The sequence below is a fragment of the Phaseolus vulgaris genome, chromosome 4, assembly GCF_051622355.1.
Source record: "Phaseolus vulgaris cultivar YP4 chromosome 4, ASM5162235v1, whole genome shotgun sequence".
Lineage (NCBI taxonomy): Eukaryota > Viridiplantae > Streptophyta > Magnoliopsida > Fabales > Fabaceae > Phaseolus > Phaseolus vulgaris.
This window is the reverse complement of record NC_143501.1, coordinates 3,268,787-3,381,476: the sequence shown is the minus strand read 5'-3', so window position 1 is coordinate 3,381,476 and position 112,690 is coordinate 3,268,787. Positions and strand designations below refer to the sequence as shown.

General features: G+C 29.9%; 15 protein-coding genes, 1 long non-coding RNA gene and 1 other non-coding gene across 19 annotated transcripts; 15 read left to right on the top strand and 2 right to left on the bottom strand.

Moving 5' to 3' along the window:
- Positions 1-2,530: 2,530 nt before the first annotated feature.
- Positions 2,531-12,083, top strand: LOC137836786 (bidirectional sugar transporter SWEET6b). Of its 2 annotated transcripts, XM_068645519.2 has the most exons (7): positions 2,531-2,621; positions 8,099-8,159; positions 8,341-8,377; positions 8,615-8,831; positions 9,331-9,492; positions 9,618-9,740; positions 11,774-12,083. In XM_068645519.2, the coding sequence occupies exons 2-7, from the start codon at positions 8,117-8,119 to the stop codon at positions 11,927-11,929; spliced, it is 738 nt and encodes a 245-aa protein (XP_068501620.2). In that variant the 5' UTR covers positions 2,531-2,621; positions 8,099-8,116; the 3' UTR covers positions 11,930-12,083. The 2 variants fall into 2 exon arrangements, with proteins under 2 accessions (XP_068501620.2, XP_068501619.2); XM_068645518.2 differs by lacking the exon at positions 2,531-2,621 and having other exon boundaries at positions 7,990-8,159.
- Positions 12,084-26,996: 14,913 nt separating this feature from the next.
- On the top strand, positions 26,997-28,757 carry LOC137836594 (bidirectional sugar transporter SWEET5-like). The gene is made up of 6 exons (XM_090301684.1): positions 26,997-27,039; positions 27,158-27,194; positions 27,513-27,729; positions 28,090-28,251; positions 28,370-28,492; positions 28,605-28,757. The coding sequence occupies exons 1-6, from the start codon at positions 26,997-26,999 to the stop codon at positions 28,755-28,757; spliced, it is 735 nt and encodes a 244-aa protein (XP_090157810.1).
- Positions 28,758-33,056: 4,299 nt separating this feature from the next.
- Positions 33,057-33,130, top strand: TRNAI-AAU (transfer RNA isoleucine (anticodon AAU)). Its single transcript has one exon. It is a non-coding gene; the product is annotated as a tRNA-Ile (tRNA).
- A 1,258-nt stretch (positions 33,131-34,388) lies between these two features.
- On the top strand, positions 34,389-36,138 carry LOC137836593 (bidirectional sugar transporter SWEET7b). The gene is made up of 6 exons (XM_068645256.2): positions 34,389-34,431; positions 34,547-34,583; positions 34,897-35,113; positions 35,474-35,635; positions 35,751-35,873; positions 35,986-36,138. The coding sequence occupies exons 1-6, from the start codon at positions 34,389-34,391 to the stop codon at positions 36,136-36,138; spliced, it is 735 nt and encodes a 244-aa protein (XP_068501357.2).
- A 3,452-nt stretch (positions 36,139-39,590) lies between these two features.
- LOC150027798 (bidirectional sugar transporter SWEET6b-like) lies at positions 39,591-41,294 on the top strand. The gene is made up of 6 exons (XM_090301685.1): positions 39,591-39,627; positions 39,745-39,780; positions 40,087-40,304; positions 40,633-40,794; positions 40,910-41,032; positions 41,142-41,294. Exons 1-6 carry the CDS (start codon positions 39,591-39,593, stop codon positions 41,292-41,294), a joined length of 729 nt encoding a protein of 242 aa, XP_090157811.1.
- A 4,405-nt stretch (positions 41,295-45,699) lies between these two features.
- LOC137836592 (bidirectional sugar transporter SWEET5-like) lies at positions 45,700-47,329 on the top strand. The gene is made up of 6 exons (XM_068645255.2): positions 45,700-45,742; positions 45,860-45,896; positions 46,204-46,420; positions 46,668-46,829; positions 46,945-47,067; positions 47,177-47,329. The coding sequence occupies exons 1-6, from the start codon at positions 45,700-45,702 to the stop codon at positions 47,327-47,329; spliced, it is 735 nt and encodes a 244-aa protein (XP_068501356.2).
- A 2,963-nt stretch (positions 47,330-50,292) lies between these two features.
- On the top strand, positions 50,293-52,029 carry LOC137836591 (bidirectional sugar transporter SWEET7b). The gene is made up of 6 exons (XM_068645253.2): positions 50,293-50,335; positions 50,454-50,490; positions 50,814-51,030; positions 51,375-51,536; positions 51,646-51,768; positions 51,877-52,029. The coding sequence occupies exons 1-6, from the start codon at positions 50,293-50,295 to the stop codon at positions 52,027-52,029; spliced, it is 735 nt and encodes a 244-aa protein (XP_068501354.2).
- A 2,133-nt stretch (positions 52,030-54,162) lies between these two features.
- On the top strand, positions 54,163-58,360 carry CYP38 (cyclophilin 38). 2 transcript variants are annotated; one of them, XM_068645494.2, is made up of 7 exons: positions 54,163-54,554; positions 55,248-55,538; positions 55,669-55,868; positions 56,722-56,957; positions 57,355-57,497; positions 57,698-57,769; positions 57,859-58,360. In XM_068645494.2, the coding sequence occupies exons 1-7, from the start codon at positions 54,387-54,389 to the stop codon at positions 58,084-58,086; spliced, it is 1,338 nt and encodes a 445-aa protein (XP_068501595.1). In that variant the 5' UTR covers positions 54,163-54,386; the 3' UTR covers positions 58,087-58,360. The 2 variants fall into 2 exon arrangements, with proteins under 2 accessions (XP_068501595.1, XP_090157843.1); XM_090301717.1 differs by lacking the exons at positions 54,163-54,554; positions 55,248-55,538 and having other exon boundaries at positions 55,728-55,868; positions 56,689-56,957.
- Positions 58,361-58,810: 450 nt separating this feature from the next.
- On the top strand, positions 58,811-61,088 carry LOC137836769 (uncharacterized). Its single transcript, XR_011085344.2, has 2 exons — positions 58,811-59,228; positions 60,613-61,088. It is a non-coding gene; the product is annotated as an uncharacterized LOC137836769 (long non-coding RNA).
- On the bottom strand, positions 59,709-64,689 carry LOC137836768 (serine/threonine-protein kinase 54). Its single transcript, XM_068645495.2, has 6 exons — positions 63,751-64,689; positions 62,492-62,613; positions 61,717-61,913; positions 61,451-61,625; positions 60,644-60,778; positions 59,709-60,334 (listed from the first exon to the last, which is right to left on the bottom strand). Exons 1-6 carry the CDS (start codon positions 64,013-64,015, stop codon positions 60,128-60,130), a joined length of 1,101 nt encoding a protein of 366 aa, XP_068501596.2. The 5' UTR covers positions 64,016-64,689; the 3' UTR covers positions 59,709-60,127.
- Positions 64,690-67,787: 3,098 nt separating this feature from the next.
- On the bottom strand, positions 67,788-73,738 carry LOC137836766 (uncharacterized). The gene is made up of 19 exons (XM_068645493.2): positions 73,531-73,738; positions 73,340-73,377; positions 73,204-73,226; positions 71,569-71,675; positions 71,429-71,480; positions 71,257-71,341; positions 71,011-71,101; positions 70,495-70,533; positions 70,273-70,340; positions 70,075-70,137; positions 69,892-69,947; positions 69,718-69,791; positions 69,477-69,569; positions 69,283-69,384; positions 68,993-69,073; positions 68,798-68,889; positions 68,663-68,678; positions 68,305-68,415; positions 67,788-68,204 (listed from the first exon to the last, which is right to left on the bottom strand). Exons 1-19 carry the CDS (start codon positions 73,651-73,653, stop codon positions 68,094-68,096), a joined length of 1,425 nt encoding a protein of 474 aa, XP_068501594.2. The 5' UTR covers positions 73,654-73,738; the 3' UTR covers positions 67,788-68,093.
- Positions 73,739-76,316: 2,578 nt separating this feature from the next.
- PDE329 (calcium homeostasis regulator) lies at positions 76,317-78,709 on the top strand. Its single transcript, XM_068645492.2, has 3 exons — positions 76,317-76,753; positions 77,460-77,624; positions 78,098-78,709. The coding sequence occupies exons 1-3, from the start codon at positions 76,385-76,387 to the stop codon at positions 78,416-78,418; spliced, it is 855 nt and encodes a 284-aa protein (XP_068501593.2). The 5' UTR covers positions 76,317-76,384; the 3' UTR covers positions 78,419-78,709.
- A 3,879-nt stretch (positions 78,710-82,588) lies between these two features.
- Positions 82,589-83,865, top strand: LOC150027797 (F-box/FBD/LRR-repeat protein At5g56420-like). The gene is made up of 2 exons (XM_090301512.1): positions 82,589-83,287; positions 83,383-83,865. The coding sequence occupies exons 1-2, from the start codon at positions 82,589-82,591 to the stop codon at positions 83,863-83,865; spliced, it is 1,182 nt and encodes a 393-aa protein (XP_090157638.1).
- A 7,953-nt stretch (positions 83,866-91,818) lies between these two features.
- LOC150027796 (putative FBD-associated F-box protein At5g53640) lies at positions 91,819-93,016 on the top strand. Its single transcript, XM_090301511.1, has 3 exons — positions 91,819-91,996; positions 92,285-92,502; positions 92,597-93,016. The coding sequence occupies exons 1-3, from the start codon at positions 91,819-91,821 to the stop codon at positions 93,014-93,016; spliced, it is 816 nt and encodes a 271-aa protein (XP_090157637.1).
- A 6,404-nt stretch (positions 93,017-99,420) lies between these two features.
- LOC150027795 (putative F-box/LRR-repeat protein At4g00320) lies at positions 99,421-100,661 on the top strand. Its single transcript, XM_090301510.1, has 3 exons — positions 99,421-100,323; positions 100,420-100,563; positions 100,647-100,661. Exons 1-3 carry the CDS (start codon positions 99,421-99,423, stop codon positions 100,659-100,661), a joined length of 1,062 nt encoding a protein of 353 aa, XP_090157636.1.
- Positions 100,662-100,887: 226 nt separating this feature from the next.
- LOC150027794 (uncharacterized) lies at positions 100,888-102,840 on the top strand. Its single transcript, XM_090301509.1, has 4 exons — positions 100,888-100,963; positions 102,075-102,346; positions 102,450-102,525; positions 102,572-102,840. The coding sequence occupies exons 1-4, from the start codon at positions 100,888-100,890 to the stop codon at positions 102,838-102,840; spliced, it is 693 nt and encodes a 230-aa protein (XP_090157635.1).
- Positions 102,841-108,460: 5,620 nt separating this feature from the next.
- Positions 108,461-109,259, top strand: LOC150027793 (F-box/FBD/LRR-repeat protein At1g51370-like). Its single transcript, XM_090301508.1, has one exon. It carries the CDS (start codon positions 108,504-108,506, stop codon positions 109,257-109,259), a length of 756 nt encoding a protein of 251 aa, XP_090157634.1. The 5' UTR covers positions 108,461-108,503.
- The last annotated feature ends 3,431 nt before the right edge of the window (positions 109,260-112,690 follow it).

Below are 112,690 nucleotides of genomic sequence, written 5' to 3'. Positions count from 1 at the left end.
TAATTAATGTTGGTGGCTTCAAGACTCCCTCAGTAATGCATTTTATTTGTAATTAACAGCAGAGTAAGAGTGTATATGGAGAGATCCAGGGTAAGAAATATGGAAAGATATATTGTAGGTATATGTAAAATTTGTCTAAATTCTCCCCTGATTGTTTCTTTGATTCTGATTAGTGTTTTGTTTTTCTGGATTTTCACTTTAACTGTTTTGTGGTTGTGATTTTTGGCAGGCTAGTTTTGAGTTGTTGGTAGAAAGGTGTGTGATGCAAGGATGTCTTTGTTTTTTTTTTTTATAAGATTTCGATCACCTAGAGTAATTCTTATATATATATATATATATATATATATATTACTTATTTATTGTTAATAAAGAAAATGTAAAACTTGTACTTGTTTTTGATTTGGTTAGAAGTGTATATTAGGCTATTATTTTAGATAAGGAAAATTGAATTTATTATAAAAAAAAATCATAACAATAAATTGTAGGTAAATAACATTACCCATTTATTAAGAAAATCTTTAAATACTTTGGACGTAGGTAATATTTAATGATGTTTTTGAGAATAAGGTATGTAACTCACTAACTCTAATTCGTAAATAATTTTATATTTTATTTATTTATATTATTATTTAACATGCTAATTTGAGGGTGAGTCGATATTATATAAATAGTTTCAAATATTTTATATATAGATGGGAACATTTCTTAAATATTTGATTTATTCATTAATAAAAAAATACACATAAAATTATGGACCAAGTTAGGTGGCACAAGCAATTTGTACCAATTTGTTGAGTAGGTTTGATCTACAACCTTTTATTGAGAAGTAGTGAAGGCAAGTTTGGAATCCTTGTTTGTTGTATGCATGTCCTTATATGTCAAAAATTCCAAATCCATGGAAACAATAGCTTCACGCCTCCACCATACACCCCACCACAAAATGTACCTTCTAGAATGTAGACACATGCATCATCCATCTCCTTCACGTTCCATCTCTTCTACACCTTAAGTTCTTCTTAGTATTATTATAAGGATGTGGCAAATGGAAAACTAACACATTGCTTTATGACTCTCCCTCTTCAATCAATGAAAGCAACTACCAAAACAAAGAGAGTCAAAATGCAACATAATTACTCTTACACACCACTTACCCTACAGTTTATGGCACTTCAACATTCATCAAAACCTTTGTTAAAAACATTCATTAAGTGTCTTCTCTTTGCCTTCATTTGGCAATTGCTTATTTGCTTCTCTAGCTTTTCCTGTGCTTATTACTGTTTTCACTTTTTATTCAAATGGGTCTTCTGTTTCTCATTAATTAACTCTTTCTTTCTGATGAATTAGATCATGAATTAGATTGCCTTAATCAGTTGTTTTCATAGCATAGTCAAGCTACAATTTCACTTCCATAGAGATTATTAGAAAATTAAAGATTAATATTTCAATAAATTCATAATTTATTATTCGTTCTTAGTTCAAACTTTAGATATTATGTTAATTTGTAGTAAGAAAACAATTAAAATGAGTAATTGTCAATTTTTTACAATAAATGTTTAGTGTGTACCAGGATGTTAAAATATTTCATGCTGATGTGAATGTTATAATATTATAATATAATTCATATTAGAGATTCCTTTGTCGTAATTTGTAGTAAGAAAATGATTGAAATGAGTCATTGTCAATTTTTTTTACGTGAAAAACGAATTTTTAATGTGTATCAGGATGTTAAAATATTTCATGTTGACTCTTCGCTGATGTGGATGTTACAATATTATAACATAGTTCACATTGGAGATTCGTTGTCATGTTAAAAAAAAAACTTGTAAGTATTCATTCCAGTAGTTTTCTTATTACAAGCATCCAACGTGTCTAAAGTTTGGACTAGGGACAAAATCCAATTGTAGGACGAAAACATATTTAACTAAACATAATAAAATTATATACATTAATAAAAAATACATAAATTTAATTATTATTGTTAACCATAATCTAATTATGATTTAGACTAAACCATAAATAATGTTTTCCAAAATTAATAATGGATCCAATATTTAAAAGCAAAGAAAGCTTAAAGCTTCAACTCATACTCTTATCTCTTATCCCAATAATGAGTAGCTAGCATCAATCATCCTAAGCTATAAAATTTTGAATAATAAAACCATTTCTGTTCTGTGCAAGCAATAACATTGCATTATCCCACTTTGATGAGAATGGCCACGTCTTTGTAGTAATCACAAGCTCTGAGACTAACTCTTTCTCCATTAATTTTGCTTCACTTTATTTTCATTGTCAATGACAAATCTTTTTGGTTGTTTTTAGAGTAAGATTTGTTAGTAGTTTCTTTTCGAAATTTGAGAAAGAATGTGGGGTGAGATCCTATTTTTTTATTTTTTTATAAGAAGAATCACTCTTTAAATGATTTATATTTATTTATTTATTTTTATTGATAAAAAAAAAATAAGTGTTCTATAGTTTTTTATTTTCTTATCTCTCTTACACAAACTCACTTGCTTATAAATACATTTGGAATGTTTTTGTATGATCATTCACAACCTCTTTCGAAGATTTCTCAGCACAGAATTTTATAGCAGAGAGAAGCAACTCAAACACTGAAGAAAAAGGTGTGTGCTCCATTGTCTTCTCCTTCTTCTCTCTTATTTTAGTGTGTGCTTACATTTACACTTTACATTGCTAGCATTTTCTGTTTGTTTTTTTGTTATAATGCAGACAAAGAATCATACTCATGAACATGATAGTAACAACCAATCTTTCATTGCTGTAACCTGGAAATATAATTCTTCACCTACCATAAATTATATAATTATTATTGTATTTTACTTTTATTTTAGGAGCAATTTTTTTTTTCATTTTAGGCATGTAATGTATTTTTTAGGAGAAAATAATTTTTTTTCCATATAATAGACATTTGTCTTGATGAAAATGTTGACTACGAGTCACTATCTCTAAAAGGGAAACTTAATATTCTTCTACATATAATTATTTTCTCAAATGCACATGTCATTATACTTAACAAATAATATGGTATTTTACGAGTTTGTTTGAGTATTTTTTTTTATAGTTGTATATATTAAGATAGAATAGTAAAATAAATTATATAAGATTTTATAGTGTGAATTGTCATTTTTCCTATAGGAAATCTGAATTTGCTTGTTTGTTTTGTAAATTAAAAAAAAATATGTTATGGTTGGAACATTCCTTAAATACTTTATTTCTTATTATTTGTTAATAATAATAAAAATCAAGCGTATAATAATTTGACATATATGTGATAAGTATAAAGATTCTCTTGACATATTTGTGATAAGTATAAAGATTCTCCTAAATAAGTTACAAATTTATTTTTCAAGAAATTATATATTTGAATATTTACATAAATCTTAAAAATTCAAATAAGTATATAATTTTAATATGATTTTTTTAAATAATATAATAATTATATTAATAAGAAATATTTTTTTAAAATATGTCGTCGTATTATATCTAATTTTTAAATCTCAATCCTTATTATATTTTTAAACTGTATAAAATTTGTTAAAAGATTTACCATGTTTATTTTTTCTGGAAAAAAATTGGTTTGGATTTGGTGTACGTTTATTTTTATCTCTACCTATAAGATAATAAAATAAAAATATAAAATGTTTCTACAAGTTAAATCAATTTATGCATATAAGTTAAATCAACTTATGCATATAAGTTAAATCAAATTATGATACAGAAATTAGATGAAAGTGGTTCAGTATATAAAATTTCAGAATATAAAAATATTTGAAATTTATATTTTATCCTTTTATTTTTATTCTATAATATTTGTAGAAAAAAATATGTTTTATAGAAATTTAAAAAAAAAGTAGAATTTTTTTCTAGTTATAATTACTAAACCAATTATTTTAAAAGATAGCTGATACTTTTTAAATATTTAAATATTTTTGATGTGTAAGAAATATAATAAAGTATGAAAGTGATTTTTTTTTCCAAAATAAATATAATTTCTTTAAGATAAGAAAAAGTGGAAATTGGTGGCTCTAAAATGAGAGTCACATGACTTAAAGATTACTTTTGTGCCCCCATCTTCATTTAATGTAACAAATAATTTAAGGTTCCACTTTTCTACTTTGAGTAATTTAATTCAATACTTTAGAATAATTTGGAATGTGTGTTTGGTTTAGAAAAATAATCACTCTACAAATTATTGTTTTTCAAAATCAGTTTTATTTAACACAAAAAAAAAATTCATTATTCCAATTCCGACTTTCAATGTTTAAATCGTTTATAATTTATTTTTAAAATTAATATCTCATGTGGTTTGAAAAAAATGAATTCACAGTTTTAATATATTATTTATTTTTTTTGTAAATCTTCAGTGTATAAAATATATGAAAGAACTTAACGACACTTAACCATCATTTTCGTTGGTGACGCACTTTCTCAAATTAAATATTAAATTTACGAGAATTTCTACTATCCATAATATTTAATAAATTCAAATATATTATATTTAAAAAATAAGAAAACATATTATATAGATATATGAACCATCCCTATATCTATTTTTCTATATCCATAATAGTGTGATATCATATATTTTTATAATAAAATACGATTACAAAAAATCAAACTACAAGACAAATAACATTCAAAACAAACAAACTAAAATAAATCAATTTAGATGATAAATTATTATATGTATACAGACAAAATCTAGAACACAACATTAGGTATTTAGTATCACAAATCCAACACTTGTTTCATCTAATTAAAATTCTAAACCCTAAACTTTTGAAAATCACATTAAACTTGAAACTTTTTTTTTTTAATTTCGCATAATTAACAGTTCCTTTCTTTTATTTATATATATATATATATAAAATTAGGATATTAATATAACTTAAAATCTCACTTAATGTTTGTACACTATACTAATAAATATAGTTTTACTTTATTAGCAAAAAGTGAATTCGTATAAAGTTATAAATTTCTTTGCTGATAAAAAAAAATAAAGTTATAAATTTTGGATCTTAACATCATTGAAACATACATTTGTGATTTCTCATAAATTAACTTAATATGATTTATTATTCAACTACTCATATAAATTATTACTAAAAAATTTCGTTCCATTATCAAATATTTATTTCCAATCATAATTCATTTAACATTATATAATACATTATGAAAAATAGGGAAATCATAATAAGAAAGAGTTGAACCGTGAGTTAATCAAACTTATTTTCTTATAAATATTATTTTGTTGATGGGGCTAAGACAATGATTTAATTTATAAAATAATCATAAAAAAAATCTTTCATATGATATATCTTGTTAACTTCTCTAAATCATTTGTCTGATATATTTTCTAATATCTATTCTTTGGCTTAGAGGATTGCTTTTAGTTTGAACAACTTGACATAATATATGATTTCGTTTCTTCTTCTGGATGTAAAACTTTTAAATAGACTCTGAAAAAAAAAGTAATATTTAAGAGGTTGTTTATAGTCGTTGAGCAACTTCAATGACTTAAAAGAGTGCTTTTAGTATGAACAACGACTTGACATAATATATCCTCTCGTTTGTTGTTATTGTTCTTCTCGATGAAAAACTTTTAAGTGCTTTGGAAAATAAGTAATCTTTAAGAGATTGTTTATAGTCAATTGAGCAACTTCAACTTCAACTTCTATGCGTCCCCTTTTTCATTTGACAAGCTTTAACTTGATTGTTTTATTTAATGCAACTTTGATTTGCACTTATTTTTTCTTACAACATCCTCGATAATTTGTGATGTTTATCTCTATCGGTACTATAACATTTTGCTCCAATTCAATGTTAAAGTACATTCTTAAACAAAACAAATTATCATTTTATAAAGACAAATATTAAAATATTTTTCTATGTTCTCTTTTTGTAAAACCTCTTTTTGCAAAAAGAAATTATTTTCTGTAACTAATTTATCACAAACAAATTGTCATGGACATTTAAAGATGAAACCAACCAAGTAGTTCTTATCTATAACAAGGATAATTTCATCTTTATAAGCAAAAACCACCCATTTCAATATTAGAGGAAGAACTTCTTTTTGTCTCTCTTTTTCACTACTTTCCACTTGTTTAGATACTCAACACACTCAAATAAATTATGGTGTACCTAATTTGTTGCTTCCTTCTGTTCTTTCCTATTAATAAAGTAGAATTTTGACTTTAATAAATGGAACTTGTAAGGGGTAGAAGATGTTTGCTATTATTTCTTAGACATCCATAAAAAAAATATTTAATCTATACGAATTAATAATAAATATTAATTTTAGATTGTTCTTTTGTGCATACTTTTTACTTTTCATATATTCTTCGCATGTCATTATTATTTTCATTTATATTTTTTCATAATATATGTAATACATTATCCATAATAATTATTATAATAATTAAAATTTTAATTGTATCCATTGTTTTTTATTACCATAAATGTGATAACTTCCCTAGTTATAATCAATTCAAGAAAATTTTTGAAAATTTAAAAGAAGTCAATGCATTATTATTCATTTTATTATTGAGTTAGTTTACATGTGTCTTACTCTCTACATTTCACTTTATCTTTTATTTAAGGTTTTCTCGTACATATTAAAAACAATTAGTGAATTGAGAAACGTTTACGAATATCTTACTTTTGTCTCAATTTCGTTATTTGTAATTGTTATATATTTAAACAAATAATAATTACATCTTTCTGTAAGCACACCCATTAATAAATATTTTTTTATAAATAGTAATTAGCAAAAAGAAAACGAACTAATTCATAAAGAAAATATTAATTAGTATGCAGTATATATATAATAATTTAAAATTTAGAAGAAAATGGGAAATAAAGAAAAATGTTTTATAGGGGTTGAAAATATATTTAAAGTATTATTTAAGTGTTATTCATTAAAAGTTTACACACACAAAAAATACTATTAAATTATTTACAATTATAAATTATATATACTCTTTGACTTCTCTTTATTTAATTTTCAAATGTTGTTTTAATCAGTTATATATATCTTTTTTTTTTAAATGTAACTACATTATTTAAAAGAATTCATTCAATGCATAATTAATTGTGCAAAAAATATTTATCATTGCTGAATAAGATGCATTAATTCCATGAACCAAGAAGATGAAAGAAGAACACCGACATCAAAGAGAAAAGTTTCTTTTAACACCAGTAAACACATATTTAACAAATATTTACAATAATATAATAATATTTTAAATTAAAAAAATTATTAAAATATGAGATGAGTGTTTTCACCTATAAAATTCGAACACTCCTCTTAAATGGCATGTCAGTGTCAGATACTCGTATCAGACACTTGTATGACACTTGTAGGATACGTATCCTTGAAGTGTCCAATTCAAGAAGTATTTGTTTGATTTCTAACAATTCTAGTATGATTCTAACACAATTTTAAAAAGAAAAAATACATTAGTTTTCTAAAAACTCAAACTTATTGTATAAATTTTTATTACGATTATAAAAATAAAAAATAAATCTTTTTGAACTAGTCATGAAAAATATCTTTTTGCTCCAAAAAAATAATATAAAACATACTTGTGCACATAAATCTTTATTGTCAATTTATATAATTTATAATTATATAATATATAAATCCGTGTATCCGTATCCTACATTTTAAAGATTATACGTATCTCCATGTCCGTGTGAGTGTCTCTGTATTCATAGTGTCAAAATATATTTTGCAAATCCATTTTATGTCTATCATTAGAGCTTAAAATAATCACAAATTTCATTCATGATTAATTTTTGTTAAAAATATGTGATTCAACCTTAGGTTAAAATTATCTTGGTGATAACATTCAAATTCAACCTTAGGTTAAAAATCATAACTCAATTTTATGTAATTTTTTTTTTTGCTTTAAATATATATCATTCCAGAAATATAAAAGGAAAGTTCTAGTAGGTAAGTATATGTAGCTGTCTCTGGCTTGTACCAGTGCCCAATCTCATTTCATGCATTCTCTTTTTCTCTTTCTCACTCTCTCTTCCATTCTGTGATTTTCTGTTGCGCCATTAATTCTCTCTGCAGAAAAGCAAAAGTTTCAGAATGGTGAACCCTGCAGTTGCTCGAAACGTCGTCGGAATAATAGGTTCTTCCTTTTCTCAATTTCTCAACCTCTCAATCTCAACATCAATTTTTGCGTAGTGAAACAATTTGGAATATTAATTTGAAGCATATTCTGAATTTGCTCTATTTTCTTCGTAATCATGCTTGAAAAGTAAACTAAACAAATGTTAATCGGTTTAGCGTCATCGTGATCTTCTGTGCAGGCAATGTCATCTCCTTTGGTTTGTTCTTCTCACCTGCGTACGTAAACAAACACTTCTTCTTTCTCTTCACTCTGTTTTTCTTTTTTCCTTTTTTATTCTTTTTTATTTGTTAGACGTCGCTTTCAGTAATTAATCTCATATAACACTCTGCATAAAATGATCGTTTATGTTTGTATTATTATCTAATTAGAAATGGTGGTATTAGATGAATTTATTCGCGTTTATGATGATAATTTTAGTGGAAATTTTGATTTCGTTTTGAAATGAAGTGCAGGCCAACTTTCTATGGAATAGTGAAGAAGAAGAGTGTTGAGGAGTTCAAGCCGGATCCGTACCTTGCAACGCTTCTGAACTGTGCTTTTTGGGTTTTCTATGGAATGCCTTTTGTGCATCCAAACAGCATTTTGGTTCTCACTATCAATAGTGTTGGCCTTGTCTTTGAGTTTTTCTATCTTACCATATATTATATCTATGCCTCCAACAAAGGACGGGTGCGTATCATTTCCCTCTCATTATGCCCATTCATTTCAACATTTCCATCATATAACATGGTCCCACTTTAATACCTTTTATTGTCCAGAATCACCTATATTTAGCTCTCTTTTTGACTCTTTTGCACTCATCTTTCAAGTGTATGTATCAATCATCGATCTCTTTTTTACATAGTCCTCTCACGGGAAAATATTAACCACTCATTGCAACTTAAATATATATTATATATGCAAAGTCAGGATTAAGTTGGATGAAAATCATCTGGGTTCAGTATTGCTGATTTTGTCGATTTGTAACGAGTCATAGATTTTATTGGTTATATTTTAGAACTAGAAACACAATTGGTTACCATACCTGCCAAATCAATTCTATATTTTGTTTAAAGAGATGCCCAAGATCAAAGAAGAGCTTTTGTTCTTTTCAAATGTTCTGCTATATTTGATTACTTGAAATTGAATATATTCTCATTAACACTCACTGTCTCTTCCCTCACTTCAGAAAAAGATACTGGTTTTTCTTCTCGTCGAGCTTATTTTCTTTGCTGCCGTTGTTCTTGTAACAATGCTGGCACTGCATGGCACAAAGAAAAGGTCATTAGTGGTTGGTATTCTCTCTGATATCTTCAATGTTATGATGTATGTCTCTCCTCTTACAGTTATGGTAAGTCTTCTATTTAATAAATTTCTATCAGATAACTTTGATTATGGAGCCATATACATAATAGTTAATGTATAACAATTTTTCACACCATATTATATATGTGTCTATGTATGCATGATGAACAGGCAAAGGTCATAAAAACTAAGAGTGTGAAATACATGCCATTCTGGCTCTCTTTGGCTAACTTTCTTAATGGTGTGTGTTGGACAACTTATGCCCTCATCCACCCCTTTGACCTTTATGTACTGGTAAGTATCAACTTCACCTCTCACCTTGTTGTCCTCTTATTGTTTCTATTTCTGGTGAATCATGACAAATGTGGTTGGTTTGAGTGGGAATGAATTCAGGGTCTTAAACAAGTAGTTAAAGGAATCATATTATCATGATGTGTGTACGGACAGAATTTGGTTAGAAAATATTTAAATCATGACATGTGAATACAAAAAATCTGATTAGAAAAACAACCTATTTAAAGGGGAAATGGATTCAAATTAATTTAATGACCAGGTCATCTATACAGATCCACCAAAAAAAAGAGTTAAATTGATCCATATTGAAGATAAAATAGTTCATTTAGTCAATGACAATAAATTTGTCCAAAATTTATATTTTTTTCTCATAACTATCTTTATTATTAATACATTTTCTTTTGTTTTAAATATTTGACAATGTATTCTTCCATTATTATTATTATTAACGATAATTAAGAGTATTTTAATATAAAATTAACTAGTGGAAGAAATATTATGAATTGAGATTTAAATAAACACTACTTTTAATTTGAAGCTTATATATAAATAAGAACTTATCTTTTTTTTTTCTTTTTTACATTCTTATTAACATTATTAACATGTGTGTTTTTTTAAAGGAATGTATTTGAGAAGAAAAAGAAAATAATGAAAATGGAGAGAAAAATAGTGGAAAGTTAAAGAAAAATTTATAAGAAGTTATGAGTGATGTGATGAGTGTGATTGTTAAAAAAAAATTAATTAATAAAATTGTAAGATTATAGTTTTACCTTTGTGATTAAAATTAATTTAAAACCAAATATAAAGGAAGAGTTTGTGAATAATTTTATTAATATGATAGATAAAATATATTTTTTTGATAAATTTATAAAATTACTATATATCTTTATATCTTGTATTTAAGATGAATTTATAAGAAATGATCATAAATTATTATACTTGTTATCTGCATTTGGTTAAAGTGTTATTCTTTACAATATATGAACTCGATTAAAAAAGAATTACAAATTATTTTAAATTGTTTATGCATGTAAAAATGTAAAAAAAATTACTTTTATAAAATAAAATTAAAAATAAAATAAAATTTCAATAAAAATAGTTATAATATAAATTTCTTGACTAAATTATCTTTAATATTATAAATTAATTTTAAATAATTATTAAATAATTATTTTATTATTATTTTATAAATTTATTATTATTATTATTCATTATTGTTTATAAATATTTAATTTTATAATTATTTAATTTAATTTAATTATTATTAATATTTTTAACATTAATGTTATTAGTATTTTATAAAGTTATTATTGTTATTTTTTTATATTTTATTATTAATATTAGTAACAATATGATTATTTTTAATTATAATAACAGTTTTAATATTGTTATTAATATTTAATTTATATAACAGTTTGATTTTAATTTTATTGATATTTTATTAATTTATATATATATATCATAATTAATTAATTAAGTAATTGATTACTCTATTTGGTGTTATGCCTTTTTTCTACTTCGTCTGCGCTTTAATCATGAAATCTTACCAACTTTACATTATAGATAGATTGTATCATAAGAGGAAGGTAATTTCATCTTTTAAAACAAACCCAATTGTCTTTTTTTCTTATTTCTTTACATTTTGCTTTTATTTTCATGTAAATAAGTTAATTTAAACTAGTTTCATTCTCATTTTTTTCATCACGTGAACGCTACTCTCCCAAAACGAACCATAGTGTCAGAGATTAGTGTTTAGTCTTTAACCCAACCCATTTGTTATCATTATTTTCACTCTTCCCTGATATACACTCATTTCCTATTCCACAATCAATTTCCTAGTTTTTGTTAATTTTTTTTATCATTTTAATATATGATAAATTCGATGTGGTAAGAAAATTGAAAGATTCAGATAAAAGTAATGTTAAAAATATGTCCACTCCTATAACATTGACATGCATATATAAAAATTAGCGTGAATCATTATTAAAGTTGTTTTCATTTTTACCCTTACCTTTTTATATATATTATTTCAGATCAGTAACGGTATTGGTGCAATCTCTGGACTAGTTCAGCTCATTCTATATGCTTGCTACTCTTCCTGCAACAGTGAAAAAGATGATGATGGTGATCATGATTTGAAACCAAATGGGGTTCAGCTCTCCAACTTAAATGGAACAGTTGCAGTATGATGACACATCAATATGGATTCACAACTTCTTTTTCTTTTATTTTCTGTTTACTCTCTCTTCACTATGCCTCTCAAGTTTCAAATGCAAGAAAGAGATTTATATATAGATAATACATAATGGTTGCTTTTATAATATGCATGTGTTACATGTTTAATGCTAAGATTTACTTTGTATTTTATTTTCATTTTGCAACTCTAGAGTGAAATGTGTAAATATTTTATGAGGACAAATGTGAAATCAGTTAAGTTTGATTTTAAAAGTAATATATAACTTTAACCAGTATATATCCCTGATATTACCAAACAGGCCACCATTACAGAGTACAAAAATGTCTTTTCGTAACTTTTAAAATGTAAAACTATTAATTAACTGTTCAAAAAGAAATTTATTTAGTTCCTTTAAAATAAAATAAAATAATTCAATTATTTATGTTATTAAGTAAATAGATAAAATATTTTTATTTATTAAAAGATAAAATTGTCTAATAAAAAATAAATATATACACTACAAATACGGATACATACACTTCATTTATTAAATTAATTAAAGTGTTATTTATGTTTATACTAAATAATCTAATAAACTTTGTTTTTTACCGCTTAAAGCATAAGTTCTTAATTAGAATACACAGTCTTGGCAAAATGATGACAATGATGATTAATATATAAAAATACTCTTTCGGTATTTTTGTTTGAAATTTCTACCAGACATTTGTCATTGTGTCTATTGAGTTTTGGTTGAGATTTGACCCCAGACTCGTCCCACAAGATTCGAAATAAATTTTTTATTCATCACTGCCCGGGCTGAAAGGAAGGTTCGTTCGTGTGTGAAACTGTTTGATTTTTTTCCTGGACGAATACTCATCCGTTTGACCTGAAATCTGTCGCGTTTTGTCCCAAATTCAATGGAGATTCTTACGCGGAATTTAGGGAAAAAACCATTTCGGGAGAATTTTTCAGAAATTTTGTGCAAACCAAGGCTATCCTCTAGCAAAACTTGTGAAATTCCGCCCTACTTTCTGCACTTTTTTTCCGGGTCCGTATTGCGCTGAAAAAATTCACACAAGTACTTTCGTATGTTGATTGCACCCAGGTAAGGAGGCACGTCCATAAACAAGCCACAGAAGGAAGATACGGGGAAGAAAAGCCAAGACGTTTTGTTTTCGGAAAAACAAATTTGTTCACACTCGGTCTGGGACTTATTGCGCCTTACTCCTTGGGTAATTTGGTCTGAAATATCTACCAGACATTCGTCATTGTGTCTATTGAGTTTTGGCTGAGATTTGAGGCCGAGACTCGTCCCACAAGACTCGCAATAATTTTTTTATTCATCACTGCCCGGGGTGAAAGGAAGGTTCGTGTGTGTGTAACTGTTTGATTTTTTCCTAGGCGAATACTCATCCGTTTGATCTGAAATCTGTCGTGTTTTGTCCAAAATTCAGTGGAGATTCATACGCGGTATTTCGAGAAAAAACTATTTCGGGAGAATTTTTCAGAAATTTTGTGCAAACCAAGGCTATCCTCTAGCAAAACTTGTGAAATTCCGCTCTACTTTCTGCAATTTTTTTCCGGGTCCGTATTGCGCTGAAAAAATTCACACAAGTACTTTCGTATGTTGATTGCACCCAGGTAAGGAGGCACGTCCATAAACAAACCACAGAAGGAAGATACGGGGAAGAAAAGCCAGGACGTTTTGTTTTCCGAAAACCAATTTTGTTCACTCTCGATCTCAGACTTACTGCACCTTACTCCTTCGGTATTTTGGTTTGAAATTTCTACCAGAAATTCGTCATTGTGTCTATTGGGTTTTGGCTGAGATTTAAGTCCCAGACTCGTCCCACAAGATTCGAAATAAATTTTTAATTCAACACTGCCCGGGCTGAAAGGAAGGTTCGTTCGTGTGTGAAACTGTTTGATTTTTTTCCTTGGCGAATACTCATCTGTTTGACCTGAAATCTTTCGCGTATTGTCCCAAATTAAGTGGAGATTCTTACGCGGAATTTCGGGAAAAAACCATTTCGGGAGAATTTTTCAGAAATTTTGTGCAAACCAAGGCTATCCTCTAGCAAAACTTGTGAAAATCCGCTCTACTTTCTGCAATTTTTTTCCGGGTCCGTATTGCGCTGAAAAAATTCACGCAAGTACTTTCGTATGTTGATTGCACCTAGGTAAGGAGGCACGTCCATAAACAAACCACAGAAGGAAGATACGAGGAAGAAAAGCCAGGACGTTTTGTTTTCCGAAAACCGGTTTTGTTCACTCTCGGTCTCGGACTTACTGCACCTTACTCCTTGAATATTTTGGTCTGAAATTTCTACCAGACATTCATCATTGTGTCTATTGAGTTTTGGCTGAGATTTGAGCCCCAGACTCGTCCCACAAGATTCGCAATAAATTTTTAATTCATCACTGCCCGGGCTGAAAGGAAGGTTCGTTCGTGTGTGAAACTGTTTGATTTTTTTCCTTGGCGAATACTCATCCGTTTGACCTGAAATCTGTCGCGTATTGTCCCAAATTAAGTGGAGATTCTTACGCGGAATTTCGGGAAAAAACCATTTCGGGAGAATTTTTCAGAAATTTTGTGCAAACCAAGGCTATCCTCTAGCAAAACTTGTGAAAATCCGCTCTACTTTCTGCAATTTTTTTCCGGGTCCGTATTGCGCTGAAAAAATTCACGCAAGTACTTTCGTATGTTGATTGCACCTAGGTAAGGAGGCACGTCCATAAACAAACCACAGAAGGAAGATACGAGGAAGAAAAGCCAGGACGTTTTGTTTTCCGAAAACCGGTTTTGTTCACTCTCGGTCTCGGACTTACTGCACCTTACTCCTTGAATATTTTGGTCTGAAATTTCTACCAGACATTCATCATTGTGTCTATTGAGTTTTGGCTGAGATTTGAGCCCCAGACTCGTCCCACAAGATTCGCAATAAATTTTTAATTCATCACTGCCCGGGCTGAAAGGAAGGTTCGTTCGTGTGTGAAACTGTTTGATTTTTTTCCTTGGCGAATACTCATCCGTTTGACCTGAAATCTGTCGCGTATTGTCCCAAATTAAGTGGAGATTCTTACGCGGAATTTCGGGAAAAAACCATTTCGGGAGAATTTTTCAGAAATTTTGTGCAAACCAAGGCTATCCTCTAGCAAAACTTGTGAAATTCCGCTCTACTTTCTGCAATTTTTTTCCGGGTCCGTATTGCGCTGAAAAAATCCACACAGGTACTTTCGTATGTTGATTGCACCCAGGTAAGGAGGCACGTCCATAAACACACCACAGAAGGAAGATACGAGGAAGAAAAGCCAAGACGTTTTGTTTTCCGAAAACCGGTTTTGTTCACTCTCGGTCTCGGACTTACTGCACCTTACTCCTTGTGTATTTTGGTTTGAAATTTCTACCAGACATTCGTCATTGTGTCTATTGAGTTTTGGTTGAGATTTAAGCCCCAGACTCGTCCCACAAGATTCGCAATAAATTTTTTATTCATCACTGCCCGGGCTGAAAGGAAGGTTCGTTCGTGTGTAAAACTGTTTGATTTTTTTCCTTGGCGAATACTCATCCGTTTGACCTGAAATCTGTCGCGTATTGTCCCAAATTAAGTGGAGATTCTTATGCGGAATTTCGGGAAAAAACCATTTCGGGAGAATTTTTCAGAAATTTTGTGCAAACCAAGGCTATCCTCTAGCAAAACTTGTGAAAATCCGCTCTACTTTCTGCAATTTTTTTCTGGGTCCGTATTGCGCTGAAAAAATTCACACAAGTACTTTCGTATGTTGATTGCACCCAGGTAAGGAGGCACGTCCATAAACAAACCACAGAAGGAAGATACGAGGAAGAAAAGCCAAGACGTTTTGTTTTCCGAAAACCGGTTTTGTTCACTCTCGGTCTCAGACTTACTGCACCTTACTCCTTGGGTATTTTGGTGTGAAATTTCTACCAGACATTCGTTATTGTGTCTATTGAGTTTTGGCTGAGATTTGAGTCCCAGACTCGTCCCACAAGATTCGCAATAAATTTTTAATTCATCACTGCCCGGGCTGAAAGGAAGGTTCGTTCGTGTGTGAAACTGTTTGATTTTTTTCCTTGGCGAATACTCATCTGTTAGACCTGAAATCTGTCGCGTATTGTCCCAAATTAAGTGGAGATTCTTACGTGGAATTTCGGGAAAAAATCATTTCGGGAGAATTTTTCAGAAATTTTGTGCAAACCAAGGCTATCCTCTAGCAAAACTTGTGAAATTCCGCCCTACTTTCTGCAATTTTATTTCGGGTCCTTATTGCGCTGAAAAAATTCACGCAAGTACTTTCGTATGTTGATTGCACCCAGGTAAGGAGGCACGTCCATAAACACACCACAGAAGGAAGATACGAGGAAGAAAAGCCAAGACGTTTTGTTTTCCGAAAACCGGTTTTGTTCACTCTCGGTCTCGGACTTACTGCACCTTACTCCTTGTGTATTTTGGTTTGAAATTTCTACCAGACATTCGTCATTGTGTCTATTGAGTTTTGGTTGAGATTTAAGCCCCAGACTCGTCCCACAAGATTCGCAATAAATTTTTTATTCATCACTGCCCGGGCTGAAAGGAAGGTTCGTTCGTGTGTAAAACTGTTTGATTTTTTTCCTTGGCGAATACTCATCCGTTTGACCTGAAATCTGTCGCGTATTGTCCCAAATTAAGTGGAGATTCTTATGCGGAATTTCGGGAAAAAACCATTTCGGGAGAATTTTTCAGAAATTTTGTGCAAACCAAGGCTATCCTCTAGCAAAACTTGTGAAAATCCGCTCTACTTTCTGCAATTTTTTTCTGGGTCCGTATTGCGCTGAAAAAATTCACACAAGTACTTTCGTATGTTGATTGCACCCAGGTAAGGAGGCACGTCCATAAACAAACCACAGAAGGAAGATACGAGGAAGAAAAGCCAAGACGTTTTGTTTTCCGAAAACCGGTTTTGTTCACTCTCGGTCTCAGACTTACTGCACCTTACTCCTTGGGTATTTTGGTGTGAAATTTCTACCAGACATTCGTTATTGTGTCTATTGAGTTTTGGCTGAGATTTGAGTCCCAGACTCGTCCCACAAGATTCGCAATAAATTTTTAATTCATCACTGCCCGGGCTGAAAGGAAGGTTCGTTCGTGTGTGAAACTGTTTGATTTTTTTCCTTGGCGAATACTCATCTGTTAGACCTGAAATCTGTCGCGTATTGTCCCAAATTAAGTGGAGATTCTTACGTGGAATTTCGGGAAAAAATCATTTCGGGAGAATTTTTCAGAAATTTTGTGCAAACCAAGGCTATCCTCTAGCAAAACTTGTGAAATTCCGCCCTACTTTCTGCAATTTTATTTCGGGTCCTTATTGCGCTGAAAAAATTCACGCAAGTACTTTCGTATGTTGATTGCACCCAGGTAAGGAGGCACGTCCATAAACAAACCATAGAAGGAAGATACGAGGAAGAAAAACCAGGACGTTTTGTTTTCCGAAAACCGGTTTTGTTCACTCTCGGTCTCAGACTTACTGCACCTTACTCCTTTGTGTATTTTGGTCTGAAATTTCTACCAGAAATTCGTCATTGTGTCTATTGAGTTTTGGCTGAGATTTGAGCCCCAGACACGTCCCACAAGATTCGCAATAAATTTTTTATTCATCATTGCCCGGCCTGAAAGAAAGGTTCGTTCGTGTGTGAAACTGTTTGATTTTTTTCCTAGGCGAATACTCATCCGTTTGACCTGAAATCTGTCGCGTTTTGTCCCAAATTCAATGGAGATTCTTACGAGATATTTCGAGAGAAAACCATTTCGGGAGAATTTTTCAAAAATTTTGTGCAAACCAAGGCTATCCTCTAGCAAAACTTGTGAAATTCTGCACTACTTTCTGCAATTTTATTCCGGGTCCATATTGCGCTGAAAAAATTCACACAAGTACTTTCGTATATTGATTGCACCTAGGTAAGGAGGCACGTCCATAAACAAACCACAGAAGGAAGATAAGGGGAAGAAAAGCCAGGACGTTTTGTTTTCGGAAAACCGGTTTTTTGCACTCTCGGTCTCAGACTTACTGCACCTTACTCCTTCGGTATTTTGGTTTGAAATTTCTACCAGACATTCGTCATTGTGTCTATTGAGTTTTGGCTAAGATTTAAGCCCCAGACTCGTCCCACAAGATTCGCAATAAATTTTTAATTCATCACTGCCCGGGCTGAAAGGAAGGTTCGTTCGTGTGTGAAACTGTTTGATTTTTTTCCTGGGCGAATACTCATCCGTCTGACCTGAAATCTGTCGCGTGTTGTCCCAAATTAAGTGGAGATTCTTACGCGGAATTTCGGGAACAAACCATTTCGGGAGAATTTTTCAGAAATTTTGTGCAAACCAAGGCTATCCTCTAGCAAAACTTGTGAAATTCCGCCCTACTTTATACACTTTTTTTCCGGGTCCGTATTGCGCTGAAAAAATTTACACAAGTACTTTCGTATGTTGATTGCACCCAGGTAAGGAGGCACGTCCATAAACAAACCACAGAAGGAAGATACAGGGAAGAAAAACCAAGACGTTTTGTTTTCCGAAAATCAGTTTTCTTCACTCTCGGTCTCGGACTTACTCCACCTTGCTCCTTGGGTATTTTGGTCTGAAATTTCAACTAGACATTCGTCATTGTGTCTATTGGGTTTTGGCTGAGATTTGAGCTCCAGACACGCCCCATAAGATTCGTAATAAATTTTTTATTCATCACTGCCCGGGCTAAAAGGAAGGTTCTTTCCTGTGTGAAACTGTTTGATTTTTTTCCTGGGCGAATACTCATCCGTTTGACTTGAAATCTGTCGGGTTTTGTCCCAAATTCAGTGGAGATTCTTACGCGGAATTTCGAGAAAAAATCATTTCGGGAGAATTTTTCAGAAATTTTGTGCAAACCAAGACTATCATCTAGCAAAACTTGTGAAATTCCGCGCTACTTTCTGAAATTTTTTTCCGGGTCCGTATTGCGCTGAAAATATTCACACAAATACTTTCGTATGTTGTTTGCACCCAGGTAAGGAGGCACGTCCATAAACAAATCACAAAAGGAAGATACGGGGAAGAAAAGCCAAGACCTTTTGTTTTTGGAAAACTGGTTTTGTTCACTCTCGGTCTGGGACTTACTGCGCCTTACTCCTTGGGTATTTTGGTGTGAAATTTCTACCAGGTATTCGTCATTGTGTCTATTGAGTTTTGGCTGAGATTTGAGCCCCACACTCGTCCCACAGGATTCGCAATAAATTTTTTATTCATCACTGCCCGGGCTGAAAGGAAGGTTCCTTCGTGTGTGAAACTGTTTGATTTTTTCCTGGACTAATACTCATCCGTTTGACCTGAAATCTGTCGCGTTTTGTCCCAAATTTAGTGGAGATTCTTACGCGAAATTTTTGGGAAAAAATCATTTCGGGAGATTTTTTCGGAAATTTTGTGCAAACCAAGGTTTTCCTCTAGCAAAACTTGTGAAATTCCACCCTACATTCTTACGCGGAATTTCGGAAAAAAATCATTTCGGAAGAATTTTTCAGAAATTTTGTGCAAACCAAGACTATCATCTAGCAAAACTTGTGAAATTCCGCGCTACTTTCTGCAATTTTTTTCCGGGTCCGTATTGCGCTGAAAATATTCACACAAGTACTTTCGTATGTTGTTTGCACCCAGGTATGGAGGCACGTCCATAAACAAATCACAGAAGGAAGATATGGGGAAGAAAAGCCAGGACGTTTTGTTTTCGGAAAACCGGTTTTGTCCCCTCTCGGTCTTGGACTTACTGCGCCTTACTCGTTGGGTATTTTGGTCTGAAATTTCTACCAGGCATTCGTCATTGTGTCTATTGAGTTTTGGCTGAGATTTGAGCTCCAGACTCGTCCCACAGGATTCGCAATAAATTTTTTATTCATCACTGCCCGGGCTGAAAGGAAGGTTCGCTCGTGTGTGAAACTGTTTGATTCTTTTCCTGGGCGAATACTCATCCGTTTGACCTGAAATCTGTCGCGTTTTGTTCCAAATTCAGTGAAGATTCTTACGCGGAATTTCGGGAAAAAACCATTTCGGGAGAATTTTTCAGAAATTTTGTCCAAACCAAGGCTATTCTCTAGCAAAAGTTATGAAATTCCGCCCAAATTTCTGCAATTTTTTTTCGGGTCCGTATTGCGCTGAAAAATTTCACACAAGTACTTTCGTATGTTGTTTGCACCCAGGTAAGGAGGCACGTCCATAAACAAATCACAGAAGGAACATTCGGGGAAGAAAATCCAGGACCTTTTGTTTCCGGAAAATCGGTTTTGTTCACTCTCGGTCTGGGACTTACTGCGCCTTACTCCTTGGGTATTTTGGTTTGAAATTTCTACCAGGCATTCGTCATTGTGTCTATTGAGTTTTGGCTGAGATTTGAGCCCCAGACTCGTCCCACAGGATTCGCAATAAATTTTTTATTCATCACTGCCCGTGCTGAAAGGAAGGTTCGCTCGTGTGTGAAACTGTTTGATTTTTTTCCTGGGCGAATACTCATCCGTTTGACCTGAAATCTGTCGCGTTTTGTTCCAAATTCAGTGAAGATTCTTACGTGGAATTTCGGGAAAAATCCATTTCGGGTGAATTTTTCAGAAATTTTGTGCAAACCAAGGCTACCCTCTAGCAAAACTTGTGAAATTTCGCCCAAATTTCTGCAATTTTTTTCCGGGTCCGTATTGCGCTGAAAAATATTCACACAAGTACTTTCGTATGTTGTTTGCACCCAGGTAAGGAGGCACGTCCATAAACAAATCACAGAAGGAAGATACGGGGAAGAAAAGCCAGGACGTTTTGTTTTCGGAAAATCGGTTTTGTTCACTCTCGGTCTTGGACTTACTGCGCCTTACTCGTTGGGTATTTTGGTATGAAATTTCTACCAAGCATTCTTCATTGTGTCTATTGAGTTTTGGCTGAGATTTGAGCCTCAGACTCGTCCCACAGGATTCGCAATAAATTTTTTATTCATCACTGCCCGGGCTGAAAGGAAGGTTCGCTCGTGTGTGAAACTGTTTGATTTTTTTCCTGGGCGAATACTCATGTGTTTGACCTGAAATTTTTATGGTTAATACTTTGCAACATTTAAATGAAATATGATGATGAATTTGATTAAACTCACCATATGAGACATATACTAATTTAATAAATAATAAATGAATATGAAAATAATATAATATATGATGGATAATACACGTTCATATATATTATGATGGACTAAAATAGATATCAAATATAATGATTCATCATATTTTTTTACAATTAGCAACTAGTGTTTAATAAATTCTGTATTTAAATATTTTACTATAAATTATAATAAACTTAATATTTATAAAGTATGAACATAATGGTTGGAGTTTACCTTTTATAATAAATGAATTAAAAATATATATATTAAAATGACCCAACATTGTATAATGCAGATTATACAGCATGCACTGTGTATCATATTCCACGTATTTATTTATGTAATATAAGAAAATGATAAAAAATATAAGAAGAGATGTTTCTTATTCTCTTATGTGTATATTACATCACTCATATATAGGAAATATATAGGGAGTTTCTCTCTCCCAAATTACAATATAATTAGGTAAGATACTAATAATAATGAGATTCTATAATTATTAAATTAATTACATATAATTGGGTACAATATCGTCAAATATTGCATACAATAATTGCATATAATTTGATAATTATTATTTCCTTAATACTCCCCTCAAGTTGGTAGGTGAAAATCAAGAACCCCCAACTTGTGTCGTAGCGTCAAAAATCGTTCCTTGCCCAATGCCTTCGTAAAAATATCTGCGAGCTGATACAGTGTCGGTACATATGAAGGACTGATTATCCCAGCTTGTAATTTTTCTCGCACAATGTGGCAATCTATCTCAATGTGTTTTGTGCGTTCATGAAATACTGGGTTTGCTGCTATATGTAATGCCGCTTGATTGTCACAGAAAAGTTGAGCTGGCAAGTTACATGGCACCTTTAAATCCTGCAACAAATATCGCAACCAAACTATCTCCAAACAAGTATTGGCCATTGCACGGTATTCTGCTTCCGTTGATGATCTTGATACGTTTGTCTGTTTTTTTGACTTCCATGAGATAATAGAGGAACCAAGAAAAATGCAATATCCAGATACTGATCTCCGAGTTGTCTGACAACCTCCCCAGTCTGAGTCGCAATAAGCTGTCAATGTCAGATTGTTTTCGGATGGCAATAGCAATCCTTGTCCTGGTGATCCTTTGATGTACTTTAGGACTCAAATTGCGGCATCCCAATGAGGTTTCCGTGGATCCTGTATATATTGACTTAGGGTCCGAACCGAAAATGCTATGTCAGGCCGAGTAACCGTGAGGTATATCAGTCGTCCCACGAGTCGCCTGTATTTGACTGGATCCTTTAATAACTCTCCATCGTCTGGTGTGAGTTTTACGTATTGTTCCATTGGAAATTTTTCTTGACGAGCACCTGTGAGTCCCGTATCCTGTAAAATATCAAGCGCATATTTCCTTCGGGACATGTAAATACCAGCTTTGGAACGGGAAAATTCAATCCCTAGAAAATATTTTAGGTCTCCAAGATCTTTAATGCGAAATTGTTGTAATAAACAATCTTTAACACGCTGAATTTCTGTCAAATCATTTTCTGTCAAAAGAATATCATCCACATAAATCAAAAGGGCAGTAAATGATGAGTTATTTTGTCTTGTGTAGAGAGTAATCTGTCTTGGACTGTTGAAATCCTACCGATTTAATCACATGAGAAAATGTTGAAAACCATGTTCGAGATGCTTGTTTGAGACCATAAAGGGATTTGTTGAGTCGACATACAATGTTCTCCCCCTGTCGATGATGTCCGGGTGGCAAGTCCATGTAAATAATTTCATGCAATGTGCCATGTAAGAAGGCATTTTGCACATCTAGCTGGTGAGTAAACCAATTTTTGGCTGCTGCAATGGTGAGGAGACACCTCAAAGTTGTTAATTTTGCTGTTGGTGAAAAAGTTTCAGAATAGTCGACACCTTCAATCTGAGTGTACGCCTTTGCGACAAGGCGCGCCTTATATCTGTCGACGCTACCATCTGAGTTGTACTTTATTTTATAGACTCATTTGCATCCGATGGGTTTCTGCCCAGTGGGTAACGGTGTCAAGGTCCACATTTGATTTAGCTGCAAGACAGAAAGCTCTTCGTCCATTGCTTTTTGCCAATTTGGATTAAGGATAGCTTGAGCATAAGTGTGAGGTTCTTTGGTGGCTGTGATGTTAGCAAGATATGCACTATGTGTAGAAGAAAATCGTGAATTAGAAAGAAAATGATGCATAGGATACCTGGTTCCATTCGGTCGGTCTTGGGCAGTGGTCGAATGATTGGCTTGGGATCCCGTTACGTAGTCTTGAAGCCAGGAAGGTTGGGTTGATGTGCGACTGGATCGTCGAACAGGAAGGTCGGTTGGAGAAGGTTTGGTAATGGGTGCTAAACTTCTTGGCATGGGAGAAGAAGGTTGGTCTACTGGAGGTTCAGGTGTATTATGACGAGTAGGAGAAGAAGGTTGGTTTGATGGAGGTTCAGGTGCATTGTGACGAGTAGGAGAAGAGAGTTGGTTTGATGGAGGTTCAATTGTATTGTGACGAGTAGGAGAAGAAGGTTGGTTTGATGGAGGTTCAGGTGCATTGTGATGAGTAAGAGAAGAAGGTTGATCGAGTGAATGTTGGACAGGAGTGGGTAAGTCAATGTCAATAGTGGGCGGATGGTGTCTGTGACGGTTGGCAGAATGGGAAAACACTTTCATGGAAGATGACATCCCGACTTGTAAAAAAAGTGCCTGCATCTATATCAAATAATTTGTATGTTTTTTTACTGTGAGGATAACCAATGAAGGTGCATTATCGGGCGCGCGGATCAAATTTTTGCTTAGGTGAAACAACAGTTGCGTAACAGAGGCAACCAAAAGTTTTTAGGTGAGAAATAGCTCAAAAGGTGATTTATTTTTCAGTGAAGGTGATGGCAAGCGATTAATGATATATGTGGCGGTTAAAACGCATTCTCCCCAAAATTCTAATGGTAAATTGGACTGAAATAGGAGGGCTCGTGCTGTGTTTATGTTTGCGTTCTACTACTCCATTTTGTTGAGGAGTGTAGACGCAAGTGCATTGACATTCAATACCTTTTTTGAGAAAAAAAATCATACATTGAAATAAATTTCAGTCCGTTGTCAACGCGGATGGTTTTAATAGATGCCTGAAATTGATTTTGTGAAAATGTAATGAATGACTCTAAGAGATGTTGGGTTTCAGATTTGTGATTCATAAGAAATAGCCAAGTACATCTAGTATAGTCATCGATTATAGTGAGAAAAAAAACGTTTTCCAAAATGAGTTGGGGTTTTATGAGGACCCCAAATGTCACAATGCAATAGATTAAATGGAGAATGAGATTTTATTGTGCTTAAAGGAAAGGGTAGCCTTGTCTGTTTAGCTTTGGGACAAATACTACAATGATTATGAATGGGAATGAGATTTTTACTGATAGGGATAGGTAGTAGGGAAGATACAAGTTTGTGTGGGCTTGGTTTGGAAGAGAGGACATGAAGTATAAGCCTGCGTTGTTTACCCGAGCCAATCATCCTCCCCGTAGCCAAGTCCTGTAAAACGCAACCATGTGGAGTAAAAACGACACAACAATGTAGTGAACTGTTATCTTACTAATGGACATGAGATTTAAATTAAAAGAAGGAACACAAAGAACATCTTTGAGAGTGATTTTGTTATTGAATTTAATTGTGCCTGTAGATGAGATGGGCGCAGTTGAGCCTGTGGGAAGATTAACATTTGAAATAAATGATGATGAAGTGTGTGTGAAAAATTGTGAATCAGATGCAATATGATGGGTTGCTCCGCTATCCAAAATCCATGGTTTCGTAAAAGCAGAATTAGAAGAGGAGTTATGGGCAAGCAGAACTGCAGAGCTAACAAACGTGTCACTTTTACCGTTATTGTTGAGCGAGTAAATAACCTTGCCAAATTGTTGAATTTGCTCGGCACTGAAGCGTTGTACGAGGTTTCTATCGGCCTCGTTATTGGTGCCTACTTTGCCAGACATGATTTTTTATTTAGGGAATAAAAATGGAGAGGTTGTCAGGGCACCAAGATCGGTGCTCTGATACCATATAAGAAAATGATAAAAAATGATAAGAAGAAGAGATGTTTCTTATTACATCACTCATGTATATAGGGAGTTTCTCTCTCCCAAATTACAATCTAATTAGATAGGATACTAATAATGAGATTCTATAATTATTAAATTAATTGCATATAATTGGGTACAATATCGTCAAATATTGCATACAATAATTGCATATAATTTGATAATTGCATTAGTTTGATGGAGGTTCAGGTGCATTGTGACAAGTAGGAGAAGAGAGCCGGTTTTATGAGGTTGAGTTAGGCTTAAAGCCCACTTCTTAACATGGTATCAGAGCCATTTCAAGCCTATCCTAGCGAGTATTTGTTGGGTTTATCAGTCCACCCGCTATCGGGCCGTTATCAGACCACCCATAACATATATCTCCACGCACGAGTTGGTAGCTTCGGCGTGAGGAGGTGTGTTGGAAATCCACATCGACTAAAAATAAGGACATTTCATAATATATAAATGGGTGCAAACCTCACCCCATGAACTGGTTTTATGGGGTTGAGTTAGGCTTAAAGCCCACTTCTTAACATGTAAGGTGAATTGATTTAATTTAATATATATATATAATTTATTTAATTAAATTGATTAAGGTTGGCAATTTTTTTTTTTTTGGTGTAAAGTTAAAATGACCCTTGATATATATTTTAAAATATAAATATGGTCGCAAAAATGTAAATACGTATATAGTTTATAAAGGTAAGATAAATAATTTATAATTAAAAAAATACAATATTTTTATTTTAAATTTTTTTAAAAATTAATAATTTTATTGTTATAAAATTAAAAGATAGAATCTAAACTGAATTATAAAATATTATTTAATTTGATTAAATTTTATATTTAATTTGATTAAATTTTATATTTAATTTGATTAAATTTTATATTTAATTAAAATAGAATAAAATTGAATAATCAGCTTTATGTTATCTTCGTCATGTAAACATAAAAATTATATTTTGAATTACACAATTCTAAAAAAAAAAATATTATAGAAATATAAAGGGTAATTATCTATTTATTGTGATTAAAGTTGTGATAAATAAATATTTATAAAGGTATAAATTCTATTTTAGAATTGTACTAAAAAACTCATATTCTAATAGCCAATTATTTTAATTGTTGATAATTTTTAAATTATTAAATTTTAATGTGAAAACAAAGATGGAAACGATTGATTAAAAATGGTAATTAGTTAATATATGAATTTGGATAAAACATATGGTTCAATTATATGAATAATATAACTTTGTAAACCTTAAACTTTTAAAAACATGGTCTTATAAAAAGAATATCTTACTCATTCAATATTTATTTTTTTCTTAAAAAGAAAAGATCTTCATTTCAGTTTATATATAGTGGATTGAATTATATTTAAAAATATTTGTTATATATCATAGCTTTCAAAATATATATATATATATATATAATTTTTGTGTCAAAATAAAATCAGTTTTGTTGTTATAACTTGAAAAACGTTTTTACAACTCATTCCAATAATTGTTTATATAAAAAATAGATAAGTTTGATAGATATATTTGATGAAATGATAATTATTATGGTTAACTTTTAACAAGTAAAACTTGAATCAGTTATCTAAAATAATTATCTTTTAAAAGATATGATTAAGATATTCAAATATCTTTCACAGAAAAAAAACTCTATAAATAAAACTCACATCTTCCTTCTTTTTTTATCAAACTCACACAAAGAGAGTATTGTATTCTTTTGTTCACACAAAGAGAGTGTTTTTTTTTCATACAAAGAGAGCATTGTGTTCTTTTGTTCACACAAAGAGAGCATTGTGTTCTTATGTTGTTCTTTCTAAATTTTCTGCGTGTTTTGTATTGTCTTTGAAAATGGTGTCTGCTTCGGTAGCTCGCAACATTATCGGCATCATAGGTTCGTTTTTATGTATATGTTTTTGCAATCGATTTATATATGAAAATATGATTGGTGTGTGCTTATTGTTAAGTTTGTTTTGTTTGTGTTCTGATCACTTTTTGCTTTTTCTCTTCAGGAAATGTCATCTCCTTTGGCTTGTTCTTCTCACCAGCGTAATTAATCTTTCTCTCTACACTCATAAAAAAAATGTTGCATGATTATCATGTAGATCTACCAGTGTTATTAATCTCTGTAATTACTATCTAAATTTTGATGTAGTGTTAGATTGCTTAACTTTTTCTCATTAAAAAAATGTTTGTTTTTAAATAAAACGTGAAAGTAGTAGAAAACATGAGATTGATCAAAGGAATAGGTTATAGAATTAAATTTAAAATAAATATTATAGAAACAACCTAAAATATAGTGTTTTTTTATTTATAAAATATTTTTGAGAAAAATGATATATGGGTTATTATTTGAATGAATTGCAGACCAACTTTCTATAAAATTATAAAGCAGAAGTCGGTGGAGGAGTTCAAGCCTGATCCATACATAGCTACAATGTTGAATTGTGCGTTTTGGGTGTTCTATGGAATGCCATTTGTGCATCCAAATAGTCTTTTAGTGGTCACTATCAATGGAGTTGGACTTGTGTTCGAGTTTGTCTATCTTGCCATATTTTTCATCTATGCAACCAACAAAGGACGGGTGCGTATGCTTAATGTTTCATTATATATCTTTTCACTCATTCATGCTTACCTCACCTCATTTTATATCATCATAATGTGTTTTGTAAGATTGAGGTAGACTTAAATCGATTTCTTATCATAGTATCAAAATCATTTAAAGTTTATTTTAGCGTATAAGATAATAAAGTCATTTCATAATATATAAATGGATATAAATATTATCTTATGAGTCGATTTTGTAAGATTCTATTAGACTTGCATTTACTTTCTTAATAGAGTTTTATTAATGATGTTTAAAAGATAAAATATTATCATCATGCTTATGTAACCATATATTATTGTTGTTCTGTCGCTCACAGTCTCTCTTTCCTCTCTGTAGAGAAAGGTGTCGCTTTTACTTCTCATTGAAGCTATTTTCTTTGCTGCCATTATTCTTGTAACAATGTTCGTGTTGCATGGCACCACACGAAGGTCGTTGGTGGTTGGTATCATCTGTGATGTCTTCAATGTCATGATGTATGTCTCTCCTCTTACAATCATGGTAAGTCTTCAATTCATACAATTACATCCTATGACACATGAACATTGAAATCTATTTTACATAATTTTTTATTCCAAAACTTATAATGATCTTGGTGTGTATAAACTAATGATCACAGGCTAAGGTTATCAAAACTAAGAGCGTGAAATACATGCCCTTTTGGCTCTCTTTGACCAACTTCCTTAATGGTGTGTGTTGGACCACATATGCTCTTATCCACCCCTTCGACATCTATGTTCTGGTAATTACTTGGTTATTTCATTTTTCTCCTTTCTATGTCATTTATCTTTCCTTTTGTAGTTCTTGGATGAAATCACCTTTTGTTTACCTTTGTTGTGTATTCATTGTTGCAGATCAGTAACAGTATTGGAGCAATCTCTGGACTGGTTCAGCTCCTCTTGTATGGTTTCTACTATTGCAGAGGAGAAAATAATGATAATGGTGTTGAACTTCAGAACACAACTCAGGTCCCAGTCTCTGGATGCTCCCCAGATCTTGAAGCTTGATTTCATATATTTTTATATTTTAGTATCTATATTGTAAAACTATGCTTTTATAAGCATATGATCTCATAGTACACTAGATATATAGATATCATTTATGGCAATATTATACTTAAGTTGTACATCTTTTACATCTTGTGTTATGTTCCATTTTCTACTTGTTTTATAAATCAATTACTTAACAAATATAACGTGATGATTAACTTTTAAAGATTTTAAAAAATAGGAATTAGTTCATGTTTATTTATTATTAAAAAAAATTATTTTTCAAGAAAAAAAAAGTATGAGAATAATTTTTATAAGTCTTAACTATTCAGATTTTCTAATTTTTATTATTTTATAAATATGCAATATATGAGTAAAAAAATAGTTATTTTAAAGAAATAGTTTTTTCAGTAAAAGAACTTAATACAAGCTAATGGTACTCGTTCGATTATTTCATTAACTATCATAGTTAGTTAACCGGAAGAATAATATTGATACTATTTATTTAATCTGTTTAATTTTTTAAACAATCCACATTCACATTTTGTTTAATTTTAAAAATAGACACATATTTTTATGGTATTTGATTAAATAACAATAAATAATATTAGTAACATTTTAAATTTACAAATAATATTTTCCGATACAATAATTTAATCACTTAATTAATATAAATATTTTATTATTTTAAGTTCCTAATATATCATATAAATAGAGCAATATTAATTTATATAAGAAAATAATAATAATTATCCCCACTTGGTGGAAGCTTATCTTTCCTTATACTAATTTATAACTAAGTAAAAGATAAAATTTAATTACAAAACAAGTTCAATCACAACTTAAGTGATCTTGATAAATTTTACTAAAAATATATAGACATGTTTTCTCTATCCAACATTAAGTCTAAGTCATGGAAAAAATCTAAAAGAAAAATAAAATTATGAGTAATAAAATTTTGAATCACACTATACAAGTTTTTTTTAGCTGATAGAAAAAATATCAAGTTTTCTTTTTATTCTTCAAAATATTCAATGAAGGAAATAAGACCTCTCTTATTTATTTACAACTATTATTATTTGATGAGGTGTTTTGTGACATAATTATTTCTAAGTTATTTCCTTAGCCGAGAGCCTTGAATATTCTTCCATCATCCATCCTTTTCCGAACCTAATCTCCATATCTTTTTTTCAAGTAAAAGCTACGTTAAACCACTTACAATATATTTGATTTCTAAACCACCACATTCTACATATGGTATTCCAAAATTCCTACGCTTTCCTCACTTTTCCACCTTAAGATAAATTGAGATTGGATGTTCCTAATCATATCAACTAGAATGGAATCTGTGATTAATGTTATTTACCTTTTCATAAATCTGAACACAGTCAATTGAGTTGGTGAACTATCAGTATTTTGATGTCCATTAAAGACTTTTTTTCAACCTCCGGTAAGGATGATGACTTGTAGGAAATCTTTGATGTCGAAGATATAATGTCTTTCTTCCATGTTTCAATTATGACGTAATAACCCACATTTCAAACAATTTTTCAAGAATTAAAACTCATTCTTGTATAATATATCATCATTAGGATGTAAATGTATCTTTTTATACTTCATACCCATCGAATAAAGAACCTTTTTGGCCTCATAATTACGATTAGGTAAAGTATTTCTCTTTAGAAGCATTTCCTTCAACAATTGAAGCAATTACGTGAAACTTTTATCAGTTCATTCATTTATTGCCTTCAAATTCATCAATCTTAACATGCTGATAATAGTGTGAAGTTAGTTGATCCAGGATACAATAAAGTCTCTTCAACGATTGACATAATTTTGTATCCTTGCGCTTCCTCAATAGACTTAACTCCAACATCACAAATCATGTCCTCCAATCGATCATCATGTACTACATCCTCCATGGTGGACTGAACATATTCTTGGAATACGGATGATGACTTTTTACGACAAGTGCACCGAGTTGTCAAAAGTAATAATTTGTGGGACGGATATCGATCCCACAAGGAACAATTGATTATTCAAGTACAATATTCACTTAATATAAAACAGAACAATAAAAAGTTGGTTTGAAGATTGTTATAATGGCAAGAATTAACAAGAAAACAAATTAAAGAGTAATTGCTTCAATTGGAAAAATTGGGATTGAGTTTCATCTGTCTCACACTCTTATGTATTTTGATTAGCATGTTAACATTATGTTCTTTGATTGAAATTGATGCCCGTATAAAAGTCATTTATATCAATTCCTCGCATATAAAACTCTTAAGAATGTTTCCTAAATGTCGATTTCTCACATGTTTATAAGAACAACTTAGGATCAAGCTCAGATGTTAATAGCAATTAACATTTCAAGTCTATTCTTAACACTCAAATATGTTAAGTATTGTTGTTTAGGTAAGAACCCTAAAAATACTTTCCAGTCAGATTTAAGATCCTCAAACATGTCACAAATACTTAAAAGCAAAACAACTATACCAATAATCAATAAAAAAATATAATATTATATCATTGTTAAATATCATCTCAATACATAAGAGTTTGAACATATTACTCCAAATCCCAAAGGGTAGAATTAGCCACGCATACTTCTTCCATTTTCCTAATTGGTACAATTCACTCAATGGTGTTTTCCTCTTAATCTGGCACATTAGGATTGTTCCTATAGCCCCCTATTTAACCTAATTTGTTAGGGTTAGGTGACTTCCTGTGTTGCGTTATGGGCTTGTTCATAAAAACATAAAATTAGTCCAATTAATCTAACGCATTTTCGCGGTTGAGTTTGACTTTTTTTTCTCTCTTTTGTGCGTTCTGGGCCTTCTAGCTTTCTCCTTTTAGCATATATCATTCTTCTTTAGTCCAAATCTCTATTCTTCCCTAGAAACCTGCAATTAACACCAAATCTGATAATAAAATGCTCTTATCCAATTAAAGATCATAAAAAATGTAAAAAGGTATAAATTCATAAATTATGGATTATTTTATATGTAAATTAGCCATTAATACTCATAAGTGCCTATATTTCAATATGAAATATTACGGAAATTAGACACTTATCAACAGAGACACTTGGTAAATGTAATAATTCACCAAGCCATGTCTAAGTTGTATTAGGTAGTAAAAACCCATCACATAGAAGATGGTCCCTGATTTCATTAACATCCAATTTCCTCCCATTCAAACAATTAACGCACAAACACCTAAAATTTACTCCATCACCACTACTATTGTCATTATGTTGCACAAATTGTATAAATTTTTCTACTCCTCTTACGTACTCATCACTTATGCAAGATAAATAAATTCAATTTCAATCCATATGTATCCATGCAATTCATAAAATTAACAAACCTAATTTTACGTGCAATTGAATAAATAAACAATTCTAATTATACATTCATTTCAAAGAAGAATAGGATAGTCTGTAAACACTAAAGTGATTATGTCATGTCATGCAATGTTGGCTAGTATCCAATTTAACAACAACCAATGAACATTTATATTTTTCACAATGAACATTAATTTTTTCACACTTCAAGATAAATTCAAAATAAGTCTGATTAAGTTCTAATTTCATAAAAAAAACACTCTATTTACTTGTTAATCAGACCACCTATTTATAGTGCCTGTTATTGGATTTTATTAATTTTATTAGGCTTTTACTTTTTATATTTTACAATTACTAAATGTATTTTTAATGTTTTTGACTTATTTGTTGGGCCTTGATACACTAGTAAAACTCTTATTATTCCTTTATCTTTTTCTGATTTTACTGATCTTTAATATGCTAACGACATTTCCACCAGTCGACCTTTTGACCATATCTTTTATTAACCAGTGCATAAAATATTATTTAGTTTGATTAAAATTTATATTTAATTAAACTAAAATAAAATTGAATAATTAATTTTTGTATTTAATTCGATTTTTTTTTCAAATCAAACTTTCTTGGAAGAATGGATATGAAATGGAAAATCTGATTAAACAAAAACTAATGAATCCTTGAAATTCACGAAAGAGTTGTTCATCCCTTAGTTTTTTTACTTGAGATGTTGAGAAGTTCATATATGCTAACTTAGTTTATATTTCTTTGTGTTCTACAAAATATTTAGAACCTATTACTTTATATATATATATATGTGTTTTTTTTTCTTTTCAGGACCCTGCAAGCTTTATTTATAATAATTAAGGTCAATTTAAGATGAAGATTTATTTAAATTAACCAAAATAATTTATTAAAAATACTGTAATTTTATTTAAAATGTAAAAATATTAACTATTAAATAATAATATTAAAATGGCCTATTAGCTCAGTTGGTTAGAGTGTCATGCTAATAACATGAAGGTCGTAGGTTCGAGACCTGCATAGGCCAATGTTTTGTTCTATGTATCGTTTTTGGGTTTTGGTCTAGTCTTCCCATATTTTTGTATTTTCATTCTTTTTCCTTTTTTTTAATAATGATGTCTAACATGAAAACTTTTATAAAAAAAAGTAAAAAATTAATTATTTAAAAAAGAAAATTATTTAATTATTTAAAAATAAAATAAAAATTATTCAATTATTGATTTATTAAATAAATAAATATTTTTTTTTATTAAAAGATAAAATTGTCTAATTAAAAATAAATATATGCACACGGATACAAACACTTCATTTATTAAATTAATTAAAGTGTTATTTATGTTTATACTAAATAATCTAAGAAACTTGTGTGATTTTTTACAGCTTAAAGCATAAGTTTTTAATTAGAATACACAGTGTTGGCAAAATGATGATAATAACAATTAATATATAAAATCATAGTATGGTTCACATTTGGGTAAACCCACTATATGTATACTAATTTGATAAATATAAATGAATATGAAAACAATATATGATGGATCATACGAGATTCATAAACTATGGTCAAAATAGATATTAATATAATGATTTATCATATGTTTTTTACACTTAGCAATTACTGTCTATAATAAATTTCGCAATTAAATATTTTACTATAAATTATAATAAACTTGATATTTATAAAGTGTTATAATAAATTGCGCAATTAAATATTTTATGCACGTACGGTGTATCATATTCCATATAATTCTCTATTGTGAATTGATTTCATTTAATGAAAAGATGATGAATTTCAATAGAAAATTTGTTAATATATATGATTGATTTAATTAAATTGATGGATGTAGGTAGTTTATATTTAAAAATATTTGTTATCATTGTCAACTAATTTCTCAAAACAATAACAACAAAATATATATATATATAATTTATTTTTTGGTGTTGAAAATAAAAACAGTTTTCTGTTTATCTTTGTCTTAGAAACGTTTTTACAACTCATTCCGATAATTGTTTATATTAAAAATAGATAAGTTTGATAATATATTTGATGAAATGATAATTATTATGGTTAACTTTTAGCCAATAAAACGTGAATTAGTTATCTAAAATAATTATCTTTTAAAAGATATGATTAAGATATTCAAATATCTTTCATAGAAAAAATTCTATAAATAAAACTCACCTCTTCCTTCTTTTCTTATCAAACTCACACTCACACAAAGAAAGCACTCTCTTCTTCTATTGTTCTTTCTAAGTTTTCTGCGTGTTTTGTATTGTCTTCAAAAATGGTGTCTGCTTCGGTAGCTCGCAACATTATCGGCATCATAGGTTTGTTCCCATGCATATGTTTTTCAATCGATTTAGGCATGAAAATATGATTGGTTTGTGCTTATTGTTAAGTTTGTTTCGTTTGTGTTTTGATCGCTTTGCTTTTTTTCTTCAGGAAATGTCATCTCCTTTGGCTTATTCTTCTCACCAGCGTAATTAATCTTTCTCTCTACACTCATAAAAAAATGTTTCATGATTATTATGTAGATTTACCAGTGTTATTAATCTATGAAATTAATATCTAAATTTTAATGTAGTGTTAGATTGCTTAACTTTTTCTCATTAAAAATGTTTGCTTCTAAATAAAACGTGAAAGTGGTAGAAAATATGAGATTGATCAAAGGAATAGGTTATAAAATTAAATTTAAAATAAATATTATAAAATTCACCTAAAATATAGTGTTTTTATTTATAGAATGTTTTTGAGAAAAATGATATATGGGTTATTATTTGAATGAATTGCAGACCAACTTTCTATAAAATTATAAAGCAAAAGTCGGTGGAGGAGTTCAAGCCTGATCCCTACATAGCTACGGTGTTGAACTGTGCGTTTTGGGTGTTCTATGGAATGCCATTTGTGCACCCAAATAGTCTTTTAGTGGTCACCATCAATGGCGTTGGGCTTGTGTTCGAGTTCGTTTATCTTGCCATATTTTTCATCTATGCAACCAACAAAGGACGGGTGTGTATGCTTCCTCTTTCATTATATATCTTTTCACTCTTTCATGCATATCTCACCTCATTTTATATTATCTCATAATGTGTTTTGTAAGATTGAGGTATGCTTAAATCGATTTCTTATCATAGTATCAAATTTATTTAAAGTTTGTTTTAGCGCATAAGATAATAAAAACATTTCATAGTATATAAATGGGCACAAATCTTATTTTATGATTCGATTTTGTAAGATTCAATTAGACTTGCACTAATTTCTTAATAGAGTTTGATTAATGGTGTTTAAAAGATAAAATAATATCATCATGCTTATGTAACCATATACTATTGTTGTTATTTGCTCACTTTCTCTTTTTCCTCTTTGTAGAGAAAGATGTCGCTATTACTTCTCATTGAAGCTATTTTCTTTGCTGCCATTATTCTTGTAACAATGTTGGTGCTGCATGGCACTACACGAAGGTCATTGGTGGTTGGTATCATATGTGATGTCTTCAATATCATGATGTATGTCTCTCCTCTTACAATCATGGTAAGTCTTCAATTCATACAATTACATCTTATGACACAAACATTGAAATCTATTTTACACAATTTTTCATTCTAAAACTTATAATGATCTTGGTGTGTATAAATAATTATAACAGGCTAAGGTTATCAAAACCAAGAGCGTGAAATACATGCCCTTCTGGCTCTCTCTGACCAACTTCCTTAATGGTGTTTGTTGGACCTCATATGCTCTTATCCACCCCCTCGACATCTATGTTCTGGTAATTACTTGGTTACTTCACTTTTCTCATCTCTATATCATTTCTCTTTCCTTTTGTAATTCTTGTATTAAATCATCTTCTCTTTACCTTTGTTGTGTATTCATTGTTGCAGATCAGTAACAGTATTGGAGCAATCTCTGGACTGGTTCAACTCCTCTTGTATGGTTTCTACTATTGTAGAGGAGAAAACAATGATAATGGTGTTGAGCTCCAGAACACAACTCAAGTCCAAGTCTCTGAACACTCCCCAGACCTTGAAGCTTGATTTCATATATTTTATATGTTTTTAGTATCTATATTGTAAAACTATGCTTTTATAAACATCTAATCTCATAGTACTCTAGATATATAGATATAATTTATGGGCAATATTATACCCAATAGTTGTACATCTTTTACATCTTGTGTTATGTTTAGGGTTTATAAATCAATTACTTAACAAATATAACATAATGATTAACTTTTAAAGATTTTTAAAACATAAAGATTAGTTCATGTTTTATTTATAATTAAAAAAATTATTTTTCAAGAAAAAAAAAGTATGAGAATAACTTTTAAATAAGTCTTAACTATACAGATTTCTAATTTTTATTATTTTATAAATGTGAAATAAATAAGTAAAAAAATATTTATTTTAAAAGAAATAGTTCTTAATACAAGCTCGATTACATTGTACTCGTTCGATGATTTTATCAACTATCATAGTTAGTTAACCGGAAGAATAAAATTGATATTAATTAATATGTTTAATTTTTTAAACAAACCACATTCACATTTTGTTTAATTTTAAAAATAGACACATATTTTTCTGTTATTGATTAAATAACAATAAATAATATTAGTAACATTTTTTAATTTATAAATAATATTTTCCGATAGAATATTTTAATCACTTAGTTAATATAAATATTTTTTTATTTTAAATTTTCTAATATATCATATAAATAAAGAAATATTAATTTATATAAGAAAATAATAATAATTATCCCCACTTGGTTGAAGCTTATCCTTCCCTATACTAATTTATAATTAAATAAAATTTAAAATTTAATTACAAAACAAGTTCAATCATAACTAAACTGATCTTGATAAATTTTACTATAAATATATAGATATGTTTTCTCTATCCAACATAAGTGTAAGTCATGGAAAAGATCTAAAAGAAAAAATAAATTATGAGTAATAAAGTTTTGAATCACACTATATTTTCTTTAGCCGATAAAAAAAATCAGGTTTTCTTTTATTCTTCAAATATTGAATGAAGGAAATAAGACATCTCTTATTTATTTACAACTATTATTATTTGATGAGGTGTTTTTAATTTCATCTTTGTTTAATTATTTTATGTTATTTATAGTTGTTATTATTTGGTGATCTATCTCTAATCTCATCTTGTTTAATTATTTCATGTTATTTTATTAATCTCATAATTTTTATTTATAATGTATTTCTTACTATAATTTAGAGTATAAATTTTTGGTTAGTAAATAAATATAAACTATATCTATATATTTGACAGGTAATGATTCTTAATTCTACATTTTATGATAATCATAATATATTATAATATTGATTGTTAATACACTCAGAAAAAAATATAAAATAACAATAACAATAATATTAATATAAATATAAATATTTAAAGTAATTTATAATTGGGGACTTGCACTAGTGGAAAAAAAAAGGTTTTACAATGTCTACAGGGGAAGTAAGTGTGATTTCTTCTTAACAAAAAAAATTATATAACAATTTGATTCGAACACATAATTACATTTAACAAAACATATCAAAATATATGTTTTAAAATATAATAAAATTGATGAGAAAGGTATTATATCTCACTTGTCTAGTAGGTAATTCGTCTAAAAGTCTATGCGAAATTATATATTTGATTTCAATGTGCTTAAGTTTTTTTGTATTAATTCTTGTAGTAGTAAAGTTATATCTAGATAAATGAATTATTCTAAGTTTAACTCAACCTCTAAATAGATTTATAAGACAAAGTTTACACTTACTTATATATTATTAAATGTTTTTATCTCTAGTCGATGCGGGATTTCTAACTCACTTCCCTCACGCTAAGGCTGCAACCTTAACGTTGCTTCCTTCAATGTTGTTGGAAATACCCGGCAAAGAATGACATCATTCCATGTATACAAGCTGATATGTGTTGTGTAAATTGTTATATGCTCATTAGGATCTTCACTTCTATCATACCTATCCTTGGTTGGATTCTTTAAGTTATCAAGCAATGATGTTTCTATAATCGCTTTTGAGAAGAGATGTTTTCTCATAGATGTTTTAAAAAATGTGCTTGATTTTTCTTTTCGCCTCCTTTGTGTTGCTTCAAAATTTGCCTCAGGGTTCAACATATTCTAAAGAAGTTGAATTTAAAATCGTTTCTTCATTTAACTTTTGCTTCATATACGCGTTTTCGGCTCTTAACATACTCATCTCTTGGGCTTTCTCTTGGTTAGGTGAACTTGGACTCTCTCGACTAGGTCAATGTACCTACAAGGTGCTCTGATGATAAATTCAGAATCAGTTAAATTAAGTTCTAATTTCATAAAAACACTATAATTACTTGTTAATCATATCACCAATTTATAGTATTAGTTATTTTATTAATTTTATTAGGCTTTTACTTTTTATACCTTACCATTACTAAATTTATTTTTAATGTTTTGAACTTATTTGTTGAAGATTGATCCAATATTAAAGCTCTTATTACTTTTTTCTAATTTTACTGATTTTAATATGTGACCATTCAGCCGTATCTTTTTCTAACTAGAACATAAAATCTTATTTAGTTTGATTAAATTTTATATTTAATTAAAATAAAATGAAATGAAATTGAATAATTAATTTTTATATTTAATTCATTTTTTTTCCAAATCAGACACATTCGTGTTCTCGAAAGAAAGTAAATGAAATGAAAAATCTAATTAAACAAAAAGTAATAAATCCTTTGAAATTCACGAAAGAGTCTTCATCCTTAATTTTCTGACATGAACATATATGCTTATATTTATTTGTGTTCTACAAAATATTTAAAAATTATTAATTACTTTATATATATACCTATATATTTACCTAAAAAGGATAAATATATTTTTTTAAAATTTTATTTTCAGGACCCATCCAACCTTTATTTATAATAATTAAGGTGAATTTAAGATGAAGATTTATTTAAGTTAACCGAAATAATTTATTTAAAAAGTAAACTATTAACTAATAATTAACTATTTAAAAATATACTTATTTAAATATTTTAAAATAAAATAAAAATTATTCAATTATTCATTTTATTAAATAAAAAAATAAATTATTTTATTTATTAAAAGATAAAATTGTCTAATTAAAAATTAATAAATGCACACTGTACATTTCATTTAATGATGATAATAACAATTAATATAATGAAATGATAATTATTATGGTTAACTTTTAGTCAATAAAACTTGAATCAGTTATCTAAAAGAAAATAATTGAACAACTTAATTATCTTTTAAAAAATATAATTAAGATATTCAAATATCTTTTAAAAGATATAATTAAGATATTCAAATATCTTTTAAAAAAAAAACTCTATAAATAAAACTCAACTCTTCCTTATTTTTTTTTTTATCAAACTCACACTCACGTATTCAAAGAGAGCATTGTGTTCTTCTTTCATTCTTTCTAAGTTTTCTGCGTGTTTTGTTTTTGTCTTCGAAAATGGTGTCGGTAGTTCGGAACATAATCGGCATCATAGGTTCGTTCTCGTGCATATGTTTTTCAATCAATTTACGTATGAAAACATGATTGATTTGTGCTTATTATGAAGTTTGTTTTGTTTGTGTTCTGATCAGTCTTTGTTTTTTCTCTACAGGAAATGTCATCTCTTTCGGCTTGTTCTTCTCACCAGTGTAATTAATCTTTCTCTCTACACTCATACAAAATGTTGCATGATTATTATGTAGATGTACCAGTGTTATTAATCTCTTTAATTAATATCTAAATTTTGATGTAGTGTTAGATTGCTTAACTTTTTCTCATTAAAAAATGTTTGCTTTTAACGTGAAAGTGATAGAAAATGAGATTGATCAAAGGAATAGGTTATAAAGTTAAATTTAAAATATATATTATAAAATTCCCCTAAAATATAGTGTTTCTTATTTATAGAATGTTTTAAAGAAAAATGATATATGGGTTATTATTTGAATGAATTGCATACCAACTTTCTATAAAATTATAAAGCAGAAGTCGGTGGAGGAATTCAAGCCAGATCCGTACATAGCTACGGTGTTGAACTGTGCATTTTGGGTGTTTTATGGAATGCCATTTGGGCACCCAAACAGTCTTTTAGTGGTAACCATCAATGGTGTTGGACTTGTGTTCGAGTTCGTCTATCTTGCCATATTTTTCATCTATGCAACCAACAAAGGACGGGTGTGTATGCTTACTCTTTTATTATATATCTTTTCACTCATTAATGCATACCTCACCTTATTTTATATTATCTCATAATATGTTTTGTAAGATTGATGTAGGCTTAAATTGATTTCTTATCATAGTATCAAAATCATTTAAAGTTTATTTTAGCGCATAAGATAATAAAGTCATTTCATGGTATATAAATAGGTACAATTAGAATTGCATTTACTTTCTTAATAGAGTTTAATTAATTATGTTTAAAAGATAAAATAGTTTCATCATGCTTATGTAACCATATATTATTCTTGTTTTGTCGCTCACTGTCTCTCTTTCCTCTCTGCAGAGAAAGATGTCGCTTTTACTTCTCATTGAAGCTATTTTCTTTGCTGCGATTATTCTTGTAACAATGTTGGTGTTGCATGGCACCACGCGAAGGTCGTTGGTGGTTGGTATCATCTGTGATGTCTTCAATGTCATGATGTATGTCTCTCCTCTTACAATCATGGTAAGTCTTCAATTCATACAATTACATCTTATGACACAAACATTGAAATCTATTTTACACAATTTTTCATTCCAAATCTTATAATGATCTTTGTGTGTATAAATAATGAACACAGGCTAAGGTTATCAAAACCAAGAGCGTGAAATACATGCCATTTTGGCTCTCTCTGACCAACTTCCTTAATGGTGTGTGTTGGACCACATATGCTCTTATCCACCCTTTCGATATCTATGTTCTGGTAATTACTTGGTTGCTTCACTTTTCTCCTTTCTATATTATTTCTCTTTCCTTTTGTAGTTCTTGGATGAAATCATCTTTTGTTTACATTTGTGTATTCATTGTTGCAGATTAGTAACAGTATTGGAGCAGTCTCTGGACTGATTCAACTCCTCTTGTATGGTTTCTACTATTGTGGAGGAGAAAACATTGATGAAGGTGTGGAGCTCCAGAGCACAGCTCAAGTCCCAATCTCTGAATGTCCCCCAGACCTTGAAGCTTGATTTCATATATTTTTATGTTTTTGGTATCTATATTGTAAAACTATGCTTTTATAAGCATATGATTTCATACTACATTAAATAAATATATAGATATCTTTTATGGGTAATATTATATCCAAGTTGTACATCTTTTACATCTTGTGTGTTGTGATCTATTTTCTCCTTGCTTTTATAGATCAATTATTTAATAAAATAATATAATGATTAACTTTTAAAGATTTTAAAAAATTGAGATTAGTTCATATTTATTTATATAAAAAAATTATTTTTCAAGACAAAATGTATGGGGATAATTTTTAAATAAGCCTTAACTATACAAATTTTCTAATTTTATTATTTTAGAAATATGCAATAAACGAGTACTCGTGATCTACCTGCAAGGTGCTGTAATGATAAATTCATAATCACTGGTATTAAGTTTTAATATTATAAAAAACACTCTATTTACCTATTAATCTTAGTTGTTAATCAGCATTTATTTTTTAATGTTTTTGCTATCTATATTGTAAAACTATGAAAAGCATATTATCCCATAGTACAATAGATATATAAATATCATTTATGAACAGTATTATACCCAATAGTTATACATCTTTTACATCTTGTGTTATGTTCCATTGTCTTTTTTATAGATCAATTACTTAAGGAATATAACGTAATGATTAACTTTTAAAATGTAAAACATATAAAAACATAGAGATTAGTTCATGTTTATTTATAATTAAAAAATTTCTTTTTCAAGAAAAAAAGTATGAGAATAACTTTTAAATAAGTCTTAACTATACATATTTTCTAATTTTTATTAATTTATAAATCTGCAATAAATAAGTAAAAAAATATTTATTTTTAATAGAAATAGTTCTTTCAGTAAAAGAACTTAATACAAACTCGATTACATTGGTATCGTTCGATGATTTTATCAACTATCATAGTTAATTAACCGGAAGAATAATATTGATATTAATTAATATGTTTAATTTTTTAAACAAACCACATTCACATTTTATTTAATTTTAAAAATAGACACATATTTTTATTTTATTGATTAAATAACAATAAATAATATTAGTAAAATTTTAAATTTATAAATAATATTTTCCAATACAATATTTTAATCACTTAGTTAATATAAATATTTTATTATTTTAAATTTCCTAATATATCATATAAATAAAGCAATATTAATTTATATAAGAAAAAAATAATAATTATCCCCACTTGGTTGACGCTCTCCTTCCCTATACTAATTTATAACTAAATAAAATTTAAAATTTAATTACAAAACAAGTTCAATCATAACTAAACTGATCTTGATAAATTTTACTATAAATATATTTTTCTCTATCCAACATAAGTGTAAGTCACGGAAAAGATCTAAAAGAAAAATAAAATTATGAGTAATAAAGTTTTGAATCACACTATATTTTCTTTAGCCGATAAAAAAATATCAGGTTTTCTTTTATTCTTCAAATATTCAATGAAGGAAATAAGACATATCTTATTTATTTACAACTATTATTATTTGATGAGGTGTTTTTAATGTCATCTTGTTTAATTATTTTATATTATTTATAGTTGTTATTATTTGGTGATCTATCTCTAATCTCATCTTGTTTAATTATTTCATGTTATTTTATTAATCTCATAATTTTTATTTATAATGTATTTCTTACTCTAATTTAGAATATAAATTTTCGGTTAGTAAATAAATATAAACTATATCTATATATTTAGACAGGTAATGATTCTTAATTCTACATTCTATGATAATCATAATGTATTATAATATTGATTGTTAATACGTCAGAAAAAAATTATAAAATAATAATAACAATAATATTAATATAAATATAAATATTTAAAGTAATTTGTAATTGGATACTTGCACTAGTGAAGAAAAAAAGTTTTACGATGTGTACAGGGGAAGTAATTTCTTCATAACAAAAAGATTTATATAACAAATTGATTCTAACACATAATTAAAACATATCAAAATATATGTTTTAAAATATAATAAAATTGATGAGAAATGTATTAGATCCCACTTGTCTAGTGTGTAATTCGTTTAAAAGTTCTATGCGAAATGATATATTTGATTTCAATGTGCTTAAGTTTTTTGGTATTAATTCTCGTAGTGATAAAGTTCTATCTCGATAAATAAATTATTCTAAGTTTAACTCAACTTCCAAATTGATTTATAAGGTAATATTTATGCTTACTTATATACTATTAAATGTCGTTATCTCTAGTCGATGTAAGATTTCCAACCCACTCCCCTCACGCCAAGGCTACCAACTTAACATTGCTCCCTTCAATGTTGTTGGAAATACCCAACAAAGAATGACATCATTCCATGTATACAAGCGATATGTGTTGTGTAAATTGTTATATGCTCATTAGGATCTCTACTTCTATCATACGTATCCATGATTGAATTCTTCCAATTATAAGGCAATGATGTTTCTATAATCGCTTTTGAGAGGGATGTTTTCTCATAGATGTTTCAAAAAAACATGCTTGATTTTACTTTTCCTCTGCTTTGTGTTGCTTCAAAACTTGCCTCATTATATGTACTCTTGTGAATATGTCCCATCAGTTCAACAATTTTTAAAAAAGTTGTATTTAAAACTGTTTCTTCATTTAACTTTTGCTTTATATGCACATTTTCAGCTCTTAACATACTCATCTCTTCTTCATTGTTTTTCTTTAAAGTTTCAATTTTCAACTGCAATCTCATCAACATAGCCTTTGGCACAACATCTGTGTTACTCCCTTGTGCCTGACTTCCACTTGCCATTCCTTAATCCTCATTTAAATTACCTCGAGCCCCACAATAGGCACCAAAATGTTCTTACAAGGATTCTTCTCTTCCTCACGGTCTTCCGGTATCTTGCTAACATTTTGGACTTCTGGTTACTAGACTGGTTGACTTGGACTCTCACTTGGTTGAATTGACTTAGGCTTTCTCTTGGTTAGGTGGACTTGACTCTCTCTCGACTAGGTCAGTGTACCTACAAGGTGCTCTGCTGATAAATTCAGAATCAGTTGAATTAAGTTCTAATTTCATAAAAAACACTCTACTTACTTGTTAATCATATCACTTATTTATAGTATTCGTTATTTTATTAATTTTATTGGACTTTTAATTTTTATACCTTAAGTATTTTTAATGTTTCGAACTTATTCGTTAAACATTAATATAATATTAAAACTTTTATTATTTTTTTTCTAATTTTACTTATCTTTAATATATATCCGACCTTTCAGTTGTATCTTTTTCTAACTAACTAGTACATAAAATCTTATTCAGTTTGATTAAATTTTATATTTAATTAAAATAAAATAAAATTGAATAATTAATTTTTATATTTAATTCGAATGTTTTTCCAAATCAAACTCATTCGTGTTGTCGAAAGAAAGTAAATGAAATGGAAAATCTAATTAAACAAAAACTAATAAATCCTTTAAAATTCACGAAAGAGTTGTTCATCCTTAATCTTCTGACTTTGACATGTTCATATATGCTAACTTAGTTTATATTTATTTGTGTTCTACAAAATATTTAAAAACTATTAATTACTATATATATATATATATATATATATATATACCTAAAAAGAATAAATATATATTTTTAAAAAAAATTATTTTCAGGATCCATCCAACCTTTATTTATAATAATTATGGTGAATTTAAGATGAAGATTTATTTAAGTTAACCGAAATAATTTATTAAAAATACTGTAATTTTATTTAAAATGTAAAACTATTAACTAATAATTAACTATTTAAAAAGAAAATTATTTAAATATTTTAAATAAATAAAAATGATTCAATTATTTATTTTATTAAATAAAGAAATAAATTAGTTTTTATTTATTAAAAGATAAAATTGTCTAATTAAAAATTAATAAATGCACACTGTACACTTCATTTATTAAATTGGCAAAATGATGATAATAACAATTAATATATAAAATCATAGTATGGTTAATATTTTGCAACACTTTAAGTTAAATATGATGAATTTGAGTAAACTCACTATATATATTTGATAAATATAAATGAATATGAAAACAATATGTGATGGATAATACAATATATGATGAAATGATAATTATTATAGTTAATTTTTAGTCGATAAAACTTGAATAAGTTATCTAAAAGAAAATAATTGAACAACTTAATTATCTTTTAAAAGATATAATTAAGATATTCCAATATCTTTTAAAAGATATAATTAAGATATTCAAATATCTTTTAAAAAAAAAAACTCTATAAATAAAACTCACCTCTTCCTTCTTTTCTGTATCAAACTCACACTCACTCAAAGAGAGCATTGTGTTCTTCTTTCGTTCTTTCTAAGTTTTCTGCGTGTTTCTGCGTGTTTTGTATTGTCTTCGAAAATGGTGTCTGCTTCGGTAGCTCGCAACATAATCGGCATCATAGGTTTGTTCTCATGCATATGTTTTTCAATCAATTTACGCATGAAAATATGATTGGTTTGTACTTATTGTGAAGTTTGTTTTGTTTGTGTTCTGATCCGTCTTTACTTTTTCTCTGCAGGAAATGTCATCTCTTTTGGCTTGTTCTTCTCACCAGCGTAATTAATCTTTCCTCTCTACACTCATAAAAAATGTTGCATGGTTATTATGAAGATGTTCCAGTGTTATTAATCTCTGTAATTAATATCTAAATTTTGATGTAGTGTTAGATTACTTAACTTTTTCTCATTTAAAAATGTTTGTTTTTAACGTGAAAGTGATAGAAAATGAGATTGATCAAAGGAATAGGTTATAAAATTAAATTTAAAATAAATATTATAAAATTCACCTAAAATATAGTTTTTTTTATTTATAGAGTTTTTCTGAGAAAAATGATATATGGGTTATTATTTTAATGAATTTCAGACCAACTTTCTATAAAATTATAAAGCAGAAGTCGGTAGAGGAATTCAAGCCTGATCCATACATAGCTACGGTGTTGAACTGTGCATTTTGGGTGTTCTATGGAATGCCATTTGTGCACCCAAACAGTCTTTTAGTGGTGACCATCAATGGCGTTGGACTTGTGTTCGAGTTCATCTATCTTACCATATTTTTCATCTATGCAACTAACAAAGGACGGGTGCGTATGCTTACACTTTCATTATATATCTTTTCACTCATTCATGCAAATCTCACCTCATTTTATATTATCTCATAATGTGTTTTGTATGATTGAGGTAGTCTTAAATCAATTTCTTATCACTTGCAATTACTTTTTTAATAGAGTTTAATTAATGATGTTTAAAAGATAAAATAGTATCATAATGCTTATGTAACCATATATTATTCTTATTCTGTCGCTCACGGTCTCTCTTTCCTCTCTGCAGAGAAAGGTGTCGCTTTTACTTTTCATTGAAGCTATTTTCTTTGCTGCCATTATTCTTGTAACAATGTTGGTGTTGCATGGCACCACGCGAAGGTCGTTGGTGGTTGGTATCATATGTGATGTCTTCAATGTCATGATGTATGTCTCTCCTCTTACAATCATGGTAAGTCTTCAATTCATACAATTACATCTTATGACACAAACATTGAAATCTATTTTACACAATTTTTCATTCTAAAACTTGTAATGATCTTGGTGTGTATAAATAATGATCACAGGCTAAGGTTATCAAAACCAAGAGCGTGAAATACATGCCCTTCTGGCTCTCTCTGACCAACTTCCTTAATGGTGTGTGTTGGACCACATATGCTCTTATCCACCCCTTCGATATCTATGTTCTGGTAATTACTTGGTTACTTCACTTTTCTCCTTTCTATATCATTTTTCTTTCCTTTTATAGTTCTTGGATGAAATCATCTTTTGTTTACATTTGTGTATTCATTATTGCAGATTAGTAACAGTATTGGAGCAGTCTCTGGATTGATTCAACTCCTCTTGTATGGTTTTTACTATTGTAGAGGAGAAAACAATGATGATGGTGTTGAGCTTCAAAGCACAACTCAAGTCCCAATCTCTGAATGTCCCCCAGACCTTGAAGCTTGATTTCATATATTTTTATGTTTTTGTTTTCTATATTGTAAAACTATGCTTTTATAAGCATATGATTTTATAGTACAATAAATATATAGATATTTTTTATGGGTAATATTATATTCAAGTTGTACATCTTTTACATATTGTGTTGTGATCCATTTTCTACTTGCTTTTATAGATTAATTATTTAATAAAATAATGTCATGATTAACTTTTAAAGATTTTTAGAAAATAGAGATTAGTTCATGTTTATTTATAATTAAAAAATTTCTTTTTCAAGAAAAAATTTATGGAGATAATTTTTAAATAAGTCTGAACTATACAGATTTTATAATTTTATTATTTTTAGAAATATGCAATAAATGAGTAAAAGAAATATTTTTAAAGAAATAGTTTTTTCAATAAAAGAACTTAATACAAGCTCGATTACACGGGTACTTGTGATGTACCTGCAAGGTGCTTGAATGATAAATTTATAATCATTTGGATTAAGTTCTAACTTCATAAAAAATCTCTACTTACCTTAATTAGATCACATATTTATAGTGTTCGTTATTGAACTTTATTAATTTTATTGAAATTTTTTTTTAATATTTTGGACTTATCCATTGGACCTGATACACTATTAAAACTCTTATTATTCCTGATACACTATTAAAACTCTTATTATTCCTTTATTTTCTTCTGATTTTAGTATGTTTAATATACTAACGACCTTTTGAACATATTTTTTTTCTAACCATAATCTTATTTATTTAGTTTGATTAAATTTTATATTTAGATATACTAAATTGAATAATCAATTTTTATTATATTTAATTTGATTTTTTTCAAATCAAACTTATTCGTGTCCTCTTAAAAAAAATATATATGAATTGGAAAATCTGATTAAAGAAAAACTAATGAGTGCTTTAAAATTCACGAAAGAGTTGTTCATCTATACTAACTTAATTTATATTTATTTATTTTAAATCAGGACCCATCACCCATTCAACCTTTATTTATATTAAGGTGAATTTATTAAAAATACAGTAATTTTATTTAAAATGTAAAACTATTAACTATTAATTAACCATTTAAAAAGAAAATTATTTAATTATTTTAAAAATAAAATAAAAATCAATTATTTATTTTATTAAATAAAAAATTAATAATTATTTATTTATTAAAAGATAAAATTTTCTAATTAAAAATAAATATATGCACATGGATACATACACTTCATTTATTAAATTAATTAAAGAGTTATTTATGTTTATACTAAATAATCTAATAAACTTATGTTGTTTTTTACAGCTTAAAGCATAAGTTTTTAATTAGAATACACAGTATTGGCAAAATGATAATAATAACAATTAATATATAAAATCATAGTATGGTTCATATTTTGCAACACTTTAAGTTAAATATAAATATGAATTTGAGTAAACTCGCTATATATACTAATTTGATAAATATAAATGAATATAACAATATATGATGGTCCAAATAGATATTAATATAATGATTTACATATGTTTTTTACAATTAGCAATTAGTGTTTATAATAAATTTCGCATTAAATATTTTACTATAAATTATAATAAACTTAATATAAAGTGTTATAATAAATTACGCAATTAAATATTTTATGCACTGTGTATCATATTCCATATATTTCTCTACTGTGAATTGATTTCATTTAATGAAAAAAGATTATGTATTTCAGTAAAAAATTTGTTAATATATATGATTGATTTAATTAAATTGGTGAATGTAGGTAGTTTATTTTTTGGTGTAAAGTTAAAATGGCCCCTGATATATATTTAAAAATATAAATATGGTCACAAAAATGTAAATATGTATAAGTTTCTCAAGGTAAGATTAGTAATTTATCATTCAAAAAATATACTATATTTTTATTTTAGAATTTAAAAAAAAAATTATGATTATAAAATTAAAAGATCGAATCTAAACTGAATTATAAAACATTATTTAATTAAATTAAATTTTATATCTAATTAAAATTAAATTAAATTGAATAATCAGCTTTCTGTTATCTTTATCGTGTAAACATAAAAATTATATTTCGGATGTACAATTCTAAAAAAAAATATTTTGAAAATATAAAGGGTAATTGTTTATTTTTTGTTATTAAAATTGTGATAAATAAATATTTATAAAGGTATAAATTGTATTTTAGAATTGTACTAAAAAACTTATATTCTAGTAGACGATTATTTTCATTGTTGATAATTTTTAAATTATTAAATTTTAACGTGAAAACAAAGATGGAAACGATTGATTAAAAATGGTAAACAGTTAATATATGAAATTTGGATAAACAGTTCAATTATATGAATAATATAACTTTGTAAATCTTAAACTTTTAAAAACATGGTCTTAAAAAGAATATATAACTCTTACTCTCATTCAATATGATTTTTTTTCTTAAAAGAAATTATCGTCATTTCAGTTTATATACAGTGGATTCAATTATATTTAAAAAAAAATCTCATAGTTTTCAACTAATTTCTCAAAATAACAACAATAATATATATATATATATATAAAGTTTTAATTTTTGTGTGAAAATAAAAACAGTTTTGTGTTATCTTTGTGTTAGAACTTGAAAAACGTTTTTACAACTCATTCGGAAAATTGTTTATATTAAAAATAGATAAGTTTGATAATATATTTGATGAAATGATAATTATTATGGTTAACTTTTAGCCAATAAAACTTGAATAAGTTATCTAAAAGAAAATAATTGAAGAGCTTAATTATCTTTTAAAAGATATAATTAAGATATTTAAATATTTTTTAAAAGATATAATTAAGATATTTAAATATCTTTTAAAAAAAAAACTCTATAAATAAAACTCACATCTTCCTTCTTTTTTATCAAACTCACACTCACTCACTCAAAGAGAGCACTGTGTTCTTCTTTCGTTCTTTCTAAGTTTTCAGGGTGTTTTTGTGTTGTCTTCGAAATGGTGTCTGCTTCGGTAGTTCGGAACATAATCGGCATCATAGGTTCGTTTTCATGCATATGTTTTTTCAATCGATTTACACATGAAAACATGATTGGTTTGTGTTTATTGTTAAGTTTGTTTTGTATGTGTTCTTACCCGTCTTTGTTTTTTCTCTACAGGAAATATTATCTCCTTCGGCTTATTCTTCTCACCAGCGTAATTAATCTTTCTCACGCATATATCTATTTTTTAAAAATGTTGCATAATTATCTTGTAGATGTAGCAGTGTGTGACTAGTTGTGTTAATAATCTTTGTAATTAATATCTAGTGTTAGATTGCTTAACGTTTTCTCATTAAAAAATGCTTGCTTCTAAATAAAAAGTGAAAGTGGTAGAAAATATGAGACCTATTAAAGGAATAGGTTATAAAATTAAATTTAAAATAAATATTATAAAATTCACCTAAAATATAGTGTTTTTTATTTATAGAATGTTTTTTTGAAAAATGATATATGGGTTATTATTTGAATGAATTGCAGACCAACTTTCTATAAAATTATAAAGCAGAAATCGGTGGAGGAGTTCAAGCCTGATCCCTACATAGCTACTGTGTTGAACTGTGCGTTTTGGGTGTTCTATGGAATGCCATTTGTGCACCCAAACAGTCTTTTAGTGGTCACCATCAATGGCGTTGGGCTCGTGATCGAGTTTGTCTATCTTGCCATATTTTTCATCTATGCAACCAACAAAGGACGGGTGAGCATCCTTCCTCTTTCATTATATATGTTATATCACTTATTCATGCATACCTCACTTCTCACCTCATCTTAGTGTCTTTTGTAAGATTGAGTTAAGCTTAGATCAATTTCTTATTATAGTATAAGAGTCATTTAAAAATTTTCCTAATGACATGAGATAATAAAGACATTTCATAGTTTATAAATAGGTGTGAATCTCTTATGGATCAATTTTGTAAGATTGAGTTAGACTAAAAAATTAATAAACTTTAATCAATGTGGTTTAGGGTTTAATATCATCATGCTTATGTAACCATATATTATTCTTGTTTTGTCACTCATTGTCTCTATTTCTCTTTGCAGAGAAAGGTGTCGCTTTTACTTCTCATTGAAGCTATTTTCTTTGCTGCCATTGTTCTTATAACAATGTTGGTATTGTGTGGCACCACACGAAGGTCGTTAGTGGTTGGTATCATCTGTGATGTCTTCAATGTCATGATGTATGTCTCACCTCTTACAATCATGGTAAGTTTTCAATTCATACAATTACATCCTATGAGAGAAACATTGAAATCTATTTTACACCATTTTTGTTTCCAAAACTTATAATGGTAAATATAAATAATGATCACAGGCTAAGGTTATCAAAACTAAGAGTGTGAAATACATGCCATTCTGGCTCTCTCTGACCAACTTCCTTAATGGTGTGTGCTGGACCACATATGCTCTTATCCACCCCTTCGACATCTATGTTCTAGTAATTACTTGTTACTTTAGTTTTCTCCTTTCTATATAATTTCTCTTTCCTTTTGTAGTTCTTGGATCAAATCATCTTTTATTTACCTTTGTGTATTCATTGTTGCAGATCAGTAACAGTATTGGAGCAGTCTCTGGATTGGTTCAGCTCCTCTTGTATGGTTTCTACTATTGCAGAGGAGAAAACAATGATGATGGTGTTGAGCTCCAGAACACAGCTCAGGTCCCAGTCTCTGAATGCCCTCCAGACCTTGAAGCTTGATTTCATATATTTTTTATGTTTTTAGTATCTATAACGTAAAAGTGTGCTTTTATAAGCATCTGATTTCATATTGCCATAAATATACATATATCTTTTATGGGAAATATTATACCCAAGTTGTACATCTTTTACATCTTGTGTTATGTTCCATTTTCTTTTTGCTTTTATAGATCAATTACTTAATACTTTTAAAGATTTTTAGAAAATAGAGATTAATTCATGTTTTTTTATAAATAAATAAAAGTATGAGAATAATTTTTAAATAAGTCTTAATTATCGATATTAATTATCGATATTAATTATCGATATCAACTGTCAACATCCAAACTCATTATTTCAAATTCAAAATCACATAACCATAATAAGATTTTTAAAATCTCAACTTTTACTCACAAATCTAAAATAACGGAAAATTAAATAAATAAATAGATATCACTTATCAAGATGTATTTTGATGTCTAGGAAAATACTAACCAATTAGAACTCCAAAAATCAAAACACCTACAAGTTTCTAATTTCAAAAACAACCAAAGTACTAATTAAAAAGAATTATAAAAAATAGTTTGAAAGAATAAAAAATTTAACTTCTAAAACTATACAAGATTATATATAAAAGAGGTTATAGAACACTTTACTTTGTTTAAACATTTAATGAGATGAGTGTAAAAAAGAAGATCATTGGATTAAAATGAAAGAGAAAAAGGAAGAACTAAAGAGATGGAGAGAAACATCTATGCAACTATATTTGAGACTTTTAAAAAAATCTTAAGGAAATATATTTGAGACTTTAAAAAAATCTTAAAGAAATATATTTGAGACTTTAAAAAAATCTTAAAGAAATATATTTGAGACTTTAAAAAAATCTTAAAGAAAAAAGAGAAGGAATGGGCCTAAGACATATGACTCTCACAATATCTTCCGGCCGTTTCTTATTGCACCTCCATGGCTTCTTAACACACCAACAAATCAGGTAAAATGACCATTTTTTCCTTAAAAATATATTTTTTAGGAAATATTTTTTTTTCTATTTACACCTTTCAAACTGTAGAATCCCTGGAAATACTTCTGAATTCTACAATTCAGAATACATTTCCTTTTTCAAACACTGATTTTAATTACATTTTTTCTCAAAATTATTCTTTTTTTTCTTTAATAAAATTGCTCTTTAATTTCTCAGAGTTCTTCTTTAAATGTTTACCTAACTTTTCAAGAAAAAAAATGAAATGGATGTACTCAATTAGCATTTGAAAAAAAATTGCATAAAAAATAGCGCATATTTTAAATTAATTTTTAAGAATGTAATGGTTTTTTTTGGAAAATATAAAAAACTGTAATTAAGATTTTGTAATTTGAAGGATTTATAAAATATGAAACTATAAAATTTGAGAAATTGTGAATTAATAAGAATTTAAAGGATTTAATCCATTTTAAAAATAAATCTTACTATCAATTTTTTTTATTTTTTTTATGGTAAATGCATACTAATGAAACCATCCTATCTCAGTCAGTTATTCAAAAGTTACAAATTATTAAATTTTTATTTTGTAATATTTTAAAAATAATATCCATGGATACTAATTGTCATTTGAGGATTTAAATTTTTTGAGGCAGGTTTTAAACATATATACATGTACATTACATTTTGATATATTTTTTAAAAAAAATAACCTCATTCTTTCTCCTCAACAAAACCTCTTAAAATGTTAACTTTAGGCTTTTTAAAAAGTTTTTTATAAGACTAGAGTTTATATTGTTAGAAAGATTTGCTAAGTTTGAGAATATGAATTCTTTATATAGTAATAATATATTATACAAATCAAATTAATAATATAAATAACATGTTTTATGATAAAAAAATAATATAATTTTTAAATTTATAAAAAAATGGACATATTAATTCATGATTAACCTCACATAAAAAGTTAAATGAAAAAAAAAATCAATTTTCATTGATTGTATGATGAAATGCTATTATAAAAATTCATGTTCAAATTTTTTGATCAAATAACACATTGCTTTTATATAAAAAAAATCATTTAAAATATTTTGAAGTTTAAGTTAAATACACTCATGCATGTAAGATATTAGATCTTTTAAAAAAAATATTTATGTTAAAGAAAATGTGTCCTTTGCATGGACCCAATGCTATGTTATCTTATCCAAAAGAAGCATCAAGATGAATGGATGATGGATTTCCCTCAAAGGTGACCCTTTTTGCAACCATCCCTTACAAAACACAAACCTCAAAGTTTGCCTAAAACCTTATCAAACTAACTAGTTTTCCCTGTCTGTCTCTTTCTCTCCAATTTTGTGTCACATGAAATTTGTTCTCTGAAATTGTTGTTGGCCTCATTTCAATGGCAGCCATTATCCCCTGCCACTACTGTGTTTCCCTCAGTCCCAAATGGTTCAATTCCAACACCACACACTCTAGGCGTTTATCCTACCCACTTCGAGGACTCCGAGGTTTCAATGCTCGTTGCTCTAACCAACCGTCCAATCACTCTGAAGTTCAGAACAACCATGTAAGTCTCTTAAAAATTTGATCTTGTGATTGTAGATGCTCTTTGGTTGACATGAATGGTGATTGTGCTCATCTGGGGTGGTGATGTGGTAGGTACCCAATCAGCATTTTGCTTTTCTTGTTCATCTCATGTTTGAATACAATCAATTTGTTAATAAAAGGAAAATTGTAGAAGTGAATTTCACAAGGGAAAAAGAGTGTAAGTTCTATACATTACAGTGTGGTAGATAAGCCTCTAATGAGGTACTGAGAGGGCTAATGGTAAGCAGTTTGAGAGAGGTTTAAATTTCTCTGCTGCTATTATACCTGAGAGTGGATATTTGGGATTTGTATTTGCCTCAAATGCACTTTGGTTACTCGAGTCAAGTGTTTCAGCCTAGAAATAAGCATTGTAAGAAAAGTAAGTGTTTTTTCTGCTAATTAATTAATGTGCCCAACTCTTCAATCTACAGTGGTAATTGTGAAAATACTGAATATCTGGGAATATATGTTATGATCAATTTCTATGTTGTTATCTGTGTGAACTTTTTTCACTTTTCTGTTCTTTTCAATTTACTTAGAAAGAGTTTATGTGCTTTATTTGTGCTTTATTTCTTTTCTCCAGACCTTTAGTTCTTATGTTCACAATGTAACTTTAGATTGCTGAAATGTGTTATTGCTGCCCCATAGCTTATTGTGTTGTATTTTGGCGCAGAATGGGGAGCCATTTTCCTTCAAGAAATGTGCTATATCTATAGCACTGGCGGTTGGATTAATAACGGGAGTTCCTACATTCGGGTTGCCCACCTATGCTCAAGTAGCTAACCCTGTGTTGTCTGATCTGTCTGTTTTGATATCTGGACCACCAATTAAGGACCCTGGGGCATTGTTGAGATATGCTCTTCCTATTGACAATAAGGCCATTAGAGAGGTACAGAAGCCACTTGAAGATATCACAGAGAGTCTCAAGATTGCTGGAGTAAAGGCACTTGATTCTGTGGAAAGAGTAAGACATAAGATTTAAAGATTCTTATTCTTCGTTCTGTAGATGTGTGTTGTTTATGCAGCTTGTGCTTGGGATTTTTTGTTTCATTTCCCTTAGGGGTAGAAGCTGATTTACTTTACATGGAATGTAGAATGTGAGACAGGCATCTCGAGTTCTCAAGCAAGGGAAGACTTTAATTGTATCTGGTTTAGCTGAGTCAAAGAAAGAACATGGAGTTGAACTGCTTAGTAAGCTGGAAGCTGGTATAGATGAGCTTGAACTGATAGTGCAGGATAGGAATCGAGATGCAGTTGCACCAAAACAGAAAGAGCTTCTTCAATATGTTGGAGGGTAAGCATCTCAATTACGAAATGACTTATATAAACCACACAAAGACCTTTATCCTTCCATACACATGCTCAATAAGAACAGAATATTTTTTTCTTCTTCTTTGGAAGAAATGAAAGACGGATTGGTGGATTTCTTAAATGTTTTCACTCTGTCATGATGTATTCTGTGTGGTAGTCATTAAGAATATGAGACTCTGCTATTATTAGGATTACAGAAAAAGGCATAGACGTGCTGTGACAATATAAAGCACTTCATGTTCCTTAATCTGATCTGATCTGACAATAGGATCTGACTGAATCAAGGGTCAGTTGCTTAAATAATGCAAGTAGGCTTTACCTTAAACCTATGGGGCAAAGCAATTTAACCTTGCCATACATCAATGTAATAAGAGACCCGCACTATTGGTACAACCAGTAGATCACCACTAGTCCTGGTTATATATATCTTAACTTAACTGTGCCTAAAATCCAAAGGTCTGACTAGCTACTGTACTGCAAAGTGTCATGTTTAGTTAGTCAGGTAGCCATTGAAAAGCATTCAGTTGGACAAACTGATATTGCATACTAGATTTGCAACCATTTTAGCATGATCCCTTCAGATTGATTTGGTTGTAAAATCTGCCATGTTTGATCTGTTTTGAGTGGGCAGAATCCAAACTGTCCAATTAACGAACAGGCTTTTCTAGGCCTCTGGTAACCAGGTTGTATCAGTGTTGGCAAAAATTGAATCCTCCTCATAACAGTGGAAAATTGAGGAGGACTTAGAAAATTAACCTTCTTGAGAAAGACTTTTCTCATATAGAACCTTTCATTGACTGCAGCTGAGATGTTCCTGGGGCATTGCATTTCTGCAGTGTTGAAGAAGACATGGTTGATGGCTTCCCATTTGATGTGCCCGAGGAATACCAAAATATGCCTTTATTGAAGGGGAGAGCAGCAGTGGATATGAAGGTCAAGATTAAAGACAATCCAAATCTTGAAGAATGTGTTTTCCACATTGTTCTTGATGGTTACAATGCCCCTGTAACTTCTGGAAATTTCGTTGACTTGGTTCAGAGGCACTTCTATGATGGCATGGAAATCCAGAGAGGTAATAATATGATTTTTATGGGACATGCATTTTTGCTTTGGATTTCCATTTTAGCTATAGCTGGTTTGGTAAATAATGATTTAGGCCTTCTCTAGCTATGTTTTATGAAATGAACTTTTTTGTAAACTAAAATTAGTCTATGTATAAGCTAATTTTTGAAACTCTCGTATAGTTTCTCTAAATGTTTATTTTTTAAGTTATGTTTAAGTTAGTTTTAACTTGTAGAAAAACTCATTTCATTTTTTCTTATTTTTTCTCTTCTAGAAGTCTTTATTGAGAAGTTTGTCCAAAAAATGCCCTATTTGGATATCCACAATTTCTGTCCTGCTTTCTGCTTTACTTACACATTCACCAAGATAGTCTTAATTTTATTTTTTCAAAATTATATTTTGTGCAGCGGATGGGTTTGTTGTCCAAACTGGTGATCCTGAAGGCCCTGCTGAGGGTTTCATCGATCCAAGTACAGAGAAAACCAGGACAATACCATTAGAAATTACAGTGAGTGGAGAAAAGGCACCTGTGTATGGGGCAACTTTAGAGGTGATCTTCAGCTGTTTACCACTCTTGGGGCATGTTATACTTTTGTGCATTTGTATCACAGATCTCATTGTATGATCATTGTTTCTTGCATGAAGCTTCACTTTGTAACTTGATGTATTTATACTTTCTAACATGTTCCTCTAACCGTCTCAAGGTTGAAAACTTTCTTATTTGCTGTTGTCAATAATCTGTTTTGACAGGAGCTTGGTCTATACAAGGCTCAAACAAAACTTCCATTTAATGCTTTCGGTACAATGGCAATGGCAAGAGATGTGAGAATCTAGTCTTTGACATGGCTGTTCTTTATGTATGCTAATATTCTTTTCTTGCTTTTATTTACTCCTTTTATTCTGTTGAATAGGAATTTGAGGACAACTCTGCCTCTAGCCAGATATTTTGGCTATTGAAAGAAAGTGAGTTAACTCCTAGTAATGCCAATATATTGGATGGTCGATATGCTGTCTTTGGCTATGTAACACAAAATGAGGATTACTTGGCTGACCTCAAAGTTGGTGATGTCATAGAATCTATTCAAGTAGTTTCTGGCCTTGATAATTTGGTGAATCCAAGCTACAAGATTGCTGGCTAGTGAACTTTCTGTGCTTTTGCTACAAATACCACCACATGAGTGTTTGTTGTCACTTGCTTCAAGGCTATTCAGGAGTGCAGGCTGCTACATTGGAAAGTTTACTCCCTTTGGTTTCTCTCATTGTTATCAGAAAAGCAAATATTCATTTTACTATAACCTAGCATTCAGTTGAACAGCTTGAGATTTTATTCTGTTTTAAGACTATTCACCACCCCGGCTTGTAACTTTCATTCCACCAATTCATCAATAAAATTATGATTGTTCAGTGAGGAAAGTATGGGCCAATCTCATACAGTTTCTGGCATTCATCTGGAATTATTCATATCTGTAGAGAATTATTTTATTTGTCTACTTTGAACACAAACATCAACTATGAATGGATCAACACTCATTATCATTTGAGCACAAGACCAAAAGCCTTTTGATGATTATTTTTACCCAAGTAATGATGTAACATAACGATATACATTTATAGAGAATTTCTCATAAAAAATTTTACCTTTACATCAATAATTAGACTTGGGCAAATATTAAAAACTTATGCAACTCAACAATGGTTTTGATGAATGGTTCTTTGTCTGAATTTGTCTTCTTATCACCTCTGAAATATTCGGTGTTACCTTATATCCGAAAGTGAAAAATATTATTCCGCAACTTCTATGGGAAATTGTCGAAAGGATTGAAGATAACACTGTACAATAACATTTATCAAAGATTCTCTTTCACACATTCAAGAAAGAAAAAAAAAATCTAAAGGGAACAAAGCATCTTTCTTTGGTGGTGGATATTGCATCATCCAACTTGTATTCCGAATTTCACACTGTGTCTCTGTGTGTGGTCATTGTTTTCCCAACAGTATAACAATCTTATTGCGTGTCTGCAATTACCCTCCTCGTCTCCAACATCAGATATGGCCAAGGATGTGCAGTGGAGATTGTCTCTATGCTTAAATTCATGCGATTTCCTATACCTGTCGTTGTGAGCTTCGACCATGGAAAGAATCTTTGACCAGAAGTTGATTGCAATATTTGAAGCCAGCCATATTTATGCAGTTGAAGTATGGCCTAGTGGGATGCAGAACTGATTCAACAGGGGTTCCCTTATTAGATGAAGTTTCTTCTGAAGCTGTAACCCAAAGGAAGGTATACGGAACTTCTCTAATCTATAGTTCTCTTCTTTTGCAAGATAATAAATAAAATGAAAGATATCATTAACATATCAGAAACAGTTGTAGAACAAGAATATTCTTCATGTACAGCTCAATCAGAATTTCTAACAGAAGGATCTTTTATACATAGTAGAGTTTCAAGCAAACTGGCCCCATTAATGAATATTTTAGATGACCAGAGTCACGAATAGTTTGAAGCAGAAACTTGATTTGAGAAGATGGTTAGTTTTAGATAATGTTTGTAAAGATTAGATCAACTTTAGAAACCTTTTCAATCTGAGGATTAGCAAACATCTGGAACTTCTTTTTTATCATATGCTCATAACTTTTTATATATGGCTTACCATTCTGAAGGGAGTTAGATATTCTCACATGAGATCCTTGACATTCAAAATATCATGTAAGATTGGATAAACAATAAGCTTCCTCAATCTCAATCTCAACAGATAACATATTTTATGGCCAAATTGTATATTTATTCCATATATTATAGGTGTCTTTCTGCACATGAGCAGATCTTCCCAAAACAGATCACTTGTAGGCTCATCGGACATCAAATGACCCCTCAGGAGGACTTTGATATTAGTGTTGGAACAATCCATGCTACTACTGTCAAGTGTACAACTTACATAGAAAATATTATAAAAATGGGTGCAATGAGGAGAGAGCACAATTAGCTTTACAAAAATTATAGCCCAACAAAGTAACAAGTAATTGCAGAGCTCGTCTGTGGCCTTCACACTTTTTGTGTATGCATTCCATCCTGAGTCTTCCTTCCCTATTCCTTCAATGAAATCAAATACAAACTGATTTTCCAGAATACTGTATATCATCATCCCTCCATAATCGATTTCCTTGACAGTGAAAAATCTTTCAAGGTCCTCGATAGCTGCGAAAACATAAACAACCTTGAGGCTGATCAACAGGGATCATACCTCCACCCTTTGAAGTGTCAATAGCTTCCAACATGGACACTACTTCATCCATCTCTGGCCTCTTATCAGGATTGGCATCCCAGCATCTTTTCATCACATTTGCCAGAGAGCTAGGACAACATCGTGGAATCTCTGGCCTCAGATTCTGCAGTTCCACAAAGAATCTAGTTAAAATAAAAACAGCTACTAGCGATGCATAAACATCAGATATGATTGCATGAGACCATTTGCAAATAAACTAACAATTCTACAAGTTAGTAATTGTTAGCAACTATGATGTTTAAGGTGGTTAATGCACATGGATAAGGAATATGTAATGGATGTAAGAAATACTATATTTGATTTTGAACAAAAATGTCCTTAATATCATGAGAAGGAATTAGACTTTGGATTTTGAAAACATGTAAAAGTTTGTTTATGCAGCTGACAAAACAACTTAATACACATCATGTACCTGCCGTACTACAGCTGATGTCACTTCGGAGAAGCTAAGGTCCGGATATGGCATGTCACAGCAGTATATCTCCCATAAGCATATGCCGAAACTGTACACGTCACACTTTCTATTGTATGGATTACCATTTAGAACCTGCTCAATTTCTTCAGGTAAGATTTTCATATATGCAACATCTGTTACTATTCCAACAAAACATGGATTACTTATGCAAAGCAAAGCTACTTATGATTGTAACATAAGCAGAATATATGCCAAGGCTTGTGTATTAAAAGAGAGTTAACAGTCAAAAATCTTGAAGAGACTTTCAGGAAAAAAGCAAAACAACGTTTGTGTGTGCTAGATGATGTACTTATTTTGAAGAGACTTATCATTAGTGATATGCTGAACTTCAAGATCTTATGAAATGTAAATGGGACATTCTGATGTAGAGATTTCTTCCAGTAATTATGTATCAAAACCAACACGGATATATACATAATTGATGGGTGAATTATAAACCAAAAGGAATGCCTGATAAAAGTATGGACAGTGATGGAACAATGCAATGTCTTATTTTTCCAAAAAGGTAAATATTTTAATCAAGAACTCGTTTTAGTGATTTTTCACTATATTTTTAAGAGCGGAATGGTCATCCCAGTTCTTTCACAATTAGTTAGACAACAGTTTTGACCACATTTAACACGTCCAAGAGTTTCAAAAAATTGTCTATGCAGAGGCAAGAACTAGACATTAATGAGTGTTTGAAACAAATCCCAAAAGTACAATGCAAGAGTGAGATGTTTTCAAAGGAATTGAAGCATATACCTCAGGAGCCATGTAACCAAGGGTTCCAGTTTCACCTGTCATGTCATGAGGATTGGAAGCCTCAATACGAGCCACTCCAAAATCAGCTATTTTCAAGGTTCGTGTCTTGTCCAGAAGCATATTTTCTGTTTTAACATCTCTGTGGACAATCTTCTTTGTGTGGAGATAGCTCAACCTGTAGAGTAAAAAATGAAAAGTTCTGAGGCTTAGAAAGAAAGCTTATTTTTTTAAGCTTATATGACACAGATAAGGCATAAAGATTGGACCCTCTTGCAAGGTCAAGAGCCAGTTGAACAACCACTTTAAAAGCCAGCTTCCTTCTTCGGTTTTTAATAAGATAAGTCTTCAGTGCACCTCCAGGACAATATTCAACAACAACACAACAAACATTACTTGGCATGCCTATATGACCATTTTCTGTTTGTATCTGTAGCTCTGATGTTCCCATTGTTGCCCCAAGAAACTGCAAAACGGATTTGACAGTAAGAATGAATAAGAAGATTCTCACATAAATGTTTCAAATTATGATACAAATTTCATGCATTACTTGTGGGGGAACCTTAAGACCAGACCAAATTTCTGCCCTGTACACTTGCATTCCTTATTAGTGCAGATCTTAATGCACCCACCCAACTACCACTCAATCCTTTTCCCATGCCCCAACATAGTAGAGACAAAACAGAAAATAAATCTTAAGAAAATCCATTTGACACAAATGTGACCACCATCAAGCCATTGTATCACATTCAAACTAGTCTGAGATTCTCAATGTTTTAGTCCTAGAATGTTTTCCAACACTTCCAGCTTGAACATATTCCAATATTTGCCTCGAGTAACACATTAAATCTCTAGATCTTTCATCATTTATCTTCCCCCTTTCATTTTGTTTATCTATATGCTCTCCATTCTTATCTGATTTGACTCAGTAGCAAGTGACAGCACATAAACCACCTGCTAAAGGAAGTTATCGGTCCTACCACAGCACAAGATAAAGGACAAACATGATTAAGACGAAGAGAAGAATGAAGGAGCAAATATTACCCTGGTTACATTAGGATGGTCAAGCTTGTGCCAAACGGCAACTTCTTGAGTAAACGCTGCTCTCAAAGAAGCTATTTCAGCATCTGATCGATGACCCTCTTCCCCCCAGTCAAGGAGCTTAACTGAGAAAAAACAAAATGAAAAATTAATTGCATGTTATGAAAGCAGAAGGAGAGCATGCATGCGCATTCACAAGTTAAACTGTTCTCATTCCTCTAAATTTCGGTAGAAAACTGCAGGGTTATCAAGTTTAGCATCCAGAAACTGTAAAGATAATAAAGTTCAGCATATTGTTAACATCATGATGACAATCATGAAATCTCAAAAAGGCATTACCATCACTGATGATGATTTTAACTCTCACGAGAAGAGTTCCTGTAACTGACTCCCACTAGAAGAATATAGTATGAACGATAAATGCATGTGGCAACATAATAACCAGTCATCTAAAACTTTTTTTGCTCTTTTTTTAAAATCCTTATACCACCCCATGATAGTAAAATAAGGGGCACAACAGTAATAACCAAAAACACATGAAAGTTAAAAAAGAAATAAACATTAAAGTTCATGCACATAACTGTGAAGTCAAGTGGATCTTGTGAATTCCAGGGAAAACAAAAAGAAAAGGAGCAAAGGGTACTCAATCTTGTGAATCACGGATTTTGCAAATCCAATGCTGAGCAGTTATGGCTAACCAAACACTTACAACTTAGATTCCGTCTCAAAGAACTTGGGGAAACAAAAAAAAAAAAGCAGAACACAGAGTCATGTCCAAGCAAAAATTGTTGCTTGATTGCAAAGGTACAGGTAAAACGAAATCACAAGCAGGAACATGCAAAATAAATCTTAAGCAGTGGATCTGCTGACCAAATAAGACATAACTTTGAACCAGTTCTTTGAAACCCTTCATAATAATCCCATTGAGAACTAAGCAAGACATCATAGAAAATGCACTTGCCTATGAAATGTTCACACAAAAAACGCCTAAAAACCATACAACCTATACTTTGGGAGCATGTGCACATTATGCAAGTACACCTTGAAAACACCAACTACATGAACGAACTTCCACAAGTGAATAAAACTTCCACCTTGTTCATGGGCGTGGTGTTAAACAATATAGTGCAAGAAAGGGAGGGAAAAACAAACCATGCATGTTTATTTTGCTCTTTCTTTATAGACATGGTTAGGTACATAAGAAAACAAAGGAGATAAACATGAAGTGAAGACTGAAAACACTTCATAAGAGAGTGTACTACCTGCAACATCTTGTCCATCATAAATCCCACGATGAACTGTGCCAAAAGTGCCACGGGCAATGACAGTCTTGATGACAAGCTTAGAGGGGTCAATCTCCCACTCTTGTCTGCTTCTTGTGGACCTTCCTTCAACCTCCTCTTCCTCCTTCTCCTTGTTCTTCTCCATAGTCCATGCTCTACTCAGATGCCTCTGAAGCTGCTCATCCAAGCTCTTCAGATCTATCTGATCCGCTCTCACATACCCCCCACTCTCACTCTTCTTCATCTCTCTCACCTCTTCCCCACTCCAAAATAAAATTCACCACACCCCACTACGGACTTTGAACCTCCACCCACTTAAAATCATCAAAAGATGCTAACTTTAGGAGCAAGTTCTGGTTTTGAACAAAATTTCCTCGGTGGGTCTCTTGTGTCTCTCCTCTTCTTCTTCTATATGTTTATGCTGCCACTGCAGGTGTTGCTGCTGTTGCTGCCTGTGGTGATGTTGAGGTCATAAATACAACACTCTCTCACCCTTACTCCCTCACTCTCTCTCTCTCAATCATCCATGTGGGCACATGGATTTTGCCTGAACACGACGTGTGTTTCTGCCCCACTTTGGTTCCCTGCGATTATCAAAACCTTCAACTTCTTCTAATTTATTGAAACCAAAGATCTCTCACTGTGCGTCTCTGTGGCTCTCTCTTGTTTGGTGTGTCTTTGTTTTTCTCTTCCCTTTTTCCTTTTCTTCTAATTTTTTTTTTCATTGATGGCATTCACGGTTATTGCACCTTTCCATGTTCCCATCCCTTTCAAACAAGTTGTTTGGCTTCATCAATGGTGATCATGCAAACAGTTAAGGAAGTCACTTTGTCACAAAGACAATTGTTATGTAACTTCTTCTAATCATCATTCATTTTTGTAACATATCTAGTTAGAGAATATTTTTTCAATGCTAACATTTCTAAATAGATACTCTCTTTTTTTTTATATACAAAAGATAATGAAATTAAACTTCATATTAATACTTACAAAATATAATTATTTTTCAACAATATAATATTCATCACTTATGAATTGGATATAAAAAAATCTCACTAGTACATCCTACTTAAATTTTGGAGATAATTTTTTGAAATATTAAAATTTATTTTTCTAAGATACAGTTTTTTCTTGAATGTAAGATATTTGTAACTAATAAGGTAGCACTAGAGTTTAAATTTTTCAAATTAAACTTTTTGTTATTTTCTTTGCAGAATTTTAGCATTCATTATTAAGTAAACTAATTAACTATATTTAATTAAATAAATAATTAAAGCAAGAGATTGGTAAAAAACAAAATTTAAAACAGTATCTTATACTTATGCAAGTAGCATCACTTATATGAGTCCAACCCTTCATAGAATCACATAAGTTTTAATTTGGTGAAGGTGATGTTTTGATTAATTTACACTGTGACCATGATACAGGGACAAAACAAAGTTTTGTTTTTATTTTTCTATTGATAGGTCTAATCAACATAATAATATATATATATATATATATAATAAAAAGTAGCAGCAAAATCGTAATGGATGAGAATATGATAGAGAGAGGATGATCATTTAACTATTAAAATAATTAATTATTTAGCACGAGATGAAACTAAAAATGATTTATCTCCTTACATTTCCATGTTATTTGCTATATTTAATTATTAGCAGAATAATATATGGATCATAGAACATTAATAATATTAGAAAGTTATTTGAAGAATAATTCATTTATAAGTATCACTTGAAATTTAATCATTGTTGAAACCTTAAATTTTATTATACATGAAAATTTATAATTAAATTAATTTTATTATTATTATTATTTGTTTTATAATAAATGTGTGGAATATTGGTTGATGCAAGACTAATGAATTTACCATCAAAGAGAAAGTAAAATAAAAATAAAAATAAAAGAACTGTGTTTTTTAGTTTATGATTTCCGGTTTTGATTCCTTGAATTAAAAAAACATATTTTAGTTTAAAAAATTGAATTTTTATTTTCTAAATATTTTAAAGAACTAAATGATTTTTAAACACACGTTTTTAATCTCTAAAACTACATTAAATGTGTACTTTTTTTAAATTTAAAAGATTAAATGTTTAAAAAATAGAGAATCAAAATCATATTTATTTCAAATTTCAGATAAATCAAACCTTGATATTCAAAGGGATGGTACAAAGCCCACAACATTTGTATATTTGGCAAAACTCATTATGATGAATATAAAATTTCTTGGTGAGACATCCATGCATGCATTCAGGTGACAAGAAAAAAAAAAGTGTTTGCCTCCTCTTCTTCTTCTTCTTGTAGTCATCATTGAAATGGATTCTAATAATTCGTTTTCCCTGGACTATTTTCTCACCATTAATGCCAACTTGACTTGCTGAGTGGCTTAGTACACACCAAATGTCTCACTAGTATTGGCTTCTTTAAGACTTCTTCTAATAAAGGGAAATAACTTCTTTGGGCTGAAAGAGAATTTCAGTGACAAGCTTGAACTGGTGATCATCTGGGGAAGGTTACATTTGAATTTTCATATACTTTGTTCTAAGAAAAGCATGAGAAATTAAAACAAAAAAATAAGGACATAAAGAAGAAAAGTGTGTCTTGGCCATCAAATGTGATATTCTATGTTACCCCATAGGAAAAATTAAAAAAAAAAAAATCTTCTCATGAAAATAAGCTCAAGAAGAAGGTGCAATGGAAGAAGAATCGAACTAATTTTCAATGGGCATCTACATGACCTAGGATCATCACATCACACATTTGATTAAATATCAAACATAGAATGGTGAACCAAGACCAATGATTTCTGTTGAATTTGCTTCCCTTTAAGATGCTTTCAAATTTTCAATGATCATGATGTTTTAGTCGGTGTTAACACTTTAGAATCATGAGTACAGAAAAGTTAACACATTACCATAATTTATCTTCACCAATCAATAAATAAACAATATTCATTTGTAGATATGTATTCTAAATTTAAGAAGGGTAAATGATGTACTTTGGCATATTGAACTTGAAGAACACTCACATCAAACATCACCGACATGTAGAATTTGAACAAAATTTAAAATTTTGATAAATAGTGGAGTATATGTGCATATGGCAAGGGTGATGTGTGTTTGTGAATACTTATTGAAAAAGGAAATAGTAAAAGGGAAATATGAAGTTTGAGGCATTTGGTTTGCAATGAATCAAAAGGGTAAGGAAGATTGGTGTTTGTATGATGATGTGCTTAATGCTGCTTACCCGTGAATGCCAACTTTGGACTTTAATGTGACCAAAAAGATGTCTCTGAAGTCTCAACATAGTCATGAATCACGAGGCCAAGTTTCAACTGAATCGCAAAATGCTCGAGATTTTTATTAAGAGCTATCACTAGTAAGCAGTAACACCCGTGATCTTAGAGCCATGACCATCCAAAACTAAAATTAGGGTGCCTCTTCCCAATACACAAAATGGACCCCTAAAGAAAGTGATAGCAAAAAAATAGGATCTACCCATTATCTTTTTTTCTTTTTCAAATTTTTTTCACATTTTTTTGCTTTAAATCTCTGAATAAGTATAGTTCTTGGGAAACTGTGTATTTGATCCTTATTTGTTTCAACTCTTTGATGACATTATTACAAGTTAAAGCAAAGTTTGTATTCGTAGTTTGTATCATTTAAGAAGGAAAAATTGAGCAAATATCACATCAGTGATTTAGGCATGAAATGTGTTAAGCTATCAAGATAAGCACCGTGGGCTATGATTTAAGTAGATTGAAGACCACAAATTTAGTTTAGTCACGAGACGCATATGCTTTTAGATTTTTCTTCCATAAGGAGTCAACTTGGCAATCCAGCATTATTTCCTTGGGTTGGGGTCAAATCCCACTATCAGTTTTATCCAAAAAAAGGATTTGTCTTACATGAAATTTAAGGTAATTAGATGACTTTTTGTTCCAACTGGACACAATTGTAGTACACAATGAATGCTTAGTAGTTAGTAGCCTTAAAAAGGTAGAGACTAAAGATGCATTTTCATCCATCAAGAGTGGACCAATTTGTCATTAACATGAGATTTGATAAACATTTGCAAGTTGAGACTGCCAACTAGCAGTGACAAGAAAATATTGCTCTCATTGCCAACTACAGCTAAATCAGAGTCTTGCACTTAACCACTGCTATACATGTAATTGATTTTTTGGTGTGGTGACTCTAGTACAACCTTCAGAGTTTCACATTGTTTTCCGTGGACTTACGATTGTGAAAATGTAAGTATACCAAAAGAGGGTGAGACAGAATAAAGAAAAAAAATGCATCATGGTCATGATACATTTTCCTTCATACAGTTGAATTGTACCGTCGCTTCTTCTGTGGTGTTGAATGTACCTGTGTTTTTATTCCATATGTTTTCAATTGAAAATTTTCAAAAGCCTCTGAAATTGCCTGCACCTATAGGATTGCACAAAGAAAGGTTAGTGAATCCAACCTGAATGTGTAAAGCAAAGAAGTTCATACATGAATAGGAATAGGAATAGGATAACTAACTAACCAGTTCTGGCTTTTTGGAGTACACCTTGACTATCATATCTTGGTAAGATGTAGGTAGCAAGTGGCTTACGCGGTCATCAGGTATTGTAAATTTCTCATTGCTTTCATAATCCTGAATACATTATTCAACAAGGAAACTCAATACAACTAGCCCAATTCAATTCTAAATCAAACACCAATGATAAGGACCAAACTAAAACACTTTAAATGTTTCAATAATTTTCAACAATTGCAGCCCAGTATCCCAGAAGAAGTAATAAAAAACAGTTTAAACTAAAACAAATTAGCCCAGAAACTGTCAAACTGCACAAGGTAAGAGGATTTACTACTATAAAAATATAGTTAGGTAGGTGATGTACCTTGAAAAAGTGGATACTGCCACAGAAACATGCACCATAAAAGAGAAAATAATACATTAGGACAAGATATTAGGAAATTGAAACAAACTAAAGGTCACTGTTCAGGAACCATGATTATTCTTCTTCACTCAATACCTTTCCAGGGGATTATGCTTTCCGCGAGTCAAATCAATGCTGACATTGCAAACAGCTACATCCTCCTCTTTCAGTGTAACCCCACCATTCTTCTGTCAAATGACATATATAAAACAAAATGGAATTCCTCAATAAAGAGAAAAAATCAAAATTATATGCAATTTGAAAATAGTAAGGTTTAGCCAGATTGAACACCTGAGAGCAAACAATATCTTGAGCAGTGACCTTCTTAAAATTGTCCAGCATATCTTTTGGCACAGGGTACTCGTTACAAAACTGCAAAACAAAATTCTTCCTTAGATTCAGCAAAACTAAATAATTATAATTTAATAAATACAAAAATTTTAATCACACAAACATTTTAAGCCAATGTAACATGAATTAAGACACATATGGAATTCGTGCCAAACAGCTTGCGAAAATACCACTACCTAATAGATAATTGCAGATAACTATCACAGAAAAGAAACAGGTCAAAAACATGCCTGGTACAAATTCCTCCTTCGAATGCGCAGGATCAACTCCCTTGCTTCCTTTAGTTCTTGACTTGGACTTGTCTCAATGGTTTTAACTATTGTGTCATCCAGCTGCATTTTTTTAAGCAAATTACATTTTATGATTCAAAAGAGCATTGTTAAAATGTTTTTAATACAAGTTCATTTGTACAGGCCCTCGTAACCTTCCAGTACTGAGAAGGATCATGTATGCTAGATGAAATCTCCAAATAACTATTAGCGTGAACAAGTGCATCTACTATCATAAGCTCCATTGCCTGGAAACATCAAGATGGGATTAGAAACTGTAAAAACAAGAAGGGAAAGCTTATGGATATTAAATAAACAGGAAAGGGGAGGGGGAAGGCAGCCATCTACATCTACCTAAAATAAAATAATCTTCCAAACAAAATAACTACTTCGCACCTTCACTTTTGGATGTGTATAAACTGTTCTATACAGATCAGCACGAGTGGCAAACATTTTATGGATGGTGAGGTCTAGCAAATTGCACAGCCAAGAGCAAGGGACAATTAGAAATACAATCGAATAGGAAAATCAGAAATGCATTATGAAAAAATGTTGAGGTATGACACTAACAGTCCTTAGCACGAAAACAAATTTCATCATCCAAAACCCACATTGACTCCAATAACCTGTAGGTAAATTACAATTTTAGCTGCTAGAAGTGTTACATAACCTATATTTAAGTTTGCTTTCCAGCTAAGAAGAATTATAAAACAACTGATAAGAATTAATTATTTTTTAAGAGATTCATGAAACCTTTGAAATTCAAAATTACATCCTAGACCACAAGCTCGACAGTCACGGGGAATATAATCAAATCTGCAAAACAATAGTCTCCACAAAGTATTACAATATGGCAGAACACATGCTCAGATACTCAAAGAGTACATGAAAAAATGTATGTAAAAAAGATCAATAAACCAGATTTAACTGTTAAATTTTCTGTTTACTTACTTGTCAACATCAATTCCATTTCGCCCATTTGCAACAATATCATACAAGAAACTTTTCTCACTTGAGCTCTAAATAACCAACAATTGAGTAAAAAATATAAAAGAGAAAGGATACATTGGTAACAAATAACTTTGGTAAGAATAAAAAAATGATCCATCAAAACTATTAATAATTATGCCTAGAGAATAGAAAATATAAAATAGAATAAATTAAAAATCTTACCCTTGGAGGAGCAAAGTCAGAGCTTGCCAGTATCATATCCTGCCAACATTAACCACTTAATAGAATGAAGATGCAAACCTCTTTCTACTTTCTATTTATATGAGAGATGCAATATGCTTCTGATGCAGAATAAGTGAACAAATATCTGAGAACATAAACCCGTGCAATTTCTGTTTCAACTTAGGATATCCACACACAGTAAAGGAGATGGGAAAATGGAAGCTAGACAACCTTCTAAATCTGTTTTGAATATGTCCAAGGCGGAGCTTGAACAAACATTTCCTAGTGATGACTGGTAAAGAACAAAGAAATACCATGGGTATCTGCACATTTATTACAGTGCTTCAAAACTAGAAGAAAGTTATTTCCAGGTCTACACTGCCTAATCGCCCTATTTATTACTTACACTAACAACAACTTTGTTAATTTATTTCAGACATAATGTTTATGATCGTTAAGGAAGTGATGCTCAAAATCTAATGCAGGAAAATAAATAATGCTAAGAAGTAGCTTTACCTTGACTCTTTTTATCATCTGGGAGTCGACATCAATATGGTGTTCATCAACCATATAATCGACCATATTAACTGACATTTGTTCATGAGACCTACAACGTAAAAAAATATGACACAAAAAATAAGGAATTTACTGACAGAAGTACAACTTTTCTCTAAACATTACGAGGGGAAAATGCAGAGAAAAATGAAGTAAATTAGATCATTAAATGCAAAATTGTATTAAAAATGGTAAAAATAAGATTACCAATCGCAACCACTGATAACTTGGGGAAGAAACTGGCGTTCAAACAAGTGACTGAAAGGACCATGACCCACATCATGCAGAAGTCCTACAGAAAATAAGGCATCCGCAGTAAAAATTATTAAAAAACTATATTGGATTAAAATCAACGGTAGTTCCAAGAAACATGAGATACCTGCAAGCTTCACTGTTTGAATATCAAATCTATCAATACCAAGCTCCAGGCCCTGCATGATCACAACACAAGCACAAATTAGCATCCTGTCAAAATGACTTTACCTTTAAAATGATAAAATACTTAATAAAATTTTATACCTGATAAGTATTAAGCTTTTCCACACATTGACCAGCTAGCCAATACACGCCAAGAGAATGCTCAAATCTGGAATGCATAGCACCTGGATAAACCATGTTCGTAAAACCTGAAACATAAAAACAAACTGATTTATTGAAGTGATTAAACATACTGAACATTAAAAAGAGGACATCAAGCCATGTGGGCATCAATGGCATGACAGCTTTTGAAGCAGCTTTTTTAAAAATTACATTTCACAACAACTGTCTTCGTGTTACAGGTTACATGAATATGTAAAGAACTACTTCGTAACCAAAGAAATAAACTTAATATCTTCTGAGAGACTAAATGGATATTTAACACAATCCTCGATATATTCTATTGCATCACAAGGGAAATTTTTTTATTTATAGAGATAGATTTATTAGTCCCAGTGGTTAGCAGGGAATCAAATAATCGACATCCTTGTGTTAGTTAGGTCATGACATAAATGCATAATAAGTTATTCAGTTTCCGTTAAAATTCAATGTGTTTCATCTCATCTCTGTAACATAATAGTGAAAATTCAGAAAGATCTTTTCTCTACCTTCATGACACTTTCAACATACTATAAAAGCTGGCATATAATAATAACAAAAAACCCACATACACACACAGACACTAACAGATTCACATCCTTACACAAAATTTGTGTAAAATAATATTGTTGTAAAGCAAAAACAGTTTACCTTATACCAAATTGTTAAGCTATACTCTTAACCATAGTGTCATTTCAATATCAGAACTAAGCTATACTGCAAGTATAAATGAACTTCCAAAACTCTAAAACCTGTTTTATATATACATGCATGGTACCCTTTTCCTGCAAGTAAAACTCATTAAAGTACTCAAAATTTTCACGACACACATGAAAAATGAGTATTGATGACCAATAAATGCATCTTCTTTTGGTATTATTTTAAATTGAACTTAAAACCAAGATCTTGGCATACTTCATTTGAAACCCCAAAGCAGTAAAACCAACTTTCCCATGAAATTCCCCAGCTAGCCTCTTGCCTAAAGGAGAAGCCTAGATAGCCAGCATTTAGAGCAAAATAGCATAACAGTCCAACTAAATATTTGATAGTTTACCATTCACTACATTCTATCATTTTGCGTACTAACCTGATTACACTACAAAACAAACAAATTAAAATTATCACTAACAAACAGGATGCCTGGGAACACTCAAAAATATAATCCACTCATGGTTCTTAAAAGTGGTCCAACACTGCAAACTTGGCAACAATTTCAAGGTCTTTTTAAACTCACCAGGACCACAACTGCGGCTATTTGCCTGCAATGTAAAGGATCAAAACGAAACCATGACCACAACAACAATAACCCTTGAAGATCTTGGTCCCACTCTAACCTAATTTCATACATAAATTCCAAGCATAAAGGTTTTTCATGCTAAGTAGCCCCGCCGTTGAAACAACAGTTCAAGCATCTAAAAGCAAACAAACTATTCGTGAGCTCACATGGAAAATAAAATGCATTAAAAACCCTTCCTAGAATTAGTACCTATCCCAGTGTATTTATTTTCAATTTCAAGCAGCTTCTAATTTCTAACCGAATCTCTTACAATAAGATTCAATAAACGATGATTAACTCACCAAGTTGTTTCAACTCGCGAAGCCTGCAACATAAACAAAAAAAAACAGAACCAAAAAATTAACAAACAACAAAACATAACAACAAGCTTGTGGAAATGAACCGTTTCACAGAATAACAAAAACGTTTCAAACTCACCTCTGAAACTGCTCAGTGTCTATGAAGTTCAAACTAAGCTGCAAAAACCGAACAAAACGCAAAAAAAAAATAAAAAAAATCAGAAAAATCAAAAACAAAAAACAAAAACAATAGCGTGCTTCAGTTTTCTTCGTAGCTACAAGCGAATAAGATTCGAGAAACGAAACGATTCAATTGTGAACAGAAATTACGGGATCAATATATATGTTGCCATGGACGTTGTCGTGAACGTGCTTGCAGAACCTGGGATCTTGGCTTGAAGCGACGCCGTAGAAAGGTGGCAACGAAACGTCGACGTTACAATATGCTCCCATCTCTTTCTTCCTTTCTTCCTCTGTTATCAACTCCACACTATCAATTCACCTTCTCTCAGCTTTCAAATTTAAAGCAATGCGTACTGCTATTTATACTGTAAAAATTAATTAATATATTTAAATAAAAAATTATTAAATAGTCATATTATTACCAAAACATCATTTCTCGTAAAAAAACAAATAATTGTTTTTATCTAACTAAACCTTTTTAATGCATTTTTAATTGTGCATCACTAATTATTTGGATACTTACAGTATTGAGAATTATTGCTTTTAGGAATATTTCTTTTCTGAAACATTATTTAAAAATGGAATAATATTTCGCAGCTGTCATTTTACATAAAGAAACGTGGTTGTTAGAACTAAAAACGCTGGGTAGTTACACGGTTTGTTATTAAAATCATTAATGAATAAAATTTAAGTAATAATGAGCTTTTTTTACAAAAGTATTGTCTTATAATTTTATTATGTTTTACGCATCACCAATAATATTTAAATTTTGATTATATTAATATATACTTTATATTGTAATTTAATTAATATATATTTTATATTGTTATTTGAACATTATTAATTATGATTATTTTTTATATATTCGAAATATAATAAAAAAATGTTTCTAAAAAAATAAATTATCAACATGAATAATTAAAAAAATATTATTTAATTTTTATTATGTTTAATTTTGTGAATTAGAATAAATGATAATGTAATGTTATTGTTTACATTATTATATTTTGAAATTGTAAACTTTGTTAGTTATTCATTTTATTACATTTATAAATATCAAAATTTTAATTTTGTTTTTTATTATTGTATAAAGTTCATTAAAAAAATAACAAATGAAATTAAGGGATTTAGAAATCCCTAGGAGTATTGAACTATTAAAAAAATAATCCTACTAAAAAAGTAAATGAAATTAATGAAAGTAATGTATAAATTGTTGAAAGTAACGAGTGGTTAAAAATGACTGAAAGTGACATGAATCTAGGAATCACTAAGAAATAGTAGAGATTTGAAAATTGTCGAAAATAACATAAATCTAAAAACCAGAAAAAGTAACCTGAATTCAAAAAATGACCAAAAAGATAATAAAAAAATAATTGTCAGTGCATGAATTAATAAAAACAAATTTGTTAACGACACTAAATCTACTTGGAAAAAGACATACTCTACGAGTTTAATTATAAAAAATATATATAAAGTAGAAAGAGATTTATGTAATATATAAGAACAGAAAGACTTTTCTGTAATTCCTAAAAGTGTGTAATCAGTACATTTTTGTGTGCAATCCATACAAAATAAAGATTTTAACTTTAAATGAAATATTCCTTCAAAGAAAAAACTTTAAACTGAAGCATATTTACAAAATAAATACGACTAATTATTTTAAGTTAAATCAAAACAATAATATGTACTTGATTCGAATTGCATAAACAAGAAAGCATGACATGACAACACAAGCAAAGTATAGAATAATATATTATTAACAATATAACTCAGAAAAATATATTTATTTTAGAGTCCTAATATATTAACCTACGTTTGACGCAACACACGTGACAGCAGAATACGCAACACACGTGACAGCAGATTCTGCGCGAATAACTAGCGCGAGCTACTTGCAGTTCTTAGTTATAATCGGTGTAATATATATAATCAGTTCTTAGTAATAATCAGTGTAATATATATAATCAGATCTCAGTAATAATTGATGTAATATATGACCCAAATTTAGAGTTTCGTCTTTGATCCCTACGACGAAGGGCCTTCTCCGACAGTCGAATCATCAAATGACAGCGTTTTGAGAGTTGTGTGGATCTGTTTTGACGCCGACCAGTTCCGCGCCATCGTTCACGACAACGACCGCACGCGATCCTTGTTGTTAGCGGCGGAGTTGTTCCCGGTGTGTCGTCACGTCGAGCGCAACAATGACGATCTCGCTTGACGATCTGAGAGGGGTCGCGACTCATGAGAACAACAACTTTCAACCTGGCCTCGCAGCAAAGGAACTCGTCGAGGAGGCGACGAAGCGATTTAGAGATGAGCGTCACTGGAGGAGTCATCGGTGGTGGTAAACAAGAGTTCAGAGAAGCAGTATCCAACATGCTTATGAAATCATTATTGTTACAAAATTGTCATTGTCACATCATAATTTTTTGCCTCATTGACCTCGTCAAATGTGTGTCATGGTGGTAGTAAAACGTTTATGTTCATTTTATTATAAACAAATAATTAGTGTTAATAAAAAGAAGTTAAGAGAATTTTTATCTCTGAGCCACGGACATATCTTTTTAAACGGACACATGTATCAGACACTGACATTAATACTACATTTGTAGAACACATATCGGTGAAGTGTCTACTAGAAAAAAAAATATTTATTAAATTTTTGACAATTCAAACACAATTCTAAAAATAAAAAATACATTAATTTTCTAAAAATTTAAATTTATAATATAAATTTTTATTATAATTTTAAAAATAAAAAATAAATTATTTTGAACATAAAAAATATTATTAAAAAATATACATAAATTTTTATTATTAATTTATATACTTCATAGTTATATAATATATAAATTAAATATTTTCAATAGATATTTACACGCTAATTATTATTTTTGTACATAAATAAAGTATGAGAAGTGAGAAGAAGAAAGCAAAGTGGATAACATATATAAACGTGAGGCCAAGAACCTCAAACCCAACCACCTTAACCCCCCCAACCATGGTGGTTTTGAAGTCCACTTCACCCCTCTCATCTCTCTCTTCCCACTTCTTCACCCTCTCCTCCCTCCGCCACCGCCACCTCCACCTCCACCGCCACCATGCTCACCCCACCACCACCAAGCCCACTTCAAGAGTCAAACACTTCAGTGTCAAAGCCTACATGGATAACTCCAACTCCTTGGGCAATTTCGCCAACAGGGTCATCGGGGCACTTCCTGTGGTGGGTCTCATTGCCAGAATCCTCAGCGACGAAGGTGGCGTCGGTGATGACCTCGTGGACTTTGCTGAGTTCAGAAGGCGCGTTGGGAAGAAGTGCTCCCAGGCTGATTCCGCTGCCTTCTATGAGTTCCAAGACCGACGAGGAAGGGTGAGTGATCAACCAATCCTTCTCCTCACACCCTTTCATCTGATTTCTGGGGTTCATTCGTGTCAAATCAAAATCATGTCTTTGTAATTGATCAAGGTTGGGTAGTTAAGCAAGAGTTTCACTTTCATAGAGTTTCAACCAATCAGAAATCATGTTCAAAACAAGAAACTTGATTAGTTATTTCATTACAGAACTTAACAATGTAATTTTATTGTGTAAAAAATGTAGGAATTTACACTATCATGGAATCATAAATTGATGTGTTAAGAGTTTTATTTACATTAAGTAGAATGAACTATTTGGTATTTTATTTAAGTTTTGAGACTCTTTTATCTGATATATCAGTCTTTGTTGGTTGAGTTTTCCTTGTATGCCCTAATAAGAATTGGAATTAGAAGTTCACCTATCTAACCTGTGATATATTTAAGGCAAACCTTTATTACATGGATTAACTGGGTTTTGTGGTTAGATTTAAAGAGCTAGATTTCATGCTCAGAACTCAATCTTTTGAGTTTACATTGATGAAGACAGGTGAAATGTTTGATTCCTACCCCATAATCAAATTTGAATATTGATGGGTTGATTTATCCTTTGTTTTTGTTTTGTAATTTTACTTTTGGCATTGTTTTGGGGTAACAATTGGTTTTGGTTTTGGTGAGCTAAAGGGGAATGAATGTGTGACTTGGTGTTGGTTTGTTGTGAATAGGCAGGGGATCCTCTCTATGTTCTGTTATGCTGTTGGCTAGCAGCCGTTGGCGCAGGTCTTCTCAAAACTGAAGATATTCTAGAAGGGGTCTCTAGGCTCAGGATCTCAAATGACATTGAATTTGAGGAGCAGAATTTCATGGCCTTGATGAGTGAGGCAAAGGAGGTTGGTCCTTATTTCACTAGTTTTGGTGTATCTATCTATCTTTGAAGGTCATTTTGTTTTGATACTATGCTGCATTTGAAGAAGAACTCCACCAGTTTGCATTAACTGACTTAGTTGTTCCAATATATGTTATCTAAACTCTAAACTATGAACAGTAAAATATCACTAAGTACCAACCATATCAACACAGCAAAGTTGCATACTTGTAAGTTGTAAGTAATAGGAATGGTCTAATATTAGGATGCTCTCAAAGAAACCTTTCAAAGGGTGATGGCAAATCCCCATAACAAATCCAGATAAATTTTCATTCATCTTGTGTTGTGAGAAATGCTGTATAGAGAAGAGGAAAAACAAAGTTATGTGGAAGATATTCTTGCTTTCTGTGCCGGTATGCTTGGTGTTTTGATTATGCTGAAGCTAAGTTTTATCTATATGGCACTAAAAACACTATAAAACTTCATTCAACAATGCAGAGACGGGCAAAGCTAAAGGCTGAGCCTCCTGCTATAGAAATGGAGATTCGAGCTGGGAAGGCTCTTGATGCAATCTATGTGTGTTGCTTTGGAAGGGATGGTGTAGAGGAAGAAGATGAGAGACTGCTGACAGCAATGGTTGGTGCTGTTTTTCCAACAGTTCCACGCGATGTGATCCAGAGCCTTGTGAAAGACAAGGCAGAGAAAGTAGCAGCTGGTGTTGATGATGGTTATGTTTCAGAACTCAAGCCTCTATCAAAAGAAGCTGTGGAAATACAAATGAAAGACCTTCAGTTCCTTCAACAAAATAGTGAGACATAACAATGTGAAGCCTGTGATTTCCACTGTATAATATGAAATTATATTTCAGAAACTAAGCTGCTTTGGCCTTTTGGTTCATTCACAGAAAAAATGAGAGCCATCTTAGATCACATTCTCTTATTTTCCAGATCCATATTGAATGTTGGGGTCATAACTTTTTGAAAATTACGAAATTTCATGTAGTTTTTGTCAGCATTATAGATGGTGAAATGAAAATGGTGGTAAATCATGTCAGTAAACAGTGGCTGATATAGTTCTTGAAATGAAAAGCCTAGCTAGTTATTGTATCAATTGTTGAGTTAAGTATGGAAGATGTTTATTTCATAAGATACAAGGACATGTAACTCATTTCTTCAAATTACAAGTGATGCTAATTCCAGAAACAGAGAAGCATATGTGATAACTAGGAGCATCTTTCATATGTGTATAAAATCATTAAAAAATTATATATTATTGAAAAAGTGTATTACTTTGAATTGTTTTATTTTACATATTAGAAGTATCCACTTTTTTGTTTGTCCTACTAAACATAAAATATGCTGATATTAGTTGCATTGCATATTCGGCAAAAAGTTTAATCACACTTAGTTTTGGTCTTTATATTTTCTCAAGTCAAATCAAATAAATATGGTCTAATTGTTAATTTTTTTTACGTAAAATATTTAATTTTTTCATTTCTTTTACTCAGTGTTTTATCAAATTATTTTGAAAAAAACACTTTACATCATAATGGGAAATTTCTAGAAATGGTGTACTTTTTTTTATATTACTTAGGGATGGTAAAATGCGCCAAGATTTATGGGTGAATGGTTAGTTGGCAGGTTAGTTCACTTTTTTTTTTTACACTTTTATAAAGGATCTCATATTTTTGGAATACAAATTTGTGGTGGTTAATGTTTTATATAAAATTTTATTTATAATACTTTATTTATACATTATTTAATTTATTGAAGTATTGTTAATATTTAATTTATTTTGTTAAACATTAAGTTTTCTTTAATTAAAATATTAAAATTTGATATAATTTTATTACTCTTTTTTATATTTTTATTGTAAAAAAAAATATAAATGATTATAATCAAGTAAATAGATTTAAAACAATATAAAGAAGGAAAACAAATTGAAAAATGAGAGGTCAACTCTTCATCCCACCTTATGACAATGCGGATTACTATTTTTAATCAACACAATCTTGACAATCAGATTAAAAATATTATTCAATTGATATTTTCTTGAAAATATTACAATTATCCTAAGTATGTTTAAATGGCATGACTTCATATAATATAAGTTTTTGCATAATAAAGATGACTTTGTATAATATAAGTTGTGCATAATAAAGATGACTTTGTGACCGATGTAATTTTAATATTGATGGCAATGTGGCTGTTTATGTGATAATTTATTATAAATGTATTGAGCACACAAACAAACTCCCCTACATACTTTAGCGTTGGATGAGAAGAGTTTGATTTCTTAGTTGAAATTATATTTGACCAACACAACTTCCATGTTAATGATAAAATAATTATTTATGTGGTAACTTACTATAATGTATATGGTAAGGAGAATTTGACTTCCTAGTTGAAGTAATGTTTGACCAACATAACTTCAATGTTAATGGTAAAAGTCATTGTTTTTTATTAACTTACTATAAATGTAGTGGTACACAAATAGATTCGGATACACACTTTACTATTATTGAGTTTAGGAAAAAATAAAAATAAATAAATATATATAATTTTTTTACACACAAACCCATAACAAATACATTTCTTAATTTAATGTTTGTTATGAGTGATTGCTAAAATTCCTTCATAAAATGTTTTTTTTACAATATAATAAAAAATTATTTAAAACTAATTAAATGAAACAAATTTAGTACCTATGAATATTAAAGTAGAATTCTAAAATAGTAAAATAAATATGGTAAATAATATAATAGTTAAAATAAATGATATATACAAAAGTATGAAAATAATAATCAGAATAATAAACTTATTCTCAAGTATCTTATAAAATATTAAAGAAACATTTTTTACTTTGTGTAAAAAAATTTAAATAGTAAAGCCATATAATATATGAATAAAAAACAAAATCCTATCTTATATAAAAAATAAAAAAATAGAAAAATATTTTATAAAAAATAATAAGCTACTAAAAAATTTATTTAGCAAACATTTACATATTATTATTAATAAGTAGTACCATCACATCATAAGTTTTTCAATGAAGAATATGGAAAATATAGCCCTAAACTTTTCCCTTCACTTCTCAAGTGTAGGTTTCTCTTGGCATCACATCATTTTCAATTCCAATGCAAAAATAAAATCTTGTAAAAGATTTGATACCTTGGGTGGTGAGTTACTCCTGCAAGAAACTGAAGCAACTCTGCATATTCTATCTTTTCTCTCAACCAAACACTATTCTTTGTGCAGGGATTGTCATGATTATAAACTTCTAAAATCAAACACCATTTGTAATATTTGTTATTAAAAACACACAAAATAAATTTTCTTATATTGATTAAATTTTAAAATAAAATGTTAATCCTATTTATTCTTGACATATGAATAGTTGATCACTTAAAATATGTCAACACTGAAATAAAACAAATTATAAGGAATAATTTGAAAATTTTATTTAGGATAAAAACAACACATACAAATTTATTAAAAGAAAAATACATACCAGTCTTCATCAATGATTAATGTATCGCTTAATTTCGTTGTAAAAGTCATAAGTTTAAAATCAATTACTTAAAAAAACTTGAAATTTATTAACATAATATAAAATTTAAGACTCTAGATATTAAATAGGACCCTGAATCATAATAAAGAAATATTTTCTATTTTAACACTATCAATCACCAAATAAGAAATTAATTAAAGTATGAATATTATAAAAAATAAATTAAGACATTGTAAAATCACTATTACTATATAACCTACACCCAAAGAATAATGAGAATAATTTATTCTTTTAAGATGAAATCAGAAAAAAATTATTAAGGAACGTAAACAACCACAATTTACGAGGAATTAAAATATTATTTAATTAATCTTTTACTTTTGGATAAATCGTTTCAATTATATTTCTTTTATTTTAAATGGTGTATATATGATATTCTCACAAGGAAACCTTCATTTGAAGGTGTTTGATTTCGACCAGCTACACATATTTTTGAAGTGTGTGGTTATTAAATAGGGTGATGATAACAAAATATTAATAATTTCACTTCCTAATCCATTTTACCCTTACAACAAAATATTAATATTTATTATAAAAAAATAATTTTTTTAATAAAAATATAAACAAAATATTAAATATTAAAATAATTTTTAAAATTAAAAAATTAAAAATAATTAAAATATTAATATTTACTGAAATATGGAAGTACATTGTCAAAAGACCATTTTCTTATTAAATATTAACAGAAAAATTGTAAAGGGGCGAAAAGTAGATGGAGCATGACTAAAAAGACTCTATATTAATAAATATGATTTTTCATAAGATGTTCTTCATTACAATATAATACAAAAAATTTATTTAAAATTGATTAAATAAAACAATATTAAACTATAATTCTACAATAGTAAAATAAGATTGTAAATAATATAATAGTTAAAATAAATTGTATAATATAAAAGTATGAAAATAATAATAAGAACAATGCAAACTTATTCTCAAATATATTATTTATTAAAATATTAAAAAAAAATTCTCACTTTGTGTAAAAAAAATTAAATAGTAAAATCATATGTAATATATATGAATATAAAATAAAGTAATAAAATTATATCTTATATAAAATGTTAATATATATTTATAAAAAATAAAAAAACTCAAAATAATAAACTACTAAAAAAACTTATTTAACCAACATTTACATATTATTAGTAATAAGTAATAACATCACATTATAATTTTTTGAATGCAATATGGAAAATATAACCTTAGACTTTTCTTTCACTTCCCAAGGTGAGGTTTCTCATGGCATCACGTCAATTTCAATTCATATGCAGAAATAAAATCTTGTTAAAAGATTTGATAGGTTGGGTGGTGAGTTATGCATATTTTGGATTCTTAACCATTGCTTCATAGTTCTATCTTTTCTCTTAATCCTATAAGAAAGTGAAGCTTCCATGCATACTTTGCATTCTCTCAACCATGGCTGATATCATCAGTTGTTTACCAGACTCAATCCTTTGCTACATTCTCTCTTTTCTCCCAACCAAAGACGTGGTTACAACCAGTGTTTTGTCCAAGCGTTGGAACCTTCTATGGCGTTCAGTTCCCTCTTTCGATTTCGACCTCAATACGCTATATAATCTTGATTATGACATAGAAATGGAGGACTTCTCTCGCTTTGTTCGCTCAGCGAACTCTTTTCTGCGTGGGCGCGATATGGACCAACCACTCCATAGATTACGTTTTATATGTTCCTTCGTTTATAATTCTAGTAGTATCGAGAGATGCATTGAGGATTTATTGAGAATAAGTGGTAGTCTTGAACACCTTCATCTCGAACTGATTTGCTACACTGCGGCGGTGCCCTCTGTTGTGTTTAGCTCCACAACTCTTGTAGTTCTCAAGTTGACCAACGTAGAACTGACAAATGTTTCTTTTATTGATTTGCCCTTGCTTAAAATCTTGCATTTGAATTCTATTCGGTTCCAAGAATGTTATGATCTTCTTGAACAGCTTATATCTGGGTCTCCTAATCTTGAAGACTTGGAAATCGATACTATTGATTGCATTATTCAAAATGAAATCCGCGCATTTCCCAAGTTGGTTAGAGCTAAAGTCGACACACTTGTAGTTCCATTGGAATTTGTTAAGAACGTTGAAGTTTTGGTCACAGATAAGGTAATGCATGTAAAATTTGCTTCTCATTTACTTTGTACTTTTAAGGGAAAAATATGATTTCTGATGTTTTTGATATTATTTTGTATCTCTTACAGATATTGGAGACAGACCTGTTTTGTGATTTTCAGAATTTAGTTCAACTTGAGTTTAGCACTTGGGAGTTTAGCAAGAAATGGCCTCACTTTTGGGAAGTGTTCAGGCATTGTCCAAAGCTTCAAACTCTTGTCATTTGCATTGAAGGCATTGAAGGCGATGAAGACGAAGAAGGCACCGAAGGCGATGAAGAAGAACAAGTTTTGCCATTCCCACTTACTGTTCCTACATGCATTTCATTACGCCTTAAAACCTGTTGTCTTAAAGACTACAGGGGTTCTGCGTTTGATTATCGATTTGCGGAATATATTATGCTGAATGCAAGTTTTTTACAGACCATGAAATTCCTCATTCACCAGGATGAATATAGTGATCTTGTGAGAAGACATGATATGATAAGAGATTTATCCTCATGCAGAAAGAGTTCGGATACTTGTACACTATCATTTGAAGAGTCAATTTGGGGATCTGAGTATGATTATTAGTGGATATGTTTATCAAATAAATATAGTTTTCTTCACCTAATTCAAGTTTGTTTCATATTATTACATTTTTCGATTAGAATATATCTTACATTGATGATTTAAGATGATGTTTAATGTAATCTTTTTTATTATATGGATTATTGACTTTGATGGCGAATTCTAATAATCCCATCATGCTGTCAAAACAAATTTTGTTATGCATTTGTATTTGTTCTTATAATTTATATTTATAAATATTTGTAAATTAGAAAAAAATTAGACCTTCCACAATTGAAAATAAAAATAAAAATATAAATTATAATGATTAACAACTTGGGTTTTATTTTAGTCCATATTTTTCCTCTGGATTCTAACTGAGTCAAATTATATCATAAACATAGTGCTTAGCTGCAAAACCCTTGTAGTTATCAAATTCACCAACTTAACCCTGAAACATATTTTCTTTGTTGATTTGTCCTTGGTTAAAATCTTGCATTTGTGTTTCTTTCTTCCCCGTCTCTTTTTGGGACTCCTAATCTGGAGGATTTGCTAGTCATATGGCTGCAAATACTGCAGAAAAGTTCTACAATTTGCCCAAGTTGGACCCGTCCACATATAGTTGGAAATTAATAAGAACTTTCAAGATTTGGTCACAGATTTAGTAATGTGTGTAAAATTTATTTCTTATTTATTTTCCATTTTTTAAGGGGAAAAATGGAGTTTTTGATGTTTTGATATTCAGAATTTAGTTCAGTTTGAGTTGACCCATGTGCACTTTGGTCGTGAAATGCTCAAGCATTGTCCGAAGCTTCAAACTCTTGCCTCTGGACAAGGTTTTTTGAATTTGTTTATTCCGTCTAACTTGTCAATCCAACAGGTTAAGTAAGGCGAGACATGATGGGATCACTTCACCCTTTTTTATTTTTGACACTTTTATAGAGATCTCTTACTTTTAAAATAAATTATTTATATTATTTTTTTTATACATTATTTGATTCATTAAAATAATGTTGATATTTTTTTATTTTGTTAAGTATTAAGTTTTTTTTATTAAAATATTAAAATTTAATTTAATTTATTCTTATTGTCTAAAAAATGAGATAAATGATTATAATTAAGTAAATAGATATATAACAAATAAAAAAGGAAAAAATTTGAAAAATGACGATGAACTCGCCATCTCACCTTATAACAGGATAATCTACTATTTCAAATTCACACGTTCTTTACGGATCGGATCATGCACCGATGCGTTTTACCACCCTAATATTACCCAATTGAACATTTTTTTTTGGTGATAATTTACAATAAATATATTAAGCATGCAAACAAACTTGGCTACATACTATAGGTTGGGCGGTGAGTTATTCCTGCAGGAAACTGAAGTAACTATGCATATTTTGGATTCTTAACCATTGCTCATACTTCTATCTTCCTATAAGAAAGTGAAGCATCCATGCACACTCTGCATTCTCAACCATGGCTGATATATCAGTTGTTTTCAAGACTCAATCATTTGCTACATTCTCTCTTTTCTCCCAACCAAGACGTGGTTACAACCAGTGTTTTGTGGTTTTTTTACCATGATGGGTTATTTTTTTTGTTTTACTAAAATGGGGTCCGTTTAAAAAAAATTACAAATTTAGGCAAGTCGTGCCTAATTGGGACGACTTCATATGCAGAAGTCGTCCCAATTAGGCACGACTTCTGCCATGTCATACTAAAGTCATGTCAACTTGGTACGACTTTTTCCCTGTCATACTGAAGTCGTGTCAACTTGGCACGACTTCTGTCATGTCATACTGAAGTCGTGCCAACTTGGCACGACTTCTGCCACGTCATAATTTTTTAATTTTATTGTTTATATATTGGATAGTAAATTATGTAATGTTAAAAATTATTTTTTTCTCATCATTACGTATTCTGTAAAATCATTACTTCTCAAGCTATTTATTTTGCAAATTCACAACAATAATTCTCTATTTATTTTCCAAATATAATAATTTTTCATTTATCTATTTATTTCTAAATTCAATAATTTTTTTTTCTATTTTTTAATTAATCAAATAATCAAGTTATTGTATTACATTACCGTCAAACATGATTCATACACGATTATCCAATTTTTTGTTCCTTTTAAACTAACACTCTTAGAAAATTATGTATCAAATTAATTTTTAACCTTACATAACTTACTATCCAATATATAAACAATAAAATTTTAAAAAAAATGACGTGGCAGAAGTGGTGCCAAGTTGGCACGACTTTAGTATGACAGGGCAGAAGTCGTGTCAAGTTGGCACGACTTCAGTATGACATGGCAGAAGTCGTGCCTAATTGGAACGATTTCTGCATATGAAGTCGTGCCGAATTTGCACGACTTGTCTAAATTTGTAATTTTTGTTAAACGGACCCCATTTTGGTAAAAAAAAATAAAAAATAACCCTATCATAGTCAAAAAACCGTGTTTTGTCCAAGCGTTGGAACCGGCGTTCAGTTTCCTCTTTCGATTTCGACCTGAATACACCATCTAATCTTGTTTATGAGATAGAAAAAAAGGTCTTCTCTCGCTTTCTTCGTTCAGTGAAGTCTTTTCTGCATGGGCGCGATATGGACCAACCCCTCCATAGATTACGTTTTATATGTTCCTCCATTCATAATCAAAGTAGAATCGAGAGATGCATCGAGGATGTATTGAGAATAACTGGTAGCCTTGAAAGGATGCATCGAGACACATGTGCAAGAAGGGGGATGCATCGAGACATGCTACAACTGGTTGTGAGGGCTATAGCTGTGATCAAATTGCAGGGACGTAGGGTGCTACACGTTTGAAGATATAGAGCGAATTCTCTTAAGGAGACACATGTGCAAGAAGGGGCCATGATATGCTGTAGGTATTCACTGACGTGAGCAAATCCAAATCCAGCAAGGTTTGTATGAGGCAAATTCCGCCATGATCGCCGAAGTTATACAAGGTCGATGAACCGGCGATCTCCACGCGGGCGTAGTCGGTGGTCGTCGAAGGTCTGCAAGGGTCAACATGAAACGGCGATCTCCATGTGTGCGTAGTCGGTGGTCGTCGAAAAAGGCGATCTCCATGCGTGCGTAGTCGGTGGTCGCCGAAGGTATGCAAAGGCCAACATGATCGCCGGTTAATGAAGCGGCGTTCTGTCAACATGATCGCCGATCGAAGAAGCGGCGTTCTCCATGTAGTCGGAGGGTGCTGAAGTTTTACAAGGACAACATGATCGCCGGTCGATCAACCGGCGATCTCCATGTGCGTAGTCGCTGGTCGCCGTAGGTATGCAAAGATCAACATGATCGCCTAGTCGGAGGGTGCTGAAGTTTTACAAGGACAACATGATCGCCGGTCGATCAACGGGCGATCTCCATGTGCGTAGTCGGTGGTCGCCGTAGGTATGCAAAGATCAACATGATTGCCGGTTGATGAAGCGGCGATCTCCTTAGGTCAACATGATCGCCGATCGATGAAGCGGCGTCCACTATATGTGTAATCGGTGGTCGCCGATGTTGGTTATCTTTTGGTAGGATTTTCTCACTTTAAGGTTGTTCTGCTCCAATCATAAATGTGAGTTTCGCTTGTGGATGATATAGGAAGTCCACTTCTGGTTACTGTATATGGGTTGGGATACCCCTGAAGTATCCCCTTTAATTTTATTTATTCATTGCTGATAAAAAAAAACTGGTAGCCTTGAACACCTTCACCTCGAATTGGGTTGCTACACTTACACTGCGGTGCCCTCTGTCGTGTTTAGCTCCAAAACTCTTGTAGTTCTCAAGTTGACCAACATAGTACCGACAAATGTTTCTTTTGTTGATTTGCCTTGCTTAAAATCTTGCATTTGAATTCTATTTGATTCGAAGAATGTTATGATCTTCTTCAACAGTTTTTTTTTGGATGTCCTAATCTCGAAGACTTGGAAGTCGATACTTTTGATTGTATTAATATTCTAAATGAAATCCACGCTTTCTCCAAGTTGGTCAGAGCTAAAGTCGATACAGTTGTAGTTCCATTGGAATTGGTTAAGAACGTTGAAGTTTTGGTCAGCGTCTAAAATTTGTTTATCGTTTACTTTGCACTCTTAAGGGAAAAATGTGATTTATGATGTTTTGATATTATTTTGTATCTCTTGCAGATACATGAACCAGACCTGGTTTGTGATCTTCAGAATTTAGTTCAACTTGAGTTTAGCACTTGGGAGTTTAGTAAACAATGGCTTCACGTTTTAGATGTGTTGAGGCATTGTCCAAAGCTTCAAACTCTTGTCTTTCGCATTGAAAGCGATGAAGCAGAACCAGTTTTGCATTAACCACTTACTGTTCCTACATGCTTTTCATTGCGCTGTTGTCTTAAAGATTATAGGGGTTGTGCATTTGAGTTTCAATTTAAGGAATATATTATGCTGAATGCAAATTATTTATGGAGCATGAGATTCCTCATTCACAATGATGAATATAATGATCTTGTGAGAAGACATGATATGATAAGAGATTTATCCTCATGCAGTAACACTTCAGATACTACTTGTATACTATCATTTGAGAAGTCAATTTGAAAAGTTAATCTTTGAATATTTCTATTTATGGATATGTTTATCAAATTAATCTACTTTTCTTTCATTTAATTTTATTTGGGGCGATTGTTCTATAAATTCTATTGGTCTCTAAATTTATTTTTTATTTAATAATTTTTTTATAATGATATATGAAATTTGAATATGGATGTAAGATGATATATCAAATTAATATACTTTTCTTACAGCAGTGATTTGAGATGAAGTTTAATGTAATCAATTGTTAATTCTTTACTTAAAATATTTAATTTTTCATTTCTTTTATGTTTTATCAAATTAATTTGATAAAAGCACTTTACATCATAATTGCCAAAGTTGGGAAATTTAAACAAATGGTGTACCTTTTTTTTATATTACTTAAGTGATCTTAAAATGGTGGAGCGAGTTAATTTTTTAAGACAATTTCTTCCTAGACCATATCAATTCTAACATGTACTCTATCATTTTTCTAAATTTCAAAATTACTCTTATTCCAAATTTAAAAATCTGAAATAGTAAATATAATTTAAAAATATAAAAAAATACATTCCGAATAAGAATATCCAGAACACAAAATTGAAAATGCATTTTGTATAAAAAATTTCAGAATTTAAAAATGTATTCTGGATATCTAAATCCAAAATATTTCCAGATAATAGGTTCCGAAAATAATTTTTATTTACACCTTTTTTTTAAGGTTACTTTCGTCATTTTTAATAACACGTTGGGTGCATGGTGCATGTTGGAATTGATATAATGCAGGGAGCATTTGCCTTTTTTTAATTCGTTTCGTAATGGTTCAGTCCGCCTAACTTGCCGCGGGATGGTTCACCATTTTTTTTACACTTTCAAAAAAGTATCTCATGCTTTTGAAATCAAAATAAGAATCTCATGATTTTTTTAAATCAAAATCGATAACAATGTTTGATATAAAACTTTATTTATATTAATTTATTTATACATTATTTGATTTATTGGAGTATTGTCGATATTTACTTTATTTTTTTAGAAATTAAACTTTTTTTCATTAAAATATTAAAATTTGTTTTTTTATATTTTTATTATTCAAAAAAGTGATATAAATGATTATAATCAAGTAAATAAATATAAAACAAAAAAAATAAATCAAAATTTGAAAATGAATCAACCTGCTAGCCCACCTTATAACAGGGTGAGTTACTATTTACGGTCCACACAACCTTAATGGTTAGTTCAAAACGTGTCGGGTTGATCTGTTTTGCTATCTTAATATTATTATTACCACTATTATCAAATCGTATTTGAATGATAAGACTTCATAAAATAAAAATTGTGCCTAATGAACATAACTTTATGGTGTTGATGGTAACTTACTATAAATATACTGAGCACACAACAAATTCGGCTGCTGGGTGAGAAGAGTTTGACTCCCTATTTGAAATCATGTTTGGCCAATACAACTTCCATATTAATGATAAAATAATTGTTTATGTAATAAGTTCCTATAATGTTATGAATAGGATAAGGAGAGTTTGACCCCTAGTTGAACTAATGTTTGACCAACACAAAATGGTAAAATCGTTGTCTCTGTAATAACTTACTGTAAATATAATGGATATATAAATAGATTTGGATACACACTTTATTATGAGTTTATAGGAGTGTTACATATATATACATATTCTTTCTTCCTTACATACAAGCCCATAATAAATACAATCAGTGATTGCTAACATGGTCCTTCATAAAATGTTTCTTTTACAATATAATAAAAAAATTATTTAAAACTAATTAAATGAAACAAATTTAGTATCTATGAATATTAAAGTATAATTCTAAAATAAATATTGTAAATAATATAATAATTAAAATAAATAATATATATGAAACTAATGATCAGAATAATAATAAACTTATTCTCAAATATCTTATAAAATAGTAAAGAAACATTTTTTACTTTGTGTAAAAAAAATTAAATAGTAAGGTCATATAATATATGAGTAAAATAATAAAATTATATCTTATATTAAAAAATAAAAAATTTAATAATTTTTTTAAAAAGAAATAAAAATAATAAACTACTAAAAAAAACTTATTTAGCAAACATTTACATATTCTTAGTAATAAGTAATACCATCACATCATAAGTTTTTCAATGTAGAATGGGAAATATAACTCAAGTGTAGGTTTCTGATGGCATCACATCATTATCAATTCCAATGCAAAAATAAAATCTTGTAAAAAGATTTGATATGTTGAGTGGTGAGTTATTTAGCAACTATACATATTCTATCTTTTCTATCAATCAAGCACTAATCTTTCTGCAGGATTCTCATGATTATAAAACTTATAATAAAATAGGACCCTGAATCATAATAAAGAATTTCTATTCTAACAATATCAACCATCAAATAAGAAATTAATTATATTAGGAATATTATAAAAATAAATCAAGACATTTTAAAATCACTATTACTAATTTACTATATAGCCTACACCCAAATAATGAGAATAATTTATTCTTTTAAGATCAAATCAGAAAAAAAAAATATTAAGTAACATAAACAACCACAATTTACGGGGGGTTAAAATATTATTTAATTAATCTTTTACTTTTTGGATAAATCGTTTCAATTAGATTTAAACTAAACCTTCATTTGAACGAGTTTGATTTCAACCAGCGACACATCATATATAAGTGTGTCATCTCATCCATGCAAGTGTGATTTTGAGATTAGAAAACTCTATATTCAATATGATTTTTCATAAGATGTTTTCTTCATTACAATATAATACACAAATTTATTTAAAACTGATTAAATAAAACAATTTTAATATTTATGAATATTAAATTATAATTCTAAAATAGTAAAATAAAGATTCTAAATAATATAATAGTTAAAATAAACTAAAAGTATGAAAATTATAATAATAAGAATAATAGCAAATTTATTCTCAAATATATTATTTATTAAAATATTAAAAAACAATTTTTTACTTTGTGTAAAAATATTAAATAGTAAAATCATATATAATATATGAATATAAAATAAAATAATAAAATTACATCTTATATAAAAAGTTAGAATATATTTTATACAAAATAAAAAAAAAAACTTAAAAATAATAAACTACTAAAAAAACTTATTTTAGAAACATTTACATATTATTAGTAATAACATATAACCCTAAACTTTTCCTTTCACTTCTCAAGGTGTAGGTTTCTGATGGCATCACATCAATTTCAATTCCAATGCAAAAATAAAATCTTGTTAAAAGATTTGATACGTTGGATGGTGATGAGCTATTCCTGCAAGAAACTGAAGTAACTAGGCATATTTTGGATTCTTAACCATTGATTATAATAACATATAATCCTATAAGAAAGTGAAGCATCCGTGCACAATTTGCAGTCTCAACCATGGCTGATAGGATCAGTAGTTGTCCAGATTCAATCCTTTGTTACATTCTCTCTTTTCTCCCAACCAAACAAGTTGGTTCAACCAGTGTTCTCTCCAAGCGCTGGAACCTTCTATGGCATTCAGTTCCGTCTTTGGATTTCGATTACCCAGACGGAATGTATGATGACGGTCAGGCCTGTAATCGCTTTATTCTCTCATTGTACTCTTTTCTTCTCTGGCGTGATAAGGAAAAAACCTTCCACAGATTTCGCCTTAGATTCAAGTCTTTATATAATCATAATGAAATGGAGACATGAATTAAGCTTGCAATAAGAAGAAGTGGCAGTCTTAAACACCTCAACCTTAGTCTGCATCCCGGCATTGCGGTGCCCTCTGTTGTGTTTAGCTGCACAACTCTTGTAGTTCTCAAGTTGTCCAATTTAATGCTGAAAAATATTTCGTTTGTTCATTTGCCCTTCCTTATAGTCTTGCATTTGAATTCTATATATTTATCAAAAGATGTAGATCTTCCACAGTTTCTTTCTGGGTGTCTTAATCTCGTGGACTTGGAAGTCTTCAACACTGTGAGTGACAGTAATGTAAAAGAATTCCACAGTTTGCCCAGCTTGCTTAGAGCTGAAATCGATCCAACTGTAGTTCCATTGGAAGTTGTTAAGAACGTTGAAATTTTGTTTGCTGATAGGGTAATGCGTGTAAATTTTTTTTCTTATTTATTTCCCATCTTTAAGAAAAAAATGTGATTTCTGATGTTTTGATATTATTTTGTTTTTCTTGCAGTTACGGAAAGAAGACCTGGTTTGTGATCTTCAGAATTTAGTTCAACTTGAGTTTGCCATTTCCGTGTCTAGTCAGGGATGGCCTTGCGTCTTGGAAGTGTTCCGATGTTGTCCAAAGCTTCAAAATGTTTTCATCCTCATTGATGGCGATTTAGAAGCAGTTTTGCCATACCCACTTACTGTTCCTACATGCATTTCATTGCACCTTCAATTCTGTTGTCTTGAATGCTACAGCGGATCTGCATTAGAGTTTCAATTTGCGGAATATATTATGCTGAATGCAAATTATTTACAGATCATGGAATTCCGCATTGATAGTGATTTATATAATAATCTTTTGAGAAGACATCATATGATAAGAGATTTATCATCGTGCCGTAAGATTTCATATGCTTGTACACTTTTATTTGAAAAGTTATGAAAAGTTAATGTTTGACTTTTATATTAGTGAATATCTTTATCAAATTAATCTACTTTTCTTTACCTATTTCAAGTGTGCTGTATGTTTCTAAATTTATTTTAGTTTATGTTTAATAATTTTCCTACAGATTAGTGGATGATGTCATGGGTGTGTACTTTTCATTCTTGTATAGTTTAAATTCTATGAATAACTATAAAATGTAAAAGAAATTCATCGTAAAGAATCGTAATTCGGTATTGGTATATATTTTTCAAAATTGGTATTGCAAACTTCTCTTTACCTTCCGTTTACCTCATTCCTTCAATTTAACCATTTTTCTAAATTAGATCAAATCAGTAGTTGGAGAACCAAGGAATGTCCTTAACCAGGGCGTTTTTTTTCAAGCGGAGATTTGAGCATTGAACAATGCATTGAGTGCATGGAAAACTTTTGGTAGAAGAGGGAAAAAGTTAAGTAAGGAAAGCTGTTTTAGTTAACAAATTTAAAAATAAGTATTTCTCTATAAATATCCTTGTAATGTGACCTTCCTTTACATGCCAAGTTTGACGGTCTTGAGTTGTATGTTGGGTATGAGATTTTGGGTTTACTAGCAAAGGGTCAAACTTTTTACTAAGAAACTGAAGAACATTCGTATGATTGTGTTCCATGTTTTTCCGCGACATGGTAAATTGATTAACATTGGTTGTAGTTGTGTAATTTTTTCTAGTTGCTTGTTAGAGCCGAAGAACATCAGTTGCTTCATTTACGGCTTCTCCTCCTTTGAGGATTTTGATGATTTCTCTCTCCTCGTCTTTCCACCCTTCCTTCTCTTCTTTCATCCCTCCTATCAAACCATTCTTAGCCCCTTTCTCTTTGTTATGGACTTCTTTCCTTACCCTTCCCTCTCTTAAAAAACATCTCAACTGCTCAACCTGAATTAACTCTTCTACTTTGTCTTTCAAAGCTATGCATTTTTCTGTGTGGTGGCAATGATTTTTTTGATATTGACAGTGCTTACTTTTATAAGCTCTGTGTGATGGCAATGATTTTTTTATATTGACAGTGCTTAATTTGATAAGCTCGTTTTGGTGTTATTACTTTTCTTGGTGCTAGCATTATCTCTGCCACCATTGCCTTTTGTAGTATTCGAGCTCTATTAGTGCTTAAAAAAAGTATTATGTGGAAACTTCTGTCCACGAGATCCCTCTTTTAACTCTTTTGTATTCTTGCCCTCCTTTTCTTTCATTATGTTTCTTTTCAACTCCGCCACTCTCAACCGATTTCGAAAATCCCTCAACTCTTTCTTTTGTATAAACTTTGTTGCACGTTATCTCAACTCATCGAGATTAGTTGCTAGCTTTTTACAAAGGTTGTCTATTTAGATTGCGTATACTTAGTGCAACATTTCCAACACACTCCATAAATAACATTAGCGATTTTCCTTTCTCCATCCTTGTATTCATTAAGGCGATTGAAGTCAAGTGAAGTGATGTGGTTGGTTTGTAGCAAATTTCGCTCCAAACTTCTCAACAAGTGTATCAAAAAATCAATAGATAATGATGTCAGACGAGTAAATCAATTCTTTAGAGTAGTTGGAAATACTCGACATAAGATGGCGTCATTCCAGGTATATAAGCTTATCTGTATTGTATAAATTGTTATGTGTTCATTGGGGTCCGTGCTTCCATCGTACTTATTCATATATAGAATTTTTCAATTTTCATAATTGATTGTTCCATACTAAAATTTGATTTAATTTGATTGTTCTTTCTTTGTATTTTTATTGTTCGAAAAGTGATATAAATTATTATACTCAAGTAAATAAATCTAACACAAACAAAAATTAAAAAAAAAAAAATTTTAAAAAGTGACAGATCAACCCGCCATTCAATCCTATGATAGGGTGAATTATTATTTTCAATCCACACAACCTTGACAGGTCAAGACAAAACGTGTTGGATTGACCCGTTTTGCCACTCTAATATTATCCAATTAAGCATTTTTTTTAAAATATTACTAATATTGCCAAGCATGTTTGGATGACACGACCTCGTAAAATAGAAGTTGTGCCTAATGAACATTACTTTATGATGCAATTTAACTTTCCAATTGAATTCATGTTTGACGGATACAACTTTAGTGTTGATGGTAATATGACTGTTTATGTTACTATAAATGTATTGAGCACACAAACAAACTTGACTACATACTTTAACGTTAGGTGAGAAGAGTTTGACTCCTTGGTTGAAGTTTGACGAACACAACTTCCATATTGATGATAAAGTAATTATTTATATGATAACTTACTATAATGTTGAATAGGGTAAGGAGAGTTTGACGCCCTAGTTGAAGTAATATTTGACTAACATAACTTTAACGTTGATGGTAAAGTCATGATCTTTGTTTTTTTTTATCATCAACAAATTAATTAAATAAAAAAAAAATATTTTAAGAATGTCTCAACCTTTTACTTATAAAACCCTAATAGTTTAAGTAAGAAAACACAACACAAAGCTAAGAAATACACCACCTAACTTAATATGACTTAAATTAGTAAAGAGCCCCAACCCTAAAAAAATACCTAAGTCATGATCTTTGTAATAACTTACTATAAATATAGTGGGTATACAAATAGAATTGAGTACACACTTTGCTATTGAGTTTAGCATATATATATAACTTACTATAAATATAGTGGGTATACAAATAGAATTGAGTACACACTTTGCTATTGAGTTTAGCATATATATATATATATATATATATATATATATATATATATATATATATCCTTTCTTTTTTTTACATACAAATCATAACAAATATATTTCTTAATTTAATGTTATGTTATGAGTGTTTGCTAACATGTATAAGAAAAAAATATTTAAAAGTAATTAAATGAAACGAAGTTTGTATCTATGAATATTAAAGTAGAATTCTAAAATAGTAAAATAAATATGGTAAATAATATAATACTTAAAATAAATGATATATACAAAAGTGTGAAAATAATAATAAATTTATTCTCAAATATCTTATAAAATATTAAAGAAACATTTTGTGTAAAAAAATCTAAATAGTAAAATCATATAATATATGAATAAAAAAGAAAATAATAAATTATATCTTATTTAAAAAATAAAATTTTTATAAAAAATAATAAATAAAAACTTAAAAAATAATAAACTATAAAAAAACTTATTTAGCAAACATTTACATATTATTAGTAATAAGTAATACCATCACATCATCAGTTTTTCAATGCAGAAAATGAGAAATATAACCCTAACCCTAAACTTTTTCTTTCACTTCTCAAGTGTAGGTTTCTGATGGCATCACATCATTTTCAATTCCAATGCAAAAATAAAATCTAGTAAAAAGATTTGATATGTTGAGTGGTGATATGTGATAACTTTTATTGGATACACCAACAAATGTAGACTTCAATGTTGCGTCTAAAGAAGGATTTGGAAGAACATAAGAGTAAAATTTGGACATTGTTTTTTCTTATTTTTCTTATAGGTGCTAAAGAGACTCTATATTAAATATGATTTTTCATAAGATGTTTTCTTCATTACAATATAATACAAAAATTAATACAAACAAAAATTTATTTAAAACTGATTAAATAAAACAAGTTTAATATCTATGAATATTAAATTATAATTTTAAAATAGTAAAATAAAGATTATAAATAATATAATAGTTAGAATAAATGGTATAATATAAAAGTATGAAAATAATAATAAGAATAATAACAAACTTATTCTCAAATATATTATTTACTAAAATATTAAAAAACAATTTTTTACTTTGTGTAAAATATTAAACAGTAAAATCATATATAATACATGAATATAAAATAAAATAATAAAATAATATCTTATATAAAAAGTTAATAGATATTTTATATATAGAAAATAAAAAAACTTATTTAGCAAACGTTTACATATTATTAGTGATAAGTAATAAGATCACATCATAAATTTTTCAATTATAACCTAAACTTTTCCTTTCAGTTCCCAAGATGTAGGTTTCTGATGGCATCACATCAATTTCAATTCCAATTCCAATGCAAAAATAAAATCTTGTAAAAGATTTGATGTGTTGGGTGGTGAGTTATATATGTTCTTGTATATTTTTAAATTAGAAAAAAAAAATAGATATTACACAATTGAAAATAAAAAAATACAAATTATAAAGATTAACAACTTGTTTAATTTTAGTCCATACCTTTTCCAGTAACATAATCCTTAGCAGATTAACAACTTGTTTATGTTTGGATGATATATAAGAAAGAACTTTTCTTAAGAAAATTATTAAATTGAAATCAATTTTTAAAAACTAAAATAACTAATTATAATAATAATTAAATTAAATATTATTTTAGAAACTAAAAAAAATAGTTTTAAAAAAAATTAGTTTATAAGAAATAAACAAGATATGGCACAAACAATGCATCCTTTCCATTTCTTTCATTAGGCTCCATAACTGCATCAACCTCATAGCTTAATTTAATTTAATGATTGCTAAAGAACTCTATACTGAATATGATCCTTTATAAGATGTTTTCTTGTTACAATATATTATTTAAAACTAATAAATGAAACAAATTTTGTATATATGAATAGCAAATAACTATAAAATAAATATTGTAAACAATATAATAATTAAAATAAATGATATAATATAAAAATATCTTATTCATTAAAAGATTAAAAAAATAAATTTTAATTTGTGTAAAATAAGTTTAAATAGTTAATCATATATAGTATATGAATAAAAAATAAAATTATATCTTATATAAAAATTTTAAAATATTTTAAAACAAATGAAAATAGAAACTTAAAAAACATAATAAACTACAGAAAGAACTTATTTAGTGAACATTTACATTATTAGTAATAAATAATACCATCACATCATATCATAAGTTTTTCAATTATAGCCCTAAACTTTTCTTTTCAGTTCCCAAGGTGTAGGTTACTCATGGCATGCACATCAATTTCATTTCCAATGAAAAATTTAAATCTTGTTACAGAAACTGAAGCAGCTTTGCATATTTTGGATTCTTAACCTTGACTCATAGTTCCATCTTTTCTCTCAATCAAACACTATTCTTTCTACAGGGATTCTCATTATTATCATCAACTCATAAAGAAACACTATTCAGTAATAATGTTTGTTCATAATTGATATTTAATACTTAACCAGTTTTTCACGCAATTGAACATTAAAAACATACAAAATCAATTTTCTTTTTATTTACCACTTAAATAAGGAATATTGAAAGGTAAACAGGGATGCAAAATGTAGCCGAAGGAAATAATGTTAGGTTAGATCATATTGATTCATTTTTAAAATAACATGTTAATCCTATTTGTTCTTGACATATGAATAGTTTATCACTTAAAATATACCAACACTGAAATAAAAACAAATCATAGGAAAACTTATTAGGGGTCATCATTCATTAATGTATCACTTAATTTCATTGTAAAAGTCATAAGGTTAAAATCTATATCTTAAAAAACTTGAATTATATTAACATAATAATATACAATTTAAGACTCTTGATATCTTAAAACATTTTTTTATCGGCAATAAAATATATCTTAAAACATAATATTAACATCTGAATTTTATAACATTTCTCTCACTGAAATATCTTAACATAAAAATAAATAAAACTTTAGATTATGAGATCTTGTCCATAAAATATGTTCACATAATATTAAAGAAACCAAAATAATCTTGAATGGTAAAAATATAAAAATCATTATATTAAAATATATATTTCTGTTTGTTATCAAATGAAACATTAATAAAAATTTTGAATTTACCTTTGAGTAAAATTTGTGAAAAATATATTAAAATAAATCTAACCCAATATAAAATATAAGAGAAAAAAAATCTTGAATTTTAAAAATATTAAAATCATTAGATTAAAAGTATACATTTTTTTTACCTATAAAATAAAATATTAATAAAGATGTGAATTTATCTATTTGAATAAAAAGTGTGTAAAAAGATATTAAAAGAAATCTAACCCAATATAAAAAATAAGACAAAAAAAATCTTGAGTTTTAAAAATATTAAAATCATTAGATTAAAAGTATACATTTTTTTACCTATCAAATAAAATATTAATAAAGATGTGAAGTTATCTATTTGAATAAAAAGTGTGTAAAAAGATATTAAAAGAAATCTAACAGAGCACAATCCAGAAAAAATAATACAATGTAGAATGAGACCTATTGAAATTCTCCAAACTTGTCCTTTCACTTTCCAAGGTTTAGATTTGCCATGGCATGCACATCAATTCCAATGCAAACATAAAATCTCATTAAGCGATTTGATACGTTAAACGATGAGTTATTCCTATAAGAGAGTGATGCATTCATGCACACTTTGGATTCTCAACCATGGCTGATACTATCAGTGATTTTTCAGACCCAATCCTTTGTTACATTCTCTCTTATCTCCCAACCAAAGAGGCTGTTGCAACCAGTGTTCTTTCCAAGCGCTGGAATCCTCTATGGCGTTCAGTTACCTGTTTCGATTTCCACCTGGATACGAAACATTTTCGTTATGACGAAATAAAAGAGGCCTTGTCTCGCTTTCTTCTGTCAGTGAACTCTTTTCTGCGTGGGCGCGATATGGAACAACCCCTCCACAGATTATGCCTTAGATGTCCTTCTTTACTTAATCAAAATAGTATCAAGACATGCATTGAGGATGTATTGAGAAGAAGTGGTAGACTTGAACATCTCGAACTCAATCTGCTTTGTGTCTTTGCGGTGCCCTCTGTAGTGTTTATCTGCAAAACTCTTGTTGTTCTCAAGTTGGCCTTCCTAAAATCGAAAAATAATTTTCTTGTTGATCTGCCCTTACTTAAAATCTTGCATTTGGATTGTGTTAATGTAGGACACTGTGAAGATTTTCTTCAACAGTTTCTTTCTGGCTGTCTTAATCTCGAGGACTTGGAAGTCAACAGAATTGTTGATCTGCCCTCTGTAGTGTTTATCTGCAAAACTCTTGTTGTTCTCAAGTTGGCCTTCCTAAAATCGAAAAATAATTTTCTTGTTGATCTGCCCTTACTTAAAATCTTGCATTTGGATTGTGTTAATGTAGGACACTGTGAAGATTTTCTTCAACAGTTTCTTTCTGGCTGTCTTAATCTCGAGGACTTGGAAGTCAACAGAATTGTGGGTGCTACTAGTCTAAAAGAATTCCACAGTTTGCCCAAGTTGGTCAGAGCTAAAATCGATACAGCTGTAGTTCCATTGGAAATTGTTAAGAACGTTGAAGTTTTGGTGACAAAAACGGTAAAGCATGTAAAATTTGCATCTTATTTACTTTCCATTTTAAAGTTAAAAAATGTGATTTCTGATGTTTTTATATTCTTTTGTATCTCTTGGCAGATAAATAACGTGGTTTGTGATCTTCAGAATTTAGTTCATCTTGAGTTTTCCACTTGGGAGTTTAGTTTGGGATGGCTTCACGTTTTAGACGTGTTGAGGCGTTGTCCAAAGCTTCAAACTCTTTTCTTTCGCATTGATGCCGATGTAGGAGGAGTTTGGCCATTCCCACTTACTGTTCCTATATGCATTTCATTACACCTTCAAACCTGTTGTTTTGAATACTATAGAGGTTCTGCATTTGAGTTTCAATTTGCAGAATATATTATGCTGAATGCAAATTATTTACAGACCATGAAATTCCGCATTCCCAGAAACGAATATAATAATCTTAGGAGAAGAAAGCGTATTATAAGAGCTTTATCCTCGTGTAGCAAGAGTTCAACTACTTGTACACTATCATTTGAGATAAGTCAATTTGAAAAGTTTTTGTTTGACTATTTCTATTGGTTGATATGTTTATGTGCGCGGATGAACTTGATCTGCATTTATCAGACTAAATTCGATAAACGAGTTAGTCCACAGTACCACAACTATAATAAACCAGGTTATATTTCTTATATATTACCACCACCAAAGCAGGTTATTCAGTAAACAATTTTAGGGTCTGTTTTTTTCTGAATCTATAAATTTGTAGTAAAAGAGAATGAGAGAATATTGGTTTCAACACTAAATTTTAAAATGGATATAATAAAAGGAAAATCGGTTTAATATTGAATTTTTTAAATTTGTCCTTTTTTATTTTAAGGTTTATTTTTTTTATATTTTCATAAATAAAAGCTAGACTTTTTCATTTCAAATAATTGTAATTAAATAAATTTAATTAATAATAAAATAAATTTAATAAAAAATATATAATTTTTATAATAAAAAAATGATATAATAATTATAATTATTATAAATATAATAATACTTCTTATACTTAATATAAAACAATTTTTTAAATTTATGAATATTTAATTTATAATCTTTTCATATATTTAAAATTGTGCCTGCAGTAGTGACTTTGAATTTTTGCGTTGGCAGAAATAGTGACTTTGAGAAGAGATGATATGATAAGAGATTTAACTTGGAATCTTTTAAATCTTGGAATACCTAAATAAAAGATGTTAATTTAGTTTAATTATCGACTAGAAACAATGAATATTTTATAGTTAAACTACCATCATTAATTTAAATTTGATTTTATTTAACAATTGAAATTTTTTTCATAAGTTAAAGATTAATCATTTAAATTTTTTGTATCTGCAAAAATAATTAAATCAAAGGTATCCCAATCCTTTTAAAAAATCAAAACCAGAACCTAACAACTAGAATCAAGCTTTGGCTTCCTCAAGTAATTAGAGCTACTTCAAAGAACCTAGAGCAACAAAGTAGTTTGTACTACACCAAAAACCAGCAAAACTTATGACAACAAGCTGCATAATAATGAACTTATGGCAACAAGCTGCATAATAATGCTTAACACTTGCCAAAGGTTACTCAACCTTCCTTCAATCACCAAGGCCTGCACTGTGACACACTATCAGTTCTAGAGCAATGAAAATAATAAGCATCAACATGCTCCATCTAGATGCTCCTTCATATTAATTGGTCTAAACCAGCTCTACACCACCCAGTACCTCAGAGAATTCTGCTCCATTAAGTTGAATTTGTAGTGGCACCTCTTCCTCATTCGAGCATTGCGGTTCCCTCTGTTGTTTTTAGATGCAAAACTCTTGTAGTGCTCAAATTGGCCAACTTAGCACTGAAAAATATTTCCTTTGTTGATTTCCCCTCGCTGAAAATCCTGCACTTGAATTTTGTTTCTTTCTCTAAAGGTTTAGATCTTCTTCAACAGTTTCTTTCTGGGAGCCCTAATCTTGAGGATTTGGATGTCCAGAATTTAATTGCTAATGCTGCAAATAAATTCAACAGATTTCCCAAGTTGGTCAGAGCTTCAGTCCTTTCACATTTAGTTCCATTGGAAAATGTTGTCCGTTTACATTTAGTTCCATTGGAAAATGTCAAGAACGTTGAAATTTTGGTCACAGATGGAGTATAAGAATCCTTTGTTACGTGATGCTATGATAAGAGATTTATCTTCATGCAGGAAGAGTTCATATACTTGTACATTTTCATTTGAATAGTTACAAGATTTGACATTCTCATGAAGATGCAGTTTTGCCATGCCCACTTACTGTTCCTACATGCATTTCATTACATCTTAAAATCTGTTGTCTTCAATACTACATGGGTTGTACATTTGAGTTTCAATTTGCGGAATATATTATGCTGAATGCAAATTATTTACGGACCATGAAATTCCGCATTCCCAAATACGAATATAAAAATCTTATGAGAAGACAGACTATGATAAGAGATTTATCCTCGTGCAGTAAGACTTCGGATACTTGTACACTATCATTTGAAGAAGCAATTTGAAAAGTTAATGTATGACTTTTCTATTAGTGAGTATATTTATCAAATTAATCTAATTTTCTTCTTTGTCGAATGTCTCTAAATAGATTGTTTCATAATTTTCTTACACAATAGTGGATGTTGTCATGGTTGTACTTTTCCTTCTTGAATAGTTTAAATTCTATGAATAACAGAAAAATGTAAAAGGAATTCATTGCGAAGAATCGTAATTCAGTATTGATATTTATTTTGAGGTAATTATTATAGAAAGTAGTGGTATCACTATGAAAGTATTTATACCTACTATCACTCAATTATAAACAACTGAATTTTACTAATTTTCTCAAATTAGAATTAGAATCTATCTTAAAGTGGTGATTTGAGATGATGTTTAAAAGTAATCCTTTATATTAATTATATGGATTATTGACGTTGATTGTTAATTCTAATTCTAACAATCTTGTCTTGAATATTTATATTTATAAATGTATCTGTAAATTAAAAAAAATTTAGACGTTACATAATATCTTTTATTGTATATAGAATTAATAATTAAAACGGAACCCTTCAATAGTGTTCAACCTTTATATATATACCTTTATATAAGTACAAAAAAAACATCACCCTATCATCTCACTCTATGATATGATAGAGCCAATTACTATTTTTAATCCACACAACCTTTGCATGTCAGGTCAAAACATGTTTCACTGATCCGTTTTGTCCACCCTAATATTACTCAATTGAATATTTTTTAAAATATTACCAGTATCATCAAATGGTATTTGAATGACACGACTTCATATTATAGAAATTGTGCCTAATAAATATGATTTTGTGGTGCAATTTAACTTTCCAATTGAACTCATATTTTACCAAATACAATTTTAGTGTAGATGATAATGTCAGTGTTAGGGGTGGCAAAGTGGGGCGGGCCGTACGCCCCGCCCGCTGCAAAATGACACGGGGCAGGTTGCTTATTTCAACTCGTTGACCCGTTTAGGCCCGTCTCGCATAACCCGCAGTCCGCGCCGGTCAAGTGCGGGACGGTGTGGGTTGGCCTCCATAACTTTAAAATGTATAATTTTTTTTTCTACAATCCTATATTTTCTTCATCTAGTCTCATATTTTACATTCCAAATTTTTTAATAACATGTTATTATAGATGTTTCATGAAAATAATATTATGAAACCATTTACCTAATGCATCTAAATAAAAAAAATTCAAAATGTGTATATAAAAAATTATTTTTTTAATAAATATTTCTTATAAGGGTTGGCCTGCATGTCCGCGGACTAACTCTTATGCAGGGCGGGTTAGAAAAATCAACTCACCCATTTTATGCGTGACGGACCAACCTGACTCGCTTTTTGCAGACCAAGTACGGAACGAGCCTATACGAGACGGACCAACCCGCATTGCCACCTAGTGAGTGTTTATGTGATAACTTACTTACCATAGATTTATTGTATACACAAACAAACAAACTCGACTGCATATTTTAACATTGGGTGAGAAGAGTTTGACTCCTTACTTGAAGTTATGTTTTACCAAAACAATTTTCATGAAATTATTTATATTATAACTTACTACAAATATAGTGGGTACACAAATAAATTCGGGTACACACTTTACTATTGATTTTAGAGGAGTGTGTGACACAATTTAATATTATGTTATGAGTGATTTCTAACATGATCTTCATAAATGTATTTTTAGCAATATAATAAAAAATTGTTTAAAACTAATAAAATAAAACAAAATTAGTATTTATGAGTATTAAATTAGAATTATAAAACAGTAAAATAAATATTGTAAATAATATAAAAGTTAAACTAAATGATAATAAACTTATTCTCAAATATCTTATAAAATATTAAAGAAACATTTTTTACTTTGTGTAAAAAAATTAAACAGTAAGGTCATATATATATATGATGAATAAAAAAGAAAATAATAAAATTATATCTTATATAAAAAAATAACAAATAAAAACTTCAAGAAACTACTAAAAAAAACTTATTTAACAAATATTTACATATTATTAGTAATAAAAAATACCATCACATCATAAGTTTTTCAATGCAGAATGGGAAATATAATCCTAAACTTTTTCCTTTCACTTCCCCAATTGTGGGTTTTTCTCATGGCATCACATTATTTCCAATTCCAATGCAAAAATAAAATCTTGTTAAAAGATTTGCTATGATGGGTGATGAGTAATTTCTGCAAAAAAACTGAACCAAGTGTGCATATTCTATCTTTTCTCTCAACCAAACACTATAGGGATTCTCGTGATTATTTATAATATTTGTTATTAAAAACATACAAAATAAATTTTCTTTTTATTCTTTTATACCACTTAAATAAGGAATAGTTAAAGCCAAAGGCATGCAAAATGTAACCGAAGGAAACTTATATATGTTAGGTTGGATCATATTAATTAATTTTTAAAATAAAATGTTAATCCTATTTATTCTTGACATATAAATAGTTTATTTAATTAATTTATAGCTGATAAAAATAAAGATATATATTATAATGGAGATTTACTAGTTTTAATGATGATTGAAATCACGTAAACTAAGGATATATTAGTGAGAAGCTGAAAGAGATTTATCGTTATATCACATATCAAAGTCTTAAAAGAGTGAATTATATTTTTCTTTGAAAAGATAATATATTTCGATTAATATCCTAATTATGTAAATTCATATATTATTGGTATCTTTGTGAATGTATTTTTAATGAATAAATTAAAGGATTGTGTATTTCTGAAATGTTTTGTTTGGATTTTGACTTAATGTATAAATTAAAGGTTAAGACATTTTTTAAATATTTATTTTTTATTTAAGTTATTTATAATTGAAAAAAAAATAGTTATATATTTCATTGTACAAATTTTATGGATTTATTATAGTTATTCTTTAACTTATCGTTGTGTTGGTCATTATTTATGTGATAACTTATATATAAATATATTGGATACACCAACAAATGTAAACTCTAATGTTGCGTTGGTCATTATTTATGTAATAACTTCTATAATAGTATATTAGATACACAAATAAATGTAGACTTTAATGTTGCGTCCAAAGAAGTGTATGGAAGAACATAAGAGTAAAATTTGAACATAAGTGTATCAAATTTGAACATAAGAGTAAAATGCCATGGGTGTAGACATCCCATGGCATCACATCAATTTCAATTCCAATGCAAAAATAAGATCTTGTTAAAAGATTTGATGTGTTGGGTGGTGAGTTATTCCTACAAGAAACTGAAGTAACTATGCATATTTTGGATCTTAATAACTATTGCTCATACTTCTATCTTTTCTCTTAGGCTACGTTTCGATCCAGGGGTGGTACTATTGTCGATGACGGAAGTCACAACACCACCCCGTTTGGATCCATGCATTGTTGCGGGTGAGGATCCAACGAAAGAGAAAGTTGAGTGAATTGTGTTTTTTCTAAAAGATGAAGAGAAAGTTTCACTGTGCAGTGCGAGTGTCAAGTCATCACCACGAATTTCCAATGTTGCCCTTCCTCCATTCACAGATAATCAAAGAGAGCGAAGCATAAGCAAAGAGAGCGAAGCATAGAGTGTGTAGTTGAAGAGATTCGTAAGTCATAGTGTGTGTTAGGGACTTCATTAACGTATAGGTTATTCATCTGAAAGTGTTGTGTTCATCTCTGGGTTCATATGTGCCTTCATCTGGGTTCATCTTTAGGTTCATCTGAGGTGAGTTTATATGTTTGATTGTTGGTTAATCGATTATGGCTTAAATATCATGGGGAAAATAATCGATTATAGTGTAATCTGTAAAAATTTTCAGGCATAATCGATTATTTGTTGTGATAATCGATTATGGTTGTTTTTAGCCTAGTAGCATAATCGATTATGCTTTGATAATCGATTATCTCAAGTGTGTAAAAGGGGTCCTAATCGATTATGTGATGTGATAATCGATTATGTTTGTTTTTTACCTACTAACATAATCGATTATGCTATTCATAATAATGAAAATTATTATTAAAATTAATTTTATATATATTTGTATATATATAACATAATATAATTAAAAAAGTCATATATAATATTAAAATTATGTAAATAAATTAACTTAAATAAAAAAAATAATTAATAAAATATTAAATAATAAATTATATTTTAATTTAAAATTATAATTAACTAAAATATGAAATAGGATTAATCATTATTTTTTTTATATAAAGGGTAAAATTGTAATTTTACAAATTTTACTATTCAAAATATATTAAAATACTCTCACAACTATCACATCATTAACAATTTCCAATAAACTTTCTTCACACATCCACTCTAACATACCACAATCCAAACAACCTCAACTTTCTTCACACTTCCACTCCCACTCACCCTCAACTTTCCACTCCCCCACACCCTCTAATCCAAACACACCCTTAGGCTTTGTTTGGATTAGAGGGTGTGGGGAAGTGAAAAGTTGAGAGTGTGGGTGAGTAGAAGTGTGAAGAAAGTTGAGGTTGTTTGGATTGAGATATGTTAGAGTGGATGTGTGAGAAAAGTTTATTGAAATTGGTGAGTGATGTGATGGTTGTAAGAATATTATAAATTATTTTGAATAGTAAAAGTTGTAAGATTATAAATTTATCCTTCTATATAAATGAAGAATAAATAATAATTTTTATTTTTATATTTTAGTTAATTAAAATAATTTAAAGTTTAATTTATAAATAAAACAAAAAAATGTAAAATTGAAAGAAATAATAAATTATAATTTAAAATTTAAATATAATTTTATTATTTAACATTTTATTAATTTAATTATTTTTTACTTAAGTTAATTTATTTACATAATTTTAATATTATTTATGATTCTTTAAATTATGTTATGTTATATAAATATAATTATTTTTAATAATGATTTTCATTATTATCAATAAATATATATATTTTTTAAAAATAGATATTTAGAACATTAACTAGTTGTCAAAATATATAATATAAAGTCATTACATTTTATCCGAAAAAAAGACAAAGACATGTTAATTTGTTTGTAATTTTGAAATTATGTAAAAATAAAAAACATAATAATGTTAATTAGAAAAAGAAAAGACATCCTCACTAATAACATTTTAATCAAGTTAAATATTTAAATGAATTTTGTATTCACATTAATAAATCAAAATCTAAATTATTATAATATATAATTTAAAATATAATAATAATTATTATAAATATATAAATATATTTGTAGGTATATAGGTATTTTCATTTTATTAAAAACATATTTAATATATTTATTTTTATTATGAATATATTAAATATTTCTTGGATATTTAAAGTTTATTTAAAATAAAATTAAATAATTTTAATTAATATTTATTATCATTATTTAAATATATTTAGAATAAAATATATTTAATATTTTTTTATGTTTTATGACATGTGCAATATAGTTTAAAAATATTGGAATGTGAATGATAAATATTATAAAAGAATGAGGATATATAGATAATTTTTAGAGATTTAAGAATCACTTCCTCTCTTCTCTCCTTACTTCTCCGAAACTTTGATAAGAAAGCCTCTGCCTCCTCTCACATCCTTCCGCGCCCTCTCATACGCTCTCATTTGTGGATCCTATAAGAAAGTGAAGTATCCATGCACACTCTGCATTCTTTCAATCATGCCTGATAGGATCAGTAATTTGCCAGATTCAATCCTTTGTTACGTTCTCTCTTTTCTCCCAACTAAAGAAGTTGTTGCAACCAGTGTTCTCTCAAAGCGCTGGAATCTTCTATGGCGTTCCGTTACCTCTTTGGATTTCGATCTCCCAGGCGGAGACGAATACGGAAACGAAGTGGCCTACTCTCGCTTTCTTCTCTCAGTGTACTCTTTTCTGTTTACGCGTAATATGGAACAACCCCTCCATAGGTTACGCCTTAGATCTTTCTCTAACAACTATAATGATTATATGTTCGAGACATGCATTAAGGCTGCAGTGAGAGTAAGTGGTAGACTTCAACACCTCGACCTCAGCCTGTTTCCGGTCATTGCGGTGCCTTCTGTGGTGTTCAGTTGCAAAACTCTTGTAGTCCTCAAGTTGACCTACTTAGCACTGAAAAATATTTCCTTTGTTGATTTTCCTTTGCTGAAAATCTTGCACTTGATTTGTGTTTCTTTCTCAAAAGATTCAGATCTTCTTCAACAGTTTCTTTCTGGGAGTCCTAATCTCGAGGACTTGAAAGTCAAGAATTTCAGTGCTAATGCTGCAAAAAAGTTCAACAGATTTTCCAAGTTGGTGAGAGCTGAAGTTGATGCACATTTAGTTCCGTTGCAAAATGTGAAGAACGTTGAAGTTTTGGTCTTAGATGGGGTAATGCGTGTAAAATTTGTTTCTGATATATTTTCCATTTGGAAAGGAAAAAATGGGGATTTCTGAAGTTTGATATATTTTTTCTCTCTTGCAGATATATGTAAAAAATCTGGTTTTTTATTTTCAGAATTTAGTCCAACTTGAGATGAATCATGTGCGCCTTTGTAAGGAATGGGCTGCGGTCTTGGATGCGTTCAAGCATTGTCCAAAGCTTCAATATCTTGTCATTGGCATTTTAGAGGTTTCGTTATCTAATTTATGAATCTTCTTGTTATCTTTTCTTCAAACCTAAGGATTAATATACTTTTATGATTGTTTTTTAACAGTTCGAAATTTTCCCACTTGCTAAAGGCCTTGAAGCAGCAGTTTTGGCATACACACAACCTGTTCCTACATGCATTTCATTGCACCTTAAAACTTGTTTAATTAAGCACTACAGTGGTTTTGTAGTTCAGTTTCTATTTGCAAAATATATTATGCAGAATGCAAACTATTTACGAACCTTGAAATTTTGCTTTAATTGTTCTAGTGAGGCTTATAAAAATCCTTTGTTACGTGATGCTATGATAAGAGATTTATCTTCATGCAGGAAGAGGTCATATATTTGTACACTTTCATTTGAATAGTTACAAGATTTGAGCAGTGACTGTTATGTTTTCTTGTTTGTCTTTCCATTCATTTAATAATGTGGATATGTTTATCAAATTAATCTACTTTTCTTCACCTATTGAATTTTCATGCGTTGTGAAGTTTCAAATTTGTGCGATCATTGCTTTTTAGTGTTTAGATTCACCTAACTGTTTATTTCACAATCTTCATGCCTTTATGGATCGTATAGTCTTCCCACCATGTTTTTTTTTTTCTTTTTATTTATATATTATCCATCTCTTGCGTTTTTAGATCAGTGAAGAATCTTTATGAAAAAAAAATACACAATACTTTTTTTGAAAATAGAATTGCAATGTGACCCTACTGTTCTATGATAGTAAAGAGTGGAATCTTGTAAATACATTTGTAAGTTATAATAGACAATGAGCACCTAAATGAAAGATATTAATGTAATTTAATTATTGATTAGAAACAATGAATATTTTATAGTAAAACTTCTATCATTAATTTAGTTCTGGCACCAGCTGCAGAATTCATGATTGTTGAAGAATTATGCAGCAAATCCTATCATTTTCGATTACAATCTTTGTTTACTAATACTAATCCTATAATTTTCAATTACTATTTTATCAACAAAGGCTCATAGTTACCACGACCACACTTAATATACTACTTTTACAAATAGAAAGAATGAAAATAGAACAAAACTATTAAACTAAAAATTATATATTGTATTTGAAATACTTGGGGTCACATGTATACATACTGTGAATTTCCAAATGCCACTATCCATCAATTCACGATGACTTGTAAAGATAACAACGTCACTGTATTCTTCTAAATATCATCCAAATTTAATACGTAACTATAATATTTCTCAAATACCAGATACTATAATTAATACCAAATAAATGTTAAGTCTCACGCTAAAGTTAGTCAATGAAACAATATTAATATTTATTTTCTGACTAATTTTAAATAAAATGAAAACTAATTTGAGACCTTTCAAAAATAATAAAATTATAAATAGAGATAAAAATTACTATTGAAACAAATTAAAAAAAGTGATAAATAAAGAGACAAAGAAAGACGATAAGATATTTTTCTAGAAGAATTCCCCAGTTTGCCCTAGTTGGTCAGAGATAAGATCGATACAGTTGTAGTTCCATTGATATTTTTTAAGAACGTTGAAGTTTTGGTCACAAATAAGGTAATGCTGTAAAATTTGTTTCTCATTTACTTTTCATTTTTAAGGGAAAAAATGTTTTTATAAATTATTTTGTATCTCTTGTAAATAGATGAAGACGACCTGGTTTGTGATTTTAAGAATTTAGTTCAACTTGAGTTTACTACTTGGGGGTTTAATGAGGGATGGCTTCACGTTTTAGATGTGTTGAGGCATTGTCCAAAGCTTCAAACTCTTGTCTTTCGCATTGAAAGCTATGAAGAAGAACCAGTTTTGCATTAACCACTTACTGTTCCTACATGCTTTTCATTGCGCTGTTGTCTTAAAGATTATAGGGGTTGTGCATTTGAGTTTCAATTTGCGGAATATATTATGCTGAATGCAAATTATTTATGGAGCATGAGATTCCTCATTCACAATGATGAATATAATGATCTTGTGAGAAGACATGATATGATAAGAGATTTATCCTCATGCAGTAACACTTCAGATACTACTTGTATACTATCATTTGAAAAGTCCTGTTAAGCTCTTTTAGCAGCAGAAGGGTAATTGTAGATGCTTTTTTGGTTCAATCCAGAACGCAACAAGGTTAGTTTTTTTGGGTGTAAGGAAGGCAACCTTTCATGGGGTGGAGAGGATTCGAAAAGTCAATTTAAGAAGTTAATGTTTGAATATTTCCTACCTTTAATCTTTTTTCCCAACGTTTTTGATGGAAGAAGGTTTCAACGAGGCACCACATTTAATGAAATCAGACTTACCAATTACGTATGAATTCTTTCGAAAGAAAATCTTTCGGCTAAGGAAGAATTCATTAAAGTGAATCTCTATCGAGAGTACGAAAGAAAAACCTCTTGGCCTCTCGACCAAGAGAGTTCAAAAGAAAACCTCTCGGTCAAGGAAGAATTCACCCAAGTGAATCCCTGCCGAGAGTACGAAAGAAAACCTCTCGGCCAAGGAAGAATTCACCCAAGTGAATTCCTGTCGAGAGTACGAAAAGAAAACCTCTTGGCCAAGAAAGAATTCACCCAAGTGAATCCCTGCCGAGAGTACGAAAGAAAACCTCTCGGCCAAGGAAGAATTCACCGAAGTGAATCCCTGCCGAGAGTATGAAAGAAAAACCTCTCGGCCAAGAAAGTTCGCAAGAAAACCTCTCGGCCCAGGAAGAATTCACCCAAGTGAATCCCTGTCGAGAGTACGAAAGAAAAACCTCTCAGCCTCTCGGCCAAGGAAGAATTCACCCAAGTGAATCCCTGCCGAGAGTACGAAAGAAAACCGAGAGTTCGCAAGAAACTCTCGGCCAAGGAAGAATTCACCGAAGTGAATCCCTGCCGAGAGTACGAAAGAAAACCTCTCGGCCAAGAGAGTTCGCAAGAAAATCTCTCGGCCAAGGAAGAATTCACCTAAGTGAATCCCTACCGAGAGTTCGAAAGAAAACCTCTCGGCCAAGGAAGAATTCACCGAAGTGAATCCCTGCCGAGAGTACGAAAGAAAAACCTCTCGGCCTCTCGGCCAAGAAAGTTCCAAAGAAAACCTTTCGGCCAAAAATTACATCTAGCGTATGTCTTTCACCACTACATGTACACGTGCCTCGAGTACAAGTCACCACACTCGACATCCAGCAACAGAGCAATCACGAACACACTCGGCCTACGAACACTCACGACAATTCGACTCTACGTTATGTTTAAATCAACTCACT

Excerpts from the sequence above, each read along its gene's own strand:
- LOC137836591 (XM_068645253.2), top strand. The coding sequence starts at position 50,293 with ATGGTGTCTGCTTCGGTAGTTCGGAACATAATCGGCATCATAG. Across the intron at positions 50,491-50,813 it reads GGCTTATTCTTCTCACCAGC|ACCAACTTTCTATAAAATTA; the intron begins GTAATTAATCTT and ends AATGAATTGCAG. Across the intron at positions 51,769-51,876 it reads CCTTCGACATCTATGTTCTA|ATCAGTAACAGTATTGGAGC; the intron begins GTAATTACTTGT and ends TCATTGTTGCAG.
- LOC137836594 (XM_090301684.1), top strand. The coding sequence starts at position 26,997 with ATGGTGTCTGCTTCGGTAGCTCGCAACATTATCGGCATCATAG. Across the intron at positions 27,195-27,512 it reads GGCTTGTTCTTCTCACCAGC|ACCAACTTTCTATAAAATTA; the intron begins GTAATTAATCTT and ends AATGAATTGCAG. Across the intron at positions 27,730-28,089 it reads ATGCAACCAACAAAGGACGG|AGAAAGGTGTCGCTTTTACT; the intron begins GTGCGTATGCTT and ends TCCTCTCTGTAG.
- PDE329 (XM_068645492.2), top strand. The coding sequence starts at position 76,385 with ATGGTGGTTTTGAAGTCCACTTCACCCCTCTCATCTCTCTCTTCCCAC. Across the intron at positions 76,754-77,459 it reads TCCAAGACCGACGAGGAAGG|GCAGGGGATCCTCTCTATGT; the intron begins GTGAGTGATCAA and ends TGTTGTGAATAG. Across the intron at positions 77,625-78,097 it reads TGATGAGTGAGGCAAAGGAG|AGACGGGCAAAGCTAAAGGC; the intron begins GTTGGTCCTTAT and ends TCAACAATGCAG.
- LOC137836786 (XM_068645519.2), top strand. The coding sequence starts at position 8,117 with ATGGTGAACCCTGCAGTTGCTCGAAACGTCGTCGGAATAATAG. Across the intron at positions 8,160-8,340 it reads AAACGTCGTCGGAATAATAG|GCAATGTCATCTCCTTTGGT; the intron begins GTTCTTCCTTTT and ends TCTTCTGTGCAG. Across the intron at positions 9,741-11,773 it reads CCTTTGACCTTTATGTACTG|ATCAGTAACGGTATTGGTGC; the intron begins GTAAGTATCAAC and ends ATATTATTTCAG.
- LOC150027797 (XM_090301512.1), top strand. The coding sequence starts at position 82,589 with ATGGCTGATATCATCAGTTGTTTACCAGACTCAATCCTTTGCTACATT. Across the intron at positions 83,288-83,382 it reads AAGTTTTGGTCACAGATAAG|ATATTGGAGACAGACCTGTT; the intron begins GTAATGCATGTA and ends TATCTCTTACAG.
- LOC150027798 (XM_090301685.1), top strand. The coding sequence starts at position 39,591 with ATGGTGTCGGTAGTTCGGAACATAATCGGCATCATAG. Across the intron at positions 40,305-40,632 it reads ATGCAACCAACAAAGGACGG|AGAAAGATGTCGCTTTTACT; the intron begins GTGTGTATGCTT and ends TCCTCTCTGCAG. Across the intron at positions 40,795-40,909 it reads TCTCTCCTCTTACAATCATG|GCTAAGGTTATCAAAACCAA; the intron begins GTAAGTCTTCAA and ends TAATGAACACAG.
- CYP38 (XM_068645494.2), top strand. The coding sequence starts at position 54,387 with ATGGCAGCCATTATCCCCTGCCACTACTGTGTTTCCCTCAGTCCCAAA. Across the intron at positions 55,539-55,668 it reads CACTTGATTCTGTGGAAAGA|AATGTGAGACAGGCATCTCG; the intron begins GTAAGACATAAG and ends CATGGAATGTAG. Across the intron at positions 57,770-57,858 it reads CAATGGCAATGGCAAGAGAT|GAATTTGAGGACAACTCTGC; the intron begins GTGAGAATCTAG and ends TCTGTTGAATAG.
- LOC150027793 (XM_090301508.1), top strand. The coding sequence starts at position 108,504 with ATGCCTGATAGGATCAGTAATTTGCCAGATTCAATCCTTTGTTACGTT.
- LOC137836768 (XM_068645495.2), bottom strand. The coding sequence starts at position 64,015 with ATGAAGAAGAGTGAGAGTGGGGGGTATGTGAGAGCGGATCAGATAGAT. Across the intron at positions 61,914-62,491 it reads ACCATCCTAATGTAACCAGG|TTTCTTGGGGCAACAATGGG; the intron begins GTAATATTTGCT and ends TCCGTTTTGCAG. Across the intron at positions 60,779-61,450 it reads TTGGTTACATGGCTCCTGAG|GTTCTAAATGGTAATCCATA; the intron begins GTATATGCTTCA and ends GAAATTGAGCAG.
- LOC137836593 (XM_068645256.2), top strand. The coding sequence starts at position 34,389 with ATGGTGTCTGCTTCGGTAGCTCGCAACATTATCGGCATCATAG. Across the intron at positions 34,584-34,896 it reads GGCTTATTCTTCTCACCAGC|ACCAACTTTCTATAAAATTA; the intron begins GTAATTAATCTT and ends AATGAATTGCAG. Across the intron at positions 35,636-35,750 it reads TCTCTCCTCTTACAATCATG|GCTAAGGTTATCAAAACCAA; the intron begins GTAAGTCTTCAA and ends TAATTATAACAG.
- LOC137836592 (XM_068645255.2), top strand. The coding sequence starts at position 45,700 with ATGGTGTCTGCTTCGGTAGCTCGCAACATAATCGGCATCATAG. Across the intron at positions 45,743-45,859 it reads CAACATAATCGGCATCATAG|GAAATGTCATCTCTTTTGGC; the intron begins GTTTGTTCTCAT and ends TTTTCTCTGCAG. Across the intron at positions 46,421-46,667 it reads ATGCAACTAACAAAGGACGG|AGAAAGGTGTCGCTTTTACT; the intron begins GTGCGTATGCTT and ends TCCTCTCTGCAG.
- LOC150027795 (XM_090301510.1), top strand. The coding sequence starts at position 99,421 with ATGGCTGATACTATCAGTGATTTTTCAGACCCAATCCTTTGTTACATT. Across the intron at positions 100,324-100,419 it reads AAGTTTTGGTGACAAAAACG|ATAAATAACGTGGTTTGTGA; the intron begins GTAAAGCATGTA and ends ATCTCTTGGCAG.
- LOC150027794 (XM_090301509.1), top strand. The coding sequence starts at position 100,888 with ATGAACTTGATCTGCATTTATCAGACTAAATTCGATAAACGAGTTAGT. Across the intron at positions 102,347-102,449 it reads TCAACAGATTTCCCAAGTTG|ATGGAGTATAAGAATCCTTT; the intron begins GTCAGAGCTTCA and ends TTTTGGTCACAG. Across the intron at positions 102,526-102,571 it reads CAGGAAGAGTTCATATACTT|ATGCAGTTTTGCCATGCCCA; the intron begins GTACATTTTCAT and ends ATTCTCATGAAG.
- LOC150027796 (XM_090301511.1), top strand. The coding sequence starts at position 91,819 with ATGGCTGATAGGATCAGTAGTTGTCCAGATTCAATCCTTTGTTACATT. Across the intron at positions 91,997-92,284 it reads GTATGATGACGGTCAGGCCT|TCTTGCATTTGAATTCTATA; the intron begins GTAATCGCTTTA and ends CCTTCCTTATAG. Across the intron at positions 92,503-92,596 it reads AAATTTTGTTTGCTGATAGG|TTACGGAAAGAAGACCTGGT; the intron begins GTAATGCGTGTA and ends TTTTTCTTGCAG.
- LOC137836766 (XM_068645493.2), bottom strand. The coding sequence starts at position 73,653 with ATGGGAGCATATTGTAACGTCGACGTTTCGTTGCCACCTTTCTACGGC. Across the intron at positions 69,570-69,717 it reads ATACACATCCAAAAGTGAAG|GCAATGGAGCTTATGATAGT; the intron begins GTGCGAAGTAGT and ends TGATGTTTCCAG. Across the intron at positions 68,890-68,992 it reads AAGATATTGTTTGCTCTCAG|AAGAATGGTGGGGTTACACT; the intron begins GTGTTCAATCTG and ends GTCATTTGACAG.